At 39.1% G+C, this 144,179-nt stretch overlaps 5 protein-coding genes and 2 long non-coding RNA genes across 25 annotated transcripts; 4 read left to right on the top strand and 3 right to left on the bottom strand.

The window, feature by feature from the left end:
- Positions 1 to 59,866: 59,866 nt before the first annotated feature.
- LOC122411325 (zinc finger MYM-type protein 1-like) lies at positions 59,867 to 63,466 on the bottom strand. Its single transcript, XM_043420071.1, has 2 exons — positions 62,498 to 63,466; positions 59,867 to 60,061 (listed from the first exon to the last, which is right to left on the bottom strand). Exons 1-2 carry the CDS (start codon positions 63,464 to 63,466, stop codon positions 59,867 to 59,869), a joined length of 1,164 nt encoding a protein of 387 aa, XP_043276006.1.
- Positions 63,467 to 67,561: 4,095 nt separating this feature from the next.
- On the bottom strand, positions 67,562 to 68,485 carry LOC122410795 (uncharacterized). The gene is made up of 3 exons (XR_006261017.1): positions 68,207 to 68,485; positions 67,776 to 67,942; positions 67,562 to 67,675 (listed from the first exon to the last, which is right to left on the bottom strand). It is a non-coding gene; the product is annotated as an uncharacterized lncRNA (long non-coding RNA).
- A 6,529-nt stretch (positions 68,486 to 75,014) lies between these two features.
- On the top strand, positions 75,015 to 92,577 carry LOC122410486 (uncharacterized protein K02A2.6-like). Of its 6 annotated transcripts, none has more exons than XM_043418654.1 (9): positions 75,015 to 75,364; positions 75,557 to 75,756; positions 75,900 to 76,130; positions 76,592 to 76,702; positions 76,969 to 77,115; positions 77,211 to 77,530; positions 78,117 to 78,844; positions 86,336 to 90,959; positions 91,180 to 92,577. In XM_043418654.1, the coding sequence occupies exons 8-9, from the start codon at positions 87,620 to 87,622 to the stop codon at positions 92,208 to 92,210; spliced, it is 4,371 nt and encodes a 1,456-aa protein (XP_043274589.1). In that variant the 5' UTR covers positions 75,015 to 75,364; positions 75,557 to 75,756; positions 75,900 to 76,130; positions 76,592 to 76,702; positions 76,969 to 77,115; positions 77,211 to 77,530; positions 78,117 to 78,844; positions 86,336 to 87,619; the 3' UTR covers positions 92,211 to 92,577. The 6 variants fall into 6 exon arrangements, with proteins under 6 accessions (XP_043274589.1, XP_043274588.1, XP_043274585.1 ...); XM_043418653.1 differs by having other exon boundaries at positions 75,900 to 76,219; positions 77,211 to 77,470; XM_043418650.1 differs by having other exon boundaries at positions 75,900 to 76,219; positions 78,117 to 78,833.
- LOC122411324 (DNA replication licensing factor Mcm3-like) lies at positions 76,037 to 77,345 on the top strand. The gene is made up of 4 exons (XM_043420070.1): positions 76,037 to 76,219; positions 76,592 to 76,823; positions 77,081 to 77,115; positions 77,211 to 77,345. The coding sequence occupies exons 1-4, from the start codon at positions 76,037 to 76,039 to the stop codon at positions 77,343 to 77,345; spliced, it is 585 nt and encodes a 194-aa protein (XP_043276005.1).
- Positions 92,578 to 100,307: 7,730 nt separating the features above from the next.
- On the bottom strand, positions 100,308 to 103,414 carry LOC122410487 (uncharacterized). Of its 13 annotated transcripts, XR_006260963.1 has the most exons (7): positions 103,050 to 103,414; positions 102,699 to 102,943; positions 102,379 to 102,556; positions 101,470 to 102,269; positions 101,284 to 101,317; positions 101,011 to 101,191; positions 100,308 to 100,617 (listed from the first exon to the last, which is right to left on the bottom strand). It is a non-coding gene; the product is annotated as an uncharacterized lncRNA (long non-coding RNA). The 13 variants fall into 13 exon arrangements; XR_006260960.1 differs by having other exon boundaries at positions 101,284 to 102,269; XR_006260955.1 differs by having other exon boundaries at positions 101,011 to 101,317; positions 103,050 to 103,413.
- Positions 103,415 to 104,008: 594 nt separating this feature from the next.
- Positions 104,009 to 115,287, top strand: l(3)72Ab (U5 small nuclear ribonucleoprotein l(3)72Ab). Of its 2 annotated transcripts, XM_043419019.1 has the most exons (6): positions 104,009 to 104,449; positions 104,653 to 104,816; positions 106,330 to 106,534; positions 106,733 to 106,963; positions 108,521 to 108,981; positions 109,744 to 115,287. In XM_043419019.1, exons 1-6 carry the CDS (start codon positions 104,405 to 104,407, stop codon positions 114,842 to 114,844), a joined length of 6,207 nt encoding a protein of 2,068 aa, XP_043274954.1. In that variant the 5' UTR covers positions 104,009 to 104,404; the 3' UTR covers positions 114,845 to 115,287. The 2 variants fall into 2 exon arrangements, with proteins under 2 accessions (XP_043274954.1, XP_043274953.1); XM_043419018.1 differs by having other exon boundaries at positions 106,330 to 106,963.
- Positions 115,288 to 117,074: 1,787 nt separating this feature from the next.
- LOC122410554 (uncharacterized) lies at positions 117,075 to 119,402 on the top strand. Its single transcript, XM_043418761.1, has 3 exons — positions 117,075 to 117,237; positions 117,341 to 117,505; positions 117,591 to 119,402. The coding sequence occupies exons 1-3, from the start codon at positions 117,108 to 117,110 to the stop codon at positions 119,324 to 119,326; spliced, it is 2,031 nt and encodes a 676-aa protein (XP_043274696.1). The 5' UTR covers positions 117,075 to 117,107; the 3' UTR covers positions 119,327 to 119,402.
- Positions 119,403 to 144,179: the final 24,777 nt, after the last annotated feature.

The following is a 144,179-nucleotide window of genomic DNA, read 5'->3' as shown; positions in this document are numbered from 1 at the left end:
CAATTGGACCCCATGTCAAGTGCTCAACCGTGGCCTGTGGCCGATCGCGGCAACCCGGCCTGTGTAGCAGTTCGACATTTTGCCAACGCTCGCGTACCCCCACTTTACCTCGCCTGTCTCAAATGCACACGGCGAAAAGTGGCCACCGTGTCTTTTGGACCCTGTGCCAAGTCCTCATACGTAGTATACAAACTTTTCTCCGTCGCTCGCATATCCCCACTATTTTCTCGGTTGCACGTTCGAATAGAACGACCCATACCTATGAACTCAGCAAGTACGACAGCAAGTAAATTCTCCCATGTACCGATAACTTCTTACGTCAGTGTCCTACTATATCGATAGATTTGAGCCACAACTGCCACAAAAAGCATTTTATAATGGATTAACGATTTGAGAATAACACTTATATGTATTCGTTTTACAAATTGTATCTGTAAAGCGATAAGCGCGCCTATTTTGATGGTCCTCTAAAAGGAGTTAAACATTTTTCGGAATGACGTTTTTCATTTTTCTCCATCTTCTAGTAGAATCACGAAGATAATTATTTAATGATAGTGTGTCGCGCAATGATGAAACTTCATTCCATCCATGTATATTTTTGAGATTGATCAATATGTTCTTTATATTTTTATTATAATAAAAAATGAATTGTTGTTCAGAGCCTGTCGAAAATCATTTTTTTTTTGGGTTTGACTATTATATACATTAAACTTTTCTAGCTCAGACTTGTTATGTATTGAGTAATCGACCTTTTCAACTTTCTAAAACTCTCAGGGGAAATGTTATTGGAAAAAAGGACCTCAATTACTTGAAATTCCAAGTTCAAAAGGAAAATAATGCACATCGAGCTCATTTCTTATCAAGAGCGTCGTTCATGATATTATTCGCATTTGAAAAATCCATCGTTTGCATTTTTTAATTTAACATTAAATTGCGAAAATTCATCAGTGGGCGATATTAATATCAAGCATCATTCTAATCCAATCGCTGTAAGAATAACCGAAATATCGACTACTTCGAAAAGTACACTTTTCCTATGACGTTTCTCTCATAGATATTACAAAAATTTTTTGTCTATTGTTGCTTCCTGCCTGTGCGTACTGAATCTTTTATTTTCTCTCATGACTTACTTTCATGGTTATTATTTTCTCTCATGGTTATTACTGTAGAAAGCAAAATTATCGAAATTTTTTATACTTTACTGAGAGTATACGTTTTCGATTAATGTATCATCCATCATTGGATCAGAAACGCGGTACTTAATACTTTTCACAATAGCGAATTCACAAAGATAGTGAAAAAAATTACCATGATAATTCGAGCGGTGGTCGTGGGAGCGGTGGTCATCCGTACGAAAAAATTGTTTCGTACGGATGACCCCCCGGATGACAGAAAAGTTTAATGTATAATAATCAAACCCAAAAAAATAGTATATTACACACCTAGGGCAGGTAAATAAGGAAAGTCTCAGATCACATGTAATTGTCGGCCGAGGCGAAGCCGAGGCTGACAAACATGTGGTCTGAGGCTTTACTTTTTCCTGCCCGAGGTGTGTATACGATTTTTCTGTCCGACGTAGGCCGCTGCGCGGGCCGAAGTTGCCACTTTCGGCCCGGAGGACAGAAAAAATGATTTTCGACAGGCTCTGAACAACAATTCATTTTTTATTATAATAAAAATATAAAGAACATATTGATCAATCTCAAAAATATACATGGATGGAATGAAGTTTCATCATTGCGCGACACACTATCATTAAATAATTATCTTCGTGATTCTACTAGAAGATGGAGAAAAATGAAAAACGTCATTCCGAAAAATGTTTAACTCCTTTTAGAGGACCATCAAAATAGGCGCGCTTATCGCTTTACAGATACAATTTGTAGTACGAATACATAAAAGTGTTATTCTCAAATCGTTAATCCATTATAAAATGCTTTTTGTGGCAGTTGTGGCTCAAATCTATCGATATAGTAGGACACTGACGTAAGAAGTTATCGGTACATGGGAGAATTTACTTGCTGTCGTACTTGCTGAGTTCATAGGTATGGGTCGTTCTATTCGAACGTGCAACCGAGAAAATAGTGGGGATATGCGAGCGACGGAGAAAAGTTTGTATACTACGTATGAGGACTTGGCACAGGGTCCAAAAGACACGGTGGCCACTTTTCGCCGTGTGCATTTGAGACAGGCGAGGTAAAGTGGGGGTACGCGAGCGTTGGCAAAATGTCGAACTGCTACACAGGCCGGGTTGCCGCGATCGGCCACAGGCCACGGTTGAGCACTTGACATGGGGTCCAATTGCTACAGTTGGAGAGTTTCAACGATGGTACGTTGCGCGGTGCTGCGGATACGGTGGGGGCTTGCTCAGGCTGTGCCCAAAAAAAAATAGGAAAAGTGGGGATGCGCGAGCCGCGGGGAAATTTCCAAATACTACGGGCTCGACTAGTGCTAGGTCCAATTGACACAGTTGTAGAGTTTACACGGAGCAGGCTTACTACGATTGAAGAGTTGAACAATGGCGAGTTGCGCGGTCCAACTGACACAGTAGCCATTTGTCCCGTGATGAACTGACACCCTGCCGGGGCAAAGTGGACACATGGCGCAAAGTGGCCATCCACTTTTTTGGAGCATTTTTGAATTCTGGGGCAAAGTGGCCACTCACAGAATTCCGATTTCTGGGGCACAGGATCACTGAGAATTCTATGTTTTCTGAGAAATTTATAGCTATTTGAGGCAGAGGGTGAGAATCATTTTGCGAATTACTGATAAATGTCTATTTAATTTTGATTGACAAAAATCACACTTATAACGGACTTCATCTTCATCAACACCTGTAGTACACAAGGTGTGCGCCCATTTTAGGCATGTATCGCAGCGAATCCAGTCTTCAGAGGAATGCGAATAAAGTTGATCGCAGAAAATACAAGCAACGTCCGCCGCAGACAAGAATTTTTCTTTTTTGATGATCTCTTTTTTCTTACTCACTAGATTTGCGCGATACGACGGACTCGTGATAATGGCGGTTTTCCTATGATTTGCCCGATAAGAACGGGGTTTTGCCACTGGTAATGGCAAAATTTATCGAAGTATTCCGACTAATTTTTTTTTCCTCCCATCGAAGGAGGGACCCTACTATACCTCGTTTCTTTTCGGTTTCATTCAAGCATTCAATGTTCCATGCGGAAACAGTCAATTGCAACATCTATTTAACGAGAAGTGACAATTATCGATTTTCACCGCATTTGAGGGGGTCGCCACTTTGCCCCAAAATTTTTTTTTTCAAAATTCGAGAAATAAGGAGTTGGAATCATTTTTGGGACATAAAAATAAGTAAATGACCATGAGCTAATCGACAAAACTCGTTAAATTCCCTAAGTGGGCCACTTTGGCCCATACTCCCCTATATGTTTAAAAATTGCCAATTTTGTTGGACTTAATGAGCATTATATATTTTTTCTCTCTCTCTTTCTATCATATATGACTGGAAATCAATCAAAAAATTTATTCGATTCAAAAATCTTTATATGGGGCATTCTATGTCAAATCGGCCACCTTCAAAACTTTTAGATTTTTGATTTGGTTCAAAATTTTTCACGTTGTTATAACCATTGAAAGGAGTTCTCTTGATTTTTTCCAGAATTTTTAGTCCATTGGATAGTAAGTTATGATTTTTGGAAAAAAATAGAGATTTTTTTTTCTTTTCCCTATAACTTTCCGAAAAATAGGCCGAATTTAATTTTTTTTTAAACTTGAGTGTTTTTTCTGTTTTTTTTTCGAAGATATTTTTTAAAAAATATTGGTGTAGATTTTAATCAATTTTTCGCAGTTTTAAGTAAACAACCTTTAATTTCAGGCAATAAGGCACTTTTCATTTTTTTCGAAAAAATTCGTAAAAAAAACTTCAATTAATCCAACGATTTTTAAGACTAGTTGCGTTATGGGATCTCGTTTGGTTATATATTTTTTTCGTAATTTTGAAAAAAAAAATCATCAATAAAATCTTAGTTTTAGGCCTGGACATTCAACCAAAAGTGATGTTTCATACGTGCAATACCATTTTGAATTATCGATCCTATTTGACTACAAGCGAAGTGTCGAATAGTAGTTCGAAAAGTTTAATAGAGAAGATAGTCATAAGCCATGGTTAATGGCTTATGACTATCAATGGTTATAACAACCTAAAAAATTTTGAACCAAATCAAAAATCCAAAAGTTTTGAAGTGGCTGATTTGACGTGGAATGCCCCATATGTTTTTTAGTCACAATGATATCAATTTAGAATTTTTTTTTTTAATTTATAAATTCGGGGAAAAATTCCACGATGATGAAAAAAATTCCTAAACTTTACGGAAAATAATTTTATCTCACAAAATGGTGGAAATATTGGAAATCGTTAAAAAATTGAAGGGATCACTTCAAACATTCGAATAATATCAAAATCGTTATGAAAATGCACAAAACTTGACAAAAGTCATTGGAGAAATTTTTTCTAAACATCACAATAAAAATATTAAAAAATTTTTAAAACCCTATTGAAAACATTTTATATCGTTTAGAACTACCACAGGAAAAAGATTTTATATCAAACCATAAAAATCCCCTGACGGGGAAAAAAATTCTGACATGTACTTCGATGATCGCACGTTTTCGCATTGTACATAGAACATGTAAACAAAAATTCTCAAACCTCGCATTGAAAATTACTTCAAACCGTGAAAAAAATTCAAATACATTACAGTCTTATAGCACCCGAAGACCTTGGTTGAAAACATTTTAAAAACCGATAAATAGTGATGGGCCGGACAAGGTCTTTAAACATGTATTTAAACGAAATAATGTAGATAACGATTTTAAGCGCGTAAATTTTGATATGATCTTATTATCAAGAACCGGGGTTGTATTGTTTTAAATGTTTAAAAACAAGATTTTGGGGTTTTTTATGATTGTTGACTTCAATTTGCGTTAGTGTTTTGCTGAAACGTCCTGAAGCAGACGAGTTTTCTCAACCGCTATTCAAACATAATTTCATAATTTTAAAATTGAAAAATTCACTTAAAGAATTTCAACAAGTGAATAAGTGAATCTTCTAAATTCTCAATAAATACGTTTTATTCCGAATCACTAATAAATACTTGCCGTCCAATTGATATCATCAATTTTAGCACTCTAAGTAAGTTAGAACAAGACTCTTTTTAATTCATTATGTTGTTGGTCCTTTAGAGTAATGCTAAGTGGTATTTTGCTCCTACGGCTGGTTTTTTTTTTATTTATTTTAATTTCTCAGTTATCCCGTAGGAATGATTATTCCAAGTTATTAATAAGTACTTGGTCTCGAAACGATATCGTAAATTTTAGGGTTGCCCGTAACTTAGATGGAAACTTTTTCAATTCATTTTTCAGTCATCATTCCTACGTCAGAATAAAATTAGGAGGATTGGGCATGAGTTTTTAAAATGTTTTCAAACAAGGTCTCTTCGGTTGCTATAGGATTGTAATATATTTGAATTTTTTTTTAGGCTAGGTTAAGGGTAACGTGTAGATAAATATTTTTTTAGGGTGAAATTCGTCAAGAAAATAGTTGAAAATTCGAACTTTTCTATAATTTCATAGGTATATCCTTCCCCTAAATGTCATTTGAAAAATTTCAATAAATTAATGTCAGCTCTCCTTTTTCGATGTTTTTATTAAAATTTTTTTTTTCAGGTATTTCGATAACGGGTACACTAGTGATACGTACCCCATTAAAGTCGAAGGCCGCTCAGAGGGTCTTCCTACTTAATTTTAATCATTTATCTGTTTAAAAACAGTTTCAATATCAAATGGTTCAAGATATCGGCAAGAGAATTTTCTCCTGTTGTTTTTCGTTAAACTGTTGATTTGTCAGACCGAAAAAATTAACAAATTTGGGAAATGGATGTCACGACCAATCAAAGTAGTCCTCACAGCCGAAAGCGGTTTTTTCAATGATAAACGTGCTTAAACAAGGTAAGATACTTAACATTTCAATGGAGGATAAATTTTTCCTTCCGAAATAGCGTGAACATTCTTTTGAAAATTTAAAATCTATCATTCTGATATTTTCATACAAACGAAAAAATGTCATAAAATTACAGTGAGTTCTTTATCAAAAATAAATTATTTTTGTCTTAAAATTTTATCCCAACCCCCTTAGTTATCGAATGACACTATTTTTTGTCATCTGACATAAGTTGTGACAACAATTGTGGAGACAAAATTTCTAAGGCAAAATCTGAAAAGATTGCAGCGAGCTTGATAACAGCTCTTGCGACTTTTATTATCCTCTTCCCTTTTTCCCGGAATCCCCACCTTTCCTTAGGTACAGCGTATTTTCTGGAAATCTGAGCTTTTTATAAATAATGTTAAAACTTAAAAAAAAAAATCACACGTAACTTTATAAAGGACAACAATGAATATTTTATTATGCCATTCGAAAATTATCGTGACGTGGGAAGGATTTTTCTTTTTCAAAAGAGGTGCCAGATTTAAAAAAAATTTGTAAGAAATATTTATTCGTAGGAATGTTAAAGTGATCTATCAGTTGCATGAGTGAAAGAGGGATAGCTGAAAAGTGATGACACAGTTTATTCGGACACCGTTGATTTTTTGAGAAAAATTGAATTTACACTTTGATCTCTGATAAAATAAGAATAGCGTATTTTCTTTCAAATATTGAACTACTCCAAATAAACTGTTCAACAGGATTTTTACTAATCGAACAACTTATAGATCACCTTAAGGCCAATACACCCCCTTTTAAAAGACGTTTGCTAAATTCAATCATTTTAATGATTTAAAACGGGTCATTTTAAAACGCTAACACGCGTGAACACATGCACAAAAAGCGCTGCCTGGATTTTTTTTATTATTCCATATTCATATAAGAAATAAAACGTATATGAGCGTACCGAATGGTGGCAGTGTCATCGGCTGATGATAAATAACTATAGCGTGTTTTCCTCTGTCAGTGAAAAAACTATCGAAACTTTGTATGGATTCATCATTATCAATAACTCCCTCTTCCAATTGAAGAGATTCAGTATTAAAAATATATGAAACCATTTCTAATATGTGACGATGTGTTGTCTTCAAGTGGGCTCGTCGCATATTCCTGGCTTCTTTATATTTACTCTGAAAAAGAATATATATAATAAAAAAATTAATAAAAAATATGTAAACTTGAAGCAATCCTGCATGTTAAGTAATCGATAAAATTTGATAAGAAAAATTTATTTTCTGAGAATTTACATTTTTCAGAGAAAACAATTTTTTTTCAATTTACATGTAAAGTTTGTTCACTTGAGATACTTGACTGGAAAAATTAAATAATCTTAATTAAGGACTCAGTAATATTGGAAAATAGAAAAAGATCTATTATAGATTTGCCTAAAATACCTCAATAATTGTCTCACATAACAAGTCAATTCCTATTACAAAAAATTACTTTCGGCTTGAATAATATTTTTACATTTTATGTACCAATCAAAAAGTATAGCTTAATTCTACTAGTTGAAACTTTTATAATAAGTACCCTCGCTGATTGTACCACCAGGATTTTGGTCGAAACGACTACAAAAACGACCGAAAACGATTGAAAATGACCGATTTCGGTCGTTTGTGTAGTCGTTTCGACTGAAATCCTGATCGTACAATCCGCTAGGGTATTGATGTAAACTCAGTTAAAAAGTAGTAAAAATTGGTGCTTTTGGATCATTAGAAATCACATATTAGCTACTCTTTGGGAACATAATATTTTTTATTTATACAAACCTGCTCTCTGGTCATCATTCTATAGATAAGAATGAAAAATTGATTATGGTTTCAGAAAATATGAGTGAAAAAACCTTAAAATAAAATGAAATAATTGTCATGATATTTCATTTCTTGAAAAATATGTCATCCATGAACATTGTTTTTGTTCATTAATCTTATCAATTTTCTAAACTAGCTTGATGATTTGAGTAGTGTTTTTTTTTATGTATCTGCGAAGATCAATTTTTTGTTGCAATGCAAGACTATCCGCACAGAACAAACTTGACCACAGGAAAAGAAAATATTCAAAATGCTACGGACTTTCATTTCATGGCGAATCAATTCACTTTTGGAATTTCTAAAATCTTTTGTTTTTAAAAATCAAAATTCTGGTAATCTCATAATATACGGGGCTTTGTGCGGAAGATAACATCCTGGAGTACTAGAGCAACATAGTCTGATCATGTCTGAACGGATAGAACTTGATTTTAAATCTTTAACACTGCTAAGAGAAATGTAATATTCAATCAAAAAGTCTAAAGAGTTTGATCACTGACAAAATGTTTGGAAGGCCTAGGAATTTAAGCATATGCTTTTCCATAAAAAATTTCGAATGTTAATTATTCTGGTACAATTAAGTAGTACTTACAATCCCTTCCTTGGTGCTGATGTCATTTGAAAACCTTTCAGCAGCTCCAATTCTCCGGAGTCGCAAATCTGCAATACGCTTTTGAATAGCAGGCTTCGTATAATCACCGAGATCATAATCATTTAACTGATGAGCCATATCCTTCAGATCCGTATAAAATTATTCCAAAAATCACGTAATGAAAGCAGGCCCACAAACAATCACAACAAATGCTCCGTCAACTTCTAAAAGAATAAAAGAACACCAATAAAAGACAGTCGAGTAAACAATGTATAGGTGATACGTAAAGTTTTATTACGTATCCAAGCTCTGTTAGATGATATATACATTTTTTGATAGGTATATGCAAGTTACTTAAGACTCACATGTATACTAAAAACGCATTTTGAATTACACTCTAAGCGTAAAGCGAGGGGTTGTGGGTGTTGCGGGCGTTACGGGCGACAAGTGAAATTGGTGAAATGCACCTTCTATATCCTGATATCAGTTGGGCTTGGACGAGTTGGGCATAAATATCAAAGCGTGATGTACATTAGCATTAGGCCCACTACACACGGTCAATAATATTGCACAGTAATATTGCACAATAAGTTTGTGTGGTGTGTAGTGTGCCATAAGGCCCGCTACACACGGTCAATAATATTGCACAGTATTATTGCACAATAAGTTTGTATGGTGTATAGTGCGCCATAAATTTAAGATCGCTCAAACTTCTATTCAATGATCGCGCAATATTTCAATACTACATCTGCACGTTCAATAATACTGTGCAATCACCTATATTGCGCAATATTATTGACCGTGTGTAGCGGGCCTAAAACTTCTATAGACGCGCTCTGAATTTGGGGAGTAAACTGGGGAAAGTGTAACGGAAGTGTTATGGGAGCTTTGCGGAAGTGCTACGAAAAGTATGATCATTGCGCATGCGCATGTACATTATCGTTCTCTCTCACGCTTACGCTCATCGCCATGGGCTCATGTGATTGGGCAAAGCAAACGAAAATTGACAGAGAGATTTACGTTGGCAGAGACAGAAATACTTGATTAGGTCAAGCAATAGAGTTCTAAAATTACCAGATTTTGACAAAAATAATAACAGAAAACGGTTGATGCCATCACATACGGAATAGCTCCCAGAAGCTAACTGATATCAAAAACGTACTCGAGATTTCCATTGTCAATTTTTTTTTACTAACAATTTAATGCAAAAAATCGCATTTTTTTGGTTTTTTGCTTAGAAAAGAAAAACTAATGGAACAATGTCAATGGTTTCAATGAACGAAGAATACAGAACTAAAATACGAAGAGAATGAAACCTGAATAAACCCGATCGGTTGATTATTAAGGGAGAAAACCCGAAAAAAATCGAAAAAATAGGGTTTCATTCACTGTACTTGGCTACGTTAGAGAATGATCTCATTTTTTTTAATAAAATAGATTTTTTTTAAATTTCATTTTTAACTCCCGACTGCCCGCAGGGCCAAAAAGACGGGAGTTATGCGTTTCACTGCGATCAGTGGGTGGGGGGATATTCCTTTGTCGCCAGTTTTCTCGAAAACTGTGATAGTTGTCTTAGGGCGGGTTGTTCCAACTTCTAGGTAGCTTATCTGGCAGGTAAAAGCATTACTTTGTAGACCTTTAACTGTCAGATAGGCTTACCTAGAAGTTGAAACAACCTACCCTTAACCAATTTTGTGTTTGTCCTTCTGTGAGTGGCAGAGAGTGTTTTAAAGCAAATTTAATCAAAATCTATTGAATATTTTCCTTTTTAATTGATATTTACGCTATATTTAGTTTAAACATATCGCATCATATTCGACTATCGACTACTTCACGCTGTTTTGGATCGCCTTTCATTCAGCTCTCAGGGCGGGTTGTTCCAACTTCTTAGCAGGTAAGCCTATCTGACAGTTAAAGGTCTACAAGTCAATGCTTTTATCCGCCAGATAAGCTACCTAGAAGCTGGAACAGCCCGCCCTCAGCTATTAGCGATCCGCACTACCGATGGCGACGCTCGTGTTCCACGGAAATATGGCGCTATTGGAGTGCAATTTTTACAGTTATGCATGATTTATTAGTTTTTTTAACTCCCAACTGCCCACAGAACCACAAAAAGACGGGAGTTTGGGTTTGTTTGCGATCAGTGGGTGAGGGGATATTCCTTTGTCGCCAGTTTTCTCGAAAACGGTGATAGTTGTCTTGACCAATTTTTGACATAATATTCTATATGTGCCGGACAGTGTTTTCATTTGTAGTATGTCAAGATTCATCGTGAACTTTTTTTTTATTCAACTTTAAAAACTTTAACGTCACATATCGTTTGAACATATCCCAATATGACTGTATTTCGATCATCGACTACTTCACACCATTGCATGTCCCTAGTTTCACTCCAAGCTTTTTCAAGGTAGGGTCGTCCCAATCGACAGTGGCGGCCAAGTGGCCAAGTGTGTAAACTCTACCCTATATACAGATATATCCATGGATATATCATTCGCGATCGTACAACGGTGGAGAATATCTATATATAATAGGGTGTGCGGAAAAAAAACGATATTTTTTTTTTACTTTGCATCCAGCCGAAAAAGGTGATTTAAAGTGAAAAAAAAGAATCCCAGAAGGAGAGCTCACCAAAAAATTTTTTCGAATGGCGCTTTGCGTTTGAAGATTTTCCATAAGAATAACCCAGGAAATTATTGAGACCTCCGATCATTGCATCATAACTCTTCAGGAAAAAATCTAAAAGAGCAAGTAATTTTCTACGAAAAAGTTCCAAGAAGTTTGTTTGTGAAACGAAAAATTTGATTTCGACAGTTTTATGAAAATTTTTTTCTATCGATCCAACTTCGAAGGGTGATAGCACGAGAATGGTTGATCCAAGCTGAATGCTCATAAGGACTTTTTTTTTGTAGGCGAATCGATTTTCTATAAAAACATATCATTGTTGTTTTTGTGCAACTTTTTCCTGAAGATTTATGATACAATGATCGGAGGTCTCAATCATTTCCTGGGTTATTCTTATGGAAAATCTTCAAACGCAAAGCGCCATTCGAAAAAATTTTTTGGTGAGCTCTCCTTCTGGGATTCTTTGTTTTCACCTTGAATCACCTTTTTCGGCTGGATGCAAAGTAAAAAAATATCGTTTTTTTTCCGCACACCCTAATATATAATATAAAGTTTACACACTTGCCCACTTGGCCACTGTTGAATTAAGACGTGGTTAAGACTATGGTTTTCCAATATAAAAAAAACGTCAAACAACCAAGAGAGGGTTTTTATGAAATAAAAAAATGGAGCAACATCGAAAATAAAAAAAAAAAAATACTGGAAACAAAATGAATACATTTTTTAATTCATTTTTCACTTTATCGTTTTTTTATCAGTAAAAAAAATAAATCTTAGAAAAAAAACAACAATATAAAAAGGATATTGTGACGACGTTTTTCCAAACAACCCGAATCGACTCGAAAGCGAACCTGACCCCGAAAAACATCGCGATCCGACACAATGTTTTGTGTACAACGACCGGTGAGACGCGTCACTGCTGGCCGGCGGCGGCCGTACTGGTGAGCAATACAAGCGGCGGAGCACGATACTAACGGCGCCGGGTATTAGAAACTCGAATTATCATATTTTTTTGTTTTGTTGATGAAAAATCAAGGCGATCTCGGAAAATATTGTAATTAGGCTCAAATGAAGCGGAAAATTATAATGAATTGAAGGAAAAAAATTGCGACATAAAATTTTGTAGTAAAATCCTGAAAATAATAAAATAAAAATGTGCTTTACTGCGCATGCGTTGATCGAATGTTCTCGAACCAGCCGCGACCCAAACAACAATTTTTCGACCACATTAAATCCTGTTTAATTGAACTTTATTATGAGATAAAACATTTGTAAAAACTGTTAAATAATTAATTGAGTAAATTTTTGATTTTTTCATTGTAAAATAATTCTGTAAATCTTAAAAGCGGTATTTCGCGCATCATATGATAATTCTCTCGGCCAATGGCGAGGTACGAATCATGGCAGCGGGCCAATCCAGAACTACGTAACAAAAAGATGCGCAGAACCGGTCCAAAAACCGAAAATTCGGCATTCGATAATTTTATGGTGGGGAAACGGGTATAAGAAGCGCTGTGCGACTGATTCGGCAGGCAGCCCTTCCTCAAAATTCTGACTTGAAATAAAAAGGCTGACCTCAAACATTCTTCCTGATTTTAGCAAGCAATTTAACCTGTCCTAATTTTCCTGGATGCTTGGATTCTCGGAGCGATTCGGCTACGTCTCGATCCCATAATCCAGGGTCCACACCTAACCTCTAACTTTTCCAAGCTTTCCATTGCACGGAGTTCTCGGAACGATTCGGCGACGTCTCGATCCCATAACACGTGGACGGCAAGTTACCTTTAACCTTCCAAATGCTCAGGCTCTCGGAGAGATTCGGCGACGTTTCGCTCCCATAGCCTGGGGTTTGTTCCTTAATTTAACCTATTTTTTTTTTTATTCTTTTTTTACTTGCTATAATCAGGGATGATTTTTCTTGTAGATAATTTGTATTTTTGTAAATTTTTTCTGTTAATGATTTTTCTTTACATTCAAAACTTGTTGCAACTGAGTCCGAGTTAGACTTTTCTTATTTTTGTAAATTTTGTAAATTCCGTAACATCATCGATAATTCAAGAGGTCGTGGTACGAATTTGAAATTATATCGCTTCAAATTAATAATAATAACAACAACAACAACAACAACAACAACAACAACAACAACAACAACAACAACAACAACAACAACAACAACAACAACAACAACAACAATAATAATAATAATAATAATAATAATATAATTTTTGTATAAAATCGAAAACACTTTTGGATTATCGAAACTATTTTCTTTTTTATTTTGAAAATAACCAAAAAACGCGTAAATTAAAAATTGTTTTAATTCGAAACAGCGAGTGAAACAAAATTTCTCACAATTGGCGAGCGCGATCGCGAACATTTCACGACAACAAATCAAAAACAAATTTATCCTGTAAAATCGATCAAAATTGAATAAATCGGAATTGTTGAATTTTTCAAAATCGAAATTCCGCGTTCTCACGTTTCTTTCATACCTGCTCCTTTTCTTTAAGGTAGCTCGAACCGACGCGTGGCGGCATTCAGGCCTAAGGTTGGCAAGAGCGTTTCATTACAATATGTGTTTCCAGAAAATACTTTATCTTCAAATTTCTTTGCTTAAGAAAATAGAAGTAAACTTTCAACAAAATGCTTTAAAAATAGAACTAAGCATTGAACAGAATGTTTTAAAAAAACATTGAAAAAAAAACTTTTTCTGTCCTCCGGGCCGAAGTTGCCGCATTCCGCCTGCGTCGGACAGAAAAATCGTATACACACCTCGGGCAGGAAAAAGTAAAGCCTTAGACCACATGTTTGTCAGCCTCGGCTTCGCCTCGGCCGACAATTACATGTGATCTGAGACTTTCCTTATTTTCCTGCCCTAGGTGTGTAATATACTATAAACGAGATGTTTCAAAAATAACTTTAAACAAATTGTTTCAAAAAACATGAAAAAAACTCCCGACTGAAAAATCGTATAGCGTATTGAAAATAAAATGAAGTCGAGAAAAAAATTGAATGTTAGAAAAAAACAACGTTGTAAAACGATATGTGTTTCCAGATAATACTTTATCTTCAAATTCTTTTGCTTAAGAAAATAGAAGCAAACTTTGAACAAAATGTTTTTAAAAAAGAAGTAAACTTTAAACAGAATGTTTCAAAAAAAAAATTTTCAACTCTCAACTGAAAAATCGAATAACGTATTGAAAATAAAATGAAGTCGAGAAAAAAATAAATGTAAGAAAAAAAACATTAAATAAGATATAAGGGTGACTTTGAAAAGTATGAAATAAAATGTTTTAAATAAACGAAATTTTTCAAAAATAACTTTAAAAAAAATGTTTTAAAAAAACATTAAAAAACCTCCCGACTGGAAAATTCTACAGCGTATTGAAAATAAAATGAAGTGGAGAAAAAAAATGAATGTTAGAAAAAAAAATACCATTGTAAAAAAGATCTGCATTTCCAGAAAATGATTTACCTTCAAACTCCTTTTCTTAAGGAAATAGAAGTAAACTTTAAAAAGACTGAAATAAAATAGATTAAATATAATTAATAAGATAGATAAAAAACCATAATAGGGACCGTGCGTGAGCTATAGAGAGCAGCACTACAGTCGATGAGCGCGCTCTCTCGTGTCTGAATATGCAATTTTTCTGATGATATTTTGACTGTATATCATTGAAAATAATTAATTTTTCGGAAAAAAATAATGATTAAAGTAATCAAATACGGTTTTTGTCCGATCAACAATGATCGCATTCAAAATCAAAATGACGCAAAAGGAAAAAAACTGTTTGAATTGAATGACGTTTTAAATGTCGTCGAAACAGAAAGTTTAGTGGATGAGTTGACAGTGTTTAACCTTTTGATCCATTTGGTCCGTTTCTCACTTTTCCATGGAGAATGGACTGTGCCCTCGGGGAAATGATAAAATTTTACAGATACTTCAACGTCTCGGCGTCGAAATTGTGCATTAGAGCACTCTCGAATGCAACAATATTTTCTCGATCGAGGCATGATACAAAATAATAATTTTATTTTGTTAAATAATGCGAAAAATGATATCTCCCATATGCGCCTGCTTCAAATTGCACCTAGGAAGTTTTGAAATTGGCCGCATAGTGGCATTGTAGACGATGCGCACGGTCCCTATTGTTAAGTACTATTCCTTCGAGATTCGATTCCTATGGTTAATATTGATTAATGGTAGGTAATAAGTCATTAATATAAAAAAATAAAAATTTTATAATAATTTTCGAAGTTGAATGATTGTACAACGAATGAAGGTGATAATTAAAAAAGTGTAATCTCACAAACAACTAAAATATATGTTATAAACATAGTGGAATTTAATATTTTTCAGGAGATGTCTCTAGTTCTTACTTAATGATTTGATCAGAGACATTTCCTGACAAATATTAAATTCCACTATGTTTATAACATATTTTAGTTGTTTGTGAGATTACATTTTTTTAATTATCACCTTCATTCGTTGTACAATCATTCAACTTCGAAAATTATAATAAAATCGAGAGACTCGGTAGAGTCTCGGGACAAGTACATTGACAGCCCTGTCGTCTGCTGGCCCGAGGCTCTCGCCGAGACTTACTTTCTCTGAATAAAACGATTCGCGGTGGTGGGGGTAAAATTGGCATGTGATTTTCTTTAATTGCGAAGCCTATGAGTTATGTACGACTTTGAAAATTGAACTTTCAGCTAATTGAGAAATTCTCTATCGAATGAGCCCAAAATCAGCATTATTGGTGGCGTAATTGCTGAGAAAAAACTTTGCACGGGCTCAAGATTATGCAAAAGTTACCAACACATTCAAAAATGGATGTGTCTGTATATTATATTATAACACCATCAAAGGCACTTTGATGCTATCAAGTTTCTGATTGGTTGGATCTGACGACATCCATTTTTAGACGTTGTGATTGGTTGTTGAAATTAGTTGTTGACGATTGGAAATTTGACGTCAACTTCATAACGTAGCACACGGCGCAGCACAGCTGGTAACAGCAGTCATAAATTCGATCGATATACATATATATATGTACAAACCATGTGTCAGTTTTTGATCGCATGAACAGAGTTTCGACATTACGAAGTGCGTGCGGGATAAATAAAAAAATAATTTTCGTCATCTAAAAAAGTGCATATTACTATTTATTTTGTTAAAATTTGTGATATATTAAACCGGTATCAAAGCGGCCGCGTAAATGTAGTCTGTGATGTGTGTGTGAAAAAGAATATAAAAAATGCGCGATGCATATGTCAACGAAAGTTTTCAAGATTTCATTATTTCGTTCGATTGGAAATAAGTGTTGACTGAAATAATCCTTCAATTAAACCAGATTACGAGAAATATTGTCCAGTGCGAATATATCGTCACTGGCGTGGTTATATATCATGTGTAAATAGGTTATACATACGAATAAATAGAACAAAAACACACGGAACTGTTAGAATGATATTAGAAACTTTACTTGAATAAATGTTTTCTAATTTATTTCTTGTGTCATCATTATTTTTAAACATCCCCATATTTTGCTTGATATTCAGTTTGGCTCTGCCCTCTCCGATCCCCTTGTTTTCACCCCATCAGTTTGCAGCGGATCGATACATATTATTAATTCGTTCCCTAATATGTGACCTATGATTTTCTACTCCTTCTTCATGATGATAACATTGTGGTAACATGATTCGAGAGGTTTTTAACCATAATCTTGAATTGCACATTTTGTAAATCAGATTTTCAAAAAAATTTCTGGTCTTGGTATACTGGATAGTTATTCTTTTCCCATTAGGTCTGTCGAGTGATAAATTTGGAAACTTGTTCCAGAAAGCCTTTGGATGCTTTTTTTGCTGATGATATGAAAAGTCGTATCTTCGGAATGCGGTGTGCAAACACAAATTTTGATAACAAAACTTATGGAATGACATGTATGTTGAGTATTTCCACTTTGCAAACTACAGATATGGAATTATTATAAAAAAAATTCATGCCGATAAGTCTACAGTTGCTCAGTTTTGGATGTGATCAAATATAATGCCTACCAACATCCCCAGAAACTTACAGAATTTCTGAATGCAATGTGCGCTATGTCATTTTAATGCAACATCATGACTTTTGACAACTTTTCATTATAATGCTGTAGATTCGGATCATTGAAATACAGCGAAAATCTGCAAACTATACAATTTATATACTGTGCCATTCATTTTACATTTTGACTCTAACCGTAACATATATATGAAGTAAAAAATTGATTATAAAAGTCTTCAGTTGCTCATTTATGGATAGATTTGAAATTGCTGTCTTCGAAGCTCATTGCGTAGATACATTGAACCGCAGCAGATACCTGCGAACTCTGAAATTTCTGTGGATAAATATATATGCTACGGATCACCCCTTATCTTTGATTATGGTAATATGTAATGGAACTTGGTTCAGCAAGTTTTTAAGTGTTTCTTTTCAAATAGTATTGAAGTTTGTATGACTGATATACAGCGAATACTTCTAAACTTTGATATTTCTGTGTTGCAGCATGTGTGCCAATCATTCAAATCATTTACTCCAACCATATCATGTAATCTAGAAAATTCATTACAAAAGTCTTCAGCTTTTCTAAATACTTCAATGTTCCTTTTTCTATTCCTTCCTGAGTTTTCGAATTTCTAAATTAATTTCTAAATTCTCCTGAAATGGTTTTCCTTCAAAACCAATGCAGGTACGTTAAACGTCTTTGAATTCTGTTGCTCTGTTAAATAAAGTTCGCTTAGTTTTTTTTGCTGCTTTGAGTTCTGGCATAATAAATGTTAGAAGTTTACGGGTACTTTTTTTCAGCAACTATCAAACTGTGGATAATTGAACCTCAGCGGCCGCTTGCAAACTTTGGAAATATATTTCATTGGGGGCACGTTTTGCATGAGACGAAATCTCTAGATTCAGAATGCAAAAGCGACATTTAAAGTGGGCAAATCTGTTGGATTTTTCGTGTCTTGAATTTGATCTATCTTTCATTTGAATTTTGAAGAAAAGGGATAAATAAAATCTGTTCTATTAAGGAAATCTTTACGTCAGTTCTTTCTTGGTATGAAGACTTAGAAAAATCGCCAAAGGTCACGGACAGACCGGTGACGAAATATTTCCAGTACAATTTTGACGAAAAATAGATATTTTTTCACGGAAACCAACGTTATAAGCCGAAAATCATATTACAGCCCATGAAACGCATTTCTTCACACTCTTGGGTTCCTAATACACAAAACATATTAGAAAATAAGGGGGAATATTACCGACGTGCAAGAACAAACCAGTGCCGAAATATTTCCAGTATAATTTTGACGAAAAATCGGTCTTTTTTCGGGGAAACCAACGTTATAAGCCGAAAATCATATCTCGGCCCTCAACCCGCTTTCTACCGTTCTCTTGGGTTCCCAATAAGCATAGCATATTAGATAGAATAGAAGAGAAAAAATCGCCCAAATCCATGGACAGACCTGTGACGGAATATTTTCTGTACAATGTTGACGAGAAATTTGTTGCTTTTCGTGGAAACCAACGTTATTAACCGAAAATCATATCTCGACCCGCAACACGCTTTCCTCCATGCTCTTGGGTTCCAAATAGACGAAACATATTAGAGTACAAGGGAAAGAATCACCAAAGTCCAAGGACAGACCTGTGACGAAATATTTCCAGTACAATTTTGACGAAAAATAGATCTTATTTCGTGGAAACCAACGTTATAAGCCGAAAATCATATTACGGCCCACAACACGCATTTCTTCATGCTCTTATGTTCCTAATAGACAAAACATATTAGAAGACAAGGAGAAAAATCACCAAAGTCCAAGAACAAAACAGTGCCGAAATATTTTCAGTACAATTTTGAAGAAAAATTGGTCTTTTACGTGGAAACCAACATTATAAACCGAAATTCGTTTCTCGGGGCTCATCCCGGATTCCTGCATATTGTTAGGTTCCTAATAGGCATAACATATTAGAGTATAAGGAAAAAATCGTCGAAGTTCAAGGACGGACTTGTGACAAAATATTTTCACGACAATTTTTACGAAAAATTGGTCTTTTATGGTGGAAACCAACTTTATAAGCCGAACATCATACCCAGGGAAAAAAAGGTTGGGAAAAGTACATTGATGGTCCCTTATTTGCTGATAATTTCATAAAAAAGATTATCCCATAAAAAATGTTCGTATGAGAATGGAATCTATAAAAATGTACTAAGCAAATAATTCGTAGAAATTTAAACTAAAATCCTATAGCCACCATAAGATAAATGAGGAACTTTTGAGAAAAAAGGCGTGATATCAAACCATAAACTTCCCCTAGGGAAAAAAAGGTTGGGACAAGTCCATTGATGGTCCCTTGTTTGATGATATAGAAAAAAGATTCAGAACCAGGAAAAAAATTCTATAGAAATAATAAACGAAAAATTGTTAAGTTCAAAAAAATCCAACAAAAATAAAAAACAATTGAAAAAAATTCTGTAAAGAAAAATAAAAAATTTTCAAAAAAATTCATAAATATTGAACAAATTGAAAAATGTACTATCCAAGTTACATGCAGTCTAAAAATGTATGATATCAATTGGAGGACAAGTTTTTATTGATAATTTGGAATATTTATCGAACAAATCGGAAACTTTCATTGAAAAATTGACGTTTTACGCATAGGAGCCACTAATCATTCATGATAATTATTTTCAAGAAAAAAGTTCTTGAAAAAAAAGTCATAACGGAAGTTACGTGCAGTACTAAAATGTATTATATCAATTCGAGGCCAAGTATTTATCATTTATTCGAAATATTATCTCCGGCGACAAATGAGCGTTGAGAATCCTCGTCGGGCTCAGAACGTTTTATCAAAATTACTAAAAAATTAATGGAAATAAAAAATCGCAGAATCTTTCTTTCGAATAATAAGAACGATGTCAAACCATTTCTTTTTAACCAGACCATATAAAAATCGTTAAAAATTCACATGAAAGTCATTCGTTACTTCAACAAGGTACAGACTTTAAAGAATCGATTCCCCTCCGACTTTCAGGATCCTCTGGTATTATTCACAACATTCAACTTCGATTGGATCGGTACAAATTATGTTCAAATACGTCTTAAACGTACTTGTCCGGCCCATCACTTTTTATTCAAATTGCTCATTCGAAAAAAAATCAAAAACGAAGTTAATGCATGTGTTAATATTAAGGAACAGTAATTCCAGAGAAAATAATTTTCCTTGAAATCGCTCTTGTCAAAATGAAACGAAAATGGAAGATGAAGTTGATTAATCTATTTATATTGTATGGAGTCATAATTCACAACAAAATCATTTTTCTCCAAATTCCAGGAATCCACGTGTCGTACTCGACTAGTGATATTTATCAAAATGTGTACGTGACTATCGAAAAAAAACATTGCACGGCTGAATAGGTTCGAAAATTTCTTGTAATGTGCCTGATTATTTCTCATTTCCATTGGTTCTTACCGAATGGTATGTGTTCCCTGAAGGAAATGAGAAGTGGATATTGCTATACGAACCTGAGAACAATCAAGTTCAAATTACTTGGAGATATTATTTTTATTTCTATCCATTTTATTATATTTGGGATTATAGAACAGCCCTGATTTTTTTTCGAATGAGCAATTTGAATAAAAAGTGATGGGCCGGACAAGTACGTTTAAGACGTATTTGAACATAATTTGTACCGATCCAATCGAAGTTGAATGTTGTGAATAATACCAGAGGATCCTGAAAGTCGGAGGGGAATCGATTCTTTAAAGTCTGTACCTTGTTGAAGTAACGAATGACTTTCATGTGAATTTTTAACGATTTTTATATGGTCTGGTTAAAAAGAAATGGTTTGACATCGTTCTTATTATTCGAAAGAAAGATTCTGCGATTTTTTATTTCCATTAATTTTTTAGTAATTTTGATAAAACGTTCTGAGCCCGACGAGGATTCTCAACGCTCATTTGTCGCCGGAGATAATATTTCGAATAAATGATAAATACTTGGCCTCGAATTGATATAATACATTTTAGTACTGCACGTAACTTCCGTTATGACTTTTTTTTCAAGAACTTTTTTCTTGAAAATAATTATCATGAATGATTAGTGGCTCCTATGCGTAAAACGTCAATTTTTCAATGAAAGTTTCCGATTTGTTCGATAAATATTCCAAATTATCAATAAAAACTTGTCCTCCAATTGATATCATACATTTTTAGACTGCATGTAACTTGGATAGTACATTTTTCAATTTGTTCAATATTTATGAATTTTTTTGAAAATTTTTTATTTTTCTTTACAGAATTTTTTTCAATTTTATACTTTCTCTGAATAAAACGATTCGCCGTGGTGGGGGTAAAATTGGCAAGTGATTTTTTTGAATTACCGAAGTTATGAGTCATCTGAGGCTTTGAAAATTGAACTTTCAGCTAATTAAGAAATTCTCTTTCGATTGCGCCCAAAATCAACACGATCGGTGGCGTAATTGCTGAGAAAAAACTTTGCACGGGCTCAAGATTATGCAAAAGTTACTGACACATCACGAGTTCGACGTATACGTATACGCGTTTTGACGTAGTTAGTGGTAGTAGAGTTGTTGCCTCTACGCATTCTGATTGGCTCAACGATGTCGGCTCCTCCAGCTGCTAGGCCGACCGCGGGTGAGGCTCAAGTGTTAGAAGGCCTAAAATAGCGAACAGGTATTCTGTATATCTATATATGCGTTATACAGAATGCCTGTTCGCCATTTTAGGCCTTCTAACTTTTGAGTCGTACCCCGACCGCGCTCAGACTCCATGGATATTATATTATATATATATATAAACCACGCGTCAGTTTTCGATCATCGTATAAACAAACGGAGTTTTGACATTATAAAATGCGTGTGGGATAAATAAAAAAAACTTTCGTCATCTAACGAAGTGCATAATACTAAAACCTGTGGAATGCTAAACTAAATCGGTATAAAAGCAGTCGCGTAAATGTAGTCTGTGATCTGTGTGTGAAAAAGAATAAAATAAAAAAATACGCGGTGCATGACGACGAAACTTTTTAAGATTTCATTAATTCGTTTGACTGAAAATAAGTTTATCATATATCATTTGTAAATAGGCTATATAATATCAATACATCGATACGCACATCCGAAACCACCCGAGACTTGTTTTCGTACTGAACAGTACTGAACGTCATTTTGACAGGTGAGGTTATGATCCCCAAAGTGCTGTTGTGTGCGGACTCTAATTAACCCTAGGGGAAAAAAATGTTGGGACAAGTACATTGATGGTCCCTCGTTTGCTGATAATTCCACCCATAAAAAAAACTTTGAACAAATTTTTTTTTTAATTGTAAAAAAATTATTTCATAAAAAAAAATACAGAACAATTCGAAAAAAATTTTACAAATCTTGAAAAAACGTTATATTAAAAAAAAACTAATCTGCATCTATTTTTCAAAGTGTCAAAAGAATCAAATAACAAGTAAAAAATAATAAACCGAAAAATCGCTCTTGAAATCATTTTGGAAACCGATGCTTCATTCTTCTTATTTGATTCGAACAGCTAAATCAATTGAAAAAAATTCCATCTAATTTACGTGCAACATTAAAATTTATTATATCAATTCGAGACCAAGTATTTTCTAATGAATTGAAAAAAATTACCATTTGAATTACGTGCAGCACTAAAATTTATGATATCAATCGGTGGACAAGTATTTTATTAGTAACTCCAAATTTTGACATTATTGAATTGTTCTAAGAAGCTTTCAAATCCAAAAGAATCACATGCAAGCTAGTCATTTCTTACTCTATGGTGGCAGAGACAATCGATTCTTCTCAGACTTTCAGGATCCTCTGGTATTATTCACAAAATTCGACGTCGATTGGATCGATACAAATTATGTTTAAATATGTGTTAAAAGTACTTGTCCGGCCCATCACTATTCATTCAATAAAGAATCAATCATAAAAAAACGAAATGGCACGGTAGAATCTCGTTAAAAGTTTGTTCAAATGCGATTCATTATTAATTTAATGTTCTTAATAATAGTATAGGTTAGTTCTTATTCCGAATGGAACTCGTTCGCTGGAAGAATAAGTGGGAAGTAAAAATTGCCGTCATCGAATGTAAACTGCAGAGTTATTTTGGAAGCTTGAACATATACATTATGTACAATTTTTTTCATTTATCGATGCACAATAATATCCCTTCTATATTGCAGAATAATTTGTTTCCGTTTTTTATTAAATTAGTGCAATTAAGTAAAAATGACTTGAAGATTATTCTCTCAATTCCCTCTGCATGAATACTTGTGACCCATCAGTTCTAGACAAGCCCTGACTTTTATTTGGATAAACAATTTAAACGGAAAGTGATTGTAATTTAAAGATCTTATCTAAAGAAAGTGATTGTGAATTTAATTGTACAAAAATAATAATTAGAAATAAAACAATTTTAAAATTAAGTGGTCGCGTTCGTTCTAATCTTTCAACACGCCCCGAGCTTAAAAACCTCTCGATTCAATGCTTTGAGCTATAGTTCGTTTGACGTGGTTTTCCGATGTCCTGTTACGCTTTCTTTTAAAATCAACTAAGAGTATTTCTCACTTTTACAATTTTGAATTTCTTTTTACTCGATATAAAATTAATTTTAAACTATCGTCTCTTGGATTGTTATTTTCTAAAATGGGTCTAGATCTCCCTACCTGGACCACCTCGGACAATGTTTTTCAAACGAGAATTTAATCTTTGATAACAGGATAAATTTATAATCCTCCTCAACAACAAGAAAGATACAAAAAAGTGAAAAGGTAGGATGTAAACCACGGGCTATGGGATAGAAAGGTCACCGAATCCCTCCGAGAGTCGGTGCATTTACAGGGTAGAGGTAACCTCCCGTCCACGTGTTATGGGATCGAGACGTCACCGAATCGATCCGAGAACTCCGTGCAACGGAAAGCCGGAAATTTTTTTTTATAGGTTAGGTGTGGACCCTGGATTATGGGATTGAGACGTCGCCGAGTCGCTCCGAGAATCCAGGCATCCAAGGAAATAGGCAATTCACCGTCCACGGGCTATGGGATCGAGACGTCACCGAGTCGATCCGAGAGTCCGCGCTACGGGAACCCCAAAAATTTTTAGGATAGGTTTAGTATTGCTGAGGCTGATGTTGAAGTGTACTAAGAGAGGTCCGAGTTGATTCTTTAGCCAGGGAGAACTGTCTGCCGAATGAGTCGCGCAGCGCTTCTTATACCCGTGTCCCCACCATAAAATTCTCGAGCGCGGAGAATCTCCGTTTTCGCTCGGTTCTGCGCATCAACTTGTTACGCCCTCTCCGATTGGCCCGTTGCCATGATTCACGATCGCCCGTTGTTCGAGCGGGCTAGCATACGATGCGCAGACTACCGCTTTTTATGATTTACAGCTTATTACGATGTTCAACAGTAAAAACTTCAATCTGATCAAATATTATTTAATTTCTTCTTTAATTTGGCATTGTTATTTCATTTAATATGATTAGAATAATTACAATCGCGAAAAGTCACGTACGCGTCCTATAGCCCATCGACGCTTTCCCCGCGCATGCGTCGTAGTCGCTTTTTACATTTTTCATTGTGATTGTTTTTTATACTATTAATTTGACTTGTGATCATTTTTCTTAAACTCGTGTTATTTTTCTGAGAATTTTGATCGTAATTATGTGCTCGGGCTTAAAATAATAAAAATCAAAAAGAATTAATTTCCGAAAATATAGCGCGGCGAAGTTCAGAGCGGTGCCGGTTGCCCCGCTCGGGCTCATGCCTACCGGCCTAAGATGGCCGCCACCTGTCAATAACGACGAGCGTGGTCGCCGCGATGTTTTGTCCGCGATCTAAAGATCGCGGAGTTTCGTTAGTTTCGACGGGCTCGGGCCGTTGCGCGAGTGTTTCGTCACAACATATAACCTAGCCTACTGACGATATATTTACACTGGACAATATTTCTCGCACTCTGATTTAATTGAAAGATTATTTTAGTTAACGCTTATTTCCAGTCGAACAAAAGAATGAAATCTTGAAAAGTTTTCGTTGACATATGCATCGCGCATTTTTTATATCCTTTTTCGCACCCATATCACAGACTACATTTACGCGGCCGCTTTGATACTGGTTTAGTATATCACAAAATTTAACGAAATAAATAGTAATATGCACTTCGTTAGATGACGAAAATTATTTTTAGTTATCACGCACGCACTTCATAACATCATAACCCCAAACGTCAACATGACGTGAAACTTCGGCTGGTAACTTTCTTTCGAGCTCTCGGCATGTGACGTCAGTCCGCGACACCGCCGCGAAGTTAGACCGAGGGACATGAGGCCTTTGATGGTATTATCAACGAATTCAGACGTACATAGAAGGCCAGTTCTTATGGGCGGCCTGAAGACAAGTATTCTGCGGCCGAATCGGCCGCGTGGCGGCGCGACGAGCGAACAGCTGTCATGGCGCTGGGGTGGAGGGGGGCATCTATCTCTTTCTCAGATGTTGCAGAGCGAAGACGCTTGTGCTGAGCGGCTTGCGTCACTTGCGTAGAGCGATCGAATCCTACTCGTATGGATTTTTTTTTTTCATCATTTCACAATCGGTTGAATCTCAAGTACACCAATGTCCATAGATATCAAACTATGAGTTTTATATCAAAAATCATGAATACAAAAAAGTTTTATTTCTGCATTAAAAACAATTTGAAATTTTTCAATCTTTCTTATGCATTAATTCATTCTCTGATTATGTTCATGTCAAACACGAGGTTGGATTAAAATAGTCTGAGAAAACGAACTTTTATATTTTAATATTGAGAGTTTTCGGAAGAAATGAAACTATTTGTATTCAAACTTTTTGTTATAATTCTTAGTTCGTTGATAATATAAATTGATGTGCCCAGAGTTCGATTGAAATCGATGAAAAAACAAAATTCGGATAAAAAATATAGAGACTGTGCCTATCACAATTTATTACTTCTTTCAAACTTAAATCTTATTGTAATAGTTTTATATATCAATTCATGTTGAAATAATTGGAAGTTGTCATTAACGAATAAATTAAAAATCATGCAAGTATATAAGCAATAGTGACCCCACTCTTAGTTAATTTTAGTTCACGTGTATTTTCACAAAAAAATCAATTCAATAGATGAAAAGTTAATTTCAGCAAGTGTGTAAAAAAAGAAAGACATGCGTGAGCTGAAATTATCCAATGGAAACCACGGGGAGGTGGTGGGTTTTTCCATCAGGAGGGGAAGGATTTATAGGAAAAGGAGGGTGAAATGAGATTCAGTGGGAAATTAAGGGGTTATCCAACTGATCACGCGAAAAAAGACACACGCTTCCTTAAAATTGAAAAAGAAATAGAATTTTTCGTTTCGTTCGAAATAAATTTTCACATTTTTTAAACATGTTATGTCACAGTAGGATTACCCCTTCATGCAGGATTCTGATGTTGCCTATCGAAAAAGTTAAGAGATCACAGAAAAAAAATAATAATGAACGAAGAAAGTTTTGAAAAGAAAAAACAAAAATAAAACTTCAATTTGAACATTCGCTCAAATACCTTTTTCAAATTGAACTTTGAGTCAAAATTTCAACAAATTCTATGACTAAATAAAACTCTTTCAAAAACTAAAACAAAACTATAAATGAAACTTACTGGAAAATTCTAAAAAACGAATTTCACCAATGAATTAACGAAAGATTTTAAAGCACTTAATGATGACTAGAATATATTCCTTTTATATGAATGTGCATACGTAATATAGAGATTAGGACCCTCTGGCTCGTCACTTCCAAAGTATTTAAAATGACTCCAAACCCTCTCTTCCATATGCACAAACACATAAACTAATATGTGGAGAGATCAATCTTTTCATTTGTAAAATTAAAAGAAAAACTGTTTAAGTTTATCCATTCGAAAGTAACAGAAAGCTGAAAAATTATGGAAATAAACATGCAACTTTGGAAACAGCTTTAGTAGAAAAATTGAAAAAGACAAACAAGAAGTTGATCGACTCTACACAGATACACCACTCATTGATGAGAGACTTTGCGTAATTTTTTCGATGGTTTCTCGTTGATTTTTGTTCGTTTACGATTTGTTGCATCGCGTATGTCTCGAGATTTCCACTTTAAATGATTGAAAAGATGCATGCGAACGAAAAGTTTCAGTATATATTCGCGATGAGACGTGCATTCACCGTCGACTGGCCAAAAATCGACATGATGCTGAACCACAGCATTGCTGATACAGTTCACGAGAACTTCCGAAATACCTTTCCAGTGCAAAACTTTCGAAAACTTGATTACAAATACTCTATATGACGTTATAATTACTTTAAGAAATTCATCGGTCGGGACTCGCAACGAACCGAGTTCGTAGCTTTCACGATTTTTGAAAGCTCTCCAAAAGATCAAAAGATCATTGGTCTGCTCAAAATTTTGTTCTGCTCGCGTTAAACTCAACTCACAAGATTTACAATCAAACTGGGTAAGGCATTTGTAAGCTAAATAACCAGCTACGTACTTCATTGAACACTCTTCAAGAACTCCAAATGAGATTTGTTTGTCATCTACTTTAATAGTTTCAAGTTCCTCGTGATCTGTTGGTTTGCTGACCTCGTCGAAGTCTGACCAGTCATCGAACGAAATATCAATTTCACTATCAACGTCGATTTGCGTTTTATCAACTCTGGGAATCGGACTCGTCGCTTTCAATTCAACAGCTAAGAGCGCGGTTGCATCGTCGTCCGGTTCACAATTTGCCCCTGCTGGTGGTCTCATGAGGTGAGCCACCATATTATACTGCAAATATCGACGAAAAGATGATGATGGTGGATTATCGCAATGTTTCCCGTGACTCCTAACTACCCCGAACAAATTCTCAATAGGGTCTTGATTCAAACGCGACGTGATCAAATAAAGAGTCCCTTCGGATTTTACGTCCTCCCAGAGTTGTAAAACGCCGCTGATAGTCAACTGAAAGCCTTCAAAACACGGCGGATTTTTTTGATTACCGGAAATAGTCCACTTTTCAATCCATGGAAGACAATTCTTAAGGAATTCTTCCACTTGCGGCTGTTTTTCGGATAATGCGCGGCGCAGTGGATTCGGATCACACGAGGAACGACTATTCAAACAATCAAACACGTCATTTACTTTTTTAATAAAATTCGCGGTTGCAGAGCAAGCGGGATGCTTCAATTCCCCAGTCATTTTACCCGTATTTATCGCGGCAGAAACGGAGTGGCTGAAGACCTGTGTTGCGAGACTGACCTTCATTTTTTGGAAATTGTTTGGATTTATATGCTGGTCAGTAAGTTTCGGAGCCGCCCTACATGCATGAGTGCTCTCGACATTTCGGAGCTCGCGAAGCACATCCCAGGAGATCATTTGGCCGTCATCTAAAAAGTTGTGTTTCATCAGATTGTTTCGAGTGCATTTCATTAAATGAGGAGGATCGAAACCAAAATAAATTTTTTGGCCGTTTCGTTCGATAAACGGTGTATCTTTTGTAATCCCCAGTGAACTTATGGCTGAACGATTGGCGGATCCCATGTCGCAAACCATATAGCGAACTTTTAGGCCAATTGAATCTAATGAATCTAATACTTTCTGCAAAAGTTTCGTCAGGTCAGTGTGTCGTACATTCCCATGTGAGAGGACATACGCAATTGGTTGCTTCCAAGCATGCTTAAGACCGACCAACATAAATACTAGTGCATAATTCGCGCACTTGTCTGTTCGACCGAGTTCGCCGAAGTCTTGAAAACCTTCGACCAAATCGGCTTTCGGGTTATATTCGAGAAGACGCTTAATTGTCATTTCATCCCACATGAGAACGCACTGTCGTTCGTTTTCGTCCATCGTCTCAACTTTCGTCGTAAGTTTTGAAATAATACTTGACTCTATTCCCGGGGCTAAGTTCAAATCATTCACCCACGACCGAATCAATGAAACGCAAGGTAAAGCCATATGCTTGTTATCTCGCAAATGATTGTAGGCACGTGGTGATTTATAATACAATGACAAAGCAAATTGCTTCTCGTCACTGGTCCACTGTCGTTTTTTTATGTGATTAATTTGCATTTTCAAAAAAGAGAGTTGATCGTCGTTCAAATTGTACGCGGCTTTAGCGAATTCTAAGGCGCTTGCATTTCTTTTAAATTGTGCTTCTAATCTTTTAATCTTTTGATTTTTTTTTCTTTATTTCTACGCGTAAAGAACCCACCAATCGTTTGAGCCTCATTTCATTGGGGGTAGCTTGTCTAATTTTCTTTCGTCGAGACACAACTGAAAGACCTCGGTTCTCCGAAATGCCGGAGCTACTCGCGGCTGTCGTGTTCACGGATGCTGTTACCGCGGGTGTTGTCATTGCGGGTGCTGTTATCGCGGTTGCTACTATCGCGGATATTATTGCGGGTGTTAACGCGATCGCGAGACATGCGAGCGCGGTGGTCGAAACTGATGAATCTGTTGTAGAAGCATCAATGGGTAGTGCATCGGGACGTAAAAACCGTTTACCTGTTTTATCCCTGACGAAATCTTCTTCTAAAAAATGTTGGCAACATATCCTTAAATTTTCCATTTGAGCGGGTGTTTTCTTTTCCAAAGCGAGATTTCTGGATCGAGTGACCCATATCATGCGACTGTTGAGTGTATGGGAAAAAGGTTTTAAGTGCAGGTCGTGAGGGACAAGATTGAAAATAATCACACGTATGCAAAACAGTAGAAGCAAAAAGTGAGAGAAAGTCAATACAAAAGAAATTATTAGTATCATAAAATGAAAATGTCCAAAAATCAAAAACATTGTGTGCATGTTAAACACTCAACAGTAAGCCAGTCAATGAACATAATTGGTTACGTAAAAAATTTCTGAAGCATGAATAAATATTAGTTTAACGTGTCGCCAGCCGCTCACTTTTCACGTAAAACAAGTATTTTTTTTCTTAATAAATCGTCAGATCAGAATAAAAAATAACCATGTAAAAATGTTAGTCATGCACAAACATTGGCAACGAAAAGTTCACTCAAAATTCCTTATATTTAATGAAAAAAGAAAACCATTTTCATGCCTAAACATTCGAGTTGTGGGATGTAAAAAATACTTGAGTAAAAAGAAACTTGTTGGTAAAGAAGCGAGGAACATTGTGATTTCGACCCTACCTGGCTAAAAAAGAGAAAAGAGAGGCAAAGGCAAAGAAGGCGATTAATTGTTGTGCTAGGTTTAAAAAAGATGATTCGAAAACTAGAAAAAAATAATCAAACTGAGTCATTCTTCTTCTTAATCCATTAACGCTCAAGCGTCCCGATTTTTTACCAAACTTTCAACGCGATTAGTTTTTATGTTATCGGCGTTGAAAAAATTTTGTTTTCAGATATATCGACGTAGAATTTCATGTTCTTTCAGAATATTGGCTCAAAATTCCGATTAAACATAAAGAAAAAAAAATATAGCTGATTCAAACGTGAAAAACGTGAACAATTCTGAAAAAAAACTTTTTTTGTATTTTTTGTAGCAATATTACCGTAAAGAATTCATACTGTATTCATGATCAGAGATGATCGCGATAGTTACAGTTTAACAGGAAATTTTTATGTAATTATTGAATCACTCCTTTATACAATATGACGGCAAGAACGTAAATATTCTACAAAAATAAGCTAATTTTTTTCTCGGAAATTATTAAGTTTAGCACAAATTATCTGCGAACAAGAATATCTTAGAATTGGTCAAAGAATATTATAAAATTTTTTAAGAAAAAAAAATAATTAGCAATTACAATTTTTTTGATATTTTGGAAAACCAAAAATCACCTCAAAAAATTGAAAAAGAAATTGAGGATATTCTTTGACCAATTCTAAGATATTCTTGTTCGCAGATAATTTGTGCTAAACTCAATAATTTCCGAGAAAAAAATTAGCTTATTTTTGTAGAATATTTACGTTCTTGCCGTCATATTGTAAGTGACGTCTCTGATCATGAATACAGTATGAATTCTTTGCGGTAATATTGCTACAAAAAATAGAAAAAAAGTTTTTTTTTCCGAATTGTTTACGTTTTTCACGTTTGAATCAGCCATATTTTTTTTTCTTCATGTTAAATCGGAATTTTGAGCCAATATTCTGAAAGAACATGAAATTCTACGTCGATATATCTGAAAACAAAATTTTTTCAACGCCGATAACATTAAAATTAATCGCGTTGAAAGTTTGGTAAAAAATCGGGACGCTTGAGCGTTAATGGGTTAACGAATTAGGGAAAAAAAAATACATTTGAGTCGGGGATTCGAACCCTCGACCACTGCCACGCCAGCCACTGACGTTGCTCCTGCGGCTATACTAACCATCTGAGACTTAAGCATGTGAATTGCTATTTAAGTTTTGAGAAGGCTTAATATTTAGAGCTTATTAATCGACAATTTTTCCTTCATTAGAATAATTTTCCTGTCAAAAACACAAAATGAGATAATTATTAGTTTTCGAGGTTGATTTAAACCATCGACACTAATTATTATCAAACAACATTGTTTATTTCTATTAATAACCAACAATTGTAGAATGCCTAAACACGTTATTATGAATTATTGTAGGAAGTGGATTACGATGATATTATTTTGAGGCTTCTTCAAACGATTTTGAACAAATCCTACTTTATTTTCCATCCGATAATCAATCGTTCATACAATGTTTCATAATATACGGTAAAAATAAAAGAAGACTTACGGATGATCATGTTTAGGAAAACGATGAAATGTTAAATCCTGATTCTTTCGCTTCGAATTTGTACATCCTTCATAGGCACATAAACTATTAGCTGGCATTTCGATGATTAATTTCAATACAAAAAAGTTAAATGGCCCGATGACCTCGTATAAAGTAAACTGTCACTCGAATCTATTGTTACTCGTGGCAAGAGAATGAAAGGGCTTGAGGAAACGGGCGCTAGAGGAACAAAGAGAAAGAGCTAGCGAACCAAGAAGGTGTGAGAGAGAGCGAGCGTGTCCCCGGCTAGCGCGGGAGCGCTCGAGCGACCGCATGTGTCCCCAGTGCCATAGCAGCTATAAGAGCAAAAAGGATGCCATGATGTCCCCAGCGTATAAGCCTACGGGAGGAAGTGAGAGCGAGAGTGAAACGCGCCACTAGCGCCGGCGCATTTCAGAACTAACGCTGGGGACATGTCCCCACTAAAGTCGGCACATAAGATTCTTATGGACTACTCTTCTATGTACGTCTGAATTCGTTGGTTTCGGATGTGCGTATTGATGTATTGATATCATATAACCTATTTACGAATGATATAAATGATAAACTTATTTTCAGTCAAACGAATTAATGAAATCTTAAAAAGTTTCGTCGACATGCACCGCGTATTTTTTTATTTTATTCTTTTTTACACACGTCGGATCACAGACTACATTTACGCGATTGCTTTTATACCGGTTTAGTTTAGCATTCCACAGGTTTTCGACAGGCAACCTATGGAATGCTAAACTATCTCATCTAACGAAGTGGTACTATGCACTTCGTTAGATGACCAAAGTTTTCTGTATTTATCCCACACGCATTCCATAATGTCAAAACTCCGTTTGTTTGTACGATGATCGAAAACTGACACATGGTTTATATATATATGTCGGAGAATGATCTAATTCCGTTGTAGGGTTTTTCGTGTTGTTGCGTGTGGGACGCATGACGAATCTGATGATTATTATTATTGAAAATACTCAATTAATCTTTTAAATCTTTATTAGTAAATACACCACGATGTGTCACGTGACGTTTCCTTTTTCGGTCATCCCTCTTTTTTTTTGTTTTTGCTCTCTTCTTCTATTCATCAAAAAGGGTTAAGCGAGGCCACTCCGATCATCACGACACGGCCAGACTGACTATCACACGTCCTCGTGTGTTGGATTTGATTCTTCTGGAAATGAAGGAATAATTTTTGTTTGTTTTTTTTTTTTTTTTTTTTTTTTCAAATCGTTCGGCCAATTCTGACCAGAATCTGATACATTTGTGGACAACCTGTTGACCACACCATTTGCGTATGAATTCATTTTTTTTTTTTTTTTTTCATTCTTCACAAGAGACTTACATTCTTATTCAAAGACATGTAATCTTTATACATTATTGCCAATTATCAATTGAGCTTCACATATTTTACTATATGCCAACACCAAGTTGTCTTTTCATCCATTTTTCAAAACACATGATTCATGCCACAACACCACATCATTAGCCGTTACATTGCGCCATCTCCGCTCACCGCAGTGAGTTAGGTTCTTTTTGACTTGCAACTATTAGGCATAATGAATATGTTCTCCAAGATTTTGATCAAACCACGAGGGGTATGACAAATATTTCTTGCTTAAATACTCTCAGGTATGGTTCAATCAATGGGTGTGTCAACCAGAAAATCGCACAAGATCAATAAAATTTTCTTCTTCTTTTGGTTGACCAGAATTCAAAGATATCAACATTGCCGCGGGTGTTTTCACAATTTCGAAACGAGATAGAAAAATATTTTTAAATTGTATCCACGTCATTCCAGCGAAACTTATTTGAGGAAACCACGATGCAGCGGATCCTTTCATTGCTCTGCTCAAAGCAATGATTAATTTGCTTCCTTGTAGTTCTTCTTCCTGCATGCACAGAGCAGCTGTCAAGCACCAAGCCCGGGCATTCACAACACTTTCATCAGGGTTAAATTGAGGAAGTATGATTTCAGGGCGATCGACTGAAGAATCTCGGATTGATCGTATTAACTCCATCATATTTTTATTTTGATTCTCAATCAAAATTTGCCATTGATTTCTAGAAGAATTTTCGTTTCGTTGAGACGTTTGATTTTGCGATGTCGATGGTTCTGCGTCCCTTGGTAATCCCACTTCTGATGTCGGAGAATGATCTAATTCCGTTGTAGGGTTTTTCGTGTTGTTGCGTGTGGGACGCATGACGAATCTGATGATTATTATTATTGAAAATACTCAATTAATCTTTTAAATCTTTATTAGTAAATACACCACGATGTGTCACGTGACGTTTCCTTTTTCGGTCATCCCTCTTTTTTTTTGTTTTTGCTCCCTTCTTCTATTCATCAAAAAGGGTTAAGCGAGGCCACTCCGATCATCACGACATATATATATAATATTCACGGCGTCTGAGCGCGGTCGGGGTAAGACTCAAAAGTTAGAAGGCCTAAAATGGCGAACAGGCATTCTGTATAACGCATATATAGATATACAGAATGCCTGTTCGCTATTTTAGGCCTTCTAACTCTTGAGCCCCACTCGCGGTCGGCCTAGCAGCTGGAGGAGCCGACATCGTTGAGCCAATCAGAATGCGTAGAGGCACAACTCTACTACCACTAACTACGTCAAAACGCGTATACGTATACGTCGAACTCGTGATGTGTCGGTAACTTTTGCATAATCTTGAGCCCGTGCAAAGTTTTTTCTCAGCAAATACGCCACCGAGAATGCTGATTTTGGGCTCATTCGACAGAGAACTTCTTAATTAGCTTAAAGTTCAATTTTCAAAGGCGTACATAACTCATGAGCTTCGCTATTAAAGAAAATCACATGCCAATTTTACCCCCACCACCGCGAATCGTTTTATTCAGAGAAAGTATAGTCTCGGCGAGAGCCTCGGGCCAGCAGACGACAGGGCTGTCAATGTACTTGTCCCGAGACTCTACCGAGTCTCTTGATATCTAATCTCCCAGATCAGGCCAGGTTCTGTGAAGACGTCCAGAGCGACAACGAGGAAAATATCGTCGAGGCGTTTTCGGACTAGATCGATGATTGTCATTCGCCGCAAATTATAAACATTGAAGAGATCGTATCCTCGGAAGTTTCCAGATTGGTGAAAACCTTCAAAGAAGCTTTCCTCAAATCATTCCCAAAAAAATTTGCCCTGGACCCTGAGTTTATCCAACACCTCAATGCTGCGGGGGAGCAGGGGTCCTCCGATTTAGCATAGATGTATAGTAACTTTAAAAGCTCAAAAAAGGACATAATTGTAGGACAGTGGAATTGTAGGAGTATTCTTAGTAAATTAAATGATGTTCAGAATTTTGTTCAAAATCTCGACATTCTCTGCGTTCAAGAGTCCTGGCTTAACAAGGACTCTGTCCTTTCTATAAACAATTTCTCGACTATTCGTAAAGACAGAGACACTCCTCCTGGAGGGGGAGTGGTAATATTGATAAGAAACAATATCCTGTTTGAGGTAATTAACGATTTTAAAACGAACAGTAAGTTCGAATTCTTATTCATTCATTTCGTCATCGGATCGACAAAATATCACCTATTCAATATATACAACCCCCCCAATAATTACGTTACTTGCGATCAATGGTCGTACTTCCTGAATCAACTTTCTGACAAATACCCAAACCTCATTGTTTGTGATGACTTTAACGCCCAACATCATTCCTGGGGCAGCGACCTCATGAATCACTCAGGTAGAGCCCTAGCCGAGGCTCTGGCTAACTCGGATCTTTCAATAATTAACGACGGTAACTCAACAAGGATACATATAGATCCGACGCAAAAAAGCGTCCCAGATTTAACTCTCATCTCCCCTAATCTTCTAAGTCTTACGCACTGGTCTATTTTCCCAGATGCTATGGGCAGCGATCACTCTCCAATCTTAGTTTCTATTTCTGTCTCTTCTCTATTTCGAATTAATGCTCGTCGTAAATTCAATTTCAATCAAATTGATTGGCAATATTTCCGATTACTGTCCGAATCTGCTCCGAATTCGAATATTTCCCCTCTTTCTGACTTATCAGAACAATATAATTCCTTCATTTCGGATATTAAAAACAATCTGTTAGAAGCAGGGGCTAAACTCCCCACAGGTCAATCCTCAAACTATAAATCCCCTCCTCCAGTTCCCTGGTGGACTAAAGAGTGTTCCTCAGCGGTGAATAACCGCAGATTTTGTCAAAAAAAGTATCTATCCTCTCCATCAGATGATAATTACCAACGGTACTTAGAAGCCTGCAAGCAAGCTAAAAAAATTTTAAAACACGTAAAGCTCAGAAACTTTAAATCTTTCTGTTCATCTATCAACCCCCAAACGGACAAATCTCGCATGTGGTCTATTATCAAAGTCTTCAAATGAAGATATTCATCTCGCCCCGCATCCCCAGGATACTCTGAGGAGGACCCTAAAGTAGCGGAGGCTCTTCTCAAAATAGCCCCTGGTGGTGCGCAGAATTCACCACCGATCCCGGCAATAACGGACTCCCTAACCCGATTTCCAGTCCTTGAAAAAGAAATTTCCCTGTTGGAAGTTGAAGCAGCTCTCCGTAAATCCAATATCAAATCCTCTCCTGGCACAGATCTTTTCACCAATGAAATTTTAATCAATCTACCAGGCATATTAGACATATTGCATATTAGACAGAGTCCAATATGCAGCCCTGAGAGTCTCTCTCGGATGTATCTGTACCACTCCTACTAATACTTTGCTTCATTTGGCGGGCGAACCAACCCTGAACTCAAGACGGGCCTATTTAATAAAAAGATTTCTCTCCAAAACCTCCTCCTTCGCCAATAACATCATAATCCCAAGGTTAAAACTTATCGAAAGACTATCCCAAGCAGACCGACACAAAAATAAAATAGCGGCGCAGTTTTTTATCTTCAGAATTTGAAAAAAAAATAAACCCGTCTATGCGGAACTAACCTCATACAACTTTCCGCCCTACTTTTCCCATGACATAGAAATCCATATGTTTCCTGTCCAAAATAATACTTCCATCGGCATGGAAATCAAGAATAATAACTCAAAGATTTCGCCGAACCAGTTATTTGAAGAAAATATCGCCCGTAACTACCCGAACGCAGTTGCGGTTTTTACTGATGGATCTAAGACTTCTAATCCAAATCGGGTAGGTGCTGCTTTCTACTGCCCATCGCTCCATAGGGTTCGACACTTTAGACTGAATGACCTCGCGTCTATTTTTTCCGCGGAAATATCGGCAATCCTCCAAGCCCTAATAGTGCTAGACGAAGAAGGGATACACGAATTAATAATTTGCACAGACTCTCTCTCCGCGGTTCTGACTCTCGGTAACCCAAGTTTGGACTCTAAAACACATCCGTTAATTTTTATTATTAAAAGCCAAATCCTTGCACAGAAAAGTTACGGGAAAAACGTCTCCTTACTTTGGATTCCTGCCCATGTCGGCATCTTCGGTAATGAATTTGTAGACAGGGCGGCTAATTTTGCCAGATTAATGCATACACCTCCCTCAAAATGTGAGTGGTTCGATCTGTCTCCTAGTTACAAACAATCGCAAGTTGAATCAACTACAAAGTACCTTAATTTAACTAGTGCGTTCAAAGGTTCTGTGTTCTGTCAGAAAGCAGGGCCTTTCAGGCCTACCCCATGGTTCCACTCCCACCATTTGAGTAGAAGATACATAACTATGATTAATAGAATAAAAACTGGTCACACTCTTACGCCGTCTCACCTATTTAGAAAGGGCATCATCCTGTCGAGTCTTGCCCTTGCGGATATTATTCTTGCAACCTTAATCACCTTTTTTGGCATTGCCATCGCTATACCGAATCAAGAAATAAGTTTCTCCCAGTCCTTCAAAGATTAAACATCGAGCCTGGTTCGGATCTCACGAAGCTTTTTCTATCTAAAGAGTGTAAATGTTTCACTCCAATCTGTGACTTTTTCATTTTAAACAATATCGCCATATGATTGGCGTTCAATAGTATCCTTCCATTTTATTGAGTTGCAACTCTCCGGCGACCGCTTCGTTCGTCGCGGTCCGGGCTCGGTTCGGGCTATCGAATTCAGTTTCGGGATGGGATGGACCGAATTTGGGCGCGGAGTAGCGTTGCAGAGAGCGGTCAGGAGTGTCTTGAAACAGCTGGGGGAGGTCGCCCCAAGCGCTCCACACTACATTTCTCTTGTCCACTCAGTTCTGACGTCCTTGTTGGGTAGGCCCGCTGCGCGGGTGTGATGGGCGAATGCGGGTATATATACTAAATTGTATATAATAAGTACAAATAATATAAGGGAAATAAACAAATGAAAGAAGAAGTAAAGAGAGTGGGTGCTAAAAGAGAATAATAATAATAATAACAATAATAATAATAATAATAATAATAATAATAATAATAATAATAATATAATTCAACCCGTGCGTCCGTTCAGCGTCCGAGTTTTCTCACGTGCAGAGCGGGCAACGCCTCGCGCGGCTAACAGGGCACTGGTAACACACACACACACACACACACACACACACACACACACACACACACACACACACACACACACACACACACACACACACACACACACACACACACACACACACACACACACACACACACACGCCTAAACACTACACGAACACCCACACGTACACGTCCTATGACAATCCGGGGGAGTAAGTGCTCGGGGACCCTATAAACGGGTCTTCCCGAAAAGCGAATGCTTGGGGACCTCTATGAACGGGGCCACCCAAAAGCGAATGAAGGGGTTCCCTATAAACGGGCTCTCCCCGTGAATGAGACCCGGTTTGCCATTCGGGCACTCACACTCACGCACACTTTACAAGGGGGGAAACGCAACACACAGGGCAGGGGGGGGGACCTCAGGGGCCGCGCGTTGTCCCAGCGCGGTTCGTGGAGTCGCGACCACGAGGGACCTGTAGCACAATGGGACAGACATGAAATGGACATGCACAATAAAAACAATGACTTACCTCAGGTGGTAACCCCTTCTCAGGGGGAATCCACCCCGGGTTCCTATCGGGTGAAAGCCCCGGTGGCCACGGGCAGCGGCATGGATTCTGAGGGCCGCAACTTGTGCACGGAGACGAGGAGGACGAGACGAAACAACGACACGAACAAGACGTTACTTAACTTACCGAGACGAAACAGGACGGACAGCGTATCTAGCGGGAGCAGCGCGGCAAGCTATGCTTCCGCCGTAGAGAACGCGCTACTGACGACGAAACAAGCAGCCATAACGACAAGCAACAAACGAGACTTGACAGAACTGCTTCGGCTCATCCACGAGACGGCGACGAAAATGGCCGAAGCAGCAAACGTTCAGAAAAACATGAACATGACTGTCAAGACGGGAATCAAGACGATCCTCGAGACCGCGGACATTGCACTGCACATGCAGTCCGAAACGGCCTCCAAGGGACGTCTTGTGGACACTAACAAGACAGTGACGGGTACAAACAACAGCGAAGAGACGCCACGCACGAAACGGAAACGTTCGTCGAACGGATCCACGCCGGAGTCCTCCCAAAAGAGGCCTCCGACGATGGGACCGCCCACAGACTGGCAGACCGTTACGAAGAAAAACAAGGACAAAACAAAAAAGAAAACGGACGCAAAGACCCGAGCTGACCGGAGCGGACCGGCCCCCCGGAAAAGGGGACTGGCTGTTCTGGTCAAACCGGGCACGAACACGACGTACTCCGACATAGTACGCAAGATACGGACGACGATCGACCCGAAGGAGAGTCACGTGCAGGTGACGACCCTGAGGAAGACGAAGAATGGACTGTGCCTGCTGAAACTTCAAGTTGACGCAGACAAACCAGACGGACGCGAACAGTTTGGACGACAGATCCAAGACGTGATCGGGGAAGCGGGCAATGTCAGGGCTATGACCTCCAAGGTTCAACTGGAGATCATGGACCTGGACTGTGTGGCGACCCCGGACGACGTGACGGACGCGCTCAGGCGAGAGACCGGACGAGACGCGGACTTTCGGGTCCACATTTTCGGTCCGAACCGCGCTGAGCAGTACATGGCGGTCTGCGAACTCGATTCGCGGGAAGCCGATGCGCTGCTTCGGCGCGGCCGGATCGGAATTGGCTGGGTACATTGCCGCGTTCGGAAACGACTGACGGTGACGAAATGTTACAGGTGCCTGGGCTTCGGCCACGTTAAGGCCGAATGCAAAGGCAAAGACAGGACGAAATGCTGCCGCAAGTGTGGTGCATCCGGACACCTCGCGACGGACTGCAAGAACAAACCGGTCTGTCCACTGTGCTCCGAGGCCGGGCACAAGGACGTGGCGCACCTCGCCGGAACCGGCAGGTGTGCCGTGTTTCGGGCCGCGCTGGAGGAGTGCAGGAAGCAGGCCGGAAGACGGACAGAGTGATTCAGGGAAACCTGAACCGAAGTAGGACCGCAGACATGCTCCTACCACAGATAGCAGACGAACACGACGCGGACATCCTGATCCTGTGTGAACCATACAGGAGAAGGACGACTCAGACGTACATTACGAACGAGACAGAGACCACAGCTATCTGGGTAAGGGGTGCCACCCAATCCCGAGTCTCTAACCGCGGTGTCGGGGACGATTACGTCTGGGCTAAAGTCGGCGCTGTCACTTACGTCAGCGTCTACTTGACACCCAACTGCACCGCGGCCGAGTTTGAGAGGAAGGTGGCACTACTAGAAGACGGTATCAGGGACCTGCCCGGGGACGTCGTCGTTGCGGGAGACCTCAACGCGAGGGCGATCGAGTGGGGAATGACGGGAACGAACAGACGCGGACGACTGCTGCTGGAGATGGCCGCAAGGCTGGACCTAGCAGTGGTCAATACGGGACATACGCCGACGTACAGACGACCAGGATTCGGAGACTCCATCCCGGACGTGACGCTGACGTCGGACGGTATCCTGTCACGGCTGAGGGGGTGGCGGGTGATCGAGGACTATACAGCCAGCGATCACCAGTACATCACCTTCGAAGTGGCAGGACGGACAGAAACGAGACGAACGAGAGCCCACCAACCCCCGCGGTGGAACCTTGACAGACTGGACGGACGAAAATTTTCTGAGGAGTTGATGGCAGCACCAGCTCCGATGACGAAAATTCCCCCCGAGCTAACTGGCCGGCAAAGGGCGGAGAGACTGACAGACGAGACGGCCAAACTAATAGGCGGCTTGTGCAACAGCACAATGCCGAAACGACGACAGACACAGAAAAGACGACCACAATACTGGTGGACGGACGAGATCGCCGAATTGCGCAGGATTTGCCTGGCAAATCGGCGACGAGTGACGAGGGCTGGGGGCGGACCCGAAAGGGAAAACCTCCAGGCCATATACAAAACAGCACGGAAGACGCTGACGAAGGCAATACGGGACAGCAAGACGCGATGCTGGAGGAAGCTCTGCGAGGAGGTGAACGAGGATCCCTGGGGAACCGGTTACAAGATTGTGACCGGCAAACTAGGGGCCCGAGTTCCACCAGAACTCAAAGACGCCGAAACAGCAGGACGGATTGTTGACGGATTGTTTCCGACGCACCCGATACGGACGAACGTGACGGACGACGCTGACGTGCCGGCGCCCCCCGTCTTTGTCGCTGAGGAGCTCACCAGAGCAACGAAGGCGATGAAGACTGGTAAGGCGCCGGGACCAGACGGAGTACCGGCTGAGATCCTCCGGCTCGTGGCTCGCCTACGGCCGGAGATACTTCTCGACCTGTACAATACGTGCTTGACGACAGGAACGTTCAGCGATCGGTGGAAAGAGGCGAGGCTCGTCCTTATCCCGAAAGGTAAGGGCGACCCTAACACGCCCTCGGCCTACCGACCGTTGAGTTTACTTGACACGACAGGTAAACTCTACGAACAATTACTGAGACCGAGACTGACGGACGCGATGCAGGACGGAGGGGGTCTCTCCGACCTGCAGTTCGGTTTCAGGAGGGGTCGATCGACGATTGGAGCAATCCAAAAGGTGGTCGACTCTTTCCTGGAACTGGACAGACACTGCCACGCAGCCCGACCTATCGTGCTGCTGGCGACACTGGACATCAGGAATGCTTTCAACTCGGCCAGGTGGGTGGATATCTTGGAGGCGCTGAAAAGCAACTTCGGGATCCCATCTTACTTGGCTCGGGTTGTGGAGGATTACCTGAAAAACAGACGTATAACGTACGAAACGATCGAAGGACAGGTAACGAGACAGGTCACCGCTGGGGTTGCCCAGGGGTCGATACTGGGACCTGACTTCTGGAATGGCTTATACGACAGCTTGCTTCGGCTGGAGATGCCGCTCGGAGTGATCCTCGTCGCCTACGCTGATGACGTAGCGGCGGTGATTACAGAGCGCTCTCCGGAACTAGCACAGCTGAAGTTGAACCAGACCATGAGACGAGTTGGACGTTGGATGACAGACCACGGACTGCAACTCGCAACGGAGAAGACGGAACTGACGCTCCTTACGAGAAAACGCATACAGACGATACTGCCCATGAGAGTGGGGGCACACGAGACGGAGACCAAGGGGGAAGTCAAGTACCTTGGGGTAACCCTTGATACGAAGATGACCTTCTGGCCTCACATACGGAAGACGGCCCAGAGGGCGGCAGAGAGGATAGCATCCTTGAGCCGCCTGATGGCCAACACGACGGGACCGAGACCGGGGAAACGGCGACTGTTAATGGCGACAGCTCACTCGATCCTCCTGTACGGTGCGGAGATCTGGGCAGACTCCCTGCAGACAAAGAAGTACTGCAAGACGATGACGATGGTACAGCGACAAGGAGCGCTGCGAATCGCTTGCTCCTACCGAACAGTCTCTGCACAAGCTGTTCTGGTGGTGGCGGGCGTAATTCCCGTGGATCTCCTTGCGTTTGAGCGTAAGAGGATCTACGGGAGCAGCGCAGACATAGGACGGAAGAACGCGGCAATTGCCGAGCGCGAAAGGACGATAGACACATGGCAAGGACGGTGGACAAACGGAAACGATGGTAACTGGACGAGACGACTTATACGGGACCTGAGGCCGTGGCTCGGAAGGAAGTTCGGGGACGTGAATTTTTACGTTACCCAGCTCTTGACGGGGCACGGTTACTTCCGACGGTACCTCCACAGAATGAACAGAGTACGGACACCAGACTGTAAGTACTGTGGACATGAACGAGACGACGCGGAACACACGTTTTTCGTGTGTGACCGCTGGACGAGACAGAGACAAGAACTGGAAATAACAGTTGGCAGTATTACCCCGGAGAATATCGTCGGGGTAATACTGCACGAACCCGACTGGTGGTGCTTAGTCGCCACCTACGCGGAAACGATACTGCGACGCAAGAACGCGGACGGCTGCTTGACGGATGACTGAGCAGACGGAGTGACGCGACGTGACGATAACGGTGGGACAGAACGGACGAACGAACACAGACAGAACCCCCAGTCAGAAGTAATATCAACATAGTCCCTGGCTGGGGGGAAGGACAACAAGGAGGTGGCGGTTTTAGTGGGTAGGCCTATTTTTTTGGGAGTCCCACATACCCATGTAGTCCGTAAGACTACATGGAATCCGTAAAAAGGATTTCCGCAACTCCTTGGTAAAATAATAATAATAATAATAATAATAATAATAATAATAATAATAATAATAATAATAATAATAATAATAATAATAATAATAATAATAATAATAATAATAATAATAATAATAATAATAATAATAATAATTTTTTTTTTTTTTTTTTTTTTTTTTTAATTTATATACCGGGGCTGGGGAAAATGCATTTACGCACTGGGGGGGCCTGAAAGGCCCCCTGTGTGCCGGACTCTCCATTAGCGGAACTACCGGCTAAAAACCCCATCCCCGGTCTCCTAGCAACCACCCCGGAACCGCTTTCGCATTACTTCGGGGTGGCGCTCTATCTCCCTGGACGCCCTTCAGGGCGTCCCATCCTCCACGAAGGCCCGCTTGCGGCGGAGGACGACCTCAACAAAGAGGTCGACCTCCGCCCAAGGCTCTTCGCCCAGGAGCATAACCCGGACAATATTATCCGGAGTTATGCTCCCGTACCTTTCCTCCAGTGGGGCCCTCCACACTCTCCATTCCTCGCATTCGAAGAACGTGTGGAGGGCATCGTCCCGCGGGGATCCGCAGCATCGGCAGGACGGATCCGGAACCTTCCCCATTTTGTGGAGATAGGCCCGAAACCGTCCGTGCCCCGTCAGCATCTGGGTGAGGTAATAATTTACCTCCCCGTGCCGACGGTTGACCCAGGCGTCCAGCTGAGGTATGAGCCTCGCTGTCCACCTGGCCCGCCGATCCCCCTCCCATCTTTCTTGCCAGGTCCGCATACTCACGGCCCTGGCAAGCTCTCTCCCCCGAGCCCGGTCCTCCGGGTTGCCCTGGTGGACGGACTTCCGCTCTTGGGCAAGGAGGTCAATTGGGATGACCCCGGCTATAACGAGCACGGCTGGCTCCGAGACCGTACGGTAGGAGCACGCGATGCGGAGGGCCCCTCTCCGCTGTACTCCGGCCATGCGCTTGCGGTATATGTCGTACCGAAGCGCATCGGCCCAGACTTCGGCGCCGTAGAGCATTATTGACTCGGCGGTGCGTAAGAGGAGACGCCTCTTGCAAGGTCGGGGACCGCCAATATTGGCCATGACCCTGCTAAGAGACGTCGTTATCGCAGCCGCCTTGTCTGCTCTCCTCCTTATTTCTTCCCCGAAGGTGAGTCTCGAATCGAGACTCACCCCCAGGTACTTAACCGACGCCGTCGTCTGTACCGTCGCCTCTCCCACCTGCATATCCCGCTGTAGCGGAATATGCTTCTTGGTGAGGAGGACGATCTCGGTTTTAGCCAGCGCTAGCTCCAAGCCGTGGTCATCCATCCAAGAACGGACCCGACGCATTACCTGGTTGAGCAGCATCTGTGCCGCCTCAACGCTTCTCGCGATGATGACGGCGGCAATGTCGTCCGCATACCCAACCAGAAAAGTGCCCTCAGGCATCTCCATACGGAGGATCCCGTCATACGTTACGTTCCATATGTCGGGACCCAGTATGGAGCCCTGGGCTGCCCCAGCCGTTACCTCCCGGCTCACCGGACCATCCGCGGTGGTGTACTCCAAGGAGCGGTCCTTCAGGTAATCCTCGAGCATCCTGAGAAGGTACCCGGGGACCCTGAAATCCCGCTCCAGCGCGCTCAAGGCGTCGCTCCACCGCACCGAGTTGAACGCGTTCTTCACATCCAGCGTGACCAGTAAACAGACGGGGCGGGAGAAGTGATTCCCCCGCTCCGTGCCCCTGGCTGCCTCGACAACCTCCTGGATAGCGTTGATCGTCGACCTCCCTTTCCGAAAGCCGTATTGCCTTGCGGAAAGGTCTCCAGCGGCTTGGAGGGCCGCGTGGAGGCGAGGTCGAAGAAGCTTTTCCAGGAGCTTGCCGGCTGTGTCTAGCATGCACAGGGGTCTGTAGGACGATGGGCTGTCCACTGGTCCGCCTTTGCCCTTCCCGATCAGCACCAATCTTGCCCGTTTCCAGCGGCGAGGGAAAACCCCTGCTTCCAGGCAAGCATTGTACATCGTCAGGAAGAGCCTCGGATGTCCTTCAACTGCGGCTTTCAGCACCTCTGCTGGCAGGCCATCTGGGCCTGGTGCCTTCTTGTTCTTGAAGGTCCGCGCCGCGCACTTCAGCTCCTCTTCCGTAAAGGAGGGGAGTGGTGCGTCCTCCGGTGTTCGAGGGCGGCGCGGCAGCTTGGGATGATCGGGGAAAAGGGTATCGACGATATTGCCGATGATCCTTGCGTCCATGGGAGCGCTTTCAGAAAACGCTCCCAGTTTGCGGAGGACCAATTTATACCCTAATCCCCAAGGATCGTTGTTGAGATCCTCTCCAAGCTGTTTCCAGCAGCGGTGCTTACTCTTCGCGATGGTCCGGCGAAGCACTTTTCTCGCCGCCTTGTAGGCGGCAGTGCTCGGGGCTGCGTCGGGATCGCGGCGCCGGGCTCTCTGGGCGAGTCTCCTTGTTCGGAGACACTCCCGCCTCAGCTCCGCGATTTCGTCCGTCCACCAGTACACGGGACGCCGTCCGCCGCGGGGCTTCACCCTCGGCACGGCGTCCCTACAGGCCTGGTGGAGGTGGCTCATGACCACCTCCACCGTTCTTTCGGCCTGCCCGGGAGGAGTCCCTCCTCGTTGGCGGGTCCCGTCTAGGGCTCGCTGGCCACGTATAAGGGCCGGAGACAACTTTTCGGGGTTCATCTTCGCGACGTTCCACCTGACAGGGCCCTGGTATCCCCGGGCCCGGACTGGAGTTACATCACGTATACGAAACGTGATGTACTGGTGATCGCTGGCTGTATAGTCCTCGATCACCCTCCAGTCCTCGACTCGCGATGTCAGGTTTTCCGACGCTAGGGAGACGTCAGGAATCGTCTCCCTGAACCCTGGCCTTCGGAAGGTGGACGTCGAGCCGGTGTTAAGGACCACCAGCCCGAGCCTGGACGCCATGTCCAGGATTCGTCCACCCCGAGAATCTTGCCAGGGTTCCCCCCACTCCAACGCCTTGGCGTTGAAGTCTCCGGCCACTACCAGCTCGCCCTCCATGGTCCGGGCTGCGTCCTCCAGGCCATCGAGTTTGGCCTGGAAATCCGCGATCGGCTCGTTCGGGGTGAAGTAGCAGCTGACGTAGGCTACGTCGCCGGTCCTCACCCACACGAAGCCGGAGCCCGAACCATGATCGACGACTTGGAAACGTCGCCGATCCGGGACCCATATTGCCGCCGTGCCGAGGGTGTCCGAGTACCATCCTGGGCCTTCCCTGTCTCGATACTGCTCGCTGATGAGTACGATATCAGCGGCTTTCTCGAGACAGATCTGGGCCAGGAGGTCGTCGGCTACCCTGCTCCGGTGGAGGTTTCCCTGGAGGACTACCGCCATCATTGCTTGGCCTTTGCGAGGGCCTTACGGAATACTCCGCATCGGCCCGACCCCGCAATGTGACGACAGACCTCAGGGTCGTCCTCAACCTCAGCGCAGAGGAAGCACTTCGGGCTCTCCTTACAGCCCGATGCTGTGTGATCCTCTGCGCCGCACCGGTAGCAGGCCTTGCTGCGGTCCGGACCGGTACACCAACGGCCGTGGTGGCCGTAGCCGAGACACTTGAAGCATCTCGACACGTCCACCCGCCGCCGAATCCTGCAGCTGACCCACCCGATCTTTATGCGAGCGGACCGCAACAGCACCTTGGCGCTTTCTTCGTCAACGGTTACTATTGCGGTCACTTGCTCGCGTGTGTTAGGACGGGTCAGATTGACCTGCAGGACTCCGGTGCATTCCGGCAGGACCTCTCGCACGGCTTCTTCGACCTCCTCCTTCGTGGTGCAGCAGTCCAGGTCGCCGATCTCCAGTTTTGCCCTGGGGACCAGCTCCCTGGCGTAGCTTGCACCTACCGCCGTTTTTCTGACGGTTTCGAAGAAGGAGGCCCTGGCCTCCGCCGTTGTTTTTTGCAGCTCGACCAGGACGTCACCTGCAACCGTACGCCGAATCTCTCTTATGCCAACCCCGCATGTGTCGGGCTCAATCGATTTACGAATTGAGCCCAGGACGTCCTTATAGGACTTCCCTGGGGCTGGCCTAAGTAAGATAGCGTCCGGTTTTGGTCGAGCCGCTTTCCTCCTACGTTTTGGGCCTTCTGAAGGTGCTGTGGCCGGCAGTGCTCGTGCTGCCACTGCATCCTTCTTCGGGTCCGTTTTCACTGCCTCTTTCTCCTTCTTTTTTTTCTTTTTCTTTTTTTTCTTTTCGCCATCGACCTTAGTCCAGGCTCCATCTTCGTCGGCGTCGTTTGTTTTGGGGGAGCCACCTTCCCTCTTCTTTTTGAGGGCTTGTGGCGTCACCACCGCTGGCGGGCTGGCTGCCAATCTTTTTTGCCCCCCCCTTGACGTCGATGCGGTTGCCGTAGCCACGATCAATTCAGGACTAGACTCCGAGCTCGTTTCTTCCCGCTCTGGTGGCTCTGGGCTATCCAGCAGACGTTTGAATTTCTGCAGCGGACGCCGGCACTCCTCCAGCTCTTCGAGTTGTTCCACCAGAACAGGAATGCCATCCTTCACGGTCCGGTTGACGTTGGGTTGCTTTTTGATAGCTTCCGACATCTTCCGGACCAAACTCCTCATTTCAGCGAGACCTGCTTCTGTTTTTTTCTCGCATTCGATGAGGAGTTCCCTTAGCTCCGACAGCTCCGCTCTATGCCGTGCCCGTCGAAACTTTTTTGCTCCGCTCGGTTTTGCGGCCCTTGGGGCTCGATCTGGTGGATCAGCCCGGCGTTCATTTGCCACGCTGTCCCCAGGAGTCGGTTTCGGACCCGGCTTCCGGCTTCCCTCCTGAACCCGCTCATTTGAATCTCTCCCGTTTTCGGGGGAGACTGATAAAAGTGCGTCACGGTAGTTTGTTGACGACGATGCAGAGCCCGCTTGACCACTCTTTACCGCCGGCGCTGGGTATCCGACCCCAGCATTTTTTTTACCTTCTATTATACTCGCCATTTTTGTTTGGTTTGAAGGTTTGTTTGACCGCGGGAGGTATTTGCTCCTACCCTCTATATCTAGAAGGCGTTCCCCTTTCGGGGACGTGTTCACCAGAAAGCCAAAACCTGGTCTCCAGTGAACACGGGAGGTATTTACTCCTACCCTCCATATCTGGAGGGCCTTCCCCCGTTCGCCAACCGGGGAACACGCCGCGTAGGGGTCCAACTCCCCCCGCGGGTCCTGCCATTTTGTCTGGCCTCTCGCTTCTGACCTGTCCGGCATGGGAGTCCCTGACAGAGCCCGAAGGCTCAGCCGGCATAGCTCAGAGGGTCATCGAGGCACACAAGCCTCCCCACCGGCTGCAAGGCGGCAGTGTTTAGAGAGGAATAATAATAATAATAATAATAATAATAATAATAATAATAATAATAATAATAATAATAATAATAATAATAATAATAATAATAATAATAATAATAATAATAATAATAATAATAATAATAATAATAATAATAATAATAATAATAATAATAATAATAATAATAATAATTTTTTTTTTTATTTTTTTTTTTATTTATATACCGGGGCTGGGGAAAATGCATTTACGCACTGGGGGGGCCTCTAAGGCCCCCTGTGTGCCGGACTCTCCATTAGCGGAACTACCGGCTAAAAACCCCATCCCCGGTCTCCTAGCAAACCACCCCGGAACCGCTTTCGCATTACTTCGGGGTGGCGCTCTATCTCCCTGGACGCCCCTCAGGGCGTCCCATCCTCCACGAAGGCCCGCTTGCGGCGGAGGACGACCTCAACAAAGAGGTCGACCTCCGCCCAAGGCTCTTCGCCCAGGAGCATAACCCGGACAATATTATCCGGAGTTATGCTCCCGTACCTTTCCTCCAGTGGGGCCCTCCACACTCTCCATTCCTCGCATTCGAAGAACGTGTGGAGGGCATCGTCCCGCGGAGATCCGCAGCATCGGCAGGACGGATCCGGAACCTTCCCCATTTTGTGGAGATAGGCCCGAAACCGTCCGTGCCCCGTCAGCATCTGGGTGAGGTAATAATTTACTTCCCCGTGCCGACGGTTGACCCAGGCGTCCAGCTGAGGTATGAGCCTCGCTGTCCACCTGGCCCGCGGATCCCCCTCCCATCTTTCTTGCCAGGTCCGCATACTCACGGCCCTGGCAAGCTCTCTCCCCCGAGCCCGGTCCTCCGGGTTGCCCTGGTGGACGGACTTCCGCTCTTGGGCGAGGAGGTCAATTGGGATGACCCCGGCTATGACGAGCACGGCTGGCTCCGAGACCGTACGGTAGGAGCACGCGATGCGGAGGGCCCCTCTCCGCTGTACTCCGGCCATGCGCTTGCGGTATATGTCGTACCGAAGCGCATCGGCCCAGACTTCGGCGCCGTAGAGCATTATTGACTCGGCGGTGCGTAAGAGGAGACGCCTCTTGCAAGGTCGGGGACCGCCAATATTGGCCATGACCCTGCTAAGAGACGTCGTTATCGCAGCCGCCTTGTCTGCTCTCCTCCTTATTTCTTCCCCGAAGGTGAGTCTCGAATCGAGACTCACCCCCAGGTACTTAACCGACGCCGTCGTCTGTACCGTCGCCTCTCCCACCTGCATATCCCGCTGTAGCGGAATATGCTTCTTGGTGAGGAGGACGATCTCGGTTTTAGCCAGCGCTAGCTCCAAGCCGTGGTCATCCATCCAAGAGCGGACCCGACGCATTACCTGGTTGAGCAGCATCTGTGCCGCCTCAACGCTTCTCGCGATGATGACGGCGGCAATGTCGTCCGCATACCCAACCAGAAAAGTGCCCTCAGGCATCTCCATACGGAGGATCCCGTCATACGTTACGTTCCATATGTCGGGACCCAGTATGGAGCCCTGGGCTGCCCCAGCCGTTACCTCCCGGCTCACCGGACCATCCGCGGTGGTGTACTCCAAGGAGCGGTCCTTCAGGTAATCCTCGAGCATCCTGAGAAGGTACCCGGGGACCCTGAAATCCCGCTCCAGCGCGCTCAAGGCGTCGCTCCACCGCACCGAGTTGAACGCGTTCTTCACATCCAGCGTAACCAGTAAACAGACGGGGCGGGAGAAGTGATTCCCCCGCTCCGTGCCCCTGGCTGCCTCGACAACCTCCTGGATAGCGTTGATCGTCGACCTCCCTTTCCGAAAGCCGTATTGCCTTGCGGAAAGGTCTCCAGCGGCTTGGAGGGCCGCGTGGAGGCGAGGTCGAAGAAGCTTTTCCAGGAGCTTGCCGGCTGTGTCTAGCATGCACAGGGGTCTGTAGGACGATGGACTGTCCACTGGTCCGCCTTTGCCCTTCCCGATTAGTACCAATCTTGCCCGTTTCCAGCGGCGAGGGAAAACCCCCGCAGCCAGGCAAGCGTTGTACATCGTCAGGAAGAGCCTCGGATGTCCTTCAACTGCGGCTTTCAGCACCTCTGCTGGCAGGCCATCTGGGCCTGGTGCCTTCTTGTTTTTGAAGGTCCGCGCCGCGCACTTTAACTCCTCTTCTGTAAAGAAGGGGAGTGGTGCGTCCTCCGGTGTTCGAGGGCGGCGCGGCAGCTTGGGATGATCGGGGAAAAGGATGTCGACGATATTGCCGATGATCCTCGCGTCCATGGGAGCGCTTTCGGAAAAGGCTCCCAGTTTTCGGAGGACCAATTTGTACCCTAATCCCCAAGGATCGTTGTTGAGATCCTCTCCAAGCTGTTTCCAGCAGCGGTGCTTACTCTGCGCGATGGTCCGGCGGAGCACTTTTCTCGCCGCCTTGTAGGCGGCAGTGCTCGAGGCTGCGTCGGGATCGCGGCGCCGTGCTCGCTGGGCGAGTCTCCTCGTTCGGAGACACTCCCGCCTCAGCTCCGCGATTTCGTCCGTCCACCAATATACGGGACGTCGTCCACCCCGGGCTTTCACCCGCGGCACGGCGTCCCTACAGGCCCGGTGAAGGTGGCTCATAACCACCTCCACCGTCTCCTCGGCCTGCATGGGCGGGATTCCTCCTTGTCGGGTCCCGGATAGAGCTCGCTGGCCACGTATGAGGGCCGGAGACAACTTTCCGGGGTTCATCTTTGCGACGTTCCACCTGACAGGGCCCTGATGTTGTCGGGCCCGGACTGGAGCTACATCACGTATACGAAACGTGATGTACTGGTGATCGCTGGCTGTATAGTCCTCGATCACCCTCCAGTCCTCGACTCGTGATGTCAGGTTTTCCGTCGCTAGGGAGACGTCAGGGATCGTCTCCCTGAACCCTGGCCTTCGGAAGGTGGACGTCGAGCCGGTGTTAAGGACCACCAGCCCGAGCCTGGACGTCGTGTCCAGGATTCGACCACCCCGAGAGTCTTGCCAGGGTTCCCCCCACTCCAACGCCTTGGCGTTGAATAATAATAATAATAATAATAATAATAATAATAATAATAATAATAATAATAATAATAATAATAATAATAATAATAATAATAATAATAATAATAATAATAATAATAATAATAATAATAATAATAATAATAATAATAATAATAATAATAATAATAATAATAATAATAATAATAATAATTTTTTTTTTTTTTTTTTTTTTTTTTTAATTTATATACCGGGGCTGGGGAAAATGCATTTACGCACTGGGGGGGCCTGAAAGGCCCCCTGTGTGCCGGACTCTCCATTAGCGGAACTACCGGCTAAAAACCCCATCCCCGGTCTCCTAGCAACCACCCCGGAACCGCTTTCGCATTACTTCGGGGTGGCGCTCTATCTCCCTGGACGCCCTTCAGGGCGTCCCATCCTCCACGAAGGCCCGCTTGCGGCGGAGGACGACCTCAACAAAGAGGTCGACCTCCGCCCAAGGCTCTTCGCCCAGGAGCATAACCCGGACAATATTATCCGGAGTTATGCTCCCGTACCTTTCCTCCAGTGGGGCCCTCCACACTCTCCATTCCTCGCATTCGAAGAACGTGTGGAGGGCATCGTCCCGCGGGGATCCGCAGCATCGGCAGGACGGATCCGGAACCTTCCCCATTTTGTGGAGATAGGCCCGAAACCGTCCGTGCCCCGTCAGCATCTGGGTGAGGTAATAATTTACCTCCCCGTGCCGACGGTTGACCCAGGCGTCCAGCTGAGGTATGAGCCTCGCTGTCCACCTGGCCCGCCGATCCCCCTCCCATCTTTCTTGCCAGGTCCGCATACTCACGGCCCTGGCAAGCTCTCTCCCCCGAGCCCGGTCCTCCGGGTTGCCCTGGTGGACGGACTTCCGCTCTTGGGCAAGGAGGTCAATTGGGATGACCCCGGCTATAACGAGCACGGCTGGCTCCGAGACCGTACGGTAGGAGCACGCGATGCGGAGGGCCCCTCTCCGCTGTACTCCGGCCATGCGCTTGCGGTATATGTCGTACCGAAGCGCATCGGCCCAGACTTCGGCGCCGTAGAGCATTATTGACTCGGCGGTGCGTAAGAGGAGACGCCTCTTGCAAGGTCGGGGACCGCCAATATTGGCCATGACCCTGCTAAGAGACGTCGTTATCGCAGCCGCCTTGTCTGCTCTCCTCCTTATTTCTTCCCCGAAGGTGAGTCTCGAATCGAGACTCACCCCCAGGTACTTAACCGACGCCGTCGTCTGTACCGTCGCCTCTCCCACCTGCATATCCCGCTGTAGCGGAATATGCTTCTTGGTGAGGAGGACGATCTCGGTTTTAGCCAGCGCTAGCTCCAAGCCGTGGTCATCCATCCAAGAACGGACCCGACGCATTACCTGGTTGAGCAGCATCTGTGCCGCCTCAACGCTTCTCGCGATGATGACGGCGGCAATGTCGTCCGCATACCCAACCAGAAAAGTGCCCTCAGGCATCTCCATACGGAGGATCCCGTCATACGTTACGTTCCATATGTCGGGACCCAGTATGGAGCCCTGGGCTGCCCCAGCCGTTACCTCCCGGCTCACCGGACCATCCGCGGTGGTGTACTCCAAGGAGCGGTCCTTCAGGTAATCCTCGAGCATCCTGAGAAGGTACCCGGGGACCCTGAAATCCCGCTCCAGCGCGCTCAAGGCGTCGCTCCACCGCACCGAGTTGAACGCGTTCTTCACATCCAGCGTGACCAGTAAACAGACGGGGCGGGAGAAGTGATTCCCCCGCTCCGTGCCCCTGGCTGCCTCGACAACCTCCTGGATAGCGTTGATCGTCGACCTCCCTTTCCGAAAGCCGTATTGCCTTGCGGAAAGGTCTCCAGCGGCTTGGAGGGCCGCGTGGAGGCGAGGTCGAAGAAGCTTTTCCAGGAGCTTGCCGGCTGTGTCTAGCATGCACAGGGGTCTGTAGGACGATGGGCTGTCCACTGGTCCGCCTTTGCCCTTCCCGATCAGCACCAATCTTGCCCGTTTCCAGCGGCGAGGGAAAACCCCTGCTTCCAGGCAAGCATTGTACATCGTCAGGAAGAGCCTCGGATGTCCTTCAACTGCGGCTTTCAGCACCTCTGCTGGCAGGCCATCTGGGCCTGGTGCCTTCTTGTTCTTGAAGGTCCGCGCCGCGCACTTCAGCTCCTCTTCCGTAAAGGAGGGGAGTGGTGCGTCCTCCGGTGTTCGAGGGCGGCGCGGCAGCTTGGGATGATCGGGGAAAAGGGTATCGACGATATTGCCGATGATCCTTGCGTCCATGGGAGCGCTTTCAGAAAACGCTCCCAGTTTGCGGAGGACCAATTTATACCCTAATCCCCAAGGATCGTTGTTGAGATCCTCTCCAAGCTGTTTCCAGCAGCGGTGCTTACTCTTCGCGATGGTCCGGCGAAGCACTTTTCTCGCCGCCTTGTAGGCGGCAGTGCTCGGGGCTGCGTCGGGATCGCGGCGCCGGGCTCTCTGGGCGAGTCTCCTTGTTCGGAGACACTCCCGCCTCAGCTCCGCGATTTCGTCCGTCCACCAGTACACGGGACGCCGTCCGCCGCGGGGCTTCACCCTCGGCACGGCGTCCCTACAGGCCTGGTGGAGGTGGCTCATGACCACCTCCACCGTTCTTTCGGCCTGCCCGGGAGGAGTCCCTCCTCGTTGGCGGGTCCCGTCTAGGGCTCGCTGGCCACGTATAAGGGCCGGAGACAACTTTTCGGGGTTCATCTTCGCGACGTTCCACCTGACAGGGCCCTGGTATCCCCGGGCCCGGACTGGAGTTACATCACGTATACGAAACGTGATGTACTGGTGATCGCTGGCTGTATAGTCCTCGATCACCCTCCAGTCCTCGACTCGCGATGTCAGGTTTTCCGACGCTAGGGAGACGTCAGGAATCGTCTCCCTGAACCCTGGCCTTCGGAAGGTGGACGTCGAGCCGGTGTTAAGGACCACCAGCCCGAGCCTGGACGCCATGTCCAGGATTCGTCCACCCCGAGAATCTTGCCAGGGTTCCCCCCACTCCAACGCCTTGGCGTTGAAGTCTCCGGCCACTACCAGCTCGCCCTCCATGGTCCGGGCTGCGTCCTCCAGGCCATCGAGTTTGGCCTGGAAATCCGCGATCGGCTCGTTCGGGGTGAAGTAGCAGCTGACGTAGGCTACGTCGCCGGTCCTCACCCACACGAAGCCGGAGCCCGAACCATGATCGACGACTTGGAAACGTCGCCGATCCGGGACCCATATTGCCGCCGTGCCGAGGGTGTCCGAGTACCATCCTGGGCCTTCCCTGTCTCGATACTGCTCGCTGATGAGTACGATATCAGCGGCTTTCTCGAGACAGATCTGGGCCAGGAGGTCGTCGGCTACCCTGCTCCGGTGGAGGTTTCCCTGGAGGACTACCGCCATCATTGCTTGGCCTTTGCGAGGGCCTTACGGAATACTCCGCATCGGCCCGACCCCGCAATGTGACGACAGACCTCAGGGTCGTCCTCAACCTCAGCGCAGAGGAAGCACTTCGGGCTCTCCTTACAGCCCGATGCTGTGTGATCCTCTGCGCCGCACCGGTAGCAGGCCTTGCTGCGGTCCGGACCGGTACACCAACGGCCGTGGTGGCCGTAGCCGAGACACTTGAAGCATCTCGACACGTCCACCCGCCGCCGAATCCTGCAGCTGACCCACCCGATCTTTATGCGAGCGGACCGCAACAGCACCTTGGCGCTTTCTTCGTCAACGGTTACTATTGCGGTCACTTGCTCGCGTGTGTTAGGACGGGTCAGATTGACCTGCAGGACTCCGGTGCATTCCGGCAGGACCTCTCGCACGGCTTCTTCGACCTCCTCCTTCGTGGTGCAGCAGTCCAGGTCGCCGATCTCCAGTTTTGCCCTGGGGACCAGCTCCCTGGCGTAGCTTGCACCTACCGCCGTTTTTCTGACGGTTTCGAAGAAGGAGGCCCTGGCCTCCGCCGTTGTTTTTTGCAGCTCGACCAGGACGTCACCTGCAACCGTACGCCGAATCTCTCTTATGCCAACCCCGCATGTGTCGGGCTCAATCGATTTACGAATTGAGCCCAGGACGTCCTTATAGGACTTCCCTGGGGCTGGCCTAAGTAAGATAGCGTCCGGTTTTGGTCGAGCCGCTTTCCTCCTACGTTTTGGGCCTTCTGAAGGTGCTGTGGCCGGCAGTGCTCGTGCTGCCACTGCATCCTTCTTCGGGTCCGTTTTCACTGCCTCTTTCTCCTTCTTTTTTTTCTTTTTCTTTTTTTTCTTTTCGCCATCGACCTTAGTCCAGGCTCCATCTTCGTCGGCGTCGTTTGTTTTGGGGGAGCCACCTTCCCTCTTCTTTTTGAGGGCTTGTGGCGTCACCACCGCTGGCGGGCTGGCTGCCAATCTTTTTTGCCCCCCCCTTGACGTCGATGCGGTTGCCGTAGCCACGATCAATTCAGGACTAGACTCCGAGCTCGTTTCTTCCCGCTCTGGTGGCTCTGGGCTATCCAGCAGACGTTTGAATTTCTGCAGCGGACGCCGGCACTCCTCCAGCTCTTCGAGTTGTTCCACCAGAACAGGAATGCCATCCTTCACGGTCCGGTTGACGTTGGGTTGCTTTTTGATAGCTTCCGACATCTTCCGGACCAAACTCCTCATTTCAGCGAGACCTGCTTCTGTTTTTTTCTCGCATTCGATGAGGAGTTCCCTTAGCTCCGACAGCTCCGCTCTATGCCGTGCCCGTCGAAACTTTTTTGCTCCGCTCGGTTTTGCGGCCCTTGGGGCTCGATCTGGTGGATCAGCCCGGCGTTCATTTGCCACGCTGTCCCCAGGAGTCGGTTTCGGACCCGGCTTCCGGCTTCCCTCCTGAACCCGCTCATTTGAATCTCTCCCGTTTTCGGGGGAGACTGATAAAAGTGCGTCACGGTAGTTTGTTGACGACGATGCAGAGCCCGCTTGACCACTCTTTACCGCCGGCGCTGGGTATCCGACCCCAGCATTTTTTTTACCTTCTATTATACTCGCCATTTTTGTTTGGTTTGAAGGTTTGTTTGACCGCGGGAGGTATTTGCTCCTACCCTCTATATCTAGAAGGCGTTCCCCTTTCGGGGACGTGTTCACCAGAAAGCCAAAACCTGGTCTCCAGTGAACACGGGAGGTATTTACTCCTACCCTCCATATCTGGAGGGCCTTCCCCCGTTCGCCAACCGGGGAACACGCCGCGTAGGGGTCCAACTCCCCCCGCGGGTCCTGCCATTTTGTCTGGCCTCTCGCTTCTGACCTGTCCGGCATGGGAGTCCCTGACAGAGCCCGAAGGCTCAGCCGGCATAGCTCAGAGGGTCATCGAGGCACACAAGCCTCCCCACCGGCTGCAAGGCGGCAGTGTTTAGAGAGGAATAATAATAATAATAATAATAATAATAATAATAATAATAATAATAATAATAATAATAATAAAGTTAAAATATATATATGTATAAATATATTCATATATATATAATTCGTCGGATTAGTGTAAACATTGGTCAAGTTAGACGAAACGAAGAAAGAGCTCCAGCTCCACCTTGCTTTGAAAATTCCCGCTTCCTACCTTCATCGTTTAAAAAAAAAAAAAAAAAAATCATCTCAACCAATCGTTTTGGCACATGCCCCTCTTAGGGAGATAGCCACCAAAGGAGAAGAAGAAGAAGAATTAGTCTAATTCCGAGTAGCGTTCTGATCGAGTCCACGTTCCGGCGAATAACATCGGGCCTAATCTTTGTACGGCGAGCTGGATCCCTCGGTAAGTCCGTTCTTTATCTCCCCGAATCTCATTTGTCTCGTTGAGCTTTTTCGTGTTTTCCTTTTTCGGAATCTAGTTCCGGGCTTTAATTTAGTCTATTTGGCGTTTCGAGAGACTTACGAGTCGAAGTATCGTGCGAGATTGCGGCCGATACTTCCCAGGTCTCGAATTTTGGTGATGTAACGCTCAACTAGACAAATCGATTCCTTTAAGTTGGTTCAATAGTCTCGTGCATTAAATTTCGTAAAATATTAGTTATTAAAAAATTATATCCTTTGATTTTTTTTGGCGTTACCATCGATGAGGGTGAATAAAATAAAAAGTCGAGAAATCGGCGGTACTTCGTACCTGGAGCCCAAATCACTCTCGTAGCCGGAGAGTCGTGTGAGAAGACGAGATACGGGTGAGCCGAGAAATGACGAATCGTACCCTCGCGGGGAAAATCTCGTTACAGTATATTCCTCCATGGTTTTCGATGTCCAGGCATATTGCTCCATGGTTTTCGATGTCTAAGAATATTTCTCTATGGTTTTCGTTGTCCAGGCATATTTCTCCATGGTTTTCGATATCCAAGCATCTTACCCCGTGGTTTTCGATGTCTCGGTCGACGGCTTAATGGTTTTCGATGACTAGGTATACTTCTCCATGGTTTTCGATGTCTCAGTATATTCCTCCATGATTTTCGATGCCCAGGCATATTGCTCCATGGTTTTCGATGTTCAGGCATATTGCTCCATGGTTTTCGATGTCTAAGTATATTTCTCTATGGTTTTCGATGCCCAAGCATATTGCTCCATGGTTTTCGATGCAGTGGCGTCGCTAGAGTGGGTGGCACCCGGGGCGAATTACAAGGTGTCACCCCCTTAAAATGAAGAGATGTTAATTTTTTATTAAAAAAAAATGTTGACAAGCAAGAAACACTAAATCCGTGTTTCAAAATAGATGTTTTATTATTATGTCAGGGTTGACACATGTAACAATTCAATACCATTGAAAGTCGTGAATTTGTGATTGAGTGATTTAACCCTTTGAAGTACGGTGGGATCGTAGAATCCCACTTTTCCACCTTTCCACAATCCCACCGTGCTTCAAACTTTAAAGAGTTAAAGTTAAAATCACCTCGATAGTGATTTCAACTTCAATTTCGAGTCGAATTAAAACTTGCCCTTTCTAGCCTTAATAGAAGCAAAATCATTGATGACTTGGTCGAAGTCGATTTTTTTTGTTGCCTCGTGCTCTATAGTCAACATTGCCAGATTGCTCAGACGAGTGTTTGTCATTGTGGACCGTAAGTAGTTTTTTATGAGCTTTAATTTACTAAAGCTTCTTTCACATGATGCCACGGACACGCAGATCGTTAAAAATAATTTTAATGCTACTGTTAGATTCGGAAGTGATTCTATGAAGTCCCATTCCACGATGAACTTCAAAAAATCTAGAGCATCCAATCTTCGGCATCTAAAAAGTCGATATTGGCAGCTTTTAAATGCCTTTTTAATTGTGGTATTTCTAGAAGGAGGTCAGTTTCAGACATTTCGTCATAAAAACAAGTCAGCTTCTGTACAGTGAATTTTAACTCTTCTCCAGTTGCCGACAGTAGAGTCTTAGTTTTTACAGCTTCAAACATTGCAGCTACATCCTGGCTGGCTTTTGATCGTGTCTGAATTTCAGTATGGAATCGATCAAGACATTGTAACATGTCTTTTCGATTCTCAGCTTGCAAAGTAAGTCCTTCGTCTCTGGCTTCTTCACCAACCATTCTTTTTTTGCGCCGAATTCTTCGCTCCGTTTGTATCTCGTGTTCTTTAGCTTTTTCGAAAGCACGATCTATTGCTTTTTCCACGATATGGATTCGCTCTTCGTAAATATAAAGACGAAGTGTTTCTATTTTTACTAATAATTCATCGAGGGTTAAACTTTTCGATTGCAATGACACTTGTGTGCAATTCACTTCTTTGAGGATATCATTCCAAAAATAGAGATAACAGAGGAAGGTAAAATTGCAGATAGCGGGCAAAAGATTTTGTGCAGCACCTCTAGTATCACAGTTTTCTTGGCGATCACACAATTCTTCAATCGCTCCCACAACGTCGTCGAAATTTTCTGCGGTCACTTTGACTGCAGCGTGATGAGCACTGCAACGTGTTGTTGACAGTCTTTTAACTGACGAAGCACCACTGTGTTTGATCAAAACTTGCCACCGACTTGTGGATGCAGAGAAGAATGTAAAAACTGCCAAAGCTCCGAAAAAAGTGACACAAGATGCATTTTCTGCAAAAGAATGTTGGCCGCACAAATTCAAAGAGTGATCAATACATCTAAAAAAAAACAGCTTTTCTGTTTTTTGATTTGATAATAGTTTGGACTCCGCCGTGTACACCGCTCATAGTAGCTGCGTTATCGTAGCCTTGAGAGCGACACAACATGATGTCTAAGCCATCACTTTCAAGCTTCTGAAGAATCTCATCACTGAGATCGGCAGCTTTTTTTCCTTTCAAAGGGAAGAATCCTAATAGTACATTACGATACGTGTGACTTAAGTAGCCCATTATTGCACGGCGTGAAGTTAGCGCCCGAGCGCAGCGAGGGTGCTAAACGCCGTGCATTAATAGGCTTACTTAAGTCACGAGTATCGTATACTATTTTATAGCTCGTGTGACATAAACCCGCTATCTTTTAGGTTTATTAAAAATATGTACTTAAAATAGTATATTAGGCAGCTTGGGAAGGGTTATATCAAACCCATGCACAATTGTCACTCAAGCCGAAGGCAAAAGTGGCAAGGACATAACGAAAATAATATTTGAAACTAGCCCAAGGGGGTTTTGGGGGGTACAGCTCACCTAGAGATCAAATTGAATCTTCAAAAGTAAAATAAAATACGTTTTTTCAATTCAAGTACGTATTTTCAATTCAAGTACGTTTATTCAATTCAAATACATTTATTCAATTCAAATATGTTTTTTCAATTCAAGTACGTTTTTTCAATTTAAGTACGTTTATTCAATTCAAATACGTTTTTTCAATTCAAGTCCGTTTATTCAAAAATGTACTTGAAAAAGTATTTCAACAAATTATAATACATTCAATTTTACAAATTCTTAAAACTGATTTAAATAGTGTATTAACCAACTTTAACGAATTATTTTAACTATTTTCCTCTGCTTGTTGGACCTCATTTTGACTATTATACGTTCGTATAATATTACAATTATTAAATGTAAAATTGTTGCCAGAACCATTTATGGTTACTGTGCAATTGTTAAATATGTAATTCGATCGAGGTGCTTCATTATCAGTGGAATCTTTAAAATATAAACCGATGTCCGGATGATAGAAACTGTGTCCTTTTGATCCTTCCGGTTGAACATTGTTTGCCTTTGATGTCGAAGGAATGTTCGAACTGTCGTTATTTCTGACGACAGAGGCGGTATTCGAAGGAATTTTCGAATTGTCGTTATTTCTGACGACAGAGGCGGTATTCGAAGGAATTTTCGAATTGTCGTTATTTCTATCGACACAGGCAGTATTCGTCTGAGCCGTCATCAATCTTTTTTTATTCGATATAACCGCAACTTCGGAAGTGACCCCAGAAGTCGATGTTCCACTATCGAACAATGTTCCAGAAACAACTTTTTTGGCTCGCTTCGATATTTCGATTCCACTACTGATACTTTCGCTAATCCGTTTTTTATTTTGGATAGAATCTGCAATGTAGCCGAAAGCAACTGTCGCAGATTTCCAGCCCCCGTGTCGCTGCAATGTTGTTATATCGGCACCAGCATCGACTAAAAGAGTTGCCGAAGTTCTTCGGAAGCTGTGGCCTGTGAATTCTTTGGCGTCAGGCAGATTCAGATATTCAGCAATATCTCGTGGCATCGATCCTAATTTATTGATTCCTACAGCTTGTAGCGTGCATTTTCCGTTTGAATAGCGAAGAAAAAATCTATTCACGGGACAAGGTTCTGGTCTAGCTTGCATATATTTCCAACAGAAGTTGAATAATGCATCATTTATTGTAAACGACCGTGGAACGTAGTTTTTAGTTTTTGGTATTTGGACAAGAAGTACGTCGTCTTCCAATTTTTTTACGTCATTGATGGTAATATTTACCAACTCTTCTCTCCGTAATGCCCCGGAAATTCCAAAGATTAGAGCTACCTGAACATTATTTTGTACAATAAATGATTCAATTTCAAGAATGTATAGTATTCAAGTTTTACTTACTTTTTCGCATAAATAGATATCATCAGGTGCTTCGTTTAGAAATTGTGAAATGTTTTTTCGGGTAAAAATTTGGGACTTCTTTTGTCGGTACCCCAAACTATTCTTTTTCAAAAAAGATGCTAGGTTGTTGTAGCGACCAATATCGACATGATCATAAGTGTTGATACTGCATTTTAGCATAGAATACGTTGCCCATAAACTTGTCGGTGCGTACTTTTTTGATAAATGGGCAAAGTATGCTAAGATTACATCTTCGCAAAATGAATTTGCTTTATTTTCTTTGCGCCATTTCTTGAAGGCGTTGTATGATGCTGTATATAATTTTTTCGATTTATTGGGCAACAAATTAAGGGTAATAGATTTCGCGATTTCTTTTATGGCATCCGGGACAATTTCACTTTCACTTAATTCACTTTCCGAGCTGTTCATTTTCGAATAAAAGTTAAAATTCACGATTTACAAACTGTTTCGTTACGTCTTAATTACCGTTGTCACTTTTTCAATAACATGAAACTGTTTTTAAGCGTAATGCTAACCTACCCCTCATTTGACATTCGTTTGCTGTAAATTTCGAAGTGTCAAAGGAAATGTCAAAGTACTTTTGCTTGTTTATTATGCATCTGTGAAGTTAGTTGTTTCATTTTCGCACGGTGTAAAAAAGAGCTATTTAAGTCACGGAAAAGCGTGACTTAAATGCGGGTTTAGGTCACACAGTGCTATAAAAATACTTCTTTAACTTCCACTTTTCTATTATCAATTTTCACAAAACGGATTACTTGAGACATTTGATCTGTATGTGAAACATCTGGTGTACTGTCAAAAATCATACCAAAATATCTAGCCGATTTGATTTCCTCAATAAGTGTACATTTCACGTGGTTTGAAAGAACACTGATAAATTCATTTTGTATCTCTGGCGACAAATATGATACTTTCGGAAACGGACTATGTTCCAAGCTCAAGAGGTGTTCTTTTAAAACTGCGTCATATTTTGATAGCAGTTGGACCAGTTCAAGGAAGTTGCCTTTGTTCATTGAAGTATCACCTTCTTCATGACCGCGAAATGCCAGGTTTTGTTTAGCTAAAAATAGCGTAATATCTAATAATCTAACCAAAAGACCTCTCCATTTCTTTTTTTCAGCATCCATCATCTGAAGGGTGGCATGGTCAATTGTTTTATGGAGCCTCAATCTCGTTTCTAAAGTCTTCCATTTTTCAAGATTTTCTAGATGCTCGGTTGTGACTTCGTGTTCCATCACTTTAGGGTTTAGTTTCCACCATTTTTGAAACCCAGATACGAATGTAATCGCATCTGTGCTACTTGTAGCAAACATACGACAACAAAAACAATATAAGTTGTTAGTGCGAGGGGAGTAAACCATCCATGACCGTAAAATCTTTTCACCACTAGGCATCTCCTTATAAAACCATTCTTTTGAAAGGTTTCGGATACCACCTTTTGTCTTTGGACCTTGTCTAACTACGATGCCAAAAGGTCCATCTTTATTTTGAAAACAATTGCTTCCTTTTTTGATGATTTCTATACGGAGACTGTCTGGGAGAGGTATATTCCAGCGCGAAACATCACTCATTGCCTTTATATTGACTGCCGTGTTTAATGGATCGTCTTCACGTGTAATAGCATTGTTCATGCCCGTATCCTTGGACTTATCTTCTTCACATTCCATCATTTTTTCATCTTCTTCATCATTTTCTGTTTTTTTTTCACCTTCTTTTTCATCACCTTTGTTTTCTTCTTCTCCTGTACCCTGTGAAGATGTGCTATCCGCACCGGAAACACTATCTGGGTCATCAGCAAACTCACGATCATCATCTCGTGATGAAGTCTTGGTATCGTCGATTTTTGTTACATATTTTAGTAACGACCCAGAAATACTTTGCAGCTCATCCATCTTTGCTTGTTTTGCTTTTCTTTGCTGAAATCCACTCTTTCTCTTCGATGAATGAACTCCTCGCGGCATGGCAGATTTTTCGCAGGACCTCGAGAAAAATGTATGAGAATTAATTTAACGTTGTTATTGCACAGCAGATGAGCAGATGTAGGTTTGTATTAATTTCGGTGATTAAAGATAAAACCTTTTCAATGATTTGAATATTTAATTCCTTGACCACACAATTTAAAAAATTCAAACACGTTTTGGGAAATTTAAGAAGTTTCTATTGTTTCTTCCTACCCACCTATACGTATTTTTTTTACTCACGAATTTAGTCGATATAATCCATTTTTTAACTTTTATAAGAAAATTAACTAAATCACAATCCTCAGGCTTCAGGCTCCAATAATTTTGCAGACCTCGGAATGACAAATTGAAATGAGATTAAAAGTTTTTACATTTTACAGAACAACTATTCAAATCACAGAAACTTGCGATCTTATATAACTTAGGAATCAGAAGAAGTGGAATAATCGTAAAAACCGATATGGTTTACACACTACTTATATTTAAAACTTGAAAACAGTAGTTCACTTTCGTTATATACTTACCTTTTATTTTGTTCTTTATCACTTCACCTTTGTGTCACTGAAAGTCGTTGACATTGATTTTTTACACAAATGAAAGTAAATAAATTATTAATGGGCAATTACTCAATTAATTCTCTCAAAAGTCAGAATGCTGGTACTGAATATTGATAACTAAATAAATAGTTCGTCTCTCACTAGTTGATCAACAAACAGTAGTAAAACGCGCGCCACAAAAACTTTGGGGGATTCTCGATTACTTTTCGTTATGAGCACGCTGTATTTCAGTATTCAGTATACAATGTAAGAACAGCGAGAACCTTACAAAATAAAATTAATTGCTTTCGATTCAGAGTTATATCTAATACGTTTTATATTATGATAAGTGATCATATAGTATCCAAATAATAAGCATAGAATTATTGAAAAGCATTATTAGCATATTTTCCACTTGTTATTTTGACTAGGTTCTGGCCACTGATAGGTATGTACGATTCAAAACAATAACTGATAATACTATTTAATGATAATTCATTTCGTTTTCAATGGAGAAAATATTCAATATGAGCATAAAGTTATTGAATTATTTTTGTTTCATTGAAAAAAAAAAAGTAATAGAAGGTGAAGTTGAACTCATAACCTTCGCCGTGTGAGTATAGTTCCGCCTCGATCTGCTATAAATGTATAGACGAAATATAAGTGAAAAATTGTAAATGGTTATCAAGGTTGCCTGAGAATAAATTTTTATGAGTAAGAAATTGTGTTTTGAAATTTTTTTGAAACAAAATCTAATCCTTGGTTCGAGAACATTGATACTTATATCTGTATAACAAGAGATTAGTTAGAATTGCGCGCCAACCGATTACGTTGATGGCGTGACCCGACATTATTGTTTCATGTAATTGCTAATTACACTGAGAATCGATATGTAGAGATAAAAAGTATTTGGCAATTTTTTTCCAAAAAATCCCTTGCATAATATGTTTCAACTTTGCGCGGGTGTCAGGTGTCACCCTCTTAACGGTGACACCCGGGGCGGACCGCCCCCACCGCACCCCTCTAGCGACGCCACTATTCATACTTTTTCTTTTGTCCAGTTGAACCTCGGTAGCTTCATGCGGAGTTTAAAAATGTTGTGCATCGACGTGGATGCGTCAACTTTCTATCTCTGGGTATGATTATACGAATAGTAAAGAATGCTTCAAAAAGTCATTGGGAGCACATTTTTTAATGAAATAAAAATTGCTAGCATTAGAATTCAATATACGTATCTGAAAAATGGGAATTCTGGTGGACTTGGTGAGCATTATGTATATTTTTTTCTCTCTCCTTCTGTCAAATTTTAAGGAAAATCAATCAAAAAATTCGTTTTTGAGAAACTATTTTTAAATATCACAATAGAAACATTGAAGAACTTTCGAAAACTTTATTTAAGAATATTTTTTGTCGTTTAGAACTACAACAGAAACAAGATTTGATATCAAGCCGCAAAAATCCTCTCTCGGAGTTAAAAAATTTGAACAAGTACATTGATGATCGCCCGTTTTCGCATTATACCACAAGAAATGTAAAAAAAAATTCTCAAATCACACAACGAAAATGATTTCGAACCGTAAGAACACATTAAATATATTAAAATCCTACAGCATTAGTGTATAATATTCTCCACTAGTATATTGATTATGCGGTATCAGTCTTTTTTCGACGAAACAGATGTTACAAGCTGAAAATCATATCTCGGCCTCGAACCCGCTTTCCACCGTGCTCTTGGGTTCCTAACTGACAAAACATATTAGAGTACAAGGAAAAAAATCGCCAAAGTCCAAGGACAAACCTGTGACGAAATATTTCTAGTACAATTTTGACGAAAAATAGGTCTTTTTTCACGGAAACCAACGTTATAAGCCGAAAATCATATCTCGGCCTCGAACCCGTTTTCCACCATGCTCTTTGGTTCCTAACTGACAAAACATATTAGAGTACAAGGAAAAAAATCGCCAAAGTCCAAGAACAGACCTGTGACGAAATATTTCCAGTACAATTTTGACGAAAAATAGGTGGAAACTAACAGAAGATAGTATCACTACTCTTTGGCAAAATCTTTTTTCACTTCATGAACCTACAGAACCAAGTGCAGAAAATCAGGGGAATGCAATAATGATGTTACCGACAAACATTCCGTACTTCGGATTGAATTTAGGAAAAATTCATAGGCATGGGATTACAGGGCTTCAAGATGCCGTCATTTTTCATTCGCAGATTTCAACGATAAGTGTCGCCAAAAAAATTGCCCTAGAACGCTGACAGAAACAATTCATCCACATTTTCAAATCTTTATCGATTTAGATGCTAGGTGATCAAGCAAAGAAACACACTGTTTAAAGTGTCCGTTCGAAGAGTTTCCTGTTACCCTTCAGTTTGGTAAAACGTATCGGTATGTTCAAGAATAAATAGCGTTCAGTACGATCCAAAAATAAAATTTATTGATACAATTATTTTGTTGTAGATAAAAAATGTAATTCTTCATTTCCAGCTTGTTGGCCGTCATTGAGAAAGTAACGGGGCATTTCATTGGGTACTGCAGAAAATCATCAGGTCGATGGCTACGGTGTGACGATACGAAAATACAAATAAGTTCGTGTGAATAAACTCACGTCGTTACTCTGATAGAAGCAATATACATAATTTAGTTTTTTAGTCAGCGACATCAATCATTTTCGAGAATTCAGAATAAGGGTCGTCCAATAATTTCGATGGTGTATCGAATTCGACAACGATGAGCAATTGCCAATATTATGCAATCAAAAAATTCTCGTTGTATCGTGGTTTTAACAAACGCTTCAGTTTCTGGATCGACCGCCGCAGTTGCTCCAACTAATACGAGTATCTATGAGCAAACAAAAAAATGCTCTTGCTTGTGCTCGAATAACAGGATGGAAAAAAATTTTAAAAAGTTACCTTGCTTTTCCTAAGGAAAGCACAGGCAAGACACAAAAGTTGCATTTCGGCCATACTTAAATTAGCACCACCGGCTTTGATCATGCCACTCAACTGGCTTGCCATACTTCGCACTTTCTCTTTCAGTTATATTTTTTCGAGAACTGTCCACAAATCATATTCGGAACGATCACTGTGCGGGTTCAAATTGAATTTTGAAACATAAAAATAAAAAAATTATCATTGGTTGTCTGACAAACACAATTAGTTCGACGTCGCTTTATCATTCCTTACCTCATATACTTGCATTGAAAAAAAACGGGATCTTGAGGAATAATCGAAATGTTACTCCTCAAACATTTCAGGTCTATTTTAGATGGGTCAACACCATCGATCTTTATTTTAACTCTTGAACTCTCTACGAGTCTGAATAGAGCAACCAGAATTGAACTCTTTCCTGATCCGGTATGGCCAACGATTCCTGAAAGAAAATTAATAGGAAAACTTCACCAATTAGCACAAATGATCTCGTTCATATACGAAAGTTTACGGCGGATGTTACCAAGCATTTTCTACTTTACCTATTTTCTTGTTGACCTATATACGGAATGAAATTCGATTCAAAACGGTTGGCAAATTATTTCTGTATTTTAGTTCAATGTCTTCGAATTCAATTTGACCATTCTGAGCCAATCAACAAGGGGCGTTTTGGAGATGGTTTTGTACCTTCGTTTCCGTCGATCAATGTCTTAAATAAAATGCAACAAGCTCTAAATCTATAAATCCACCAATCTACATTTATGAATGATAGCTAAATGGAATTGCTAATGGTTTATTTAGAATCTCCGTTTACTCATTTTTTTCACAAATACTTGAGTACTAATTTGACAAGTGGACGGTTGTGGATCATGTTTTACTAACGAACACAATAATAGAAGCACATGGTTTCGCGACTGCTATGCTCTGACGAAAAAAACGAAAAAAAAATAGAATTCTCGTCAGTATCGATTACCTTGTAAATGCGACTTTTTGTTACGAAAAGTTCTATGAGCGTGGAAGTATGAGCCAGGGCAGCGTCGATTTCATTAAGGGCCTTCTCCGTTATTCCTTGATGATTTTAATAATGCTGAGCCAAATAGTATCAGATGCATAGAAAGGCGGAAGTTGGTTCGCGTGATATTCGATAATATTTACTTTCAATTTAATTTCAATTCGGCTTTGTACTGCCGTACGTGTCGTTCCAGTCTTCTTCTTCTTCTTTTTGTAGTTGGCTCAGGTCTAAGCTTCAAGAGCTGTGAGACCATACGGCCATGTGACGGCGCGAGGGGGTTGGTGGCGTCGTATGCGTTGGAGTGTGATGGTGCGCCGCAAGCGGCGTCTTGGTTACTCAGAGTTCTTTAGTGGCGTTCGGGGCGCCAAAAATTGAATTAAGCGAAGAGTAGTAGTCGAGCTAAATCGTAATTTTAGAAGAGTTGATGTATTGCATAATAATATTAGCAATGCTTAGGCTGGGTGTAGCGATTAGTGATTCAATGTTATAAGGAGGCAGGATTTTGAGAGCAGTCAAGGATTGGATTAGGATTGCGCGCTGGTGGAGATGTTCCGGGCAAGCCCAGAAGACGTGGTTGAGGTCTTGCGACTCGAAGCCGCAGGAGCAGGCCGGTGACTGATAAAGATTTTTCCTGAAGAGGCTGGCGTGTAGGCTGTAATGGTTTGAGCGCATTCTAGAGAGTGTAACAATGGTTTTACGGTCCAGGCGTCGAAGTTTATGAAACCATGGTTTGGAGGAGGCTGAGTAAAAGTTTTCGAAGTACAGAGTACCTTTGTTTTTACCCACAAGTCTTAGAAGACGATCAGAGGAGTCTGAGCATTTTTCGCGTGCTAGAGGAAAGAAATCTGACGGGGGGAGGGAAATGGTGAAAGTTTCTCCATCGGAAATTGCCGATTTAGCCAAAGAATCGGCGATTTCATTACCCGAGATTCCGTGGTGCCCTGGAATCCAAACCAGGGTAATGTGTAGATTCAATTCGGTGAATCTGCTCAGGGCTTGAAGAATTCCTATGATAAGAGGACAGCTGGTACCCGATGTTGGGAAAGAGTGTAGAGATTGAAGACAGCTGAGGGAGTCGGTGAATATGAAGGCGTTAGGAATATTATTGGAAATGATTAGTTCGATGGTGTGTAGAATGGCAGTCGCTTCGGCTGAGAAAATTGAGGCAAACGACGGAAGGCGATATTTGAGGGACAGGGAGAGAGAAGGACAGTATATAGCAAGCCCAACGTAGGTACCAGGATCTGATTTGGATCCATCGGTAAAAAAGAAAGGGATGTTGCCTTCATTGCTGAACTTGGCGAGGAATTCTGCTTTGGGGTCGACGGATGCTTGTAATGATCTGCCCGTTTTAGTGTCGATAGTGACGCCTAATAGATCGGTGGAAGGAGCGATGTAGTAAAACGGGGGGAAAGGGTGAGGTTCTATGAAAGACTTGAGGTGAAGAAGTTTATTGTAGGCTTTAAGGAGGGGCACGTGGAAAAGCGAATCAGAGTTGTGGTTGTTTGATCTAAGTGAGAGAGAGAGGGAAGGTAAGGAAGTAAGAAGCGGGTGATCGGATGTGGAGAATATTTTGAGGATGAACTTGTCGCAAAGGAATTGGAGACGAAAAAGAAGAGGGGGTTCGCATGATTCTGCTAGAACCACGTTGTTGGGGGTGGAGTTGCGAAGACCAAGGGCAAGTCTCAACGCTTTGCGCTGAATGACCTCGATTTTTGCAAGCGAGGGGTGAGATTTAAGCGGGATAACGGATGAACCGTATTCAATGGAGCTGCGAATAAGTGCCCTGTAGATGGAGATAAGAGACGAGGGATCCGCGCCCCACCAGGTGGAGCGGAGGCATTTGATAATGTTTAATAGATTTTTACATTTTGAGATAATATTGTTGAGGTGAGGATGCCATGATAAGCGGTAGTCTAGGATAAGTCCTAGGAATTTGGCTTGAAGACACCCATTTACACGAATAGAATCGATAAAAACGGAGGATTGGGTGGGATCAAATTTTTTACGTGAGAAAATGACTAATTTGGATTTAGATGGTTCGATGGAGAGATCTTTTGAGTTAAGGTAATGGAGCAGTCGCTATCTCGCCACCGTGAGTGCGAGAGAGATAGCTGCAATTTTCGAAATTGAATATCTGCGACACGGTTTGATCAATAAAAAAAAGCCCCTGTCAGCGGATTTTTGTCATCTTTCCGCGTCCGTTGACCGAGCCTTTTTTTGATTAGTCAAACGACAGCGGAGAATTTTCATTTCGAAAATTCGAGGTGAGGTTAGGTGACTGATCTTTCACCTTAAGGTAAGTTGAGACTTCGTTTAGGGAGGATTGGATGGAAGAGATGCAGCCTGTGAGTTGCCGAGATGATGAGAAAATGACTACGTCATCGGCATATTGAAGACAAGAGCTTTGGGGGTGAAGGTGTTGTTCAAGTTGATTCGTATAGAGGATGTATAATAGAGGGCTTAGAATGCAGCCTTGAGGGACGCCCTTGAGAGCTCTGTAGGGACCATGTATTTCGCCGGCTATTTTAAAGTAGAGAGATCTAAAAGAAGTGAGATTGTGGATGAATTTGCAGTAAGAACGGGGAAGCCCAATGTGTCTAAGATACTCTATAAGGACGCCAGAGTCGACGTTGTCGAAGGCGCTAGATACATCTAGAAAAATGCCGGCTGTGTATTGACGCGTCAAAAAGCTTTTGTAGATTTGAGTCGTGAGGATCGAGAGGTTGTCTAGACAGGATTTCGATTTACGAAACCCGAACTGAGAGGAAGATAGTAGGAGATTGCTTTCTAACCATTGGATGAGGCGAGTGTGTAAGAGTCTCTCCATGAGTTTGAGAAAACAAGAGGCTAAAGAAATGGGTCGAAATTTGCCAGCTGCGGATTTCGGAATGAAAAATACGAGGAAGTCGTGCCACGATTCGGGAAATAGTTCGGAGTGAAAAATGTTATTGAATGTGTTTAAGAGCAGGTCGAGGATCGAGTGAGGAAGTTTAGAGATTATTAGAAAGTTTATTTTGTCTTTGCCGGGCGCCGATTTGGTGTTGCACATTTGGATTGCAGACGTGAGTTCTTTGAACGAAAAAGGGGAATCTAGGAGAGGGTTTTGCGAAAAGATAGATTCGTCGGGTGGAAAGTTTGGTAGAAAACAGGAAGGGGGGCAGATAGAAGGGATAAGGGATAGAATTTTTTCATGTCCTGAAACGTTAGAAGCGAAGGCGTCTGGGTTGGAAAGGTTTCTGTTCCTAAGACTCTTCACCCTGGCCCAGACTTTGTTAGCGGGATAGCGAAAGTTTATTGTTTTTGTGAATTCGATCCATGAATTTTTTTTAGCTTTTTTGAACGTTTTTTTGGCCAAGGCGTCCAGTTTTTTTGTATTGATTAAATTTTCCAAATTGCCCAGGCGCCTGAAGGATGCCCAAGCCTGTTTGCGCGCGATGTTGGCCGCGTCACAGTCCGAGTTCCACCAAACAGCCGGCTGTGCTTTGAATGGGCGAGTATTATTGGCCGATGGTAAAGGCGGGATGGATTTAAGAATGGATTCATTTATGGCATAGGTTATATTGTTGTATTGAGTGAGTGGAGATGAGTCAGGAAGGGTAGGAGCCACCGAATCAAGACATTCCCTGAAGTGTGACCAATCGATTTTTTTAAGAGGATAGCGATGAGATAAAAGTGATATTGTTGAGAAAGTGATTCCAATTGAAATAGTGATAGGAAAATGATCGCTCAACAGAGAATCCTTTTCAACTTGCCATTCAACAAAAGGAAGAAGATCGGGGGAAACTAAGGAAAGGTCGATAGCCGAGGGATTATGATTAAGGTTCGAGGGGTTAGTGGTTGATGAGCCGTCGTTAAGAAGAGATAAATTGTAATCGATCAAAGAGTCGGATAGTGAAGAGCCGGAAGGGCTGTCAGTTGCACAGCCCCAAGAAGTATGGTGACAATTGAAATCGCCGCCAATAAGCACATTTTCGGTTAACGGAAGGGAGTTAAAGAGACGTTGCCAATCAGTACCACGCGTGGCCGAAGATGGGCAGCGGTATAAAGCAACAATAATTAGGGGTCCTAGCGAAGTCGAGATAGAGATAGCGAGGGTTTCTAGATCATTGGGAATGTTGTAAATATTATGGACCTGTTTAAAGGGGATGTCCTTTTTGAGGCAGATTGCGAGGCCACCGCCTCTTTGATCTGTTCTGTTTTTGGTTAGAAGGTAGAAGCCGTCAAGTTTAGGTATGAAAGAGTCCGTAAGCCAGGTTTCACACAGAATGATTATGTCGTATGATTGTGCGAAGTTGAGTAACAGGCCTGTTTTATTAAGTAGACTTCTACAATTCCACTGAAGAATTTTTAGTTGTTTATTGGGAGCCATGCTGGGTTTGGAGTGGAGGCGAGAGAGAAGAGAGAGAGTTTATTAGTGTTGCAAAGAAGGGGGCAGTAGAATCGGATAGACCGAGGGAAGTTAGGGCCGGAATGAGGAGTTGCGTAATCAGACTGATTGTGGTGGAAATAGTAACTGAGTTGTGAAGAGCGGGGGTGGGCTCGGCTGAGGGGCTGGAGGGACCAGCAGTTTCAGAAGACGATGCCGGTAAGGAAGGATGATTAGGGCTGTGGTCGAGGGCGAAGCCATTCTGAGTGTAGGAGGTGTTGCGTCCATTAGGAGCCAGAAGAAGATTCGCGTGAGCCACGCGGGTGGTATGGATAGAGCTTTCCGATAGGGGCAAGTTCTTAAATGTTGGGCGCAGTGGAGTTGTGCGTGGAATTGCACCGTTTGCTTGCGAAAGCGGTGCAGTAGTCGGGGTGTGAGAAACCGGTTGATAATGATGCTGTGGATGGTGGTTAGCTGCGAGAGAGGCGATTTGGCTGTAGGATGTCTGAGGTCGCAAGGAAGAGGCAGAAGAGGGCTCAGAAGAAGTACGAGAGAGAGGGGGGAGGGGAAAGTTAGTGGTGGTGAGGTTCACGGAGGGGCGGCGAACGCCTGAGGAAGCGTCGAGCAGTTTTCTGGCTTCAAAGAGGGAAATGTTCCTTTCTGCTGCGGTTTTCTTGACGTTTTTTTCGAGGATAAAAAAACGACATTCTCTGCTAATCGGGGAATGATTTTCTTTGCAATTGGCACAGCGCATGGGTCCGTTTAAGTTCGGGCAGATTTCTTCTCCTTCGTGTTTGTTGCTTCCACATTGGATGCACTTAGGGCGGCTTTTGCATTGTTTCGAGACATGGTTGTAACGAAAGCAGGAAAAGCAAATCTTGACTGGGGACAGCCAGGGATCTACAGGGTGACGAACATGGAATAGACTAACGTGGTCAGGTCGAACACGACCTTCGAATTTTGAGTAAAAGGATTGTGTTGGCAGAAGTTTGGATTCGCCATCAGTGGTAATTTTTCGATTTTGACGACGTGCGTCTAAAATTTTTGTGGGGCAGATAATATTTTCCAGCAATTCTTCCTTCGTAAAATCGAGTGGGACATTTCTGATGATACCTTCACAGGTGACGAATGCGTCGGGGATGAAAGCAGAGAGATTTGCAGATGAGAGTACTGGGTGCGAGAGGATATGGTTAGCAGATTGAGCGTTGGAGAAAACTACGGAGCATTGGACTTTGCCAGAACTGAAAACGTCTAAGATTGTTCCCTTTGAGGAGATACTGTGTAGAATTTTGCCTATCCTTGTGGCATTAAGTCGAGCAGGTTTGGGGTCGAGCGAGCTCGGTTGAATTAGAACGACAAAAGGGCCAGAACTTCTTTCAGAGTAGGTGTTGGAGAGGAGGCGGGATGGTACGGAGCTCGAGGCAGCCTCTTCAGACTGGTTTTGAGTAGAGTTTGGTTGTTGGTTCGGTTTGTTTTGAGAATGATTGTCGATGTGCTGATGTTTCGTTTTCATTGTATCATAACGCGCTGAGTCATCGGTCCGCTCAAGCGTGCGGGAAGGATTCTCGGCGTAAGTCCTCTAGTTGAGATGTAAAGTCCATCGGAGAGTCGTCTATATTATGCCGCGATTGGTCCTCGTCTTCATCGGGGAGGCCCTGCAGGTGCCTTTCCCTTTGCGTTAGAACTGATTCAGCCATGTCCGGCCCGGAGGGGGACAGGCGCGTGTTGGGAAGACTGCTCCGGAAAAGTTAGGTTAGGAGACAAGTTGCTGGAAAAAAGTGGATGTTTGAGAGATAGAGAATAAAAACAGATGTTAATTTGGAAATGTTTGTACACGCCTGAAAACGCGAGACCTGTGGAGTAGAGAAACTACAACTTTTACTAGTTTAAACACTTTGAATAGATAGAAAGATCAACTTCGATTTTACAAGGCGTGTTGACTCGATCATGTCTAGTGCGCAACTCGTCGTTCCAGTCGTACCTGTCACGACAGCAGATGTCACCTGTTCACAGTACCGTAGCGTCCGTAGCGTGGAGGGTATCTATAAGGGTTCTGTATATTTGGCAGATGAAAATAATGAATCTCTTTTTCTCTTATTCGTATAATTATGGAATTGTTTTCGCAAGTTTTCGAAGCTATTACGATAGTTTTCGAAAGAATAGTTGATAAATCATTAATAAAAGTTCATTGGTGTATAGTTGGCAGATCTTAGTTCAAAGAATCGTTTTTTTTTTAAACGATCAGAAATCATTTGGGAACACACATTAGTAAAATCAAAAGTGTTCAAAGGGATTATTTCATCATTATAAATGAATTATCAATCTATCGGTAGGGGGTAAAGGTGATGGAGATTGTCCGACGAAAAAACACTAGGGCTCCAGACCTAGCCTAACGTCAGAGTCTCGTCTCGTTCCTGACTCGTAGAATCTCGGCACATTGACAGTCGTGCCCGCGTCTCGCGTCAGCTGTAACATATTATTAGTGCAAAAATCATTGTAAAAGTGAGTGAATTAGCAAAATATGAGAAACAAAGGGACGATGATAGTCCCTTCTTTGGTACTTTCCCAAGCCCCGAGTTTGGCTTATCTACTCACAAAGATCATCAAACCTTGACAATCAAGAGATGCGAAAAAAAGCACCTGCCGGTCAATTGTCTCGGAGTTTACTATCGGAGGGAGTTCAATGTGTTGGTACATAACTATCGATGTTTGCCGGAAAAACGAAATGGATACCCGACAGAAGCATCTAGGTATAAATCATTCGAATCGTTTGTACTTTTCATGGGACGTAAAATTTAAGATTTAAGTTGAATGTAAATGGTATTTCGAGACTTTTCAACAAAAGCATTTTTTAGTGGTTTCGATTCTGGTGATATCAAAAAGTCCTTTGCAGAAAACTTAATGCACGTGTATCATATATATAAGAGTTTTCAACCTTTCAGAACGATTCTAATTGCCAACAATACACGCAATTGAGTAAAGAAACCAATTTTACAATATCGCACAAAGACGTTGCAATGTGCAAAAAAATAGCAGAGAGCAGTCCACAAAATGACATTCGAGTTTCTCAGCGGATCACTCACACTCTCGATTAATGGTCATGATTACGTGACAAAAGCATTTTTGTGTCTTCTTTTGAGTGGTGAGTAAAAAGTTTTGGCGAATGGAACCCGGCTTAGAGGCGAGATAAAGAAAGGCTTTTTTAGTGTTAACGTAAGGAGTTGCATACATTATTTTTTCTTTTACATGGTGACATGAATATTCTTCTGATTGGTGATCCATCAGTGGCTAAATCTCAGCTGTTACGCACTGTGTCAAGAACTATGCAATAACCGGGTGCAAGGTTTATCCGGCATTCGTTTCACAGTGGCTGTTATACATCTGATCAAGAAATTGGAGAACGTGGGTTGGAAGCTGGTGCTATGGTATTCGCTGATCATGGAGTTATTTACGTTGACGAATTTGACAAAATGTCAGTCATCAATGGAACTGCGATACATGAAGTGATGAAACAGGGTAGAGTTACAATCGCTAAAGGCGGAGTTCACACTAGTTTGAATGCTCATTACTCCATTCTTGCTGCTGCGAATTCCGTTTATGGACGAGTAAGATTTTTTTTCTTTTTTTATTCAATGAATGTTCTAATCTTTTACCCAAACAAAAGAATTTTGTGAGTACGTTTCTGAAGAGATGATCAACGATATTTTCAATAGTGAAAGAGTGAATGCATGAAAATATTTAAAAAATAGCATTCAAAATAGAATTCGAAGAACTCACTGTTCAGGCATAATTTTTGACCTCAGAGTCTTACATTGGATAGAAAACGACCCTGTGAACGCGAAAATGTTGTCTAAAAAATCAGTGAATAATTTAACTTCATTTTCAGTGCGTCCTAACAAAATTAACTTCAATGTCACTAGATCGATAAATGCGCAACAGCTATAAGCTGATAAATTTCCATTTTTCTTCCTTCTCAGTACAATCAGTATATACCACCAATGGAAAATATCAGGCTTCAAGATTCATTGTTTTCTCGATTCGATCTTCGGTTCGTGATGTTGGATGTCAGAGATTCCGATCAAGATCAGGTAATCAGCAATCATGTTGTGAGAGTGGACAAATATAAAAATGCAATAGAACAAGATAACGAGGTACTTGCTCTTAACAGCGACGTGGATATTTTGAATACGAAAAATCCTGATGCTGAGAGTATGCAAAAAAACGATAATCAAGATTTTGAAAAATATGATCCACTTTTTCACGGAAAATCCCGAGCAAGAACGTCAGTGTCGTTCTCTTTTAACTACCGTAATTGAGAAAAATCAATTGATTAATCATTTGTTTGTTTTTACAGCGATCAAATATTGAGCAAGTATATTCACCGCTCGATGCATGGAGTCAAAGTTCACGGAAGAAGCGAGCAAAACAATTGCTAAATTCAAAAACATTTGCTCTTCGATACTTAGATCCGGAAGACGTGGCTGAATCGGATGTTGCGAGGGTTTGTTTTGTCATACATATTCACTTTGTAGCTTTTTGGATGAACAGAAATAAAATTTCTTCATGGATTGTTTTACAATCCTATTTTACTTTCAGACACAACAGATAACAGTACGTACTTCAAAAACCCTTATAAGATTGGCAAAAAATGTGAGTGATCTCGTTCAGTTCGCGTATTTCAAACGCGTACTCGAGAAGGAAAAGCGACAAGGACAAAGACCTGATAGTTAAGGTGGCGTGGTCAGTGAAGAGGAGGATGAATGGAGAAAGACGAAGCACACGAGAAAAAAGAAAACTGCACGCGTTCTACAGCCGCTGCTGAGTCTCGCGGAAAGTCCAACCATTACTTTACAATCGTAAGCACTAGAATGAATGGAGATTAAAGATTTAACACCGGTCACCATTTCTACGGATAGGTAAACAAATCACTTTGAGGATGAATTACATAAATACATAAGACCTCTAAAACTTCAGACATCTGGGAACAGTTAGACATTTCGATTCCGAAAAAAAAAGCCCAAGAAATATGAAAAAACTGCTGGAAAAATTACAAGCCAAATGATCAGATGATTTTACACTTTATCACATTGCATCGATTTGTTGATTTTCTACAATAACTTTGAAATTCCCGATTTTTATTATTATATTTATAACAAACATGTATTAAATTCGTGATTTTTCCAATGAATGGTCTGAATATTCTTGTGGTCAAATGAAAATTCATGCGCATTGAGAATAAATCATATTTTTCGTAACACGCGCGAAATTAATTCTTTTTCGGAGTATATTTTTTATAATGTGTTGTAACCATTATTAATGAAGATCAATATTTTTCCTGTGAGACATTTTGATATTTTCCATAATTTCCTTGATTTTATGAAGTCCAAGTAGATGTTCAATAACTTCTTATGAAAATTAGTTGAATTGCTTTTCAAGCGAAAAAGCCCTAAATAATTACTTCTCGTGATCGCATATAATCAAACTTTGTATTTTATTTTTCAGGTTCAAAATTTTCAGAGAATCATTGAATAAACTGTTCAATGTGCAGCGTGAGCAATCGCTACCAATGTCGAAGATTTGAGAATACATGAACATACAACACTCGCCTGAATTCACTTTGAGCGAAATAACAGCTGTAATAAATCAGATAACCGAAGCGAATCATTTAATGCTTGCCCGTGATCAATTTTTCCTCATTTTTAATTATTCAAGAGGTGAACAGTTATATTTTAATCAATTCGAAATGATGAACCAATTGCTAATTCATCAATTTTTTTCGTATCAATAATAAATATACAATTTCAAAAATCAATCAAATCTGATCACGTTTTGTTACGGATGCTATTATCAGGACGTCTATAATGTTGACAGAATCGAATCAAAAGTTTCAAAATGTATAATTTTTTTGTTTCAATTATAAGTGTTCTCATCGTCATTTCTATCGCCAATTTCGTCGTCGCTGAGACGCTTGCAATTCAATGGCTAGATTAGACGTGCAAAATATACTGCTACCACCTGTGCATACATGTCTAAATACATATTTAAATATACGCGCGCGCACTGATACACATCATGTCGGAATTTCCTCTTCCTCTAACACAAGGAGTTAAGAGGCATATGGCACATACCCCATGTGGGAGATAGCCAGTGAAGGATAAGAAGAAGAAGAAGAAGAGTCAAGAGGCTGATACGTCGAAAGTTTTGTACACCATGAACAAGGTGAGCACATGGTGAGTTGTAACCAGCATCATTATAGTTTGTAACATTGTGGAAAGCGATTTTCAGGCATTAGGTGTGTAACAGGTAATAATCGTAATTTAAACAAGGTATTGATTTATAATTGATGATTGAATGAGTTTGATATTTTACGTTTGACAAGAAAATTGGTCCGAAGTTAAATTTTTTGTATCAACGTGCTCCGGAAACGAAATGGAGTAATGGCGTCATTTTTTCAACATCCTTTTATTGTATTAATATATCATCCAGTTGATACCGCTACAAATGCTACCTAATTATGGGACTATAATGAGACACTGCTTATGGAATGCAATTGTGATTCAATGAAAAAAAGTACGATAGTTATATCGTAATTTTTTTCATCGTGTTCTTCCAAACCTTTCTAAAACTTCTATCCTTATTGCTAGGTCTCGATCGATAGGATTTTTATATTTTTGTTTATGCTTTGCTTAATAATATACTATAACTATCAGTGTACATTTTCATCGTCGATTCTGACCTGATAACGGGGAAAAAAATAATAAAGTCGAGTAGTTTTTGTGAAGAGATTCTATGTAAAACAATTTACATCAATCCAATTTTTTAGTAAATATTTACATTTGTAAAAAGCCATAAAACTATTTCAAAAAATCTGATTTACATACTAAATGCATGTAACGGTACAATTCTACGAGAAAAAAAATGCTCATCCTCCTATTTTCATGTAGCATCATGTAGCTTCTGGCAACAGATCTAGAGTCGCGGTAGCGACTCTGAGACAAGTACATTTATGTATGACGAGTCGCTTCCAGAGAGTCTTTACCGGAGCGAGAGTGTTTTTCAGCTGTTTTCGATAACACTCAAAATTTATTTCTTTAATAACTGAATAATTACAGTATTTCAAAGAATCCTGCAAGATGACGTATTTTTTATTTTTTTTTATCTTTCGATCGCGACCTCTACGAACTCTGTAGCTTAACGCATTGAAAAGATATTAATTATTTATTTTTTAATTTCATCAAAAAATGTTGCATTTTTTCGCACACATTTTTGATGTTTATTTGTTTTTTCTTTAGTGACAAATCTGGTGCCATAATACATTTTATATATCTATATATTTTTTTCTGGTGTCATAATACAAATTGTATACCTATATATTTCCATGAATCTGTTCATGCTTCAAAAATTTGGAAAGTGACAGTTCCCCGTTGTATTCAAAATTTAAGCTGTCAATTTCACGAAATGTTATCGAATCATTCAGAGATTAAAGGATACCACATGTTCGTTTTACCAAGAAATCTGAGTCACGTATTGTGGCCGAATCTTTTTTTTAATGTTCTTTTAGTCGGTGTGATGCTATCGTTTAATGTTCTTTTAGTAGGTATGATGCTATCGAGTAAATCGTTGGATTGGGCTTTTTTTTACTCGTGTTTATCGTTGATGATAAGCATTGGAGTGAATTTAAGTGAAGAATGCGCCAAATGTACATTCGTACATTCTTTATTTTTTGTATGAGCAAAACTTGCAGGAAAAAAATAATTACGCGCGTCATCGTACGAGGTTAGAATGATGTGTCGGTGCATACGCAGTAGAGAAACGATCTCGACCCCTTTTCACCAAGGGCACAAGCAAAATCCATCTCTCGTAGGTGGCTTGATAGTTTTCGATTTCTAGGTCGACGGCTCCATGGTTTTCGATGTCTAGATAGATTTCTCCCAGGTTTTCGAAGTCTAGGTCGACAGCTCCATGGTTTTCGATGTCTAGATAGATTTCTCCCAGATTTTCGAAGTCTAGGTATATTTCTCCATGGTTTTCGATGTCTAAGTATATTTCTCCACGATTCTCAATGTCTAGGTCGACGGCTCCAAGAATTTCGATGTCTAGGTCGATGGGTCCGTAGTTTCCGATGTCTAGGTATATTTCCTCATGGTTTTCGATGTCCAGGTATATTTGTCCATAGTCTTCGATGTCTACGTATATTTCTCCATAGTTTTCGATGTCTAGGTATATTTCTTCATGGTTTTCGATGTCTAGGTATGATTCATGATAGTCGTTGCCATTCACATCGACGGCTTCATAGATTTCGACCCTAGGTATATTTCTTAACGGCTTTTGATGTCTAGGTCGACAGCTCTATGGTTTTCGATGTCTAGGTCGAAGGCTCCATGGTTTTTTATGTCTAGGTCGACGGTTCCATGGTTTTTGATGTCCAGATCGACGGCTCCATAGTTTTCGATATCTAGGTCGACGACTGCAAGGTTTTCGAGATTTAAGTCGGCGCCTCCATAGTTTTCGATGTCCAGATATATTTCTTCATGGTTTTCAATGTCTAGGTATATTTTTTTCCACTGTTTCCGTTATCCAGGTCGTCGGCGCTATAGTTTTTAATGTCTAGGTATACTTCTCCATGTTTTTCGATGCCTAGGCATATTTCTCCATGGTTTTTCATGTCCAGGTATAGTTCTCCATAGTTTTCGCTATCCCGGTCGACAGTTCCATAATTTTCCATGTCTAGCTATGTTTCTCTACGGTTTGCGATGTCTAGGTTGATGGATCCATGGTTTTCAAAGTTTGGGTCGATAGCTCTATAGTTTTCGATGTCCAGGTCGACGGCTCCACAGTTTTTGATGTCTAGGTATTTTCCCCGTAGCTTTCGATGTCGAGGTCGATGACTCAATGGTTTGCGATGTCTGGATATATTTCATCATGGTTATCGATATCCTGATCGAAGACTCCATGGTCTTCAATAACAGGGGAGATTTCAAGAACCCAGAATATCGTGAATAAATATCACCGGACACTGATAAACATGAAACTGTCAATCTAGATACTGGAACCTAATGAAACATGATACGAGATGAAAAAGATAATGAAACATGGAAACGTCCTCTCAAACATCGAAAAACAATGACAATAACAGTGTTAACATGGTAATCATTGAGAGATTGTTCTCGACCCCATAAACTACAGCGACCTAAATATCGAAAACTATGGAGCCGTTGACCTCGCCATCGAAAGCCGTAGAGAAATATACCTAGACATCAAAAACTCTTGAGAAATATACCTGGACATCGAAAACTATGGAGCCATCCCCCTGTACTCCTGTTTATTCTTATTGAACTGCTTCAAGATTGGTGGGCTTGAAGACGCTGTTGCAATAAAAGTAGCGCTGCAGCGCTACAAGAAAACTATTCACACGCTTAATCGCACGGAATGCACCCTAGTTCGGAATAAATTTTCAAATAAAATGTATTGTGTATGATATAAATATTGAATCCAAACGGAAATGTGTAGAATTGAATTGAATATTATAGATGGGTATATTTGTTGAATATATCTATTTTTACAATAATTCAATTTAACACATTACATTTTTGATTCTTTATTCAATTCTCATGGAAAACATTTTATTTAATAACAAATGAAGAATTTATATTCGTCTACGATATTTGTTTGATTATATACTCAGATTTCAATTCCCTACACATTCCATTTTCGTTTCATTTGTTATATCATATGGAAAACATTTTATTCAATAATTCACGAGAAATTGGTTTTTAAATATCCTTTTACATTTTAAAGGAGATTTAAATAAATAAATAAATCCATGCCTCTGCATCTTTGTCATGGCGACAATTTTCATCAGCTCTCCAAAATTGAATATTATCAGATTTGTAGATGATCATTATCATTTTCATTATGCTATTTTATCAAAAATTGGATAGATTCCATTGAAAAATATAAATAAAATAACCCAAGATAGGAGTGACGAATAAGATCAAGGACTACAAAAATATCTACCGAAGAAGCAAACCCATTGTATGGAAAAACACTAAGAAAGTTTAATTCTAGTCAAGGGCTCGACGCATTGAGAAAATTTCTGGTGGTCTGAAAAGAAAATGATGATAGAGATCTTGCGATTGTAATTGCATACGTACAAGCTGGTGACAATGGTTTTGAAATTCTCAGACTTTTGGATACTTCTATAAAAAAATGTTAATAATGCCTGTGCTGTGTGTTCTGCCGTGTAGTTTATGGTTGTCAAGTAAGCAGAAAAATGTTCATTATTGACTTGAATTTAAAGAGAACTTTTAAAAGTCTTACGACTATTGGATGGAATCAAATCATTTGAAATGTCATTTATGATTAAAAGATTTTCTGATAAACGTTTTTCCAAAGTAAAACAGTAATTGCATGTTTTCGATTGCAGAATCTTGTAACAATACGAGCCGCTACCGCGTCCCTTGATCCCCAGTGCAGATAAATGTGGAAGAGGCTTGTCGCAGCTTCACTATTTCTCATTCGTCATTTATTCATGGTATGCTATCGAGTCAGAGCAATGTCAGATGGTTCCGCTTGGTGGTATTTTTCATTTCACACAGAAGTTTTGGAGACTTTGTCGTAACGAACCAAGCTCATGGATTCCCAAAGTATTAGAACTTGTTACGTACACTTTATACTCGCTTTTCTTGTGGAAGGTCATTCCTCGGTCATTCGAGCTTTACTCGACGGACAGGGAATTATTTCTTGTATTTTCCTCGAGTTGACATATTATTTTCACACCACCGTTCATTTCGTCCTCGACACCGCGAAATCTTGGGTTTTTGAAAATTCAGCCATAGCAAAACTAATGCGTGTTTTTTTTTTCGTTTCCGGTCTTGCAGAGTCTTGTTTCGCGGTACAATAATAGGAAGGGACCCGGAAATTTGCCTGGTTCAAAAGCAAAACAGGCAAACGAACCGGCAAACATTTTGTTAATCCGAAAGAAGGAGTGATAAAAACGTTGTATTCATCATTTTTAATCATTACCTTTTGATAAAACATCCTAAAACAGAATATAAACTGCACAACTGATAAACTCGTTTAGCGTCATGTTCAATTTTAATTAAAATTCTACAGTCAATTGATTTCTGAAGTAATATTCAAGTTTCAATTCGATTTTTTGACGTCGATAGATTTTGCAGTGGAAAGGGTGCACAATTTCCTAATAATACTTTTAACTTCAAACCGATACGGAGTGATTTTCTACGATCGCAATATTGGTACATCTGTTCGGAAGAACAAAATCAATTGGTCAACATGGTTTTACAAAGTCTCGGGTGCCTCATGGAAATATTCCAAGCTTTTGGACCTCATAATAAAAATTCTCATCGCTTGTCCAGATTGTGTGAAATCTCAACTGATTCATACCAAGACATTCCTTGAGCCAGGGGCTTCAAATATATAAGTGGATACTGACAATGAGATTCATGGGTCACTTGTGAGAATCGAAAAATCCGAAATATTGTCTGAAACCTTGTTTATCAGAACTTTCGAAAAACACGAGAAACATTCTAGATTTAGGTCAACAAAATTTTGCTCAACGACCATTTTTCGCAATTTTCACCTATTTTCACGGTATTTTGGAATTCGGCTTCAGCATGTCAAAATAAATATATAGAGAGAGATGGGTGTAGGTGAATATATAAACTGCTTTATTGGGTGATCAGATGTTTCAATTTTATGATCATTATTTCAATTTTTCAATGTATCCCATAAAATTTCAGATTTCGAGTACACAAAAAGTCGTCAAATAAACCTGCAACACAGCACGAATGCTGTAAAAAAACTAGAGACAAGTACATTTATGCCCTCTGGGAAGTCATCTGTAAAATCATGGAAATCAATGGTCGTAAGACTTTAAATCCAAGAAACAAAACGTTGTTAAATAAATGCAGAAGTTGCCGAGTACATCGCACTACGAACAAAAGAATTACAAAAGAAGAAAAATAGGACACAACAAATTACAACCACAAAGAATACAAAGACAAAACATTACAAAAACAAATTGCGACAAATTGCGAATAAAATAAATTAAGATTAAAATTTTAAATAAATTACCCACGGAAAAAAATTATATACCAAAAAATTGAAACAAAAAAAATTTGGCCGTTGTACTTGGCGTTTTACTCGACTTTCGAATTTGTGAGTATAAGATACAGGTAAATTAGATAATATTAGCTAGAAAAAAAACGCCAAGTACAACGGCCAAATTTTTTTTGTTTCAATTTTTTGGTATATAATTTTTTTCCGTGGGTAATTTATTTAAAATTTTTATGATCTTAATTTATTTTAGTCGCAATTTGTTTTTGTAATGTTTTGTCTTTGTATTCTTTGTGGTTGTAATTTGTTGTGTCCTATTTTTCTTCTTTTGTAATTCTTTTGTTCGTAGTGCGATGTACTCGGCAACTTCTGCATTTATTTAACAACGTTTTGTTTCTTGGATTTAAAGTCTTACGACCATTGATTTCCATGATTTTACAGATGACTTCCCAGAGGGCATAAATGTACTTGTCTCTAGTTTTTTTACAGCATTCGTGCTGTGTTGCAGGTTTCAGTATACTCGTTACGATAGAGACGTGGTAGCAGCTGCTGGTTGTTTTCTGAACTGCATCTTATTCGCATATCACATATTTTACCCTCTTCTTTAATCCTATTTCTTACTTTCTTTAACCCTATTTCGAACTTTTGCGTGGCTGTATTTCGTCGTTAATAGTTTTGTATTGATTATTAGGAACAAATGAAAATGGATATGTCAGCAAATTAAACATTGATTTCATTATTGAAATTTCGTGGGGAGGAATTGGCTCGAATTCTCTACCAATAATGTAAAATCAAATTCAATTTTTCGTGTTTAACCTCGATAACTCCAACGTAAAAGTGAAAAGTAAGAAACAAGAGTCCGCTATTTTTGAAAGAAAATCGAAGTCACCATTTAAGAAAACATCGATTAGCACAATAATGAAAAAAGCTACAAACGTGACTAATTTGTTTATAAAAACGTATCGCTGTAACTGTGATTTACAAGCGTTTTTGTGTAAGATTATTGGAATAAAAAAATTTAGAAAGCGTGTATAATTTCGTTATGCAGTTATTCATTATTCTTTTATTTTGCCAACAAACATGTTATACCCTTGACAGTGTAAATTTTCGTGTTTTTTTTTAACATTTGAAACAATATTCCAGTGACTGCTATCCATTTTATCAGCATATCTGCAAATACAGCTATAACAGCAAATACCTCAATGATATTTTTTTTGGCAAACTTTATCATGTGCAACATAAAATAATTGTTCTGTACCTCATATAAGTGAATGCAGCAAGTAAAATGGAATATGAACTCATAATGATTTCAATCCATCAAAATATTTAATAATCAGTGATCTTCTGCAGAACCCGTCGAGACACTTGAAAAATACCAGAAGCTTTTGGATCATTTTTCCAAATTTACTATGATCCAGGTTTTCTCCTCAAATAGAAATTCTTACTTCTTACGAGAGATTTCAAAAAAGTAAAAAAAAAAAGAGAGCATTTTATCCTTCATGACTCAAGCCATATAACCTTGTACATAAATATTTTTTTTGCATCCATTAATAAAACAGATGAAGTTAACTCTATCATAAGTTTATCCAATTTGAATTGAAGCGATGGAAATTTTTTCTAGATTGTTATTTTGCTCCAAATAGGACCCACCTTGGAAGATATAAAAAGATATCGCTAACTCTGGATCTTACAATGGGCTGGTTGAGTTCCGAACCACTTTCCAATATCACTTGCACAGGATGGAATCATAAACATGTCAGATACAAAGGTAAACAGAATTTGTTTATTCACTTGTCGATTTGCTAAGTATTATCTATAAATATTGCATTTTTAGAATCCAGAAGATGTATTGTTTTATCCCTATTATATTGGCAAACTAATTTTTTTTTTCTTGATCATCGTAGTCAACTTATGACTGTTGATTTCTCTGGAAAATGTGGCTTTTCAACATTACATAAATGAAAGAAATAAAATATTTCTATTTTGAACAAATTATTAGGTATGAAATCTAAATAAAATAATCCATATAGCGTTTTTCGTATATCACAAATAAATTTTTGGCTCTAACTAAAACAGAAAAACAAATTCCGTTACATTTCAACCATTTAATCTTCGATTTCGTTATAACCTTTTTTTGGATGGTATATACATGTATCATGGGTTACAATTATTTCATAATATTTCCATGCCTTGTTCAGGTGAATAATATCCATTGCATTGTTACTTTCAACTTGATTTCAAATTATGTTTGCTTAAACACAGAGAATAATATTGATGAACTACACGAAAAACATTCAGGCGCCTCTGAAGTATTTTTCCCATTTTTTCTGGAAAGTTAACTATTTTGGGCTGAATAAAAAAATCCTTGCAATAACGTATACATATTTTGTTTATCTTTAATCGAGTCTACGTAACTTGTGTTGTTCTAAGATTGCGACGGAGCTCCACGATATTTTTTTCGAATATTTGCAGTTTCCTTAATGTGCGTTATTTGAGTTTATTCGGTTTTCTTAAAAAAAACGAGAAATAAAGAATTTCGTCTGTAATGTATTACGTCCGTTGGGATAAGCCTACGACAGTAACTTGGCAACACTGTAAAGCGTTAAGCGTTAGCAAAGCAATCCAAGCCCAAACTCCGGGCAGGCAGTCGTTGATCGCACCTTGTCGAAACTAGTCCGTCTGCAAAGCGATTTATAAGAGGAACACCGTATAATAAAAGATATACATCTAAGACAGTAACAGCGTGTGGTGGCTTACTCCTACCCCTATCCCACTACATTACATTGGCGACGAGGATAAAAAGTGAATTAAAAGGTGACATGGAGTCACAGGAATAAATATAAATATATAAAAAAAAAAAAAGTTTTTTTTATATAAAAGTATAAACGGAAAAACCTCACGAAGAAAACGGATTTCTGTCGAAAATCATGCCGACCAAGGAGGAATTAGACAAAAGGCAGCAATTTCTCGAGGCAAAGCATGCGGAACAAGAGAGTTTTAAGGAAAAACTCATAGAGCAGCAAAAACTCCTACAAAACCAACAGAAGGAGCAAGTAAGGAAAAAGGAGCAGCTTGATGTAGAACGACAACGGTTCGAAGAAGAACGACGGCAATTCGAAGCCTCAAGGCCGAGCGCTCGAACTACGACAATAACACCGACAGACCAGGTATCGAACATAAACTTTTTTTCTACCATTGGTGCCTTAACGGAATTTTGTATAAGCGAGGATTGGGACATATACGAAGAGCGTCTCAACCAGTATTTATTAGCAAATAAAATCGCAGAAGATCGTTGGGTAGCTGTTTTGATAACGTTGGTGGGTCAAGAAGCATACAAAGTGTTGAAAGACTTGTGCGATCCACAACTACCATCAACAAAATCATTTGCTCAGCTGTGCGAAATTCTGAGAAAACAATTCGCTCCAAGGGTCACGGCTTTCAAAGAAAGAAGAGAGTTTTTCAATATGACCCAAGGAGATTCAGAGTCGGTAAATCAATGGTACGCTCGAATAAAAAAAAAGGCGTCTAACTGTAAATTTGGATCTTTATTAGACGACAAAATCAAGGATGGATTTATAACTGGTCTGAAAAGTGGACCTGTGTTGGACAAGGTGTTCGAACAGAGTCCAACCGCTACGCTAGATGAAATTCTCGAAGTGGCGAGAACGAAAGAGGCATCGCTGGCGATATCATCGAGATCAAGTGCATCGGAGTTACACAAGATCCAGTCGAGGAGTCCGAAGGAGCGAACGAGTAAAAACATCTCAGACAACAAGAAGTCAACGGAAGAGCGCCCAACAAGACACCCGGCATCGAGATCTTTGAACAGTCGAGCCAAGGAGGCTGACTCCGAATCGTCCTGCAACCACTGCGGCGGCGTGCGTCATAATTATAAAACATGCAAGTACAAAGAATATCGGTGCAAGATTTGTAAAAAGATTGGCCATTTAGCAAAAATATGTCGCGAAAACGTCAGATCGCATAATTTTATCGAGGTCGAGTCAGAAGAATCGTTCGAAATCTCCGATATGTTGAATCTCGAGATAGACAATAGCGAAACGACACACGAATTAATAGAATTAATGGTTGAAGACAGTAAAATTAAATTTGAAATTGATTCCGGGGCTGGTAGATCGATAATTCCAGAGAAAGTTTACAAACAATTCCTTAATCGCTGCGTTTTAGAAAAGACATCAGCTCGTTTGAAAATGTACGATGGTACAGTACTAGTTCCAAGTGGTCAAATAAACGTGAGAATAAGTAATAAAAAATGCAAGGTGCAAAGTCAATTAATAGTCGTAAAAGAAGGCTGCAGACCACTTTTGGGCAGAGATCTAATGAAACCATTGGGTTTTTATATCGCATCGATAAATTGCATTTCGACTGAGTCTGAAGTCAAAGAAATAATCAAACAATATACCGAACTTTTCGACGGAAAATTAGGAAAGTACAAATACGAGAAAATCAAGATCAAACTCCAACAAGACGTAGCGCCAAAATTTTTCAAACCGAGGCCAGTGCCTCTAGCTATGAAAAAACTACTCGAGGAAGAACTAAAAAGACTAGAAAATGAGGGAGTAATTTCACTAAAAAGCGTAAATGCATGGGGAACTCCTCTAGTACCGATCCTGAAACCGGATGGTAAAATTCGAGTGTGTGCTGATTATAAATTGACGGTCAACCAACATATCGAGGACATTAGACATCCATTCCCCCGAATCGAAGAGATTTTTGCCGCATTAAGCGGCGGGGAAAAGTTTACTAAATTGGATATGTCGTCAGCTTATAATCAGCTTGAACTTACCGAAGATTCAAAAGAAATTTTGGCATGGAGTACACACCGAGGCGTTTATGCAATAAATAGATTGCCGTTCGGTATCAAATCAGCTTGTGCGATTTTCCAAAAAACGATCGAAAAGATACTGCAAGGAGCAAAAGGCGTAGTCTCGTTTCTTGACGATATTATAATTACAGGTAAAAATCGTGATGAACATTTGCAAAATTTGAAAGAAACTTTTGAACGTCTTTCGAAAGCAGGTTTAAAATTAAATAAAGAAAAATGCGTTTTCTTTCAGTCCGAAGTGCGTTATTTGGGGCATATTTTAAACAAAGATGGGTTAAAGAAAAATCCTGAAAAAGTTGAAGCGATTATAAATGCTCCAAAACCAACAAATATCAAAGAATTGCAGGCTTTCATTGGAATGGTCAATTATTATGCAAAATTCGTGCCGAAATTCGCGGACATAATTTCGCCTCTTTATAATATGCTAAAAAACAAGAAGTTTAAATGGTCAAGAGAAGGCGAACTTGCGTTCAAGGAAATTAAAAAGAAATTGTCAGGCGAATGTTTTTTGACCCATTTCGACCCAAACCTGCCAATTAAATTGTCATGTGACGCCTCAAACGTGGGAATTGGCGCAGTGTTATCGCATATTCTTCCTGATGGAGCAGAAAAGCCCATAGCTTTTGCGTCGAGAGTCTTGAGAGACTCAGAGAAAAATTATTCCGCTATTCATCGTGAGGCGTTGGCAATTTATTGGGCCGCGAACAAGTTTTTTCAATATTTGATCGGGAACGAATTTTTGCTATATTCCGATCACAAACCGCTACAAGCCCTATTCGGGGAGAATAAAGGATTGCCACAGTTGGCCGCCGGTAGGCTCCAACGGTGGGCACTATTCTTGAGTGGTTTAAATTACAAATTCGCGTACGTGAAAGGCACAGAAAACGGCGGAGCCGATGGGTTATCGCGACTCCCACTGCAAGTTGAAAAAAACGTAAATAACACAGATTTCGATTATTTTCACTTTGTTGTCGAAGATCACGTGCCAGTCTCAGCCGATCAAATTCGCAGAGAAACAAACCGTGATGTTGTTTTGAGTAAAGTATTACTGTATACAAGAAACGGCTGGCCTGAAAGCATTAACGACAACGAATTGAAACCATATGCTTATAGAGCAAACGAATGTTATATCGAAAATGGAATCGTGATGTGGGGTTATAGAGCTATAATACCGAAAAAGTTATGGCCGATTTTCTTAGCGGAAATTCATAGCACGCATATTGGCATGGCCAAAATGAAAATGTTAGCGAGACAATATTTTTGGTGGCCTAATCTCGACAAAAACATCGAAGAGTATGTAAAAAATTGTAATGCCTGTATGTCGACGGCGAAGGCACCGCCGAAAGCAGCGCTGATCAAATTTCGCGAGGCAGAAGCACCCTACGAGAGAGTTCATATAGACTTTTTGGGGCCCTTTCATGGAAATAGTATATTACACACCTAGGGAGGGAAAATAGACTACTTCAAACCGCGGGCAGAATTGTCACCCGAGCCGAAGGCGAGGGTGATAAGCACGCGGTTTGAGGTGGTCTAATTTCACTCCCGTGGAGTGTATACGATTTTTCTGTCCGACGCAGGCGGAATGCGGCAACTTCGGCCCGCGCAGCGGGCCGAAAGTTGCCACTTTCCGCCCGGAGGGCTGAAAAAGTTATTTATTGATCATCGATGCGTATTCAAAATGGCCAGAAATTTTCGAAATGAACAAGACAGATTCTAATAATACAATCGAAAAGCTAAGGGAATGCTTCGCGAGATTTGGCCTGCCGCAAATAATTTTTTCGGACAATGGTCGACAATTTACATCTGATGAATTTGCAAAATTTTGCGAACTAAACGGCATTCTTCACCGAACGTCGGCGCCGTATCATCCGTCGACAAACGGACAAGCCGAAAATGCGATAGGTACATTTAAACGAAGCATCACGAAAACTTTAAACGAATGCGACAGCAGAATTAAAATGACGACTATAATAAGTAGATATTTGTTAACGTATAGGAACATTCCACATTGTACGACCGGGGAAACCCCCGCGAAATTATTATTAGGATACAACGTCAGAACGCGTTTGGGATTTTTGAACAAAACGATATCGCAAAAAATGAGAGAAAAACAAATTAGACATTTTGGAGGCAAACGAGAGATCGAGTTTAAAAAAGGGGAAATAGTATATGCCCGTTGTTACAAGAATCCAAGTAAACCGACGTGGCGAAGGGCTGTGGTCAAAGAAAAGTTGGGAGAAAGAAATTATTTATGTAATACTGAAGAGGAAAATGTGGAATGGAAGAGGCACGTAGATCAATTAAAGAAAAGTGGTACTTTTTACGAAAACGAACTTTCAGAACCAAGTTCCGAACATCGGGTATCAGCTCAATCGAGAACTGACCACCGGGTGTTAGAAGAGTGCGAAGAAAAAACGCAAAATTCCGGGGAAATGTCTGGCGAATTAATCGCGAACGGAGAACCCGAAGGAAAAAATGATCAAGGATCGAAAGACAGTTTGTGCGAAAAAAATCAGGCGCAGTTAAATGCTCCGAATGTCGAGATAAGTCGAAATACATTGAAAAATGACACGTTAATCTCCGCGTCGAATAAAGATGTTAAACGCGACGAGAGCCTAAACGTGAATAGTAGACCAAAACGGGTAGTCAAACCTATAAAACGCTTGAACTTGTAAATACAGGGATAAACCCTTATAGGATTAAGTAAGTCCTCGCGATAGGGTAGAATTCAAAGTGTAATACGAGGTTAGCAACGTTTTGTAAAAGAGCTGCGTATCGAGTAAGCATCCGCAATACAAATTTAAAAAATGCCTTATGTGTAACATAAACTAGTCGAGGGGGAAATGTAATGTATTACGTCCGTTGGGATAAGCCTACGACAGTAACTTGGCAACACTGTAAAGCGTTAAGCGTTAGCAAAGCAATCCAAGCCCAAACTCCGGGCAGGCAGTCGTTGATCGCACCTTGTCGAAACTAGTCCGTCTGCAAAGCGATTTATAAGAGGAACACCGTATAATAAAAGATATACATCTAAGACAGTAACAGCGTGTGGTGGCTTACTCCTACCCCTATCCCACTACATTACATCGTCCATCACCCGTTGATAATGTTAATAGTACATCAACCCTGTCGCTACAATCTGACGCTTTTTGCACCTAGATTTTTCGATTACTTGAAGGATTATAACATATTGCACGTAATCATTTTCAATATTCAGAAAGAGTAAAACTGAGTCCCTGAAAAACGTCTTTATTGAGGATACTTTTTATTAATTGCGTATTTGAACTTTTTTAGAAACAGTATTTCTCACGCTGTTCGTTCACGAAGTTATATTGTGTATGACCCTCGAATTTGATTGGTTGGAATTGGATTGAACAACAAACATGGAAATCCATCAGAATAAGCGGTAGCGAAACGCCATATCAACAGTGGCCAAAGATGTAAACAATAGGGGCAGAAGCCTCCCGCGTTTTTTGGCACCTACAATGTATAAATTTGCGACTGAGTGAAAACGCAGATGAGGTAAAGTAAAAACGCATAAAATTGTACAACCGATTTATCCGTATAGGAGTTATATTTGGTATATTTCGAATAAAAAAATATATAAATTATTATATTTTTATTTAACCAAGGCGAAAATGAATTCTATGTTTTTCGGAATGTTTATGAGGTCTCCAACAATCATTTTTTTAAATTTTCTAAGAGGGTTTCCAAAACGAATTAGTATTATAGTATGAATCGACAAATTATGAAAAACTATATAAATATACATTTTAATTGAATTAGTTGGATGCAATTAATATCGACGGATATTCACAAAATGAACGGCTGGAAAAACTAATTTTTGCTTTCAATTGATGTTCTTTTTCCAAGGTACGTGTGCTCTGTAGACGTGGGAAAAATAATTGTTTTCGGATGTTAAGACGCACAAATATTGCGGTTGTGGCAGAAATTCCAAAGTGTGGTCAAGGTGCTTCGACATCTAACATTACTATTCAAGGTATTTGCGATTTGAATAAATTTGATTAATTAATTATTATATATGACATCAACAAAGATTTCTTCATCCAAAATTGAAACTTCATTATTATTCCATTTCATATATTTTTAGCCATATTATTCAACAATTTCTACATTGAATTGTCAGAATAAATAATCTTCCGGCAACCAAAAATTTTATGAACAAAAAATAGGTGTCATTATCGAAACAGGGTCCATTGCACATTACGGTGAACAAATGTTGGGTTTGTGCTTAGCGTTATCCAAAAAATATCAAACTACATACATTCTTTTGACAAAAAGTTCATCAACCGATTTTTGTTCCTTTGCTTTGAAAATATTTAGAATTTACAAATCATAATAGTTGTCATTTCAAGCACAAGTAGAGAGCTATATTAAGAAATCATTTCAGATAATTTATTCGGCTAATTACAAAGATAAAAAGGTGAACTTAGATTGCAATAATTGAGTTAGACTCTGTTTCCACACCAAAGGTCTATTCTAAAATATTGCTCAGTCTTTTTGAATATGAAAATAGAAATGTAATTGAAAAGAAAAAAATTCAAAAAAAATATTCAAGACTAAGATCATTATTACGATATCAAATTGGGGCAGCATTTTCGATACTTACTCAATATTCTTGTTACCCATACAAAACATAGAATCTGTTGTAACAATACTGTCTTGCTGTAATTCCTGAGTAGAACTTATTAATGTTAAATCGTACCGAAAAAATTAAATTTCTACCATTGCACAAACATGAAAAGGCGATAGTTGCAAAGAATTCATTCTCACTCTGAGAAAATGCAATTTATTTTCACTCTCTGGGAGAATGAATGGAAGTTTTGACAGTTCACGCTATATAAATAGTGATTGTGTGATAACTGTCTATTTAATTTGTAATGGGTTTTTATTTATTGAAAAAACCAAGATTCACTGATCATTGAAAAATCTAGCGTTACCCGCACACTATCGTGTTAACAAAGCATAATTTTAGATCATGGAAATAGAAGTTACATTGATTTCAGGTTATCGCTCTACTCTATATTCTTCATATGTAGAAATTTTTTTTTCCATCACAATATGGTTGCATAAGAGATTAGTTCATGATGAATACATGAAATTTTGGATATGATTTGCCAAATATCCTGATAATATTGGTTGAATTTATAGAAATTTGAAAATTTATGAAAAATTAAAAAAAAAATTGTAAAATGATGTTGAGAGTGCCAGCCATAACAATGTGAAAAACAACGGGCAAATCCCTTTTCTTCTTTCAAATTTCATTTTCAATTTCAGTTTTAAATTAAACTTCTATTTAAATTGCATGTTATACCGAGAGCTTTAGTAGAAAATATTTAAAATATGGGTTATTAAAACCTTGTGGGATTTAAAATGCGCGACAATCTTTATTGAACACTATATTTTTCCTATCAGATGGGGCGACCATGCAGCGTTACGGACGAAGAAATTCTTTTGTTAATTCAAAAGTACATCGAGTTCTTTAGAACTAACGATTTTCCGGTGAGTTCTGCTTAAGTCTGGCATGATATGAGCAAAGAACTCGGAGGTAAATGGAAACCTCACACCGTTTATACGCATGTGAGAGAAAATAAAAAAGATCATCTACAAACAGCTCGGAAGAAGTTGGGTATAGATATTCTGTTCCAAAAGCCAACGGTTAATATCATCGATGACGACAACATGGAAAACTTGTCTAACGTTTCTGAATCAGACGAATCTGACTGCGAGGTTTACTCGGACGACGATACTGAAGGAAAAGGCGAGCTATTCGGTCTAGTTCTGTCTCCGACAGAATGGGAAGCGATAAAACCCGATCACGACTCCAAATTTCCAAAAAGATTAAAACGACGAGTTTGGGCCAACGTCATCTCAAAAGCATTCTGGAACATGTACAAATTTCCATGCGCGTTCCTCGGTAAATGGACAAACCAAAGAGTGGGGTGTGACAACAAAAATGACAGTGAGAATGAAAAATCTTCTTTCGGATATTATCTGAAATTCAAATGCTACTGTAAATGTGGCAACGAATTGATTGGGATCGCTGATGAAAAGCCAATAGATGGAAAGCTGAAATTGACCATCAAGGTGAATCAAGATACTCGGGACAGCTATCACGAGGAGCACAAGCGACCATTAAACGGCCCGGAAAGAGAGATAATTGGAAAAAAATTGGAAAGAAGAATACCCGTCAGATTCCGACAAGAATTGCTGGCAGACAACGTGGGATTCGGTGAAAACGAACCTCCTTGGATTCAGAAACCATATATTTATCGACAAGCCAAGACAGAAGCGACAAATAAAAAACTTGGGATTCGATCCGGGACGAAAACCGAGACGATCGACAACATTCGTCAGATGTTATCAAACCCTCGATACGGAAATGTCATTCGTGAGATTGGAGCTAAACGATTCTACTTGTTCTATTGTACTCAAGAACAAACCTTTGTTGAAAAAGAATACTGTCGACTCAACAAGACGTCTTCTCGAATCTGTTTGGATGCAACCGGTAGCGTTGTTAAAAAATTTGAAATTTATCCGGGGCATAAAACTGGCCATATTTTTTTGTATACCGTCACAATCAATTTCGGAGAAAAAACTTTGCCCGTGTACCAAATGTTATCGGAAAAACACAGCGCAGCCTTTATTACTTATTGGCTTAAAGAATGGATTCAAAGTTCTTTAGTGACAGTACCGAATGAAGCTGTTTCTGATTTAGGACGAGCGCTGTTAATCGCGATGTGTGATGCTTTCAACCGCATGACGCTCAAAGAGTACGTCGACGTTCTTTTCTTATGGGCCACGAGAGACGGTCATAAACTACCGCACCCGTTCAATACTTTCATTAGAGCGGATGTAGCTCACCAAATGGCTGCGGCGTCAAGATAGTCGTGTATAACAACGATACGACACTCCGCCATTAAAGGTTTTTACCTTCGAGCAATCGCCTTATTGATTGATGCACAGACCGTAAACGAGTTTGAACGTGTATTTCGATTTACATGCATTGCCGCGCTCCATGAGGACGAAAGTAAAATCGTCGTATGGCCAGGAAACCAAATTTCAGTTGTCGAAGCTAGACATCTTCTGGAAAATGAAATGGCTGAACGCAAAGGAATGATTGACAACCTGGAAGCTTCGATAAGAAAAATTGAAATTGAAGAGGAGGTCGCAAAGACGTTCAATGCTGATGAAGAGGAACGTGCACAAAATTTGACAGTAACGCATCGGTGGATTAAAGTGTTGATTTCCCAGTCGACAGTTGAAGATACGCAAGGGTCGAGTTGTGCAGCTGTGAATGGATTTTATTTACCGGAGCTTGTCCCACACCTCGAAAGAATCGGTAAAGAATTCCCGATATCGACGGCAGCTTGTCTCCCTGAAAAACAAAAACGCGCATCGACAGCAATTCAAGAGAGGTATTTTTCCGAATTGAAAAGAAAAACGTTCGAAGGAATTCCTCTGCCATGTGTTGCTCATCGTTTTTTAAAGGATCATATCGATGATTTGCAGTGCGGTGCCAATGAGATGGCATCGAAATTGAAACATTTCAACCACAACCACCGAGAGCCTATTTCGTGTTCCGATACAAAAGAAGAAAAACGCGAACTAATGTCAACATTGTCTTCTCCGCCACAAACAGACAATACGTCGGTGTCAATCTCGGCAAAAAGCGCTGCATTTTCTTCAAACGAAAAAAAGGGACCCACATCGCAAACAACATCAACGTCAGATGGATCAGCGGAAATCGACTTCGGTTCAGTGAGTTTGCTGTACAAAAAGGCTCGTACGATAGATGACTCCGATTTAAAAAAAAATGAAACTTGGATGGGTCTTTGCAATGAAGACACTGTCATGGATGTAGACGAACCAGATCTTGATAATGAAGAGCATTAAACGAATACCGCAGAGGCATCGTATGAGCAACTCGACCTTAAACGTGACAATGAATTTGTTTTCGAACCCAAAGATTCTATTAGCGATCTAAATAATAATGCGTATCTTGAAGCATCACTACTCGATCATTCGTATTCGTTATTACAAAACTCGGAAACGGAAAGAAACGCTATTGATACAGTAAATGAAACGATGGTTCATGAAAATTGCCACGAAATTCCGGATCCAAAGTGTAATGAGAAGAAGCCGAAAAAAGGGGGTATATATTTCCAAGCCTGTCCCCAAATCAAAGTTGTCAACAGCAGATTGCAAGATGGAGGAAAAAAAGGGTTCCTGTTGAAGAATGGCTCCAAGTCAGGAGTTATGAAAATAGGTAAAATGGCTGTGGATCTCCAAGAAACATGTGGATTCGATGCAATAATGAATTTGTTGCAATTTGGCGCTATTTGTGATCCTAATTATCTTTCTTTCGTCAAGTCGTCGGGTAATAAAGCATTGCAGTTCTTGTCAAAATTTATTGAAATCTGAACGAGTACCACAATACTTCAACAGCGTATCACTCTTTTGAGCGAGTTTTATCCAATGCTAAAAAAGCCCGGAGCTTCATCGATCGAAATATACAAGATGAACGCCAACGACGCGATTACGACCATATGGAAACATCTTTTTTGTTCTGAACCGGCTGAGCCCAGTGCAACCAAATCTCGCGTATGTAGTAGCCCAATGTGCTTACAAACTTTACCGACAAATATTCCATTCTTCGAAATAAACACTTGGAGAATCAACTCTAAAGGCATTGGAACACTTCAAGAGGCGGTGATATTCCACGAATATTACTACAACGTCAAATGTCGACAAAAAGATTGTCAGGGAAGCGTTACTGAAACAATCAGCCCAAATTCTCAAATTTTCATCGATTTGGACACTAGAACGCACACCAATAAACACAAGATGGTTCAATGTCAATTAGCAGATATCCCAGTAACTCTTCGGTTTGTCGAGAAATACCAATACCAGTACGTATACCATAGATAACAATATGACTAAATTATTTATTCGGTATCGTTTCGTTTATATAGTCTTTAGTAATATAGAAATCAATTTGTTCCTTATTTCAGCTTGATCGGTGTTATCGAATATATCCATCAACACTTTATCTCTTATGGCCGAAAATTGTCTGGACAGTGGGTTGAATTGGACGACATGGCAACTGAAATCATCGGATGCCGCTCGACTAAAAGAATTACGCCAATTGGCGCTGTTTATGTTGCATCGTAAAAACCATAGTTTTTTTACATCGCTACAATATTACAAATGGTAAGATGATATTCATCTTTCTATTCGAGCAAAATGATCAAAAAAGTATCAATTATTACAGACGTATGGATGAAAATGTGAATCGAAGATATCTCTAAATATATTTTCTTGCAAAAAGGCACCGAACAATTTTTAGAATTGCATATTTGAATTGTTTTCCTGGAACGATAAACAATATCTAGTTTATAAATGTTTTGTGATGATTATCCTGCAAAATTATTTGTAATTCTCATTCATATTTATCACAGCGTTTTTATGTGTCTAAATATTATGGTTTTCATCAATTGGAATGCTTAATTTCTCTTCTGCTCTTGAGCTAAAAGTGTACACAAAACAGCAACAAGCAAAAGGACCAACGAATAATCTTGTGTTTTCCGTTTCCAGATGATTCTTTGAAGATCGTTATAATGGTTCAAGTTCACCAACTATTTCATTATCCAGACGGATCGTCGATATTCTCGTGATTGGAACACTCACCATTCTATTCTGATTGTGTATTTTTCTCAGCGTCGCTAATGTTTTCACCGAATCTGTGATCCGAAGATTAGTACTTCACGTTTAATCTGTTAAATAATTTTTAAGTGAATTTTCGTACGAGAAATCCATGTACTACGTGAAATGGTATTCACAGGAAGCAATGAGCGTGATTCATTCAAAATTATTATAATTTTGACCCTCCGTAAAACATTTCTTTCTCAAATTTTACTTTGCAAATAGCAAATGAATAATTTCTGTTTAAAACAATTTTACGAAAAATAACACGCTAAAGTAATCAGAAAAACATGTTTTTGCAAGCCAAAATTTACACGCAAATATAATTTTTAAGTCAAAGTTGAATTTTGATATGGAAAGAAATTTGAATAGAAGAATTTATAAATTATAAATCACTTGAAAAGCATTTATTTTAACACTAGTTCGATTTAGTTTACCGTACTTATGGATAATCAATTTCTTTCATGATCTCGTTGAGTCGAATAGCACCTTCAAGCGGAATTTCGATATTCATTTTTCCGACATAACTCATTATTTTAGCCCGCTCGAATCCAGCAGTGTTATGGTCGGATCAAAATAGTTAAGGAAAATTCTAAAGGTTTAAAAAAATACAAAATCTTATGGATTCATTGAGATTTTTAGTTTGCGTTGAAAATTTCAGATCATTCAACAGGAGAGATGTAGCGAGTCATACTCGAACGCGTTCAATACCACGAATGCTTCCAAACTTCCAATTCATTTTCTGACAAATACAAAGTAATTAAATGTTGCCTCTTAGTGTACACCACTAAAAGTTCGGGTTGAAGATTAGGAAACTTCTTTGGAAAGCAAAGATACTGATATAAAGTTACGAAAAATGAAGTCGAACATCGAGAAGCTTGTCCGTCCCAAGAATTTCTTTTCTTCAGTTTCCAATTCGAAGATGAATCGTTAAAAATAGAAACATCACCGCGAAAAGTTATTCGAAATACGGTAAAATACCAGCGAGATGTTCATTTTCTATAAAAGTTGTCAAGGCTTTATTTGTAATAATAAAATATAAAATGTTATAAATCATACAATGCATTTATTAATTAAATTAAAACGAATGTTCATTTCTGCATAATTTCATTAATTTAACAGCTGAAGACATCTCATTGTTCATCAGTTGAACATCATTTATTTGTCCTGTGATGCCGCAGTCAATTTTTGGTTCCATTGTGAATTCACTTGTCACAATCTCGGCTCATTTGTCATGGTGATTCACAAAACTCTCCCAGAATTTTGACTAGCAAGCGGGGGCTTACGAATTCGAACACGTCAACTGCATAAATGTTGTGCTTGTGCCGTTAACTTTTTTTTATAAACGTCGTGTACCTGCAATAACCAGGAAAAATCATTTTTATAGCCCTTTCGAAATTTCAGCTCTCGGAGTGTTTATGGATTCATTTGCGATTCTCGCAATTTTTCGACGTGAGGAAACTTATTGCAAATGGGTGCACACTCGACAACTTTAGAGTGAGAAAATCTGTAAGATTTAAAATAATCTTTTTCAGTTATTATCCTTCATAAATTGTGAAATCACACGAGAATTTTATAGTTTTCTTTGTTTAGTAAAGTTCTGAAACGACAAATGCAAACCCAATAATCACGAAAGTTTCAACTAGGTTAAACATTCTATGAAAATTCTTCTGTATTCTACCATCATTGGTGGTTAATTTATAAAGATTTTCATAATATGTTTAAGGAATATCTTTGATTGAGCCTTACTTTGTTATGTGCAATAAATGCGCAGTTGTGAGAGATCTGACTCTGCCTGGAAGATTCTCCGGTGTAGAACCAAGCCCTGCTTATAGAGCAGAAGAAACGCATGATTTAATACAGTACTCAGCCGCTGGTCGAATCAAATTGCAAACGTAACCACTGTTCGAACCATTTACTAAAAGATATGCTAAAATGAATAAATTCAACATAAGATTAACAATTAGATTATATTAATTAACCGATTAATTGACATGTTTGTAGATTATGACCATCGCATACTCTTCCTCCCAGGCTTCATCCATCCCGCGTTAAGCTGGAGAAAATTTACTATGATATTAAACGTGCTTTCAGACTGATGCGAATATAAACTGAACATTTTTCTCGTAGTTATAAAAAATTTGACAATTTTGTATCTTTGTATTAAGTAATTAAGAAAAATCTGACTTAGAGATGAATCAGACTTACTCGTTACTGGGCAGGAGCCAAATCAGTACTTCCGAGGAGTCGAGCTTGCCATCCTGATTTTCCTCATGCTCATAATCGAATTTGTCTTTTTCAACAATAAGCTATTCTTTATCCTCATTTTTAGCTCTATTGTCTAAAAACTCCTGGAAGCTTATGCTTCCGCCCTTGTCCGTCTTTTTCTTCAAGACCTTATTGCAACAGAAGAATATACATTCTCTGAGTCTCTTCGAGATGTGTGTAAGCTTTGAACTCTTCTTTGTTCAAAAGTCCATCGTTGTTAAGATTGGCCAGATTGAATGTAGCTTTGTCATCAGCGATGAGTCTGTCCTCCGCAGCAAGATCCTCTGCATCTGAACCATAAGTATCTTGAACTATTTCCTCCCAGCTAACTTTACCACCCTCGTCTATGTCTGCATCTTCTAAACGATCCTAGGATTCCTCCAATGAAAGCATGAAAAGATTAATTAAAAGAATGAGAAAACTAATTTTGAAGGATATTTAGGCTTGGAATTGAGCTGGAATACTTTGCAAGTTGTAAAAAATGATGATAATCATCAAAATTCAAGCATCCTTTACGGAGTCACTATTACCATGAATTATTTTTATTAATGAAAGTCAAAAATACGTTTGTTATCAGTAAAAATTAATTATAGAATTTCTCATTCCTGAAATATCAGAAAAAATGATTTGCTCATTTAATATACAACAAAATTAGTAGTACCTTGAATATATTCTTTGAGCTAACTACCTGAAATATTTCCTATATTACGGAGAATCAGATGCATTCAAACAATGTTTACCTGAAAGACCGTAAAATTCATGTTTTCCTGATTCGTTATCCTGATTTGAATTCATTTTTTTGAGCAATATTAATGAATTTTTTATTACTGCGAGATCACAAAAGCTTACCAAGATTGTATGTATAAATCTGGTTTTGGAAGAGGCTTTCAGTCGGATGGTGTGCCGAATACTCCAATGTATCTTTGTTACTATTGTTCAAATTACCAGGCTCTTCCATGTTGAAAGCTTGTTCAATTTATGGTTTTCTTTTCCCGTACCACTTCGAAAAAGTAAGTGTAAAATGCAGCTAAAAGAAGAATAGCATTGTAATGAGATTGCCCAAAAAAATTTCAGTACATTGTTAATTTGCAATCGAGAATTCTCTTTGATATGCACAATGCTGCCTTACTTTTCTGCTGGCAACTTGAAGCAGATGGCATAAAATGTACCTGAAATCTATCAACAGTGGTGTTTCCTTCGGTAATGAACAAATGACTGAGTTTACTGCTGAAAAATGCGTTGGCGCCTCCGATGTCTGTGACTGCCATTATTTGTATAGGCAGATTGGGAATGTACATTGAAGATGTACAACAGTTTTAATCTCTCGAACGAATTCATTGCCGATTGCCGTTGCTGCTCGTCCAGTAATCACAAGATTCAATTTGATTGCTGTCCAATGTTAATGCACATTCTTCTATGATCCATGGAAAAATATCACCATTATTATTATTATTATTATTATGAAAGACTAATAAATCACATAATTGATAATATATTGACTCCTTCCACTTTTCAATTACCATTTTCATGTATTATTTACACACCGCAAACAACAGCACACTGGGGATCATAACCTCACACGTCAACATGACATTTCATTACGAAAACAAGTCTCAGATGGGAGTATCTATGTATACACATGAGAACCCTTGTCGCCGAACTACTTTTCGAGTTCTGTATACCCAAATGATTTCTGATCGTTTAAAAAAAAAAAACGATTCTTTGAACTAAGATCTGCCAACTATACACCAATGAACTTTTATTAATGATTTATCAACTATTCTTTCGAAAACTATCGTAATAGCTTCGAAAACTTGCGAAAACAATTCCATAATTATACGAATAAGAGAAAAAGAGATTCATTATTTTCATCTGCCAAATATACACGTGGGAGATAACCATTCAGGAAGAGAAGAAGAAGAAGAACCTTTGGTTAATCCGCCCCACGCTTTTGCTAATTATACGATTGATAATTTTCGTTCATTTAACACTATAATCAACGATTTATCGAATCTTCAATAATTACCTAATCTTGCCTGAATTACGCCCTAAAGATTTTCATAGTCGAGATGATCTGTCAATCATTTTCTGCTAACTATATACGGTCAATTAATCTTAATTAATTACAAGCTAATTACTATTACCCTAATTTTAAAATTAATTACCTTAATTTACCTAATTTATGCCCTATTGATTACCACAAACAAAATTTAGAAATACCAGTTTTACCTGCTATGTATTCTTCACATTGAAACTGGTTTTACTATGCCCAGTATAACAAAACCGGAATAAAGGTGCGTTCCACTTATCGCCCGTAACGCCCAGACGACGGCTACTGGGATAGGATATTGGGGCATTTTGGGCGTTTTGGGCGATAAGTGGAACACACCTTAAGAGGGCCGTGTAAACGTAGTCATAGACTACGTTTACACGTAGTTAATTTAAACGTAGTCATTGATTTTTAATCCAAAATCATCAACAAAAGTCCAACAATCGATTAAAATTACAAAAGTTGGGAATAAAAATTTAGGTGGTTATGGTTAGCTCACAGAAATATGTAGAGAGCGTGAGATAGTTTTTGGTCGCTCCTCGCTGTATTCCTCCTCGAACCCCTAACCCCCCTAACCGTCAACCGGCTCCATCAGGCTCCATGCTTCATTATTGCTGATTGCTGCAGCTTCGTATTCAAGCGCTGTTGCGCTTCGTCGCCTTTGTAGTACAAATTCAATAAAAAGTTTAACATCGTCGAATGACATTTTTTTTCAAGTTTAATTCAGTAATGTGCACGTTGGTGTATTCATTTATACTACTTTAGTAATCCATAAGATATCTGTAATAAATATATTGAAAAAGCGTTTTTTGGACTGAGGAAATAATGGCAGACGCAGCGGCTCGACAACTCCAGTACGAGTACAAAGCGGTTAGTACCCAGTATTTATCGGAGTTTTAATAAATGACTACCTCAAATGTTTCTACCACGAGATCAATATATTTCAAACACTGCAGATTACGGTCTCATTCTTCCTACATTTTGATACAGTCACACAAAGTTCTAACGTTCTGAAAACGTTTTTTTGTAGATGTAACCTTAAAAATGATATAATCTTGCGTGACCAATTTCAGAACTCGAACCTTGTTTTGCAAGCCGATGTCCGTTTGATCGAACGACGGAGTCGAGATGAAGCGACAGGCGAAGTTATGTCACTTGTTGGAAAACTTGATGGTACAAGAATGGGTGACAGATCCCAACGTACTAGGCCTGCGAAAGCTGATGAACGCAAAGTCAAGTTAGTTATACTCCATCCGTTATATGTAATAAATCAGTTGAACTATGAATACATCTCATTAATTCTTTCAATTTAACTGCATGTTCATTATTGCCTACAAATCCCAAGTTGTTTACTTCTTTCCCTATCGAAAAGTCTCCTGATAGTTGTTATCAAGGAAGAACTCTCGAAAATGTATGGATTCAATCTTACTCTTACCCTTTTTGTGCTCAAAGTAGGGTCCAACTAAGGAAAATCATCTGCAGAGAAATTTTCAATAAATTTCATTCCTATAAGTTCATAAATTCAGAAACTTCACATCCTGATAAGTTTTGCATCTACTGGAAGTCTTTTTAAATTGAGATTAACGTAAGGGTGTGTCTTTCAAAGATTCATCCCCAAATTTTGAAAGAATTGGGTCTTGTGTTAGAATCTTCACGATTCAAAGGTTTAAATGTTACTTGAATAATCCTAATAGGTTGCAATTAAAATTTTAATATTCTTATGAATAATAACTGACAAATCTATAATAAATGCATCACTGGTTGACTAGAATTAGCAATGAAGCCAAGCATTAACATGATCTATCAGTTGTTCAGTCTGTAAGAATCCTGCTGCACGTTTTATTCCGAGTAGGTTGATATTTGAAAGAAAATATGAGTTACACGCTATTCTCATTTTATTAGAGAACAAGGTGTAACTTTTATTTTTCTCAAAAAATCAAGGATGCCCGAGTAAAACGTGTAATCATTTTGCAGCTATCTCTCTCTTGCACTCACGCAAGTACCACGCAAGTGATAGATCACCTTAATAACCATTAGCAGAAATGGTACAGGTGAATAATGCTGTTGCATGATTTGATCCACTATTTTGTACATTTGGAAACAATATTTTTTGTGATCTTTGCTTTGGAAGCCTAATTTGAGTTTTGAAAATTAACTGACATCTGAACATTATGTATTATATTTAACATGTTGGAATGCATTGGATTTTGTGCACCAGTGGGTAGAGAAAATATTTTTTGTTTTACTTACAATCCATAGTAAACATGAATGAAAAAAACGACATCCAAGGAAGGTATTACTGGAAACCTACTTGATTATAAGAACATTGATTTTTTCACAGGTCATCTTCATATATCATTCCTTGTAAACTGCATTGTGTGTTCCGTAATAATTTACTTGAAAAGTGCCATTCATATTTGATCCTATATATTGCAAAATTTTCCCCGAAAATTTTTCGAATATAATTTCCTGTGGAATTGGATTTACTTCAATGGATACTGTTCAGTAGATCCACTTTAAAAAGATCAGCAATTGCAACCTGAAATTTGAAGATCATCAAAGAAATTGAAAATATTATGGTAGCTTTCAGTCTTTATCTGGTGGATAAAATTTTTTTTGAGCATGTGAAAAAGCTACTTTTTATAACTTAGTGAATTGCAGTAAAATTACCATGTTTTAATATGAATAGATATTTCACGTATGATTGCCATAAGATAAATGTAATAAAATTGTTATTGCATTCTTTGCAGACGTCAAAAGAGAGATGAAGCGCAATATGATTTTGCTAGAATGAAAGGTGCCACTCTTCTCTCAGAAGGTGTAGATGAAATGGTTGGAATAGTGTATCGTCCGAAGACACAAGAAACACGTCAAACATACGAAATTCTTCTGAGTTTTATTCAAGAAGCTCTGGGTGATCAGCCTCGTGATATTCTATGTGGAGCAGCTGACGAAGTACTTGCTGTTTTAAAAAATGATAGATTGAAAGAAAAAGAGAAAAAAAAGGAAACAGAAACATTACTTGGAAGTTTGGCCGAAGAAAGATTTGCACTCCTTGTCAACCTTGGAAAAAAAATCACAGACTTTGGTAACGATGAGAAGGGAACTACGAATGAAGAAAATATTGATGAAACGTATGGTATTAATGTGCAGTTTGAGGAAAGCAGCGAAGAGGATGACGAAGATGCTTATGGCGAGGTTCGAGATAATGAGGATGAGGCTGATGAAGGTGAAGAAGCGAATGATGATCATGCTATACATGCAGAAAATTTGGGAGGGGCTGAAGAATTGAAAAAAGAAAAAGCCCTTCATCCATTAGAGATCGATGCTTATTGGCTGCAGAGACGACTCAGCAGGATTTATAATGATGCCATGGTGTCTCAGGTTTGTAATCTTGTGAACAGATAAAAAAAGAAAACTAGTATTTTAGTTACACTTTCGAAAACTGAATACTGATGAAATGTTTCTTTATGAAAAAAACAGGAATTGGAATGTGTTTATTGTTTATCCCAATGAATGGGATTCTTCCTTAACGGCTGGTTCATTTATTTTCATACCAATGTATTTTTCAATAAAATAATACATTTTTTAATTAAGCTCCAATAATTGTTCTATGACAAAAGATGTCGGAAAAGAGCATTTTGCGATGTTCACGTGTGCTTAGGACTGGATCATCTATGATGAAAATTCTTTTAGGGAGCATCAGTAAACAGCAACAGATTCTGAGGGATGAAAGGATTAGACTTTGATTCATCATGAAATAGTGGATGTGAAATAATAAATTTTTTTCCACTAAAGACAGTCACTTGTTATTAAAAAAAAAAATATCGTATTAAATAATACTTCGCCCCTCGTGAGATTTTTGTATCTTATATATGTGATAAAAATTTAAAAGCAAATGGATAAGCATTTCTTGAGATATCTTGAACACCATCTCAAAAAAAATTGGAAATTTTTCAAATAAATATTATTTTATTGAGAAAATACTGATATAAAAAAGGAGCTAGCCGTAAAAAAAAATTGAAAGAGGCGAAATGTTTGGCCTCCTGATTAACCTTGAGGTTGTTGCTAAATCTTTTTAGAGGGTAGGAGTAAGAGACGAAGCTCCTATGTTAATACATTGAATGACATCATCAATGTCACCTCATAGATACGGAATGATTACTATTCATTCAGATGAACAATTGATTTTCAAGTGTGTGAATGATAATATTAATTATTATTCAGAAATACGCTCATTTTAATTACTCGTTATATATGATAATCTCGTTAATCGAAAACTACGTTGAAATAAAGACAAGGTTTGGCAACGTTGCGTAATTTCTTCGTACTCAGCTATTGGATTAGATGCAGTGAACTCTATGCCTCTGTGCACGTGTTACTTGTTTCGCCCGGGGTTTGTGGGGGTTATTATGTCAACGACTGCCTGTCTAGGAATGGCTCCCGTTGGTGTCGTAGTTGCAATGTTGCCGCATTTCTACGACGCAGTCTTAGTTAACCCGATATGTTCGTGATGCAGTCACATATTTTCGGTGATTTCTTGTCATTTAAGTCGGTAAACTATCTGTTATTTTCAGTAAAATCATTCTATATATCGCCCTGATCTGAACTGTCGTTTTTCAAATGAATTTCTTCATTGATAAGGGTGATATAAGCAAAAAAAAGTGAAGGTACCGACTTCGTCTCATTCAACCTATGCAATGAAATAACATTTTTACTCAACTTCAGCATTTCATTTCTCCAAAATTAGTTCGGTAACCTTAGTTTTCCTTGAAACAGTACATTCAAGAGATATTCATTAATAGAAACATTTTTTAAACATCTATTCACCTCAAAAATTTTAAGCAACAACCTTAATCTTTTGAGTGCTTCTAAATAATAAGTATAATGATATGTATATTGTAAAGTTTTTAGAAAATCTAAGATTTTTTCATTCGACAGGCTCGGGCGGCCGAAGTTTTAAACATCTTGAAAGATGCTGGTGATGACCGTGACTGTGAAAACCAACTTGTCATTTTACTGGGCTATGACTGTTTCAATTTCATTAAACAACTAAAAAAATATCGTCAAATGATAGCTTATTGTACGATGTTAGCATCGTCACAATCTGAATCGGAGCGTCAAAAAATTCGTAATAAAATGAATGATGATCCAGGACTAGCGAAAATTTTGCGACAATTAGATACTGGAAAGGGAGAGGATGATACAGACGAAACAATGGAGGCTAGAGCCCAAAGAAAAAGAAGAGAAGAAAACGAAGATACTGGAGGTCCTGGCGGACAAGTCCAAGGTACTAGAAATCTGATTGATCTTGAAGATTTAACTTTCGCCCAAGGTAGTCATTTTATGGCCAATAAAAGCTGTGAATTGCCGGACGGGAGTTTTCGAAAACAACGCAAAGGGTAAGATATTCGGTGATTTTTAAAATAATCAATTTTTGCAACGTTTTATCCAATTTGGTTCTTGTGCATCTTGCGAGGAGTGTAAAAATTAATCGTAAAAATATAAAAAATTCAAGTGATTTTCATAGAACCTACTGCATGAAAATTTTTATCGTGATATTTTTGATTAAAGTTCGAAATTTTAAGATGTTGGATCTAAAATCATGGACCAACATGAGATTAGTAAAAATGCAAAGATTTTTTCAGTGATTATTGCTATGATAAAATTGGAGTTTGACAAATAAAGATAATATCCAATTCGATATGGTTGGAGATAGTCAAATTTTTGTATATAATTTGGTATACCATAATTCATAAAATTATCAAAAACATTTTATCTTCTATCATGGATGTTGCTGAAAGTTGTGTAAAGGAGTGCTCTTCACAACACGTCGAAGAATTGAATGCAGTTACGGAATTCTTCGCTCCATCTATGCTCTGTACAATTATTGAAGTTCAACTCCTTTTATTTTATCATCCTTTCTAATGCCTTTTATATTTCAAGTTAATTTGTTAATACCTATTTGAATTTACTGTAAGGATGGTATAATAGCTTACTAAATTGACATTAAAAAAAAAAAACAGATTGAGTAGAATATTACTTTTAGTTTTGTTCATAAACAGTTATATTATAATCGAATAATTAAAATAGGTAGTTCAGCTCTGAAATGACAAAGTTAGATATTGAATCAATTTCTTCATCAAAGATTTCTCGGTTTCCAGATACGAAGAGGTACACGTTCCAGCTTTGAAGCCGAAACCTTTTGCTGACAACGAGAAACTTTACCCAGTTGATCAGTTATCGAAATATGTCCAACCAGCATTCGAAGGTTTTAAAACTTTAAATCGAATCCAAAGTCGACTCCATCAGACCGCTCTGGAAAGTGATGAAAATCTGTTATTGTGTGCACCCACGGGTGCGGGTAAAACTAACGTAGCCCTATTATGCATGATGCGTGAAATCGGTAAACATATAAACGCTGACGGAACTATAAATTCAGACGAATTTAAAATAATCTACGTTGCGCCTATGCGATCACTTGTACAAGAAATGGTTGGAAATTTTGGTAAGCGTTTGGCTGGCTACAATCTTACAGTTTCTGAATTGACAGGAGATCATCAATTGACACGTGAGCAGATTGCTGCCACCCAAATAATTGTTTGCACACCAGAAAAGTGGGACATTATAACACGAAAAGGTGGTGAAAAGACTTTTACATCTTTGGTTCGATTAATAATTATTGACGAAATTCATCTTTTGCACGACGAACGAGGTCCTGTTCTCGAAGCCTTGGTTGCTCGAACCATAAGAAACATTGAAGCGACACAAGACGATGTTCGATTGGTCGGTCTTTCTGCAACTTTACCAAATTACCAAGATGTTGCTGCATTTCTTCGGATTAAACTGGAGACAGGTCTGTTTTATTTCGATAACAGTTTTCGTCCAGTTGCTCTTGAACAACAGTATATCGGAGTGACGGAGAAAAAAGCGCTCAAGCGATTTCAAGTCATGAATGAAATAGTCTATGAAAAAACGATGGAACACGCTGGTAGAAATCAGATTCTAGTTTTCGTTCATTCTCGGAAAGAAACTGGGAAAACCGCCAGAGCCATACGAGACATGTGCCTTGAAAAAGATACATTAGGACAATTTTTGCGCGAAGGTTCCGCCTCCATGGAAGTGTTACGCACGGAAGCCGAACAAGTTAAGAATCAAGAATTGAAAGATTTACTTCCATATGGATTTGCCATCCATCACGCAGGAATGACCAGGGTGGATCGTACGTTGGTCGAAGATTTGTTTGCTGACAGGCATATTCAAGTTCTGGTATCCACCGCTACGTTGGCATGGGGTGTCAACTTACCAGCCCACACAGTTATCATCAAAGGAACACAAGTGTACAACCCGGAAAAAGGGAGGTGGGTTGAATTGGGTGCCTTAGATGTTTTGCAAATGTTGGGACGTGCTGGTCGTCCTCAATACGATACGAAAGGCGAAGGAATTCTCATTACGAATCACAGTGAATTACGGTATTATTTATCATTACTAAATCAACAGTTGCCGATAGAATCACAGCTCATCAGTAAAATGCCAGACATGCTGAATGCTGAAATAGTTCTTGGAACTATTCAAAATATACGTGATGCCGTTTCGTGGCTCGGTTACACCTATCTTTATATCAGAATGCTCAGATGTCCAAATTTGTACGGAATATCGCATGATACACTAAAAAGCGATCCTCTGTTGGAACTACGTCGGGCGGATTTAATTCATTCTGCCGCGATGTGTCTCGATAGGAGTGGCCTGATCAAATATGATCGCAAATCTGGCAATTTTCAAGCGACTGAATTGGGGAGAATCGCATCGCATTATTATTGTAGTCACGATACAATGTCGACTTACAACCAATTGTTGAAAAGAACTCTTAGCGAGATCGAGCTTTTTCGTGTTTTTTCTCTCTCGGGTGAGTTCAGAAATATCAACGTGCGCGAAGAAGAAAAGCTGGAACTGCAGAAATTGATGGAACGAGTTCCTATTCCAATAAAAGAGAGTATTGAAGAACCAAGCGCGAAAGTAAACGTTTTACTTCAGGCTTATATATCGCAGTTAAAACTTGACGGTTTCGCACTTATGTCTGACATGGTATTCGTTACACAATCAGCATCACGATTAATGCGCGCTATTTTCGAAATTGTTTTATTTCGTGGTTGGGCACAGCTTGCCGACAAATGTTTGTCTCTCTGCAAAATGATTGACCGTCGCATGTGGCAGTCAATGTCTCCTTTGCGCCAATTTCGTAAAATGCCTGAAGAAATCATCAAAAAAATTGAGAAGAAAAATTTTCCATGGGAGCGGCTTTACGACCTCGGTCCCAACGAAATTGGTGAACTGATCCGTGTACCGAAGCTTGGAAAAACTATCCACAAGTATATTCATCAGTTTCCGAAGCTCGAGTTATCGACGCATATTCAACCGATAACAAGATCGACATTGCGCGTCGAATTGACAATAACCCCCGATTTCCAGTGGGATGAGAAAGTTCACGGTGCTTCAGAAGCATTCTGGATTCTTGTTGAAGACGTAGACAGTGAAGTTGTACTGCACCATGAATATTTTTTGCTAAAATCTAAATATGCTCAAGATGAGCATATGGTGAAATTCTTCGTTCCCGTCTTCGAACCACTCCCACCTCAATATTTCCTTCGCGTTGTCTCTGACCGTTGGATCGGCGCAGAAACGCAGTTGCCTGTTTCATTTCGTCATTTGATATTACCAGAAAAAAATCTGCCACCTACAGAACTTCTTGATCTTCAACCGCTTCCGATAACAGCTCTCCGAAATGAAAAATTCGAGACACTCTACACTGATAGATTTCCGCAATTTAATCCAATTCAAACCCAAGTTTTCAACGCTGTTTATAACTCAGACGACAACGTCTTCATCGGTTCGCCGACAGGTTCGGGCAAAACGACTATTGCAGAATTTGCTGTGCTTCGATTATTAACACAAAATCCGGATGGCCGCTGCGTTTACATGGTCAGTAAAGAAGCTTTGGCCGAATTGGTATACGCAGATTGGTACACAAAATTCAATCACATATTAGGAAGAAAAGTTGTCCTATTAACTGGTGAAACCGGGACAGATTTGAAATTATTAGCGAAAGGACAAGTAATAATTACGACCGCTGATAAATGGGATGTTCTCTCTCGACGATGGAAGCAGCGAAAAAATGTGCAAAACATCCAGCTGTTTATTGTCGACGAGTTACAGCTTATTGGTGGCGAGGAAGGACCGGTTCTAGAAGTGGCCTGTTCGCGAGCCCGTTACATATCATCCCAACTCGAAAAGCCGACTCGAATAATAGCTTTATCAGCTTCGTTAGCCGATGCAAAAGACGTTGCGCAGTGGCTTGGTGCACCTGCTGCTGCAACCTTTAACTTTCATCCTTCCGTACGTCCGATCCCAATGGAACTCCACGTTCAGGGAATAAATATAACGCACAATGCTTCTCGCTTAGCCGCCATGGCGAAACCAGTTTATAATGCAGTTCTGCGACATGCGTCACATAAACCAGCCATTATCTTCGTTCCTACTCGACGACAAGCAAGACTCACGGCTATTGATCTACTAACCTTCACAGCAGCGGAAGGACAGCCGTCACGATTTTTTCATGCAGAAGAATCAGATATTACACCATTCCTCGATCGGATGAGCGATAAAACATTGAAGGAAACACTCTCACAAGGGGTTGCATATTTGCACGAAGGACTGTCCGCCGATGACCGTCATCTTGTTGAGCAACTGTTCGATAGTGGTGCTATTCAAGTCGCCGTTGCAACGCGTGACCTTTGCTGGGGTCTTTCGATCAACTGTCATTTGGTCATTGTAATGGATACTCAATCCTATAATGGTAAGACACATGCGTATGAGGACTATCCAATAACCGACGTTCTGCAAATGGTCGCTCGTGCCAATCGCCCATTAGAAGATGACGATGCCAAATGCGTTCTTTTATGTCAGAGTTCAAAGAAAGATTTTTTCAAAAAGTTTCTCAACGAACCACTACCGGTGGAAAGTCACTTGGACCATCGACTTCATGATCATTTCAATGCAGAGATAGTCACAAAGACCATTGAGAATAAACAGGACGCTGTTGATTACTTAACGTGGACCTTCTTGTATCGACGTTTGACACAAAATCCTAATTACTACGGTTTACAAGGTATTACACATAGACACTTGTCTGATCATTTATCAGAACTTGTTGAAAGTACATTGAGCGACTTGGAACAAGCAAAGTGTGTCGCCATAGAAGATGAGATGGATACATTGCCTCTAAATCTTGGAATGATTGCCGCGTACTATTACATTAATTACGCGACTATAGAATTATTTAGCCTTTCGTTGAATAATAAAACGAAAGTTCGGGGCCTTCTAGAGATTATCTCAGCTGCTGCTGAGTATGAAACCGTTCCAGTAAGGCAACGGGAAGAAAATTTATTGAGAAGTTTAGCTGCTCGACTCCAACATGCTCCCCAAGCTCCAAGGATGGCTGATCCCCACGTGAAAGCTCAGCTGTTACTCCAGGCTCATTTATCGAGAATACAATTGGGTCCTGAGCTCCAAAAAGACACGGAACTAGTTTTGAGCAGGGCAATTAGACTGATTCAAGCCTGTGTCGATGTTTTAAGTTCATCTGGTTGGCTTTCGCCTGCTGTTGCTGCAATGGAGCTTGCTCAAATGGTAACACAAGCCATGTGGTCGAAAGATTCTTACTTGAAACAGTTGCCGCATTTCACATCGGAAACGATTAAGCGGTGTACTGAAAAAGGAGTTGAAACAGTTTTTGATGTTATGGAGCTGGAAGATGGTGACAGGAATCGTCTCTTGCAATTAACCGATGCTCAAATGGCAGACGTAGCAAAGTTTTGTAATCGTTACCCTAATATCGAAATGTCTTATGAAGTACAAGATAAAGATAAATTACACAGTGGTGGTACAGTAAACGTTGTCGTACAATTAGAAAGAGAAGACGAAGTTACTGGTCCAGTAGTAGCGCCGTTTTTCCCGCAAAAACGAGAAGAAGGATGGTGGGTGGTTATTGGTGATTCGCGGACAAATTCTTTGCTATCAATAAAGAGACTTACCCTTCAACAAAAAGCAAAGGTTAAACTCGATTTTGTTGCACCAACGCCTGGACAACATTTTTACACTCTGTATTTTATGAGCGATGCGTATCTGGGATGCGATCAAGAATACAAGTTCACGATCAATGTTGGTGAATACGATTCCGATGCCAGTTCAGTATCCGAATCCGACTAGGAATGATTTATTTCATTTATTCCGTTATGGTTGTAAGATAACGCAAATTCAGCTCCCACAACTTCTCGTATAGAAAAAGAACTAACTCACCTGACTGGATTTGAGTATTATAATATCCATTCTGAAATGTACGATTTGGTTTCATGATACAATTTGAGGTGATTTATAAACGACGGTTAAGTTGACGTTCAATTTTAACATTGCAAATAGTGCTATATACTAGCTGAACTTTTTCCAAACTTTGGCAAAAATGTAATTGAACATATTCGATGATCGCATTACGAAAATGTTGTGAACAAAAATGAAGAGATGAAACATTTGTTTACATTATTTTCCATTACTATACAAACGTGGTAACATTTCTATTAATAGCGAAAAATGTACATGTCAAGTTAAATGAGGTCCAGTTAGACTAACCTGGCAATAAAAATCTTTCACACATATGTGTATTTGCTATTTTTGTTGGCCCTATACCTAATTCTCTACTATTCTAATTCACGACTCGCAAAATCTAAAAATTTATTTAAAAAAAAAAATACAAAACAATCCGAAAAAAATTTCACAAATCTTGAAAAAACATTATCTTTAAAAAAAAGTAATCCGTATCTATTTTTTAAAGTGTCCAAAGAATCAAATAATAAGTAAAAAATATAAAACCGAAAAATCGGTCTTGAAATCATTTTGGAAACCGATGCCTCATTCTTCTTATTTGATTCGAACAGCTAAATCAATTTTAAAAAATTCCATCTAATTTACGTGCAGCATTAAAATTTATTATATCATTTCGAGGCCAAGTATTTTTTGATAAATTGAAAAAAGTTACCACTTGAGTTACGTGCAGCACTAAAGTGTATGATATCAATAGAAGGACAAGTAATTTATGAGTAACTCCAAATTTCAACATTACGGAATTGTTCTAAGAAGCTTTTAAATTCAAAGAAATCACATGCAAGCTAGTCATTTCTTACTCTATGGTGGCAGAAACTTATTAGAAAATCGATTCTTTTCAGACTATCAGGAGCGTCTGGTATTATTCGCAATATTCGACGTCGCTTGGATCGATACAAATTATGTTTGAATATAAGTTAAAAGTACTTGTCCGGCCCATCACTTTCCATTAAAATTGTTTATTCAAATAAAAATCAGGGCTTTTCTAGAACTGATGGAGTACAAATATTCATGCAGAGGGAATTAAGAGAGTTATCTTCAAGTAATTTTCCTTTAATTGTACTAATTTAATAAGAATGGAAATGAACTGCCCTATAAAATACAAGGAATGTTATTGTGCATCGATAAATAAAAAACATTTTGCATGTTAAATATGTTCAAGCTTCCAAAATTACTCCCCAGTTTGTATTGCAATGACGGCAACTTTTACTTCTCAATTCTTCCAGCGAATGAATTTCATTCGGTATAACTAACCTAACTATTATTAAGAACATTAAACTAATAATAAAACGCATTTCAATATATTTTAAACCGGATGTTGCCGTACAATTTCGTTTTTTTATGATTGATTTTTATTTGAATGAATAGTGATGGGCCGAACAAGTACTTTTAACTCATATTTAAACATAATTTGTATCGATCCAATCGACGTCGAATTTTGTGAATAATATCAGCAGCTCCTGAAAGTCTGAAAAGAATCGATTTTCTTATAAGTCTCTGCCACCAAAAGGTAAGCAATGACTAGCTTGCATATGATTTTTTTTGGATTTAAAAGCTTCTTACACCAATTTAATAATATCAAAATTTGGAGTTACTCATAAATTACTTGTCCATCGATTGATATCATAAATTTTAGTGCTGCACGTAACTCAAATGGTAACTTTTTTCAATTTATTAGAAAATACTTGGCCTCGAATTGATATAATAAATTTTATTGCTGCACGTAAATTAGATGGAATTTTTTTAAATTGATTTAGCTGTTCGAATCAAATAAGAAAAATGAGGCATCGGTTTCCAAAATGATTTCAAGCGCGATTTTTCGGTTTTTTATTTTTTACTTGTTATTTGATTCTTTGGACACTTTAAAAAATAGATACAGATTACTTTTTTTTAAAGATAATGTTTTTTCAAGATTTGTGAAATTTTTTTCGGATTGTTTTGTATTTTTTTTTTAAATAATTTTTTTTTAAAGTTTTTTTTATGGATGGAATTATCAGCAAACGAGGGACCATCAATGTACTTGTCCCAACCTTTTTTCCCCTAGAGGAAGTTTATGGTTTGATATCACGTCTTTTTTCTCAAAAATTCCTTATTTATGTTCAGATGTCAAGTTTTTGAAATGGTCAGCGATGAAACAAAAAATTTTCTAATCGATCAAAGATCAGCAAGACAATTTCATTTGAATTATTTGGCCAATCAACAAGGAAATTCAACTAAGTTATCTGGTAATTGTAATAAAATATTAGTTAATTAATGAATAAAACGTTTATAAAATACCTAAATTTACTTCTTTATGTGACTAAATATTTAAAATATATTTTATTTTAGAAAAACGACTTGACGATCGCCCTATTGAAGTATTAAATCCTAATAATCCGCTTGTTGTTAATGATAATCAGCCCACCGAAGTGTTAGCTTCTGACAACATCGAAACAGGATCTTTTGATATTCAGCACCAGTTGAATGATGCTGAATTACTAAGGGAAAATTCAGGTATTAGGTTTAAACTCAATTATTACTTTAAATTATTTATTAAGTGCATTGATCTAACAATAATAGATATTTTATTTTCATTTAGCTAACTATTTACCGTCGAGTTTGACAAGCACAAGTGGAACAATGTCTAGTGGAGAAGCTCTAACTTTTTCGTCACCACCAAGTCAACAGTCAGAATTTGATCCAGGTGGAAGATATTATAATAAAAAGAATGAAAGAGGAACTGTTAACATTATGACAGAGAACGTGGTTGCTACACTGGATAATTGTAAAGTCTCTTATAGAAATTCCGTCCGCATAATATCTGCGATCTCTGAAGCTCTAGAGGTTGATACTAAGGCCTTAATTTTGAACAAAACGTCTTATAACGAACAGCGAAAAAAAATTCGTGAACAAAAAGCTTTAAAACTCCAAAAATTATTTGGTGACGTCCAGTTTACTGCAGCTGTTCTTCATTGGGATGGTAAGCTTATACCAGATACGGTTTCATGTAAACAAGTTGATCGGGTCCCTATATTAATTAGTAATAATGGGGTGGAAAAACTTTTGAATGTACCTGCTTTACCTGACGGAAAAGGAAAAACTCAAGCTGAAGAAATTTATAGTGTTCTTAATAATTTAAGCTTAACAGAATCAATAAAAGCACTCTGTTGTGATACAACCGCTTCTAATTTAGGTTGCAATAATGGAGCCGCAGTATTATTAGAACAAATGCTAGAAACGGATTTATTATGGCTACCGTGCCGACACCACATATATGAGCTAACTCTGACCAGTATTTTCACTGCAAAACTACCAGGTACTACAGGACCAAACGTTCCTTTGTTTAAAAAGTTTCAGAGCTGCTGGAGTACAATTGATAAAAATAAATTTAAAGATGGATTAGAAGGAAATAGAATTCACAAAAAATTGATCAATCAAGTTGATGAAATTGATCTAGTCATCAAAAACTTATTAGCAACTGTTTTACCCCGCGATGATTACAAAGAGCTTCTTGAACTGTCCAGAATATTTCTTGGTACCGTCGACCATCAAAATGTTAATCTTTATAAGCCTGGAGCTTTCCATCACGCTCGTTGGATGTCGAAAGCCATTTACTCATTAAAAATTTACATTTTTCGAGATGTTTTTATTCTTTCAGAAGAGGAAGAAAAAAGTTTATTGGACGTTTGTTTATTTGTCGTGTTTATATATGTGAGATTTTGGTATACGGCACCTCTTGCTATAGCTGCTCCAAACCAAGATTTACAATTTTTGAAAGCAGTCTATGCCTATAAAACAATTGATAAATGTTTATCCGAAGCTGTCTTGAAAAAAATTAAAAATCATTTATGGTACTTGAGCCCAGAAGTGGTGGCACTCTCGTTTTTTGATAAAAATATATCAGATCACATCAAACGCAAAATGGTCAAAGCTTTGTCTTTAGATACGGCTTATGAATTTGGTTGCCCCAAAAAGTATTTTATAAACAATGATAATGATTTAAAAAATTTACAAACAAAGGAAATTGATTATTTTGTAAATTGTAATACTTTAGACTTTTTTAAGAGGTTTAATATTAATACGAGCTTTTTCGAATTGGAAGTTCAGACGTGGTATGGAAATGATGATTATTTGAAAGGATTAGAGATTGCTAAGAATATTAAAGTTGTTAATGATGTAGCAGAGAGAGCTGTACAATTGACTCAAGAATACATTAATGTATTAGCTAAAGATGAGAATCAAAAACAGTATCTTCTCCAAGTAATAAAAGAGTATAAAAATGAATTTCCAAATGCTACTAAGGAATGCCTGACGAAAAAGTTAAAAGTACAATGATTTACCTATGTATTAAGATATTGAAATTTGTATTTTTATAGCTTATTTGATGATTGAGAATTTGAAATAAAAGAAAAATGGATAATGATGAATTTTGACTTTTTTAAAACTTATGTAATAATTTTTTTACGCCAATGTGAAAATTTCTCTGTCTTTAGGGATCATAATAGAAGCATAATCAAGCCTTGTTGGTCAGTTAACGAGTATAATAAGCCAAATAAAAATTATTTGCTAAAAAGTGTAAAAACCCCATGTTAATTAAATGGGAAAAGTATCGTTGTTTAGGCAGCGTTAAACGGCATCTTAAAAATTTTTTCTCTTTACTAAAGTTGTTTTTAGGTCACAAAGAAACGATTTTGACTATACCCAAGCCAAAATAGCCGACTTGGTAAATAACGGACACCCTAATATGACATGTCCAACTTCTTATGCACCCTTACTGCAAAGGGGTGAATCACCCCCGAATATTCAGAATTTTTTCGTATAATAAAAACTTACAATCCGATTTTAATAAAAGAAATGCCATTTTGCAGAGCAAAAAAAAATAAAATGGACGTGTTTTTTGGTTTTCCTCGGATCAAAAAAATTAAGGGGGTAAACCAGTCCTAAAATCTTGAATTTCACTTTGCGCATCGAAATGTTTACATTCAATTCATATGGTTCCTTTATCATTGCGTATCGACTTATATGTTGAATAATATTTATTTCACATATTCATTGGCTAACATCATAATCGTATAGAGAATCGAATACTTTGACATGCTTTACGTGAGAAGTGTTAGTTTTCGTTCTATTTATATAAGTTTCTATTTTGAATGATTTACGAAAACAAAATAAAACTCAAATATCGAGAGTCGCATCGACAATTCTCCGTCCAGAAGGCAAACAAAGCTGACTCCAGCCTTACCATATTCTTATTCATATCAAGAATCGCTATAGCGGCTCGTAGCCAAGTATTCTTAAAAAAGCCAGCTTGCTCAGCCTAATGCTTGAGAGATATCCAAAAAACAAAAAAAATCTGTTTTTGTGATGATGTCAGATTAAGCCACCACCCACTCAAGATGAAGAAGCTAAAACTGACTTTATATTACTCCAGAAGTTTAGTTGCTGTTTGATTGTTGATCTGTCACTATCGTGTCCGCTATTGTGAATAACGTATTGTCATTAACATGTCTATCAACCCAATGAACGTAATAAGACTGTTGCTTCTTACATTTGAAGTAATGAACATTCCTGACAGTCCTGTTAACAATAATGAAGTGGAATTGAAAGAAAGTTTCGAGAGAATTCTGAAGGCTTCTATGGCAGAGTTCAATCGGTTGGAAATCGTGGAAGATACGACATTAGATTTTCAAGAACCTTTTAAAGATGTCATAGTAGAACCTGTCGAAGATAATGACATCGAATGGGGTCTTGGAGAATCTCCATTAAGCCTTGAAACGTGTACTGACGATGAAGAAGATTTGAGCCATGAGTACAAACAAAAAAAGGTAGAATTTTGGAGAAGTGCTGAAACGAAACGAAATAGGGAAATAGAAACAGTACAAAAGAGTTTCAAACTTGTCAAGTCGGCGCGCCAGTTGAGACGCTGGGCTCATCAACTGAATAAAGGCGGTACTTACAAGGAGAAATTTTCGCGTATTTCTGAACCCCGTGTGACACTCATGTACTTCAAACCACAAATGTACGATGATTTATAAGAAGTTGTTCGATCTATTCTCTCGAAACTTGCTTCAAATGAGCAATTCATTACTAAAGGTCATAAATAAACCATTTCAAACGTAATTAATAAAAAAAATTGAATCTGCTAAATCTTGTTAATGTATGAAAAACGTTTGGTGTTCAAATGAACAAAACGTTGTCAAATAAATGCAAAAGTGACTAGTACATCGGATGACGAATGAAAAAAATTAAAAACATAATGGTATGTAAAAAAAATTACGAAACCAACTGTAAATAATTTCAACAACACAATTAAGAAAAGCTTTCACAAATCGTGAAAAAAACATTATATTTAGAAGAAATACAAATCCGTAATTATATTGTAAAGGAAAAAAAAATCCAAATAGAACGTGAGAAATTCATTCCTACGGGAAGCATCCGGAACTTGAAAAAGTTCTAGTGACTCAAAAAGTTACCAAAAAATCGCATCAAAGGTAAAAGTCATTTGTTACTCTATGGTGACAGATACTTAGAAGAAAATCGATTCTTCTCAGATTTTCAGGATCCCTTGGTATTCACAATATTCGATGTCGATTTCGTGTCGGTACAAATTATGTTTAAATATGTGCTAAAAGTACTTGCCCGGCCCATCACTTTTCATTCAAATTGCTCATTCAAATAAAAATCAAACTAGAAGCACAAACTTTTAACCAAAACCCTTAAGCCAAATCAGTTTTTTTGAAAATAAAAATCGTTTTATTGAACATGCAAGTTGGTTTAGGTATATTCACACACACACTAGGGTGGTCGTTATTTGGGATCAAAATTTTACCGTTTCCGCCCCCTAAATCGGTTCGAAATACATAAAATATAATGCTGTAATTTTTCCATATTTTTAAAACAATGCCTAACCCTCGACCACGGGGGTTGAAGTTTTTCGTTTATAATACATGGAATTTTTCTGCGTTTGTGGTCACGATTTTACTGTGGATCTCAATACGTTTGGAAAATCTTGAAATTTTCAGGAATTACTTCACAAGCATGTTGCTACACGGAAAAAATTTCCAATACTCCTACCCTCAAAATGTTGTATAGCATCACCATACTAACCCATTAATGCGCAAAATAACAATTTTGGACACTCAATTTCCAGTACACATCAGTTTTAACTGAGGAACAAAAGATAAAATCTTTAAAATCTGACATACCAAGTTTCTGAGGGTGCTCTTTCAGAATATGGCATTTATTTTGTAAAATTAAATTAAAATCTTCATTATTTTTGCGTTTTGAATTGAAAAGTCAAGAATTTTTCACGTTTTTTTCCCTTTAAATCGATTTCCGTTACTGTTGCTGTACTCAAATAATCATACTATCGCCAGCAAAAGTGTTCTCAATGACTGACCTTTCCAGAACACTGGTGATGACCACTTTTTTCTCACTTGATTTTTGCAAAATGGCGGTTTTCGCAAAACAGCATGATGAAAATTTGCATGATTTTTTTTCTCGAATGGCTCAACATAACAAAGAAATGTTCCAGAACAAAAAGTATAGAGAATCATCTAAAGAATACGTGTGATTTTTTTTTAAATTTTTCTAGCTATTTTTGTATTTTACAATTTCGATGTTTTGTAAAATTTTAAAAGTTCTGAAAAGATTCACACGCATTCTTAGGGTGATTCTCAAACAATTTTTGTTATGTAACATTTTTTTTAAAGTTGAAAATTTTTGAGAACAAAATTATGAACCTATTTATTATGCGACGGAGAATAATTTTTTTTTCGAAAAGTTTTAACTTTACAAAAAAATTTGACAACAAAAATTGTTGAGAATCATCTAAAAAATACGTGTGTCTATTTTCTGAATTTAAAAAATTTTTCCAAAAATTGTCAAAATTGAAAAATACAAAAATAGCTAGAAAATTTTTGATAAAAATCAGACGTATTCTTTAGACGATGCTCAATACTTTTTGTCTGTAATATTTCTTTGTTACGTTGAGACTTTCGGGAAAAAAAATCACGCAAATATACATCATGCTGTTTTGAAAAAACCGCCATCTTGGAAAGACTGAGTGAGGAAAGAGTATTTATACATACTTTTATAATACTGGTTCCAACCAGTGTTTTGGAAAGGTCAGACAATGAGAACACTTTTGCTGGCGATGATATGGTTATTTGAGTGCAGCAACAGTAACGAAAATCGATTTTCAGGGAAAAAAACGTCAAAAATTGTTGACTTTCGAATTCAAAATGCAAATACTGAAGGTTTTAATTTAATTTTACAAAATAAATGCCAGACTCTGAAAGAGCATCCTCAAAAACCCCCTATATCAGATTTTGAAGAATTTTTCTTTTCTTCCTTAGTTAAAACTGCTCACTTGAAATTGTGTGTCCAAAATTATCGTTTTGCGCTTTAATTAGGTTAGTATGGTGATACTATACAACATTTTGAGGGTAGGAGTATTGGAAATTTTTTCCGTGTAGCAACATGCTTGTGAAATAATTTCTGAAAATTTCAAGATTTTCCAAACGGATTGAGGCCCACAGTGAAATCGTGACCACAAACGCAGAAAAATTCCATGTATTATAAACGAAAAACTTCAACCCCCGTGGTCGAGGATTAAGCATTGATTCAAAAATCTGAAAAAATTACAGCATTACTTTTTATGTATTTCGAACCGGTTTAGGGGGCAGAAAGGTCAAAATAAATTTTGACCCCAAATATAATGACCACCCTAATATACACACATACACACACGCGGACATATTTTATTTCGAACTTAAATTTTACTTTGTTGGAATTGAAGTTAAAATTCTCCGTTATGATCAATTTAATATTTTTAATGGATAAAAAATCCACCAATGCAATACGAAAAAAAATATTGATTGTCTCAGTTTCGAATTGCCAATAGAAATTTTGTAATCAAGCACTTTCGAATAATCTGTCATGCGTTTACAGATTATGCGTTTATACTGCCTTTCTATACTTTTGTAGTCGCTTGCTCTCCTTCGACATTCCTGTTTTGGGTTATTTTATTATATTCTCCAATAATAAACATCGACAAGTCTGATGATGATGATGATGATGATATTTATTATGCCTTAGTAAAACTTTTACGCAATAAACATTACAATTACAAGCCTTAAACTAAACTTAACTATGAGTATACAACTCAGAATAGGCATAGATTGAACGAAAATTGAAAGAAAAAAAAGAAAGAAAAAATACTGAATAATATAATATTACGAATACAGATAGAAATTCCAAGATACGAAAAGTGAGAGAGGTAAATAAAATAAAAATAATGATAACAACATCAGATCAAACCATTTGGCTGCTGCTTAATCAATTAATGACTTACAGACTAGTTTTGAGAGATAATAATTTAATAATAATTGCATCGGAGAAAAAGAAATAGAGTAAAAAGAAACAATACTCAAGATCGCCAAAATTTACATAAGGGAATGATAATCTAGAGTCGCGGTAGTGACTCAAAGACAAGTACATTTATGACGTCGCTGCCAGAGACTCTTTACAGGAGCCATCGCTTTTCTACTTGTTTCGAAAATTTCTTTCTTCAATAAAATAATAATCACAGAATTTCATAGGATATTTCAACTTGACGTATTTTTTATTTATTTTTTTCTATCGATTGCGACCTCTTGCAACTCTGTAGCTTAACGCATTCGAAAAATATTAATTATTATTTTTTTAATTTCATCAGAAAATTGTGCATTTTTTCGCACACATTTTTGATGTTTATTTGTTTCAAGAACTAGGGATATCTGGTTCCAAACATATTTTGTATACCTATATATTTCCGTGTCTGACATTTCTATTATGTGCATGAAATAATGAGGTTGGAACGCCGTCAGTGTCCAAGTTGACCTAACATCGTGACCATGGATGACACCTATATATATTGTGATCGTGATCGTGATGTGAAAGCTCACTGATTTTAGTGCGCAGTTACTGTGTTAGTGGTATTTTAATTCAATAATCATTTAGTAATCATACATTTTTTATATACTAAAGATATCATGAGCATGATATTGAGTTAGTGGTGTTTTGAACTCAAATTCGAATTCTATTTTTTTGAGAAGTGCTGGTGAGAATGCGGATGTGAAATTGTACTTAGGTCGACGGCTCCATGGTTTTCGATGTCTAGGACGACGGATCCATGGTTTTCGATGTCTAGGTCGACGGCTTCATGGTTTTCGATGTCTAGGTATATTTCTCCATAGTTTTCGATGTCCAAGCATATTGCTCCATGGTTTTCGATGTCTAGGTATACTTCTCCATGGTTTTCGAAGTCCAGGCATATTGTTCCATAGTTTTCGATGTCTAGGTATATTTCTCCATGGTTTTCGATATCTAGGCATATTTCTCCATGGTTTCCGATGTCTAGGTCGACGGGTCCATGGTTCCCGATGTCTAGGTCGACGGGTCCATGGTTTCCGATGTCTATGTCGACGGCTTCATGGTTTTCGATGTCTAGGTATATTTCTCCATGGTTTTTGATGTCTCGGTATATTTCTCCATGGTTCTCCATGTCTAGGTCGACGGGTTCATTGTTTCCGATGTCTAGGTAGACGGCTTCATGGTTTTCGATGTCTAGGTATATTTCTCCATGGTTTTTGATGTCTCGGTATATTTCTCCATGGTTTTCCATGTCTAGGTCGACGGGTCCATGGTTTCCGATGTCTAGGTAGACGGCTTCATGGTTTTCGATGTCTAGGTATATTTCTCCATGGTTTTCGATATCTAGGCATATTTCTAAATGGTTTCCGATGTCTAGGTCGACAGGTCCATGGTTTCCGATGTCTATGTCGACGGCTTCATGGTTTTCGATGTCTCGGTATATTTCTCCATGGTTTTTGATGTCTCGGTATATTTCTCCATGGTTTTCGATGTCTAGGTATATTTCTCCATGGTTTTCGACGTCTAAGTATATTTCTCCATGGTTTTTGATGTCTAGGTATATTTCTCCATGGTTTTCGATGTCTAGGTATATTTCTCCATGGTTTTCAATGTCTAGGTCGATGAGTCCATGGTTTCCGATGTCTAGGTCGACGGATTCATGGTTTTCCAGGTCTAGGTCCGTGGCTCCATTGTTTTCGATGTCAAAGCAGATATCAGCCCCAATAATTTTTTTGCCACGAATTTTGATAGTTATTATTCATTCTCCGAAAATTAGAATCACGAAGAACACTATTGTTATTTTCTTGAAAAAGTAGTAATTGGACAGGGGGTATTGCAAAATGCTTGAGAATTTGGAAGTCACCGTTAGTCGATTCTCAATTGATTGAACAGTTTAAATTTGTGGAAATGAAATGATCAATTATGGAAATTATTGGCAACTAATGAAAAATGTATTGCCAATTGACGGAAATTTTCCAATTGATGGAGAATGTTTTGCCAAATGCCGTAAATTTGTCCATTAAATAAAAAGTTTTTGGTCAATCGATGAAGACCAGATCGTTCTTCGTCAATTCGCCCACAATGTTGTTAAATGATTATATATTTATCGATAATGAGCGATACAATTTATACATGGAATACGATAGATTGATGGAGATCGGGGGTTTTTGGGGCTGCTGAGCGTAATTCCAGTATCAGATTTCCTAGATTTCAAAAATTCAAAATGGCGGATCTTATATTCCAAACCACTTTTTGAAAAATTGATCCAACTGGCCTGAAACTTGTTATTCAGAGGTGTCGCTGAACATGAATCTACCGCCGACTTTTCAAAATTTCAAAAATTCGAAGTGATGAATCTGATATTTCGAATGATTTCTTGAACAACAATGCAATTGGCCCGAAACTTGTTACTGAAAGGTTTCCGGGATCGCTGAGCAGAAATCTGATGTCGAATGTTTAAAATTTCAAAAATTTAAAGTGTCAAATATAATATCTTGAAGGACTTTCTTAAAATCAATCCCATTAACCTGAAATTATTTCTCGAGAGTTTTTGTGACTGCTGAGCACAATTCCGATGTCAGATTTTCATAATTTCGAAAATCAGAAGAGTCGACCTAGCCATCGAAAGCTATAGAGCTGTCGACCTGTCAATATCGAAAACCATGGATCCGTCGAACTAGACATCGGAAACCATGGATCCGTCGACCTAGACATCGGAAACCATGGACCCGTCGACCTAGACATCGAAAACCATGGAGGAATATGCTTTGACATCGAAAACCATGGATAAATATTCCTCGACATAGAAAACCATGAAGAAGTATACCTAGATATCGAAAACCATGTTGCAATATGCCTGGACATCCAAAACCATGGAGTAATATACCTAGACATCGAAAACCATAGAGGAATATGCCTTGACATCGAAAACCATGGAGAAGTATACCTAGACACCGAAAACCATGGAGCAATATGCCTAGATATCGAAAACCATGGAGAAATATACTTAGACATCGAAAACCATGAAGCCGTCGACATAGACATCGGAAACCATGGACCCGTCGACCTAGACATCGGAAACCATGAACCCGTCAACCTAGACATGGAGAACCATGGAGAAATATACCGAGACATCAAAAACCATGGAGAAATATACCTAGACATCGAAAACCATGGAACCGTCGACCTAGACATCGGAAACCATGGAGAAAAATAACTAGACATCGAAAATCATGGAGCCGATAGACCTAAGCGTCGAAGATCTTCACGGACGTATCGCATACTATGTATGCGTAAACCAGACAATGTATGATCTACCAATTGGTTAAAAATGTCTCTAGAATTGAATTTTATATGATCAATTGACAGAATATTTTGGATCAATTGAAAAATTATCGTCAATTGGCAATATCACCTTTATTAATTAGAAATTGGTTGGTCAATTGGTAATATCTCCTCCATCAATTGGAAATTGGTTAGTCAATTGACAATATCTTCTCCATCAATTAGAAATTGGTTTTTCAATTGACAATGTAATTTGAAATAATGACTGATTTAAATTTTTAATCAACTGATAATAATTATTTTCCCAATGTGCATTTTTGATCAATGTAAAAATTAAAAATGAAAAAATTTTTTTTTAACGATCTCTGGATGATACTAAGGTCGAGAAAAGAAGTTGGCCGAGAAATGCCAAAAATAGTTATGTGTTTTTCTTAGAACAAATTGAGAAATAAATCAACGATAACAGATCACATCTATATATTGTCGTAATATAAAGAAGAGATGAACCGGTCTTCACTATTATGATTTCGATTTTTTAATATCTTGTTAAATTTCAAGTTCACGGTGCACAAAAAGTCGGCAAATAAACATGAAATACAGCATGAATGCTGTGAAAAACTGAAGACAAGTACATTTATGTCCCCTGGACAGCCCTCGTCAAATATTAATTCATTACAACGTATGAAAAACTATGATCAAAAAAAATTCAACACCTATAAAAAACTACAAGCTCGTCATAGCAGCTCAAGAAAACATGATTGAACCCTCAAAAAATAAAATCATACATTGTTTCTTGAAATTGAAAAAGGAAATTGAAAATTGTCCGAGTAAAAGTCTGCTTCTAAAAAAACTATCCAAAAACCAAACTCATCATACACTTTATGAAAAACCTTCTTCGTTATCATTCAAAAGAATATCGAACCTCGTAAAAACACGCTTCCTTCCAAATAATTATTACAAAATAATTCACAAAAATGACGTCTCAAATGACCATCTCAAATGCATTAATGAATAACCTCGAACCTGTGATATGGAAATACGTAATCTCAAGACGTTCCGCTCAAAGGAACTGAATGTTGTCAAATAAGTGCAAAAGTGAAAAGTACATTGCATTGAGAACCGAAAAAATACAAATGTAGTATATTTAAAGAAGATTAAAAAATACAAATAATCAAATGATAAACAAAAGAAAAACAAAAACACAAAAAAATCGCAAACACAAAAAGTTATAATAACAAAAAATTACGAAGATTTTAACTTACTGAATAGTCAACTAAATTATTGAATTTTAGCCGTTGTGAAATCATGTTCTAATGGGCTTTGAGAATACTCGTCTGCCTCAGAATGTTTTAGCTAAATTACTAAAAGATCGACAACCATAAAAGTTACAAAATCTTGCTTTTAAGCAATTATATAGAAGAACAATGCCACCCATTTTTTTTATAACCAGCACATATAAAACTGTGGTTAATTTGGAGTTGAGAATACTCTTCCAGCCCAAGGAGTCCTGACTGACAAGGAAAGGTTCTCTGCTGACGTCCTTCGATTTTGATGAAATTTAAATATGTTATTCTACATCAAAATCTAAAAGACACGTATTTTTTTTTATCGGCGGAAAAACGTTTCTAGGGGTTGAAATCACCCTTCAAAGTTGAGACCTCCGAGGGGTACTTTTCAGGTTTCACCTATTTTCACCTGAGATAATAGAATGCACCCAAATGGATAATTATCTTAATGATAAACGATGAAAAATGCAACTGGTTTCATATCGGAGGGTTGCATAGGAAAAAAGTTATAGGGGTTGAAATTCACAAAATCGTTATAACAAAAAAAGTATTGCACCTATCTCGATGAACTTAATTACATTTCGAAGAGGGCAAAAAAATAGTAGATACGGGTTTTTGCGTTTTTCTCGCAAATCAAGTTAAGGGCCGGACAAGTACTTTTAACACGTATTTAAAAATAACTTGTACCGATCCAATCGACGTCGAATATGTAGTGAATCATACCAGGGGATCCTGAAAGTCGGAGAAGAATCGATTTTCTTATAAATCTCTACTATCATAAAGTGAAAAATGACTTCACCTTTGATATGATATTTTGGATTAGCCATTTTCTCAAAAAGTCATGGGCAGGAAGATTTCGGTTTCCTTATAAGTTTCTACTGTCGAATAGTAACTCAGTCAGGACTCCTTGGGCTGGAAGAGTATTCTCAACTCCAAATTAACCACAGTTTTATATGTGCTGGTTATAAAAAAAAATGGGTGGCATTGTTCTTCTATATAATTGCTTAAAAGCAAGATTTTGTAACTTTTATGGTTGTCGATCTTTTAATAATTTAGCTAAAACATTCTGAGGCAGACGAGTATTCTCAAAGCCCATTAGAACATGATTTCACAACGGCTAAAATTCAATAATTTAGTTGACTATTCAGTAAGTTAAAATCTTCGTAATTTTTTGTTATTATAACTTTTTGTGTTTGCGATTTTTTTGTGTTTTTGTTTTTCTTTTGTTTATCATTTGATTATTTGTATTTTTTAATCTTCTTTAAATATACTACATTTGTATTTTTTCGGTTCTCAATGCAATGTACTTTTCACTTTTGCACTTATTTGACAACATTCAGTTCCTTTGAGCGGAACGTCTTGAGATTACGTATTTCCATATCACAGGTTCGAGGTTATTCATTAATGCATTTGAGATGGTCATTTGAGACGTCATTTTTGTGAATTATTTTGTAATAATTATTTGGAAGGAAGCGTGTTTTTACGAGGTTCGATATTCTTTTGAATGATAACGAAGAAGGTTTTTCATAAAGTGTATGATGAGTTTGGTTTTTGGATAGTTTTTTTAGAAGCAGACTTTTACTCGGACAATTTTCAATTTCCTTTTTTAATTTCAAGAAACAATGTATGATTTTATTTTTTGAGGGTTCAATCATGTTTTCTTGAGCTGCTATGACGAGCTTGTAGTTTTTTATAGGTGTTGAATTTTTTTTGATCATATTACCAAGTACTAGACCTCATTGGACAATGAAAAATCAGGAGATACAATACGCAAGATCAGACAATTGAAATACTAATGGAATGTAAGAGAGGTGGTAATTAAAGCTAATGTGATAAAGCAAGATTAAGAATACACCTTTAAAATACAAGTAGACATAAGCCAAGATGTTTACAGATATTTTTCACGCTCTGAGTCCAAAAGAAATTTATGGAGTCTCAGTTTGAACACGACAATGCTCGTAGACGCAGTGACCTCCGGAGGTAAAGAATGCCAGAGATAACACCCTGCAACTCTGAAAGAGTCTCTAAAAATCTCCGTACGAAAAGCAGGTAGTAAGAATGTCGTACCTCGAGGTCTCAGAGATCGAACGCCACCATCGTCAATATCAATACGACGAAATAATTCTTGAATATACGTGGGAGCTTCATAGTGAAACACCTGATACATCGCAATACCCAGAAAATACGAACGGCGACTTCCAACACTCAACCATCCAAGTTGAAGACGATACGGAGTAATGTGTACATCCCTCCGCAGGCCATAAATGAATCGGATACATGCACTTATTAATCGTTGTAGTTTTAGATCAAGTTCAGCAGTGAGGTTATGATAAACTAAGCAACAATAATCGATTAAAGGAAAAACGAGAGATTGAATAAGCTTAATGCGGAGTTGAAAGGACAGAGAACCGCGAGAGAATTTGAGCTTATGGAGGGCGCCCCATACTTTCTTGCATATATTATCAACATGACTCCGCCACGAGAGATTAGAGGTGAGAAAAATACCTAAATTTCGTACTTCATTAACATAAGGGATAAAAACTCCCGAAACGTTCAGGCGAGGCAGACTCTCAAGGTCAAGATCACGTACTCGCGCACTGCTCCCCATGATTAGCACTTTAGACTTACTACCATTTAGAGCAAGTCTATTTCGCTCGGCAAAGTCGACAATGGAATCAACATCTTGTTGCAGTTGCACTAGGGAGCTGTGTAGGTCGCACGGTCTACAAGAGATGTAAATTTGAGTATCGTCAGCGAAGATCATATACTTTGAGAACAATAGATCATTCGAGATATCATTTATAAAAATCGAGAATAATAAAGGCCCTAAAACAGAGCCTTGTGGGACACCTTTAGAAACACCTAGCCAACGTGAACGATGCCCAGAGTTGCTCAGAACTGCTTGTGAGCGACCAGACAAATAGCTTTGCATCCACGACAATGCAATATCATCAAACCCTATCTTTTTTAACTTAACTAATAACAAGTCGTGAGGGACCGTATCAAACGCCTTAGAAAAGTCAAATAAGACTAAAATGGTCAACATTTCTTTGTCAATAGCAAATTTGATATCATCACAAATTCGAATAAGTGCAGTTTGAGTACTCATGCCTCGGCGATACGCTGACTGAAATGGATTCAAGATGTGATGAGACTCAAGAAAATTCAAAATTTGCTCTTTGATAATACGCTCAAAGATTTTCGAGAGAACAGATAAGTTGGCGATGGGCCGTGTATCAGAAGGAGTAGAAGGAGTCCGGATTTTAGATAGTGGTTTAATGAAAGCTCTCTTCCATTCAGAGGGGAAATGACCACTTTCAAGAGAGGAGTTAAATATGATAACCAAATAACTATAAAGAACAGGAGCAGATTTAAGGATTGCGAAATTTGAGATACCTTCGGGTCCTTCAGAAAGCGAAGAGCAGGATAGAGTATTAAATTGCTTGATAACATTTTCAAGAGTAATTCGCGCAAAAGAAAATTTGAGATGAGAGCATGGGAGAGAGTCAAGTGTGAGTAGAATGTCGTTATTATTGAGATCAAGATCGGAATGGGAAATAGATGCATAGAAATCATTAAGAGAGTTGATATCAAAGTGGTTCAAGGCAGAGTTGAGTTTAGGTCGTACAAGACCTAAACGCGCAAGTTCGCGCCATAAGGTCCGAGGATCAGAGATAGATGAGAGCTTAGCTAAGTAAAAATTTTGCTTTGCTTTGCGTATATCATGAATAAGCGTATCTCGCATGAGCCTATATTCGACGAAAGTCGAGACACAATTAGATCTTTTGGCTTGCTTAAAAAGTACATTTTTGCGTCGGATTCTTAGTTTGAACTCATCTGTAAACCAGGGCATCGGTGGCCGTGAAACAACGAAGACACGATAAGGTGCGTGGGTGTCCATGGCAGACTTTAGGCACTGGGAGATGAGACCAACACCATTATTGACATCTAGATTCGCGCAGTGAGTCTCAAAATCGGATAGTGATGGTAGTGCCGATAAGACGGAATCAATGAAATTCTCAGGATTGAAATTAGACAGAGTACGCCGACGAATTGTCCGCTCAGTACTACGCTGCCGACCACACATTACTGAGAGCTCCAGCTGATGATACAATCAGAGAGAGAGAGAGAGAGAGCTGATGGGAAAGAGCGGAGGCATGGATTTTTTTTCTAATGTTTCTGAATCCTGACTGATCTCTAGTCCTGTCTCTAGATATATATAGAAATAAACTCTAACCTTTCTAAATATTTTATACAATCAATCCGAATGTTGTTGACAACTTTCGATTTGTCTCCATTACATATAACACTGTTGGATTCCTCGGCCTTTATTTCTCTTTTTTTCTTCTTCACTTTTTTTCACCACTTTTACCAAAACATTGTCCTGCCTTTGTCTGTTTTCTACAGAACCGGAAAAATTGGAACAGTGTCGGTGAACTATCAGATTCACGATCTTTATAACCTTATCTAGTTAGCATTTCTAACATACCATACGTCATATCATAACGAAAATATATAGGTATATACTTGTACTACAGACCGGGATATCGGTGAACGATCTTTATAACCTCATCATCTATCAGCATAAACAACACACCATACGTTATACGTCATGAAAATATATAGGTATATACTTGCATTATGGCACCAGAAAAACAATATATAGGTATATAAAATGTATTATGGCACCAGATTTGTCACTAAATAAAACAAATAAACATCAAAAATGTGAACGAAAATCCGAGACCATTTTTTGATGCAATAAAAAAATAAATAATTAATATCTCTTCAACGCATTAAGCTACAGAGCTCGAAGAGGTCGCAATCGAAAGAAAAAAAAAATGAAAAATATGTCAACTTATAATCTTCTCCGGAATGCTATAATTAATTAATTATTGAAGAAACAAATTTTGAAAATTTTCGAAAACAATTGGAAACGCTATCGCTCCGGTAAAGAGTCTCTGGCAGCAACTCGTCATATATATAAATGTACTTGTCTCAGAGTCGCTGCCGCGACTCTAGATATACAATCCCTAGGAAAAAGAAGGTTGGGACAAGTACATTGTTGGTCCCTCGTTTGCTGATAATTCCATCCATAAAAAAAACTTTAAAATAAATTAATTTTAAAAATTGTAAAAAATATTATTTTATAAAAAAAAATATTGAAGAATTCGAAAAAAATTTCACAAATCTTGAAAAAACATTATGTTTAAAAAAAAACTAATCTGTATCTATTTTTTAAAGTGTCAAAAGAATCAAATAACACGTAAAAAAAAAAAAACCGAAAAATCGCGCTTGAAATCATTTTGGAAACCGATGCCTCATTTTTCTTATTTGATTCGAACAGCTAAATCAATTTAAAAAAATTCCATCTAATTTACGTGCAGCAATAAAATTTATTATATCAATTCGAGGCCAAGTATTTTCTAATAAATTGAAAAAAGTTACCATTTGAGTTACGTGCAGCACTAAAATTTATGATATCAATCGATGGACAAGTAATTTATGAGTAACTCAAAATTTTGATATTATTAAATTGGTGTAAGAAGCTTTTAAATCCAAAAAAAATCATATGCAAGCTAGTCATTGCTTACCTTTTGGTGGCAGAGACTTATAAGAAAATCGATTCTTTTCAGACTTTCAGGAGCTGCTGATATTATTCACAAAATTCGACGTCGATTGGATCGATACAAATTATGTTTAAATATGAGTTAAAAGTACTTGTTCGGCCCATCACTATTCATTCAAATAAAAATCAATCATAAAAAAACGAAATTGTACGGCAACATCCGGTTTAAAATATATTGAAATGCGATTTATTATTAGTTTAATGTTCTTAATAATAGTATAGGTTAGTTATAACGAATGAAATTCGTCCGCTGGAAGAAGTGAGAAGTACAAATTGCCATCATTGAAATACAAACTGAGGAGTCATTTTGAAAGCTTGAACATATATAATGTGCAAAATATTTTTTATTTATCGATGCACAATAATATTCCTTGTATGCTACAGGACAATTCGTTTCCATTTTTATTAAATTAGTACAATTAATAGAAAATTACTTGAAGATAATTCTCTAAATTCCCTCTGCATGAACTTTGCAGGAAAACTCTGCATAAATATTTGTGTTCCATCAGTTCTAGAAAAGCCCTGATTTTTATTTGAATAAACAATTTTAATGGAAAGTGATGGGCCGGACAAGTACTTTTAACTCATATTGAAACATAATTTGTATCGATCCAATCGACGTCGAATATTGTGAATAATATCAGCAGCTCCTGAAAGTCTGAAAAGAATCGATTTTCTTATAAGTCTCGGCCACCAGAGGGTAAGCAATGACTAGCTTGCATGTGATTTTGTTGGATCCAAAAGCTACTTACACCAATTTAATAATGTCAAAATTTTGATTTACCCATAAATTACTTGTCCTTCGATTGATATAATAAATTTTAGTGCTGCACGTAACTCAAATGGTAACTTTTTCAATTTATTAGAAAATACTTGGCCTCGAATTGATATAATAAATTTTATTGCTGCACGTAAATTAGATGGAATTTTTTTTAATTGATTTAGTTGTTCGAATCAAATAAGAAGAATGAGGCATCGATTTACAAAATGATTTCAAGCGCGATTTTTCGGTTTTTTATTTTTTACTTGTTATTTGATTCATTTGACACTTTAAAAAATAAATACAGATTAGTTTTTTTTTAAACATAATGTTTTTTCAAGATTTGTGAAATTTTTTTCGAATTGTTCAGTATTTTTTTTTATAAAATAATATTTTTTACAATTTTTAAAATTAATTTTTTTCAAAGTTTTTTTTATGGATGGAGTTATCAGCAAACGAGGGACCAACAATGTAGTTATCCCAACCTTTTTTTTCCTAGGGGAAGTTTATGGTTTAATATCACGTTTTTTTCTCAAAAGTTTCTTAATTATGTTCAGTAGACTATAGGATTCTAGTTTAAATTTCTATGAATTATTTATGATTTTCGGCTTATAACGTTGGTTTTCACAAAAGAAACCTATTTTGCGTCAAAATAGTACTGAAAATATTTCGTCACAGCTCTGTCCGTGGACTGTGGCAATTTTTTTCTTCGTACGCTAATAGGTTTTGTCAATTAGGATCTAAAGAGCACGGTCGAAAGCGGGTTGGAGGCTGGGATATGATTTTCGGCTTATAACGTTGATTTTCACGAGAAAAGACCTATTTTTCCTCATAATTGTACTGGAAATATTTCGTCACAGGTCTATTCTTGGACTTAAGCGATTTTTTTCCTTGTACTCTAATATGATTTGTCAATTAAGAACCCAAGAGCACAGTCGAAAGCGGGTTGGAGGCCGGAATATGATTTTCGCCTTATAACGTTGGTTTCCACGAAAAAAGACCTACTTTTCGTAAAAATTGTACTGTAAATATTTCGATAGAGGTTTGTTCTTGGACTTTGGTGATTTTTCCTCTTGTCTTCTATTATGTTTTGTCTATTGGGAACTCGAGAGCATGGAGCAATGCGTGTTGCGGGCCGAGATATGATTCTCAGCTTATAACGTTAGAAAAAAGAAAGGAAAAGAGGAAAGATAGGTCAAATTCAAGACTCAACAAATCCAATCAACAAACACAATTTGCATTGTGAAGCTAGACATTTTCGTCTCATCTGAAACGTGTCCCCGATGAAATATATTTCCAAAGTTTGCAAGTGACCGCTGAGATCCAATTATCTACAGTTTGATAGTTGCAGAAAAAAGGCACCCGGAAACATTTATCATGTCAGAACTCAAAGAAGCAAAAATAACTGAGCGTACTTATTTCAACAGAGCAACGGAATTCAAATAAGTTTAAGGTACCTGCATTGGTTTTGGAGAAAAACAATTTCAGGAGAATTTAGAAATGAATTCAGAAATTAAAAAATTCAGAGTAGAATAGAAAAAGGAAAATTTAGGAATTTAGAAAAGCTGACGACGTTTGTGATGAATTTTTGAGATTACATGTTACGGTTGGAGTAAGAAATTTAAATTACTGGCACACATGCTGCGACAAAAAAATATCAAAGTTTGAAGGTATTCACTCCATACCGCAGTAATACAAACTTCAATACTATTTGAAACGAAACACTTCAAAACTTGCTGAACAAAGTTCCATTACATATTACCATAATCAAAGATAGGGGGTGATACTTAGCACATATACTTATCCACAGAAATTTCAAAGTTCCCAGGTATCTGCTGCGATTCAATGTATCTGCGCAATGAGTTTGGAAGATAGCAATTTCAAATCCATCCATAAATGAGCAACTGAAGACTTTTGTAATGAATTGGTCACTACATATTTATGTTACGGTGTGAGTCAAAAAGTAAAATGAATGGCACAGTATATAAGTTTTTTAGTTTGCAGATTTTTGTTGTATTTCAATGATCCAAATCGATAGTATTTTAGTAAAAAGTTGTTAGAAGTCATGATGTTACATTAAAATGACATAGCGCACATATCATTTAGAAATTCTGTAGGTTTCCATGATGTTGGCAGGCATTATACTTAATCGCATCCACAACTGAGCAACTGTAGACTTAACGTAATGAATATTTTCATCAATAATTCCACATTTGCAGTTTGCAGAATAGGAATCATACTCAACATACACGTCATTTCATAAGTATTGTTGTCAAAATTTGTGTTTCCCTAACGCATTCCAAAGATTCAACTTTTCATATTATCAGCAAAAAAAGCATCCAAAGACTTTTTGGAACAAGTTTCAAAATTTATTACTCGACAGACCAGGTGGAAAAAGAATAACTACACTTATATATCAATACCAAATCGACAATCTCCGTTGACAGATCCAAAAAGTTCGTCAGCCATAAAGACTTTTCGCAGCCTTTTACGAAGATGGTATGAGCGCCGCGTAAGATAGTTTGAATTATTCCTCTTGCTGCATCGTATGGTATAACACCAAAATCCCATGACAATCCATGAAAATTACGTTCCAGCCATTTGTTTGTCGTTTTATACTTTGTCGGCAGAGAATCCCATGCATACGGTGGTGCGAAGAAAAGTGTGAGAGGTTCAGCATTCTTCACGTCCGCACGAATGATTGAAATTTCTTTGAGTATAAACTCATTGATGGGTCCTTTGAAGCCTTGTAGATCGATGACAAAATCCATGATGACTGTTGGTCGAAGAAGTTGATGATACGGTTTTATACCAATTTTCTCACCCCACCACTCACAGGATTGTATTCAACGATGCGATCGTGTAGAATGAGGCAGTATGCGCATGTTTGTGCTGGAATATTTGTGCTTGTTTCAAATTCGAGGCGCACATCAACAGGTCCAGACTTGAGAGAATCGTTCTGCTTCGAGCAGTCAATCACAATGAGAGGTGCAAATTTGAGAAAATCCGCTTTTGTAAGTCATGGTTCGGCCTCCTTATTGTAGTACATCGGTTGAAAGTTTGTATACATATCGTAGAGTACTGCATACTGATTTTGTTCTATATTCAAATTCATATTACCATAAGGATAACATTGTGAATTCAAGTATAATTTCCAGCGCATGTTTGTGCTGGAATATTTGTGCTTGTTTCAAATCCGAGGCGCACATCAACAGGTCCAGACTTGAGAGAATCGTTCTGCTTCGAGCAGTCAATCACAATGAGAGGTGCAAATTTGAGAAAATCCGCTTTTGTAAGCCATGGTTCGGCCTCCTTATTGTAGTACATCGGTTGAAAGTTTGTATACATATCGTAGAGTACTGCATACTGATTTTGTTCTATATTCAAATTCATATTACCATAAGGATAACATTGTGAATTCAAGTATAATTTTACATCAGTAACGTTGCAATGATCAAAATTACTCGCATTTTGCCTCTTATTATTCTTTCGTCCTGTTTGGAATGCCAGGATCACATATCGAGGTTTTTCCAGCTGCGTTGATGTCTTGACTGACCACACGTGTTTCGATGTCGCCGGCAACATTGGATATTCATACAATTCCCACGTACGAAAACTCATTGGAATTGGGGTATCTTTGGCGATGAATTTCAACAGTTGAATTTTCCGTTTATTGGCCACGGTGACGTATGGAACGAGCCATTCAATTTTCCGTAGTGTAATTTTATAATCTTCAGCGGCTGGTTGAACTATGGCATTATCATCGGAACGTGATCTAGTCAAAATCAATTCGTGCTTTGCATTCACCACCATTTTTCGATAATCTTCAGCAAATCCCAGCAGCATGCTCAGTGGTATGCATACGTCAAAGTTGCCTGCTACGTCTACATATTGTTTAGTCTCCTCAACATCGAGCCAACCGGTGTTCTCAAGCATTGCACTTCTCGCCGACGAATGAGATGTATATCCTTTGATGAGAGATGTGATTCCCGCATTTTTATTACGATCGATTTCAACTGCGTTAAGTTCATAACGCACCTCCTCGAATAAATGACAAATGGCATTGTTGACGAGGCTCGTTGCAGCTAACGCTGCACCATCCGCCTTTGTCAGTTTGCCGCAAATGTGAATTGAACTTTTACTCGGTAGAATTGATGAATCTTGATGCTGGATTGAAATACGTATTTCATCACTGTTGTTGTATGTTGACGACGCGTATGGTTGATGAGCATGAACCTCATAATGTATGATGGATTCGTCAAACATGACGGGTGTCTGGATGTTTACGATTTCTTCCTCCATTGCAGACAGCAGATGCACAACGAGCAAAGCAGATAATTTCTCACACGCGAACTCCACGAATTTTGAGACCCAAACTCTTCAATAGAAGAAGGTTTTGAGGTGTTAGCTCTTTGAGCGTTGATCGACGACTGCTTTCGGGATCCCATGTTGGCTTATTAATATTGCCAATACGATGATTGTAAATTATGCCCATTGAGATTTTATATGAAGTCTTATGGTGATGACTTCACCGCGGAAATTGATCAAATCTCCGTCTTGATCGACAATACGAAGCTGTATATTGTCAATGCGACGAGTTGTGATTGGTAGTTAAATGACGCTCGACGGTACTCCGATGATTTTATAGCCGGCCGGTACAGATGGGAAAAATTCGTGAATTGTATGAACTTTTCGCCCGTTGATGTATGCACCAGTGGTTATGTAACACTCGACTCGAATGGCGTTCACTTTGAGAATGGACACGGGTAGATCGGACACATGTCTTTTATTGGGCTCCAATCAACGCGACATAAAACCCAGCAAAGGTCCAATCGAATTTTTGGATGTAAAATCAATCGATTGATTGCACTCAATTTCACTGCGTAGCGTATAATTATTCGGCTTAAGCTGAATTTGTATGTTTTTAGATGCCAACTCAGTTTTCAAATATTTTTCAATATCTTCAATTTCATAGCTGCCCGTTGGAATGGTCACCACATGATTTCCAACGTGAAATTCATTGCAACCAATGTCGATATTTGGAATCGAATTGAATGTGAGCAGCTCGACGAGTCCAAGAGTATAATTTTTGTCGGGCGATAGTTCGATGGGTGGAAAAAATTGTGCCTCGAGTATGGAGGATGATCCAGTAATGGTGATCGTCAAACTATCATCCATGATGCTCGCAGATTTAGAACTAAACACGCAGCTCCATAGTCCTCATTTATATAGTGCATAATTGTCTCGTCGATTTAGTTGTCCACACAAAAATTTCAAGCATAAATGCCCGCATATTATTGTATCGTATTCCTGATACTTTTTATAATTGTATTTCACGCTACCAACATTGAAGTATTTCATGAGTTCGGGTGGAGGTGGGAGATTACCGAAGCTGTCTAAGTATGTGACTCGTTGACCATTCTTTTTATATGCAACCCAGTGTGTCCCACGGCCCACATTTTCATCCAAATTCACTATTGCTGATTCTTGTTTGAGTGGTCCATTTTCAGGCAAAGTGTCACGCATGAAAACCCCACGAAAGTTACGAATTTTCATGGCTCTCGCATACTTTAGCAGATCGATGTCGGTGAGTGGTTGATGTGGTAGCATGATTATACGTTTTTTGTCCCGAGGTAAAGACCCAAACCCTGTTTGTATGGTTTCAGATGTAAACCTTTACCCAAAGCGATGGCCTCGAGTGTTCGGTTGTGACGTTTACTTTCCTCCAATTCCTTTTTAGCCGCTTGAGCAGCATTTACAGCTTTGACTATTGCAGCACTTCCACCAGACAGTGCACCAACGGCGCTAAGGTCGGCAAAGATGGGTACGAGGAAGGGCAATAAACCGCCGATTTTGCGAGGTAGAGGTAGAACCCGAGGCGTGCGTACTTTAACACCTTTAACACTGGCACGCGCGCCTTTCAATGCTGACATGACGATTTCACGGGGGTCACCACTACGAATCATGGCTTTCTTTGCGGCACTAATGATCTTTTTCAGGCAAACACTTTTTTTGGTCTTTTTCGTCACTCCTTTCATACCTAGACCAAATTTCTTTTTCGCCTTCATAATGTTTGTCACGGCCCAAGCACTTGCTCTTTCACCAAGACTTGCGTCTTTCGAGGTTACACGCTGCCAGGCTTGTTCAGCCAAAATTTTATCCGCCAGATGTCGTGCTTCCAAGTTTTCACGATTTTTCGAATATGCGATATCGTGTTCTTTACACGCAGCGTCCAGCGCGTTTATACCAGGATCACCACGAGCAAGACGTTTGATCAATTTCGTACCAGGTCCTCAATATTGATAGCCCGGTAGATGTAGTTCCACGGGGAGATTGTTGATTATACTGTTTACCAAACCTTTACCAGGTTTATCATGTACAATCATCACTCTGCAGTGGTTACAACTCGACTGACTATTCCAACATTATAAAGTTGCATTTATATGATTTTTTCAATCAGTCGCACGCGAGATGAAGTCGAAGAAACAAGTTTCGAGCGGTCAACTCCCCATAATAAATTTCGATGAATTTATTGTTGGAGCGGGTAGTGTGAAGAGGCGTCATGGAAACTTACTACCTAACAGCATTCGAGCCGTATTTTGTGGCCCCTCGAATTGTGGAAAAACGAATGCCTTACTCACGCTCCTAATACATCCAAATGGTTTGGGATTTGAGAATATATATCTATACTCGAAATCGTTGAAGCAGCCAAAATACCGATTGCTCGAGCAAATGCTTAAACCTGTGGAAGGAGTGGAATTTTTTCAATTTAACGAGCATGAACAAGTTGTGGCACCTAGTGAAGCTCGCCCAAACTCCATATTCATCTTTGACGATATAGCGTGTGAGAAACAGGACAACGTGAGAGCATTTTTTTCCATGGGAAGACACGAGATTGTGGATAGTTTTTATCTTTGTCAGACGTATACTCGTATTCCGAAACATCTCGTGAGAGACAATGCAAATTTTATAGTGCTATTCAAACAAGATGATATGAACCTCAAGCATGTATATAATGATCATGTTAATACGGATATGACTTATGCAAGTTTCAAAAAAATGTGTGTCAAGTTTTGAAAATCGGGCAAGTATGGATTCATCACGATTGACAAGGATAGTGAATTGAATGCTGGAAGATATAGAAGGGGATTTGATTCTTTCCTCACTGTCGATGATGATGATGATAAATAATTGTTCCCCTGGATTTTACAAGACAGTCTAAAGTCTGACTTACTCGTGTCAACATGAAGCGCAAAGAACTTTTAAAAGAGACGGCTGTATTGAGTGAACTTGCCAAGGCGAGTGATACAATCAGACGAAAACATCGAATGTTGAAAAGTGGACGTGATAGTGCTCAGCAGAAAATGCAAGATGTGTTTAAACCGATTGTTGGACCATTAGAAGAACTAGTTTCATATACGAAAAAACCTAAAATTAAGAATGAACGTGTAAATGTTAAAAAGGAGGAAGAGGAGGAGGAGGAGGAGGAGGAGGAGGAAGAGTCTCGAAATTTTGGAGAAAATAGCATGAAGCAAGATATTTCTTTCAAAGATGATATTTGGCATGATGCAATTACTGATGAGAATGTCGGTGTACCCTTAACTAAAAATAGTGATAATGATATTCATGAAGATAATAATGATGATGATGAGGACGATGATAACTTGGAATCATCTGGAGATGTTGATAATTTCATACGTGAATATCTGGGCTTACTGCGTAGTAATAACAAAACAAGATTAGATGGCGTGTATGAAGTACGAAATCTCGCTCAAAACAGATTAATGATTGGTGATTCACCAATTCATTTCGAACTCGATCATATAGTGGTTGGAGATGAAAAGTATCCCAAAAATATTGGCTTGGTGGAACTGTTGTTTAAAAAAGAGCCCGAACTTAAATATGTAACACCAAATGACTTGGAGAAATATCAGAAAATTGTCATCACAACGAATGCTCATAAAAAATTTTATAAACGCACGGGTGCGGTACGTCAGGATAAAAATAGTAAATTTAAAAATTATATATCCCAAATGCTCGGTAGCAACGATAAGAAAGGTGGTGCTCTGCCTCAGTATAAGGTAGCACGAAAGCATACCTCTGTCGACTATGTTCATTGGGATGATCCAAATGAGCTGGTAGATCGTCTTCGCTTATTGCTCGCATCGCAAGCTGCTGGAAATTCTTCACATTCGAATGAAATTATATCGATTATCGAGGAGTTGCGTGAAGCTGAAATCATTTATTAACATGTGATGGCTTGCTTTCATCCACATTCCCAACATGAGCGTCGATGTGTTTGGACGAAAGTTGAGTAGACGTGGTGCAGGTCCTCGGGGTAAACCAGGTGCTGGATTCAAAATTACATCGGACGGTCATTACGACTTGGAACGAAAACGACTGAGCAACGTTGGTGAGCCAGTAAATGCTTGAGATGTTGTAACACTCGGTGCATTCAGCAAACACTAGGGTGCTTTTTTTTTCAGCAACATTTTTTTTTTTCACTCCCATCTCGCCTTTTTGTAGGGAATACCTTAAAAAAAAATCCCTGAAAATTTGAGCCCTTAATATTAATTTTAAGTACTCGACCAAGGCGTACAAAGATTTCCTCTTTAAAATACACGTAAAGTTCGATTTTTCTTCTTAAAAGTTCTACAGCTCAGAGGCATTTAATGGTACAACCTTGGTCGATGAGCGGATTTATTCAGAATTAAATGCTCCACAAAAGTGTCCATTGTGGCGTAAGTGTAACTCGAACTGGCGAGGTCGTAGAGGTCACTCAACCCAATTTTTTCATGAAATTCTCGTTTTTTT

This window comes from Venturia canescens, chromosome 5, assembly GCF_019457755.1.
Source record: "Venturia canescens isolate UGA chromosome 5, ASM1945775v1, whole genome shotgun sequence".
Lineage (NCBI taxonomy): Eukaryota > Metazoa > Arthropoda > Insecta > Hymenoptera > Ichneumonidae > Venturia > Venturia canescens.
The sequence above is the reverse complement of the archived record's forward strand: the minus strand, read 5'-3'. Positions and strand labels throughout refer to the sequence as shown.

Coding starts and splice junctions, on each gene's coding strand:
- LOC122411325 (XM_043420071.1), bottom strand. CDS start 63,466: ATGATGGAATGTGAAGAAGATAAGTCCAAGGATACGGGCATGAACAAT. Junction 60,062..62,497: donor TGGAAGTTAAAGAAGTATTT/TTATAGCACTGT, acceptor CGTAATGTACTA/TTAGGATTCTTCCCTTTGAA.
- LOC122411324 (XM_043420070.1), top strand. CDS start 76,037: ATGGTATTCGCTGATCATGGAGTTATTTACGTTGACGAATTTGACAAA. Junction 76,824..77,080: donor GAAAAATCCTGATGCTGAGA/GTATGCAAAAAA, acceptor TTCGATACTTAG/ATCCGGAAGACGTGGCTGAA. Junction 77,116..77,210: donor CTGAATCGGATGTTGCGAGG/GTTTGTTTTGTC, acceptor TTTTACTTTCAG/ACACAACAGATAACAGTACG.
- LOC122410486 (XM_043418654.1), top strand. CDS start 87,620: ATGCCGACCAAGGAGGAATTAGACAAAAGGCAGCAATTTCTCGAGGCA. Junction 90,960..91,179: donor TTTGGGGCCCTTTCATGGAA/ATAGTATATTAC, acceptor CGGAGGGCTGAA/AAAGTTATTTATTGATCATC.
- LOC122410554 (XM_043418761.1), top strand. CDS start 117,108: ATGTTCAGATGTCAAGTTTTTGAAATGGTCAGCGATGAAACAAAAAAT. Junction 117,238..117,340: donor AAATTCAACTAAGTTATCTG/GTAATTGTAATA, acceptor ATTTTATTTTAG/AAAAACGACTTGACGATCGC. Junction 117,506..117,590: donor ATTACTAAGGGAAAATTCAG/GTATTAGGTTTA, acceptor ATTTTCATTTAG/CTAACTATTTACCGTCGAGT.